Source organism: Trachinotus anak, unplaced genomic scaffold (assembly GCF_046630095.1).
Source record: "Trachinotus anak isolate AG129_WGS33_773 ecotype Australia unplaced genomic scaffold, CSIRO_AGI_Tana_v1 ptg000019l, whole genome shotgun sequence".
NCBI classification, from domain to species: domain Eukaryota; kingdom Metazoa; phylum Chordata; class Actinopteri; order Carangiformes; family Carangidae; genus Trachinotus; species Trachinotus anak.
This window is the reverse complement of record NW_027273870.1, coordinates 18762286-18868974: the sequence shown is the minus strand read 5'-3', so window position 1 is coordinate 18868974 and position 106689 is coordinate 18762286. Positions and strand designations below refer to the sequence as shown.

The window sequence follows — 106689 nt, the reverse complement described above, 5'->3', positions numbered from 1 at the left end:
GTAGTTCTTAAATATGTGCAAAAGTTTACAGCTTGGGTTAGCAAGGTTGTTGTTATTGTCAGGAGATCAAATCCCACCATTTTTCTTTTATTTTTCAAATCTTTCCAGTATTCCCAAACATACCTTAGAGTGCATATTATCCCAGAAATAGGCTTAAATTTAATGGATGTTAGACAGTACAGTAGAGAGTCACATACACATGAAATGTATTAATTTCCTTTCAATATTACTAAGTAGCCAACCTTGTTACCTGTTTCCAGTTCCAGTTTGTGACATAATCTGTCCCTTTTCTCTATGTAAAAAATGAGAGTACATTATCCTCACCTTGAAGTTAACACATGTTCAGGACTCATGTCAGCACTTCTCTGTCAGTCAAAGCAGTCAGTAGATTCAACGCACTGTGACCTGGTCCTCTCTCCTTTGTCAGAAGGCACATTTGAAGGCCTCAAGCTGACGTCAATCTGCTGCAGGTTATTTCTCTTTTTTTGCATGGTTTCCATGGAGCGCATTTGTTGTGAGGGCTTAGTGCTTAATTAGCTAACATCAAAAGGCATGGAGAGTACATAGGTGGCAAATTCTTTTCACTCCTTGACATATGCTGGCATACATTCACAGACCAGGGCATACAGTGGCAATGTTCCTATTGATAATAAGACACCAAACATAAAACGTTGGTACTGAGAGCACTGATACTGGCTCTCTGTCTGTGTCCATGACCACTGGGTTCCCACCTCTAGACTTTTATGAATCCTTTGAATGGGCTAGATGTGCAGTTGTATAGTTGAAGGCTTAGCATGGTGCATTAAGGTTGCATGGCTAAAAATAGTGCCTCTGTCAGTTAGCAGAACAGCAGATAGGCTGTGAAGCCACAGATTGCTAGTTTTGCCACATTAATCAGAAGATACAGTATGTCCCTCAGTTCGTCTGCTCATGAAAACTGAAGATGCTGTAAATTAACAGCAATACAAATAAACACTGTAAGTAAGTGACTCAGTATCTTGAAAAAGGTTTGAAATTAATCTTTTAGCAAGTCCAACATTGTGAAACGTTCAGTTGGCTGTTGTGAGTTTAGATCTAAAAAATTAGTGAATGATGTATCAGTGTGCAATGATGCCTTCAGCCTCAGTCGTGGGAGACACAAGCTCATCATTTGACCCTTTGACTTGTTAACGCAAAGCACGGTATCAAGGGATTTGAACACAGATGAGCCATATCCTCTGCCTTTTGCCATTTCTCTCAGAGGAAATGGATTCCACATCCCCTCAATGCAACTACAGTCGAAAATGCATTTATTTCTTTGAAGAGTGCGGACAATCTGTGTGACTAAAGCACTCACTGCGCAATCCATCCCCCTCACCCAAGACCCTTTTTTCACAGCGAGATGGGATAATAGCCAAACAGCATCAGAGCTAACTAATGTGACTGCATAATAAACAGATGAGTCAGGGACTATTCATTTGCATATCATCCTAACCTTATCAGAGCTTCTATATAGTGAATATTTTGTGATTGCCTTCTACCAATGAATTAGCTGATGAGTGCAGTGAACATAAAGTGAATGCAGAGTCCAGATGGCTGCAGCCCAGTGTTGAAATGGTGTATTTTTATGATGGAAATCATTATACATCTGCAGAGTAATTATAAAGTTGTCTAAGAGTTGCTGTCTGGAAATGCAACCCCCCTCCCTCCTCCTGCCTTCAGCACTGACTGCTGTATTGAATGTAATTACTGGGAACTTATGCTAGAGGGAGCTAATTAATAAGGCATTTATGAGTGGGAAAGAGGCTTTTTGAATACAGCTTAGCTATCATTTTACTTACAATGGAGAGCTACTTAGAATTAAAGCAGTATAAGTGGATAATTATGCTAATGGCTCAATTTGGATTTAAGATATGGTGGCAGGCTGTATTTCTAGATGATCACCGCTATTGCATTACATCAACTCTCACACAGGTTCTTTGTACGTATGTGGGCTTGTATGTTCATATTATCTCACTGGAGTTGTCAGATGTTTTGTCCTGAGGCCATACAGTAATATGTGTGTGTGTGCAATCTCCTCTGACCCAACTTTTTTTTTTTTTTTTTGCCTACCATACAAATAAACAAGACCTCTGGGCAAACTGGCTATGAACTTCTGCTTCTTGTGACGTTTGCATTTTCCTGACTTTGTGTGTTCGTTGAACCTCATGGCTATGAACTGTTTAATGTATCAATTTTCATTTGCTCATTGCATGTTAATCTTGTTCATGGTTCAGCTTTGACATCATTACCCTCTCAGGACAGTGTTTGTATTTACTGACATGAAAACAGCAGGCCTTCCTCTCAGTGTGGACAATGATGCCGACTGGCCAAATTACTGTTTATACCTCTCATCTTCCTATACAATACCCTCCAGAATCCAGCATCTCCAGTTCTCACTACCCTGCCTTTGCCCCCTAGAAGCTTACTGTTGAGCACCAAACTTGCCTCAGCAAACATAGGTCTATGTATGTTATGTAAGGCCCACTATAAATAGGTTCACCCGCGATCTTTTGTCTTTACCTGATTCGCTCTTAGCCCAACAGTTTTTATTTCTGGAGAGAGCTGTGGAAGCTAGTGCAATGTAGAGCTGGCCGTTTCCATAGTTACTTTTGTTAGCTGCAAGCTCTTAACATTCTTCATCTGTTTCCTCACATGTCTGCTGTTAGCTATTTGTTTGAATCTGTTTGCATTGCATGTCCTCACAATAACTGTATGTGCATCGATTAAGCAGTAATGGAAACTATTTTCTAATTATTAAGATACATATCTTTTCATACACGTTGTTGTGTCACTGGATGGAAGACAGCAACAAATAGAAATCAGTGTGGGTGCAGATGAGTCAGAGACTAGAATATATAGACCTATTAACTTCTGTTGGTCAAAAGTACATGCTATTAGTCCCATGTTGCATGATAATGATTTTGTGTAGTGGATGTTATTGAGTTTCATTCTAAGGGGATTGTTGTTGTATCTGGTAAAGCAAATAACCTAGATTTTTGCATTTTAACACTTAATCTACAGTTCATCTAACATTTTTTGAATCAGTTAAAAAATAAATATAATAATTCACTGCTCTCTGATAATTCACTGCTCTCTTAAAAATGTGCAGGCAGTTAGGTAACAGCAGGTACAGTAGCTGGATCAGGCCCAAGAATTGGACTGTCAGAGTGCTGCGAGCATGGATCCAACAGAGAAGAGGGCAAGGTGGGAGCCATGCGAGTGCAGTGTGTGTGGAGGAGTCTGGGGGCATGGTTAAAGAAACACTGGGGCATTCCGCAATCACGATTGGAGAACTGAATGTGATTCTCACCCATCCCTGTTGTAGAACCGAAGAGTACAGGCGGCTGGGGACCAAAGTGGGCGAGTGCAAAAGTATTTTTGGAACGCACGGGAAACCTGCCGCACCAACAGCAGCAGCAGCATCGGGGCCTGGTACCGGGCTTCCCTAACCCACTCCCACTCTCAGAGGAAGAGCAGGAGAGAGATGTTCCTTCAAGAGAAGAACCACGCTTCCGCTGCTTTTATTTTTCTTATTTGTGCTATTTTTCTTTCAATTGCCCAGTGTTTGAATGATGATGTAGTATATATAACCATGCAGAGCCCAACATGACAGAGAGAAAGAGAGAGAGAGCGAGAGAGGGAGAGAAAATAACGAACTTGGCAGCTGAGGCGAGTATCTTGTATTTATAGAAAGTCGTGTTTCCGGCAGAGGTTTCTGTGGTTTTAGCACTCCCAATCCATTTTTGCGGTGTCTTACAGGCCCTATTGTATCCAGGTTTAGATTGAAGATGTTCCCTCATCTAGCGCCTTGGGGGGAGATTTGACTGTGAGACATGTCAGAATGTGATTTGGGGGAGGCAGATGGATTTCTCCAGCTCTTGTGCAACCCTAGCTTTCGTAGGATTGCTCCAGCAAATCTGCTTTGCATCGACAAACTTAAAAAGGCATTAGTCAAAAGTACAACACAGCACTTGAGGCTGAATGTAAATGTGTGTGCTGTATGATATATACATTTCATTGCTATATGGATGCAGGCAAAGCTGTAGCCTACCTATTTTTTTTTAAATCTCAGGTTTATGTTATAGATTCAGTGCAGTGTTTTCTGTAGAACCTCTCCTGATCATGGTAGGTTTGAAGTGCTTTTTTATATCAAACAGCAACGACAGCCTCTGCATCTCAGTGGATTTCCTGGTATGGATCATTCTTCTTCTATTATTTACTCTCAAGCAGTGTGGGTTGCATAGTTGGTTGACAGGATGCCAAGGCATTGAGACTTTGAGGAGCCACTGTAACTCAAGTGAGATATATTTCAGTTTGAAGTAAGATTTAGAAGTACAAAATGATTGTGGATGTGACACCAGAAACAGCCAACACTTCAGCTCTTATAGCCTTGAGAGAAAAGGTGGTGTGTGTTTTAAATGGTTGAAGTCTGACAAAATCAAGACAGTGGAGCTGTTCTCTAAATTTAGAATTCCCATTGGAAATCCATGGTTGAGAAACTGTCCACTGATTTTCAATAATGGGTGAAAGACCCCTACTTATCTGATTTTTAACGAGAACTACAATGTTCTTTCCAGAACAAAGGCAATAATGTTATCAATGAAAATAGCAAAACTGATTTTGCTAGTATTACTACTGAATGATGTCTGCTTATCTCTGGTCAGACTTGTCCCATAGTCTCACAGTCACAGAACCCAAATTAGGTGTAATATGATCTATTGATGTGCCTTTAGTTTTTGTCAATAACTTGACTGTTGCACATTTTTGCAAAATCAACATGCCACTGCTTGTAGGATTCATCTTAAGATGTGTATCAGCTTTGTCTGAAGCTGAATCTTTTATCTTGTTTAAGGTAGTGCTTTTATTTTTAGATGTTGTATGTTTCATAAAGTACAGCAAGAGACAACTGAATCTGATTAGGTTAGATAATCTTAGTGTTGTCAGCATAGTAGCTGCTTTTTGTTATTATAACACTGAAGAATTATATCAATAGTCAAAATAAGAGTATATAGACAGACATTACTGTCCAACCTATTCTTCATCTTGCAGGTGGTGATCTCAGAGGACAGTCACTCCTCACTGCCTCTTCAACTCTATCAGGCACCCAAGTGCAAGCAAAACTCCCACACCCTGTCCAGGAGTGAACCTGAAAATAACATGGCCAGGGGCTTACAGTATAAAAACATATTTACCTTCCCTGGGTAACAAAGCTTAGCAGTTATGAAAGTAATATAGGGTCTGTAGTTGTCAGGACATTGATATGTTTAGGCATGAAGGGACTAAACTACTTTGCAAAATACTGGGTTTATTTTGTGAAAAATGAGCTGTGTTTTTGCTGTACAGGAACATTTTTTAGTCACACTGGTGGCATGGCTGTCTGTTGGTCTGCCACAGACTGAAATATCTCAACGTCCATTAGATGAATTACAGTGAACTTTTGTACAAACATTCATGGTTCCGAAATGATATATTCTAATGACCTTGGTGTTTACTATTTTTACTGAAGTGCCACCATAAGGTTAACTTGGTTTTGAGTGAAATACCTCAATAGCTTTTGGATGGATTGCCATGAAATTTGCCACATATATTCAAGCCCCCATCAGGGTAAATTGTAATCACTTTGGTGTTCCCCTTGACTCTTCATGTAGTGCCACCATCAGGTTAAAATTCTAGTTTGTCCAATACTTTGGTTTATGACCAAATGCCTGCAAAACTAATGAATTTCCCTTTAGCCTGAGCTTTACTTTATATGTAGTGCTAATAAGAAAGTGTTAGTATGCTAATATGCTAAATTAAGATAGCAAATGGTACATAATCTTTATACCTGCTTAACAAAAGCTTGTTGTCATTGACATTGTTGACATTAGCATTTAGCTCAAAGCACAGCCTCACAATGCTGCTTATATGGCTGTAGACTCTAAGTCTTATTCAAATATACATTAACGTGTATTCATAAACGTGCCATTGGGAAGTTATTGGAAAGTTCGGATGGATTGTGATAGCACTTGATTTTATTAAATGACTAAGTAATTAACTAAGATAGATACATAGCAGAAATTTACCTAAAGTAGACACAGATTAATACACGGGCTGAATTAGAAAGACATATATAAATTGAGCCTATTTTAGGTCTAGTCTATATGAAAGCATGTTCCACATGCACTTTGCTGAAACTATCTATTCAGTAGAAGTACTAAGATATCCTTTCATTAAAGCCATGTTTCATCTTCTTACCATAGCCACCACTTTGAACCTCTTTTGAAGTCTATATCCTTGTTAAAACATGGAAGCTACTTTGTATTACTCTAGATTCTTTCTCTACCTACCAGGCCGTTCAATAAGAAACGGGAGCATTTTGTCTCACAGTGCTCAGATGCGAGGGAAAAAACACAAAGGCTTTCATTTAACTTTCACCAGTATGGCGTTACCCCTGCGCTATAATGTCAGTAAGTGCTAACATTACATAAATCCATTACTTAGTCCCTGTGCTGTGGCATTTTATGGAGGAGAGAGGTTAGCCACACTGCAGTTATCATAACAGCGTCCCGTGATCTGAACTCTGTGTGATCAGATTGGTTTTAATAGACTCTGGATTACTTGGAGGCAGTTCCTCAAAGCTAAACATCTCTGGGCCTAGAATTAGAGTGCACATCTGAGGTGAAAACGATTTGTTCCGGAGAATGTCACTGCAGCAATGAAAGAGCTTATATGCTATTATCATACACTACCTTAAAAAGATGACAGGGAAGCGACTGAGAGATCCTTTGATACATTTTCCACCGCTCAGTATTGGAGGAGATAACATCAAATTTCAGTAGTCTAGTGTAAGCAGGCTGTTTATTACGTCTAATAGTCACTTTGCATTTGTGCTGCAGTAGACACAATACGTTTTATTCCATATAGCCCACAAACTTTCTTATCTTCGGTTAATCATGTTCATAACAAAGCACACTTGGATACTATTCAAATGGCCTGAGATCTGAGGTCACAGGAGCCCTTTCATTACTTTTCAAAATAAGAGAAAAATGTGAAAGAAATGGTTTTCTGGTTTGGTCTACTTACCTTATAACTTTTTACCTGTGACGCCTTGTCACAGGTTTAGCTATTATGACAAGTCCAAATGATTACTGATATCCCCTTCTCAGATTCTTTCATTTGAATACCTTTTAGAGACGTTTATTAATACAATCTAATGCAGTTCTGTACAACTGTTCTGCCATTAAGTCTACTTTTATAATACCCATAATGTTCAGTTGTTAGATGTCATAGTAAGTGATGATGTTTTTGTACTGAGATGTGTTTCTAATATTCTTCCCAACTCATGTATGTAAATAGGGAGAGCAAAAATATAATGTAGTTCAGTACAGCACCACCTTTCACTATGTCCTCAGTTGTAAACAGATATTTTAATTTACACCAATTCCAACAATGTCACAAAAAATCTAATGTTATCACTTTCATAAAGGTAGATGTTATAGCAGGACTGTTGTATTGGATTGCATTAGAGTGCATGGGTTTACCTAATTATAAAAATGAATGTTGTGCAGCAAAATTCCGCAGGTTTTTATTTTTCTTGCCCGGATAATCATCTTGTTACCTACTCAATTTATTTCGTGAGCCTTTGTGAGGGTACCAACTCCACCAACAACACCAGCGGTAAAGTAAGTATTAATACTTACTTACTTACTTACTTACTTGCTTAAGTAGCAGCAAAACTATGAAATGATTTATTCATTACAAGTAAAAGTATTCAAAATTTTACTTTACTTTTACACACTGAATTATTAGCAAAAAAATGTACTTAAAAGTATAAAAAGTAAAATAACTCTACTGTCAGTGTGTCTTAATAATACTTTGTTGTAATGTTGTAATTGAACTAGACAGAGCTACATGAATGGCTTTATGATGATTTCTGTGCAGCACATTTTATAAGATGATAAACCATGGTTATTGTGTAAAATCTTAATCTGAAGAGTAATGGTGACCATAGCTGTCTCATAAATGTTGCTGATAATTAAGTAGAAGAACAAAAAGAAGTAAAGCACAAATACCATATATTTGTGCTTAAGTGCTGTGTTTGAGTAAATGTCCTTTGTTATTTCTGTCATCTTGCATATTTATACCAAAGGGGAAAGGACATCTGAGTATAGCCACAAGACTCAAATAATCCCATAACTGAGATGATTGTGTATGGCCTTGTGTAGGGTATATTGCTAATATTATACTGATTAAACTGCAGGGTCCCTGCTCAGGCTGTACCAACAGGATCGTTAGGATTGTGTTGACCACTGCTTCTGTAGAAATAAATGCACCACGGGATTAAGGCAAAAATCACTGCAGTAGTAATGACTAGAAATTCCTATAGTCCTCTAGGGTGTGATTGGATTGGTGTCGTGTTAAAGAATGACATTCCCATGAACACAGAGCCACAGGAACCATTCAGTGCAAAGTAACAAGTAAAGGGTTTGTGCGCTGCCGGTTCATGTGTGATTACACGGCTGAATGCTGCACCGTCGCTATCCATGGTCCTGAACCTCCAGCCGGTGCCAGAGGTCTGCTGCAGACTGCATCGTCCTATGAAAGAGTATCGACTTTTTGTAATAGGAAGTGTGACCACGGAGTGCACCCAGCAACAGATGCGAAACTGAAAAAAAAAAATGCTTTGGGGGTTGAAATGTCATGTGAACAGTTGGGTTCAACCACTGAACACCTCAGGGGTGTTATCGACTCCCTTCAATGCTTTTAAAGGCCAAGGGTTCGTTTAGACTGGGCTTTACAGTTATTCGCCCTGACGGTGTAAGCGACCACAATTTCCAGCGGCCACACGAGATGAAGGGGTTTTGTGAATCTAATCAGTGGACAGCATGGAAGAGGTGTTCAGTGTAACTGCTGAAAGCATCCAGGGCATGCAGTCTTGATAGAGGGGGAAGAGTCGGGAGAGAAATTAGCTGAACTGGACTGCAGGCTGTTCTTGTAGGCTATTTGTCTTAGAGTGATGAGTACACCAGTATTAAGTTGTTTTCAAAGATAATCTTGCGGGACTCAGATTTAGGAGAATTTGCTATTATCTGTTCAGGTTCCCGCAGTTTTGCCTTGTATCGTTTAATTAATCGTCCTTTAGTGTTTTTAGTCTTCACTGCACACTGTTGCACACACAGATGAACAGTCTTGGCTGTCAGATCTACAAAGAACAACTGCAGTCCCACCTCTGAAATCTGCACTGCTCTTACAGCTTTTTAGTTATGTGTCATGTGTTGCTGCAGTTTGTTGATTTTGAACTTGAACTGGACACTGGATTCCAGTATTACCTTAAATGAAAAGAGGCCTTAAAGGAAGAGAAAGCTATTGCAGCCTGATTCTTCTGGGTATCATTTTGATCTTGCATTATTTTTTTTCTATATCTATAGAAAAGGAAATATATATTCCTAGATCATGTATTCTGTGTTTTCTGGCATTTAATCTATGCCCCATTATTATTACTATAAGGGGCATATCTTCCTCAAACATGTTATAGATGACTGTAGCGATTTGTTTTCATATCTTATAGGCTAATACTATATATATATATATATAACATACATTTCCATAGCCTGAACTTTGTTACATAACTGACATGACAAACCTAGAGCAAATGTTTTGTTGTCTTGTCAGTGGATTTTCTAAAATAGTGTCTCTGACCTCTGACAGACTACATCTTGAGTAAATCTGTGCCATTCATGGGTCATCTGCTGTTAATTATATTATATTGTAACTCATGAAATATAATATTATGATTTTAGAAAATCAGATTGTCTTTGAATTGCCACTTTACTCAAAAAAATAATTTCTTATTTCCCAATTCAAAACAGTGAAACAGTGCTTAAGACTCCCTGAGAGTAGCCTATATCCGTCTCGTTACTCGTTACATTACCTTCAATACACCCCCTCAAAATGCGGCTGAATGCCTTCTTATCTCCAAAAACTGGAATATCTCTCTAAATGGAAATGATCGAGTCAGCCATTTTTTTTAAATATTTGCATTATATTATCTATGATACTATGAGAAGACCTGCTAAAAACTAATTGGCGGATGGAGGTGGCTACTACGCCGTTTGGGATAATTCACCTTTAGAGTGATATTTTGAGAGGTGGGGGGCTGGAGGCTGATACCATGAATAACGGTTTCATATTTTCATCATGGCTTCACTTTAACGTTTTTAATTGAAACGATGAATCGTTAATATGCAAAGAAAAACCATTATTGCAACGTTTTACCACCCAACACTGGTCGCCACTTGTTGCAACGTCAGACTCCATCTCTACAGTATGGGAGGAGGGAGGATTGGGAGGAGGAGGGGGAATGGGGGGACTCCGTCACATCCTCTGTCCATATATGGGCATGAAGTTTACACGCAGCGGGGAATCCTCTCACTGGAGCTGATGAATGGGGAGGAGGGCCGAGGGAGCTGCCAAAGTGTATATAAGGAGAGAGAGGGGAAGTCGCTGATGTGAAATCCACAGCAAGCAAATACCTACCGAGGAGCAGAGACGAAAAGGAATACCTTTAATTGCTTTTTACACCTTTTGACACAGACCACTTTGGATCATTTGTTGAAAACCATCAAAAGGGGGGTTGAAAGAAAACAGTCATCCGCATAATTTGTTTTGCATTTTCCCCTTTTACCTTTTTCCCTGGGAGAGACGGACTTCTAAGTGCATCATTATGTTGAACAATATGGATTTGAATGCGAAAGATTCTTTTTACCCTCAGTTTGACAATTGCAACAGTTCTTCCCTGGGAATGGAAAACAGCGTGCGGAAAGATAACCAGGAGGTGTATGTCGATGCAGAGCGGGGGGTACCTGCCCAGTTTGGCCACGGTGAGTTCGCATCTTTGCACAGTCGATAAAATGTGCATGCATGAAGATTTAAATGTGTTAAATATGAGTGCCACGGCATATAGATGGCACTTTTATTGTAGTCGTGTATGTGAAGGCGTCTTATCAAGGTGTCCCTGTGCCAAAATACGCATGCATGTTTATGTAACGCTGATTCTCTTCATCGTGTATTTTGCACTGAATCTCAGGTTTAAAACGCTCGCAATGACAAAGTTTTGTCTCGTTCTAATTCAACAGAAGGAACCCCTGCAACCCTCAAAACCGAAGCTTCCAACTCGGAATTTGCTTTTAACCCCTGCGAGTGCCCAAAAGACACCTACACCCCCTCCTCGCTCGCCTACTCTGGCAGTTTCTATGTTGAGGCATCTCAGGGAGCGCCGTGCAGCACCGAAACACTCCTCAATATGATCACTGAGATCGTGGGTATATCTACTCTGCCACTTTCAGAAGTGCAGCAGAGCGGCAACAGTCGGGGAACTTATCCATCGCCTGCGCCGATGGACAGCAGCAGCAATGGCAATTTTGGAGACCCCGGCCCCAAGAGGCAATCCTACACCTGCTCCGGACCTACTCCTCCTGTATACTCTCCGGACCAGACATGTCCGAGGTATACTGATGATCAGGCCGGCAGCCAGGCCCAAGACCCGTCCACTTCCCAGCTCAGCTTCGGCTCCTCCCGAGCTCCAAACCAGAAGAAGGCTGAGCCAAAGTCAGAGGCCGCTTCTTTCCCTGTTGTGGTCAAGAATGAGTTTGAAAGCAGCTGCTATGAGTGGGGGACATTTAATAAGTCTGACTGTTTGGAGACGAGTTTCCAGACAGAAACCTTCCCGATGTCAAGCGATTTCCCCCCCGATCAGCAAATGGATGTAAAGGAACTTTTAGACACGTTCCCCCCAATTTGTCCCAACCCCGAGATGGAGTTTAAAGTGGAGGGAGGAATCAAGCAGGAACCGTGTTTCTCTGACACCTGCTCTCAGAGCTACTCCAGTCCTCTGTACAATAATTACCTCCCACCACCGCCGATGGGCCTCTCCTCTAACCTGAAACCCTTCCCCGAACCACCACAGCCATCTAATCAGTGTGATTCCTTATACACATCACCAGCTTTACCGAGCACCATAGACTCCATCCTGTACTCTTCCTTGTTGCCAGATTCTTTTGCCCAAAGTTACACTACCCGTGCGACGAAGCCTCCCAGGGCCAGAAAGAGCCCCGCCGCCTCTCATGGCCCAGCCAAAGAGAAACCCTTCACCTGCCCCATGGAGAGCTGCGACCGACGCTTCTCCCGCTCGGACGAGCTCAACCGGCACATCCGCATCCACACGGGCCACAAACCTTTTCAGTGCCGCATCTGTTTGCGCAGTTTCAGTCGTAGCGATCACCTTACCACCCACACCAGGACTCACACCGGGGAGAAGCCGTTCTCCTGCGACGTGTGCGGCAAACGGTTTGCCCGGAGCGACGAGAGGAAACGGCACGGACGCGTACACCTGAAACAGAAGGAGAAAATGGAAATAAAGCCACAGGTGACCGCCGGTGCATGGCCATTCACTCTTCCCGAGGGAATTTGAAGACAAGGCTATGTGTCCACACATATAATATTAGGATCTTTCCGTCTTGGAAGATAAGCCAGCTTGACTGTACAACTTGATGTCTGAGTTGGTCTGACTGGCATAAGAGGTTTTGCGAATATTGCAGTTTTTGAGGAGCAGAGAGGGAGAAAGAGGTCTGCTTCGGCCCTATTGCCTGCTGCTGATGCTGCTGACTTAATGCAAAGATGCATAAGTTGTAAAAGTCGGTAAACAGATCCACAGTAACTTGTTGCCAATACTGTCAGTACAGCCAAACCCCTCTGCTGGGGCATTGCATGACTGCTGATCAGCACCTCTTCACCTGGACAGCTCCAACCTCCATTCGCCTCTGAGCCTGGATGGATTGCACTTACAGATTATTAATATCTCCATTTAAGATTCTTATTTTCTGCTTTTAGCATTCTTAGAGCAATGGTTTGGACTATGTTTCTTAAAATGCATGTTTATGTGTTTTCTTTTCTTTAACCGGAATATCAGCCACTGTCAAGGTACTCCTTCACTCCACAGTGAGGGTTATTGACATGAATGTAGGCTAACATAATTTATGGCTTTGACCATAAAGCTGTCCATCTTTGATCAAATTTAGTGTTTGTTTAACTTCTTATCATTTGGCTGTCAGTGTTTTTTGTCATTGGTCTTTGTGTTGTGTTACAATTGTTTGGATTATTACAATTGTGAAAGATATATCATAAATGGAAATAAATATATTTGTATTACTGTACTTCTTTGTATTTTTATAGCTAACTGTATATTTTACATTTATCACATTTGAGTGTCATTTCTAAGGTGAAATGTATTTTAAATCATTAATAATGTCTTGGTTTTTTGAGGGCTACTGTTTAGTAACACAATATTTTAAATGTTACAATTTGATATCAGAAACATTTTCGCACTTCATCCCACTGTTGGTATGATAAGAGTTATTTCATTGAACTGCTGATCTAGATTTAAAAGGGACCAGAATGTACACTAGTTGTGGTATGGCTTTTCAACAAAAATGATTTTACAATATGTACAGAAGTATGTTTACTCAAGCTAGAAATGACTAGCAAATCATATAAACATTGCTTTTGAGTAATCAGGTAGCACACATTGCTGCGAGTTTCTGTGGACTTTACTTTGATGATGAAAGGTTTTTGACACCTGGTATCTTTTACTGGAGATACTGAATGCTGAAATGTTCACTTTAGCGAAAACAAAAGCTAAAAAAAAAAAAAAACAAATAAAAAAAAAAACGTGTTGAGAGTTTGGGGACATTGTCACCAACAGGGTACTGCAAAAAAGTAATTTAACTCGCCTTAAGTTATATTAACTGTTCAAGTAAAGATTTTGTACATACACAGTTTCTACAATACTTTAAATTAATATTGATGTTGTTATTTTTATGAAAAGTTTATGAACAAAATAAACATTTTCTGGAAGCAGCAAGTTTCTTGTGCATGGTTCAGCATAATCAACCATATTTTCCTCCCTCACTTTGTCCAGTCTGCTTCATACAGCTTTGAGACCCCCCATCGGAGCATTCAGATGAGTGTTTCTCTTCCCAAAATATACATTATAACAGGCCACCTGTGGTACCACGCTGCAGCCCTAACATTAGACAACACACTTCTGCCCTGTGAATCACAAGGCTTTTGACTCCAACACATTAAAGTGAACACCCTGTTACTCAGTGCTGTGATTCTGAATCCCCTCAACTTCAAATATCACTTTCCTCCTGACGTAAATGTGGAGATGAACACCAAGAATGTCATGATAATCTCTACAGGAAACCTGTTAAGCGGGACAATTCTTTTGCCATGTCAGTGAGATGATCTGATGCTCTTAGTTCATTCATTCCTTTGTTCATTCACTCATCCATTTTTGCAATAAAAAGATATTAATTTCCACTCAATTGCTGAATGCAATTATGGTCTATTATCATGTATTTTTTTCTCTCAAAGAATGGTGGTACTGAAGTCTCCTCTTGTCAAAACTGCCCGTGCATTCTTGTAAATGAAGTTAATGGTCTCTGTGTCTTGAAATCTCTCTACTAGAATTAAAAAAAAAGGAGAGAGAGCGAGAGAGAGAGAGAGAGAGAGAGAGAGAGAGAGAGAGAAAAGAAAGTGGTGCAAGCAGTTGCTGCCATTTTTAATGGTGAGGGCAAGCAACAAAATTTGTATGTCACTATATCGAGAACAGCAATAAAATTCACGCACTTTTGAGCAAGTAATGATTTAAGTTAGAAAATGTGACTCATTTATAGTGCAAAGTTTACATGCAAGAGATTTGGGGAAGTTCACTGTTGTTTCTATACGTAAAGTGGGTTTCCAAGATGCTTTGTGCTCTGTGCATCCTTTCATGATGCCAAGATCTTACAGTCTGTCATTGCAAATTATGCAGACATGTATTACCAGGGACTCCGCGGTGGTACGTTGGACATGCATGTGCCCATGACGCAGTCGGCTGGCAGAACACTACTTTGCTTGCCCACGGCAGTGCGTAAGTGCCTGCGTTGTCTGTAGCTGACAAACATACTGTACCAGTGTGAAAATGCAAGCTGCCACATGGAGCACTGTGAATAGTATGTACCCATCCTCTCCTGTCCATCACTCATCATCACTTACAATAGCACAGGGCCCAACCAGCATCAACATGCACTCCCTTATCTATGTTGTTTTAGTGGCAAACATTGTCCAGTGATGGATAGTTGAGGCTTTGAATTGCAGTGATGTGCAGTCACAGTGACCATTATCCAGACACTTGAAGACTGAAGAGTTATTGAACCCTGGCCAGTGATGGAATTTCTGCATTTGTGCATTTGGAAGCTCAAATTCACATTTGCATACTGTAAATGGTCCTTGATATATCTACAGCATGTGAGTACGGTTTCAGCTGTGTCGTCTTTATCAAATACGTTTACCATGTCATAAACCTTCCTAACTCATGCTTTGATACAGACAAAAGACATAAAGCAGTTCCTTTCCACTGACTGACATTTATGTTTGTTTTTCTCCTGTAGATATATGTAATTGCTGAAGCCATTAAGTAATTGTGCAAGGAGGGCACATGACCGCAACTGAGAAACATGCTTTCTCAGAACAAGGACCTCTTTTGTTAATAGTAGCACATCAAGTACATTAAATCCTTGCCAGGGTATTACTAATGCAAACATGTTAACATTAGGACTTTTGAATGGGGGTGGGGGGGTTAATCCAAGGTAATGTTTCTGTGTGACTAACATATTCCATATGTAACCGGAGAGAAAACCACAAACAGATGTGATTTCACTTCTTCATTGTCTCATCCAATTAATCGCTTGATGTAGGATTGCTTCTGGATAAGTCAATGGGGATATTTATCTGCTTTACCAAATGAATACTTTGGCTCAGGATTAAATAAAAAAATCCTTAAAAATGACAGTGAAGGATTAGATGGGCCCAAATTCTGAGGATAAGTGTCATTGCAGAATGATATGTACTTACATGTTTGTTACTTGTAAGCACAAGCTTTTTCTTTCTTCTGATTGGCACACAAAAGTTTGTTTTTTTTCTGCATAATCTATTTTTCTTTTTTAATTTCTTTTGCATCATACATAAGCAAATGGTGACCTCCAATGAGTTTATATATTTATTATATAGGCTAATAACTAGAGCATGCCACCCTCAGTGACAAGCCAATCCACGTTTGTGGTGCCATTACATGCCTGAAGTCTATGTTAAGAGGGACAAGTACAGCCCCAGTCATCTCTGAAGAGCCCAACATCCCTTTTATCCATGCTTGAACTCCAAACAATTCTACCTCTACAACAATAATCCAATAATCACTTTCAGAATGTATGAAAATGAATTTATTTGCTTATATGAAGGATCGGAGGCTGTTTCAGTGGTCCAAGCTTCAGGTATCAGGTCACCTCAAGTACCTATTAATAATCACAGTCCTACTTGAGACGGTCTATATGGCCACACAGCCTCATTCGCTTGTGGATTGATCCATTGTGGGGTAATCACCACGTAATTTTATGCGCACCTTTAAAATGTGCACAGGGGCACGTCATGGTCCTTGGGGTGGGCTCAGTAATCAAAGTGCATAATCGCATGGCGGTAATGGCAATCAGGCTTAGCAGATTAATTCCTCGGATCATACATCAACCCGTCGGTCCTGTATCTGATCATGAAGAAGGGTGTAGGTGGTCTGGAGAGTGCAGGTGATTAAAAAGAAGAGAACCATTGCGGTAAGAAGGAGCTCGTTATGCAAACCTTTTAAAGTGCCTAATTCTTTCCATTGTTCTGGCTCCCAAATTCTTCATTTGTATTACAGATCAGGCGAAGCACAAGACTTAGAAAATAACTTTTTCCTTGGTCCTTCATAAATTACAAGTCAACTCAAGGGTCAAGGACTCCAGTCTGCCACTTTTATCCTGTGCACAACATCTCTATGGTAACTACGTCAAAGGACTTAAGGTGTATGCTGCACCTAAAGTGAATGGAAAGCGGTGGCCATACCCTAGCCGGCTGAATTCATAGCAATTCAATTACTCAGGAAAATTTACAGCTGCCCTTGGAACATTCCAGGTATGAGCCTTTACAATTCTGCTGCAGCAGTGTGCTGCAGCTGTCTCTATAGTGTGGCAGCCTCTAGGAATCTAGACCGTCCATGAAAATAATATACTCAGTCCATACAAATAGCTCTATAGCCATTTCTTTTTAACCTGCAGGTCTGAATTCTTAGAGTGTTGGATACTTGTTGCTTCAGGATTGTGGAGGAACAGGGTGCTCTTTACTAATTTATAACATAACATAAATAATGTAAAGCTGCTACATATAATCAATACTTTTATATTAACAATAAATCAAGTGTAATGTAGAATGGGTCACTCGAAGAGATGAACCCAGAGAATTATTACCTTAGCCTGTCGTTCCCCTCAGCACTTACGAGCATTTTAGTGTCTTTTGGCTCACTGCTTTGGTTTTTCGGCTGGAACTTTACCTATTTGGATCCTATTAGCTTTTCTTCACCTACTTCCATAACAATTTCACTCTCACTGAATATTAACCATTAACCCAGTCATCTGGTGGCAGAGTCCTACAGCTGCCTCTGACAGTGAATGGTCATTTAAATTAGTCATGATATGTCTGCAAGTGTATGCATAAAAAAAGAAAATTTCCCACCTATGCTCTCATCACTCTGTTGTTCAAACAAAGGGCTGTTAACAATGAACTGTCCAGCACATATACTTTGACATGTGTGGAGGAAACGAAATTAGCCTCAGGTACATATATACAGTAGCATAACATAGTTGAAAGCTTCCTGGATTGACATTAATGACTCTGAAGGAAGTTTGTGCTTGTGTAAAAAAAAAATGTCTATCATGCTATTACTTGTTGCATATATCTAGAAAACCTGCTGTCACATTAGCATGCAGCCGTCTCACAAAAGAAATGTGTAAAATCCACCCATCTACATAACATCACCACATACACTCACAAGTGTTAACCCCTCCTCCCATAAAATAAATTACCGTATGACCATGTGTCCAGTAGAGCTGAGTGATTACTTTAGTGCTTTGACATTTGCAACAGCAGTAATGAGGCATGTCTGTGACAGCTGTGTCACTACCAGCAGCCTATGTCTCGGCTGTTCAGTTCATCGCTGGGAAGGAGGCATACTGTGGCCAAACACTGGCACTCTCTCTAGATAATGATGGCTCACCCATAGAGAAGCTGAGAGAATGTGTCGAAGTCTGAGGAAAGTGTGCGCATGTGTGCTTCACTGAGAGAAAGAAGTGAGTGAGGGAGGCCTATTGAGAGTGCGTTAGTATGTTCGTTTGTTTGTGTGTGTGTGTGTGTGTGCGCGCGTGTGTGTGTGTGTGTGTATCTGTCATTGCCAAGATGGAATCAGAGACTGGAAGAGGAGGCTGGGCTGGGACATAAAGACTAGTAGTATAAAAATGAGTGGGCTGAACACGCTCCGCTCATACAGTGCACCCTCAAGCAGGGCGACGATTTGCATGTGCACACCAGCCTCAACGCCAGCTACAGTATGTATTCTGCATCTAAATTAACCATCAAAATCAAGCATCGCCCTTCAGAGCTCCATGAAATGTATGCAAAATGTAGCTACTTCAGCATTAGCAGCTTGCTTTCTCTGCTGCAACAGTTGTTTTAATGTCCGCTGCATTCTGATGGTTGTGAATCGGAGCCATTAGAAAAGAACAGCAGTGAGCAGAGAGGGCCTCATTACATTCTGGATGTAGGAGTACGAGTGACTTCAGTCACACAGGGGGTGTTTATAAAGGTTTAAGATCACTTAATTTATGTGTGAGTATTTGTAGTTATGTTTTAGAATTAATAGTTCTATTCTATTCTATTCCATTCCATTCTGGTCACTTCCATTCTCTCGTGTTGTGTTATATTGTGTTGTGTTGTTATCTGTTCTATTCTGGTCACTTCTATTCTATTGCATTCTGTTCTGCTCCATTCTATTTTGGTCTGCTCAGTTTTATTCTGTTGGGTTGTGTTATGTGTGCTATGGTCAATTCAGTTCAATTCAATTCAATTCAATTCCTATTTTATCTATCTATTCCTAGGTTTTTACTGTCAAAAAGACTGTAGAATGATGACCCTGCAGTTTATATATATGTGTGTATATATATATATATATATATACATATATATAATTGCATTCATAATTTTACTGCTGTGTTAATTTACTTCAGTTACACTGGCCCCTTTCAAAGCATTTAAGCCCCTGAAAAGCTTCAATTCAAATGTTACATATTTCTCTATGACTGTAAATACAGATGACAAAATTAGCAGCAATCCCACTTGAAACAATGAGAAAAATTGTGTGAAATCGTGTGAAATGACCAAAACCTTTGTAAGAAAATCAAGTTTGACCAAATCACTCATAGTAAGAAGCTGATTGATAAAATAGGTTTTCATGACTTTAAATATTGTGAATTTTATCACTGGATCATTATTACTGATCCATTAACATGTAAGTAAATTTTGTATGTAACGTTTACTTTACTTACACAAATGTTGTAAATAGGTGCTGAGGTAGTGCTTATTGTAGGTACCTTGTCTACTGCTTGGCATTTTATTTTTATAGCCTTGCATCATATTTTATTCGCTGATCATGTGTTTTACATGTGAAATCTGCAATATAACTAGTAAATATAACTCACTGAGCACTTTATTAGGGACACCACATTAATAGAGGTTAGGGCCTCTCTGCTTTCAGTGGCATGGATTCCACAAGATGTTGGGAACTCCTTTGAGACTCTGCTCCATGTTGACATGTTTGCATCACATCATTTCTGTAGATTTGTCTGGGTCACATTCATGCTGTGAATCTTCTGTTTTCAGATCTGGTAACTGGGGGGCCCGCTGAAGTACTCATTGTCATGTTGATGAAACCAGTTTGGGATGACTTTTGTTTTGTGACATGGTGCATTATCATGCTGGAAATAACCATTAGAAGATGGTAAATTGTGGCCATGAAAGGATGCACATGATCAGCAGCAAGACTCAGATAGGCTGTGGCATTTAAACAATGATTGATTATTAAATAAAATCTAATTTAAAGGGCCCAAACTGTGCAAAGAAAACATTCTCCAGACCATTAAACCATCACCACCAGCCTTGACTGTTGACACAAGGCAGGTTGAGTCCATGGATTCAAACTGTTGATGCCAAATTCTGACCCTTCCATCTGCGACCTCAGTAGAAATCCAGATTCATCAGACCAGGCCATGTTTTTCCAGTCTTCAACTGTCCATTTTTGGCGAGCCTGTGCCCACTGCAGCTTTAGATTTCTGTGCTTGGCTGACAGGAGTGGAAACTGATGAGGTCTTCAGATGTTGCAGCTCATCTGCCTCAAGGTTTGACGTGTTCTGCATTCTGAGATGCATTTCTGCTCAACACAGTTGTCAAGAGTGGTCATCTGACTTACAGCAGCTTTTCTGTCAGCTCAGACCAGCCCGACCATTCCCTTCTGACCTCTGTCATCAACAAGGTGTTTCTGTCTACAGAAGTGAGGCTCACTGGATGTTTCTTGTTTTTTGCACCATTCTCAGTAAAAAAAAAACTCTAGAGACTGTTGTGTGTGGAAATCACAGGAGAGCTAATCTAGTGGAGTTGAAATTTAATTTAATTTTATTGAGTGTAGCACATTATACAATGGGTATGAAATAAGTCGAGTAAAGCACAAGTACTGCATATTTGTACAGTACTTGAGTAAATGTACTTAGTTACTTTCCACCACTTGTTTCTATGCGGATCAGTAGGATACTCTATGACTCTGCTCAGCACAAATTAAAAGTAATCTACTCATCTGAGCCATGCTACCAGCTGCTTTACCCCCCTCTGGTTAGCGGCATAGCAGAGCTGTAGCATCACACACTCTCCTTCCCTCCTATCCTCATTCCTCACTGTTCCCCCTCAGCAGTACATAATGGCCAGCTCCCCCCCCCCCCCAGTGGCTTTTAGCTGGTGATGGACCGTCACTTTCACCGGGGGTGGGTGCACACAGAGTGACGTCTCCCCCTGTCTGAGTGTATAGGAGCCATGCTGGGGTCACACAGGGGCGTATACAGTACAGTATGTTTCCCAAGCCTAAAAGCCCCGACCATAAATCAGACAGAAGCTGTCTCTGATCTCAAACCTGTAGAGTGTTGGAAACCTTAAGAGACATGTTTTGTCCCCCTCCTGTGATTCTTGGCACTTTAAATGGAGGCTTTCATATGTATGAGTCAGAACAGCAGTGCACATTTAAAAATCGAAACATTTTCTCTCACTGCAGGTCCCCAAATTCCCTTGTCCTGTGTTGTAAGCAATCACCATGTGAATTAACAATGTGATTTAGGTTGTAGTTTTTGCTTTTGCAGCTTTGAAGAGTATGTTATAGCCAAGTAAGGCAGAAAACGGAGACACTGAGTAGTGTTTGAAGGACTTACAGTTGTAATTCATACCTTGGCACAAGAAAAGCATTTAAAAACATGTATAAGGTTATCTATCTATAACCCTCTAATTCAATCACTATGGCTTAAATACATACTGGTTTTCCTTTTTGCCACAGGTGTAAATAATTTCTGTTGCTTGCCATTTAAAACTTTTCTTGAATCAAATTGCATAATCCTCACTTCAGCTTTGAAGAATTAGCAGCACAAATGCTTAGTGAAGAAACAGAGGAGGGAAAAAGATTCTCTGCTGTTGTTGTTAGTCATCTGTGATCCTGTCACTCAATGCTGTGGCGGCATAGGGTCTGCTTCCTGTTAACAAGATATGTTTACAGCATCAGCATTGGGCTCCCACCGTCTGTGTATTTGTGCATTTATACTCCTTGTCACTCCTCAGGATTGATGCATCAATGTCCATTAACTATTAACTGATCAGGAACTGCCATCTCTGGTGGAGACAGATAGTGACAGGGTCCCCGGTCCTCCACAGTAGTCAGTGGCTTAGGCAGGCCTTCCTTTTGTTGTGAAGCCAAAATGGTGTCCAAGTGGCAGGATGCTGTGTCTAACCATTAACTAGATTCGTGGCACTGGGGCTTACCACTGAGGTGACAAATCACAATGTTCCCCAGAACTTAGCCTGGAGAAATATTAACCCCATCTCAGCTGGGGCTCTTCCTCTATCGTCCTGCAGATAAATGAATAGATGCTGATCCTTCCATCACCATCAGCTTCTCCTTCCTCCTACTCATCCACTCTCTGTGTTTGTGTCTCTTCTGGCACCACTGCTAGTGGCGTCTTGTGAAGGAGGAAGAGATTGATATGATGAGAGGTAGATGTGCTGATTCCTGCCTCTGGATGATAAAAAAGATAATTTATGGATTCATCACTTTGCGGGTCGTGAAAACAGAATAACCCTCAAAGAAATTATCATTGTGAACGAACACAGAAGCATGATTGAAGTTGAACAATCACTTAAACAGTCGCAGAGCTGGTACAATCAAGGACTTTAGTTTATGTGGCAGATTCTCCTCATTTGTGATCTTCTGCAGTACCTGTTCTGTAGAAAGTCATTTTAAATGTGAGCGTGTTTCTGTTCATATGGCCCATTCACCGTCCCCTCATATGTTCTAGGTCTCTCTGTGTTTAACACCTCTGAAATATTTTCTCCCTCCCTCCATGAGAAGTTAAAAGGGTGACAGATTTAGCTGTTGCCTCCATCATTAAATCCTGTGCCCCTTCATAAAGTCAGGAGACCTCCATGGTGTCTCGGTCCTGTGCCGTAATGGTCGCTCATGGTCCAAATGAACTGAAGAGCTTTCATGTGTCCTGAACAGTCTACTCCTCTCATTATGGCCCATAGTGGTCTCACATCAAACAGCCTCATTATTTCAACGAGGGAGGAAGCGCAAGTATGTGACGAGTTGGAGCTACAAAGTGACTACCAAGTTCAAATAAAATCTGCCCTTTGTGGTTATGCTGTGCAAGCAAAATGCTACAGAGATTAAACGCACTGCGTGTCTCCAGACTTGTGACATGGGACCTCAAGTCACCAGTTTCACTCATATTTACACAGAATTTGGTGAAAATTATGTAAAATCAAGGCTTTTAATGTTTTAACAGGATTCTTCATCTGCCTCGGTAACAGAGCTGCAGAGATATGCTTTATGAATGCTGCACCATAATTGTGCTAAATCAAAAATATACTGTGATTATCATGAATAACATTAACATTCAAAGTCAGCCCCTCTGAATATCCTGTATCATAAATGTCTTTGCACAATCTGATCATTAAAGCGCAGCAAAAATGTTTTGATATCACACAGACCATCATATTAGCCCTCAGCTGAATTATGCCTATTTATAGTTTGAAAGCATTTTACATCATTTACATAAAAAGCCTCTATTACTAGCCTAATTTAATATTAGCTGACAACAATTTGACAAGGCAAGATCAAAGGTTAAGCTAACACACAATGGCTGTTAACTCTATTAACATGGAAATGAATGCAACAACTCAATAGCCTGTTGTCATACCTACAGTGAACAGCCTAAATAAGTTGCAGTGAAAAATCACAAGGGCTGTACTTGATAAGACATACTCGTGTTACTATGGCAACATCCATGGCTCAAGCTAAGAATGCAGAGATCTGGATAATCATTGTCACTGTGATAGATGTGGTTTTGCTATAAGACCCATTACTATATTGGGACATTAACGTGTTTGCAGTCAACAAGATCAGTTTCCATTCAGAAATGATCAACAATGGCTTTACATACACACCACTGACTGCAACACAAAAGCGTCTGTCCATCATTACATCTCAATTTTCAAGATTAACATACTCTGTATATGTCTTGTTGTACAAATATGTACAGATCAGTTCTACAATGCAATAATTAAAATGACAATATTGTGGCAGTTTGTACAAATGATGAATCATTTTAAATGGATCCTGTTTTCCAGTTTTTCTGACAGAAGACATGTAGCATTTGCTGGATATCCTGCACAAACACTATTAGTCACTAGAATGTAAGACAGAATGTACAGTGCACACAGTACAGTATTCATCCCCTTGGAAGTTTTCATGTTTTATTGCTTAAAAAAGAAGATTTAATGTGTTTTAGAAAAATGCCTTTAAATGCTGAAGTGAAAACAGCTCTGTGCAAAGTTATTACAAATATAAATGAGATAGGTAATTTAAATAATTAGACAATTTTATAGGCATTGTATAAAATGGCTGGTAATGCATTTATCTGTTTTGATAAAAACAGTATTTGCTGGTATGTGTACCAGGATGCTTTCTTTGTCTGGTGGAATCCACCTTGTAAATTAGATTGCTCATGCTTAGTTGCAAATATGTATTTTATCAAATTCAGTTTATTAAATTGAAAACATACATTTGTATCAGCAGAGAAATAAAATTACAGTTTCTCAGTAGCTGGCTTTATAGTCATAATATTTCTGCAGAGCGGCAAACTATAAATAACAGCAGCACTGTTTGCCAAAAATTACTTGAAGGATTCTTAAGATGATTTGCAAATGTTTTACATTCACTCATTGTTTGACCTCTTGCACCAGAGCGTCTCCGCACACACTCACCTAAATCGCTGGACTGCTCGATGATCAACTGTACACTTAGAGTTGAGTTGCATTGTTGTGAAGTGAATGTGATAATGATTTTCAAGCTGCTAACCAGCAGTTTCACATTTTCACATTTTATCCTTTTAATGAGTATAATTGGCACTTGAGGTGATCTATTGATATTGGCTTGGCTCCCACAGGCTTGTATGTTTCTCCATTGTGTTACCTTGAGTGTTAACAGACGGCAAAAGCCCATTTGACTTACTGATGTAACAAGAATTCTTCATGCTTTGAGGAGGCCAGGCTGACAGTCATTTTGCACTGTGTGTGGTGTCTGATCAGTGAGCATATTGATCTGTGAAAGATATTTCCTCAGTATTTACACAGGATTAATATGGCAGACACATCCTGTATAATCATTTTTGAGCATTGTATGTTGCTTTGATTTTAGAAATAAGAAAAACAGGCTGGTGACAAGGGAATAATCACCCATCAAGACGCAATGTCTGCACTAACAATAACAGACACTGAAATATTTGATTTGACCTTGTTCTGGTAACTAAAACTGATATTTCTCTTGATAACTGTTATAATATTCATCAGTTAATCCTTGCATATTACTGGTGCCCCCTGCTGTCCAAAGCTTTAACTGCGTAATGCTGGATCATGCAGTCATGGCATATTGATGTATTTAAGTGTGGCTTATTTAGCCTAACATGACCTATTGAATTAAATTGACATTAAGGTCAGATAGAAAGGGCTCATTTATTTTGAGAATGTAATCATAAAATACCCTGGGAGGGGGTTAAGTATTGTCCCAAAAATAAAATTGTAGGTTTCCTTTATGACGAATCAAACATGTGATTACCACAGCTGCTTCTATAGATGTTTGTCTCTTCACTGATTTGATGTTGACATCACTTGAAAACATACGTGTTAAATGACTTCAACATACTTAATGTTTAGCGTCATGCATAACAATAATAACAATAATAATAAGAGATATTGCCCCAGTCCTCTCCCCTTTTTTCACCTTTATATAACCTCTCAGCCAAAATAAAATAAACTCCGGGCAAAACGTTTTCATTGTACAAAAATGTCAGACATGTGTTGTGGTTGCTAAGCAAACAGTGACTAATAATATCTACATGGAAGAGGTTTGCATTAGTGCAGCAAGCCAAAGCACAGCATGTCTCAGTCTCTACCAATCTAAAGACAATGAAGGTTCACCACACTGTAATTACCCGACAATGAGTTTGTCAGTCACTTCTCATAAATATGAATAAGGAGGGATGGATAAAGGTGTTCGGTCTAAATTTGCCACGGTTTTTGACGTGAGAACGAGAAAACGGCCCAGCATCATATTCATCCTATCAAAATCTCCTGAGGGAGAGCGTTTTTAAGCTTTTGTGTGTCAGTCTTTCCCTGTCATGACTGGATGAGTGCAGTATGTAGAGGGCGTAGAGGGGTAGAGATTGATGTAACAGGTTTGGGTTTTTACTTTTTAAATGATGAAAGGGGTTATATTTTTCAGAACCAGCCTGAAGGTGTCAGCTGTTACTGTGAAATGCAGGAAAATCTCGAGGATATAGTGGACAGCATATCTCTAATAAACAGAGAGATACATCTGAAAATGCTTTATTCACTAGCTAATTTCAATGTTAATGGGCTTTATGAAAATCAACTCTTACACTGCTGCACATGTTTCACTTAGCATCCATGGAGAGCACTCTTGGTGTCACCAAAGTAGGCTTGATCATAACCATTGTTGTACAATTACATTTCAAATTAACAATATAAAAGGTTATTTTGGCATCAGAAACCATAATAATCAATTACTCTTTACTTTAGTCAAGGACACTGTCTGTATCTCATCCAACTACGTCCTTGTTAGTTAATAGTTCAAGTCCTGGATACATTAGTGATTATGGAGCAGCTTAGAGACAGTGTTAGGCCGGACATAAGGTAGAGACAGGTCCTTCTGGCTGCTTAAAACACTGTTGAATGAATTAGTGCGGTGAGAATTTTGGTGTCATAACCAATGTTGGAAAAAACAAAGCAGACAAATGTTTAATAAATCTTGTACGTTAAAGTACCAGTAATTTTATTCAAAATATTATTATCCTGTACAATACTGACCATGTGTATCACCTAAACAGCAACTTGATTCCATTAACATACCTCTTTAACTATGCTGAACTGCAGTAATTATTATCCCACGAGACTTAATACTAGCAATGACTATTATAATTAAAAAAAACAGCTTGATGAGATAAATAAGTAAATACATTTTTAAAAAGGGGAACAATATTTCATTATTTTACAATTATTGTTTATACATTTTAAGGAGTAATTTGCTAATAATTTATTTAAAGTAATTTATCACAATTACAAGGTTTGGACAGGTTTATATAAAACAGCAACAACATCATATGTAGTTTATGTGTTTTACTGTAATTTACGATAATGACTGTATCATAAGCTTTTATATACTGATTGGCCATAGAGAACACACTGTATCTTTGAAGTTTTACAGAGAAAATTATTGAGGAAAATGTAGACATTTGGCATGAATAATTTGACAGTTGCACAAGTGTGATGAATTATGGGCCATTTGACACTTTAATTTTCTGCGTACTTGCTGAGAATGAAGTTGAGTGGACTAAATGAATTCCTCAAAAACATCAGAAGACAAAAAGAGCTCGGCACTTTAATGGCCATTTCAATATTAAGCAGAGTTTATACATTTTGTAGCTGTGTTCATTGTGCAGTTAGGACCTTGGAATATATTCTTAAAGATTTTACATTTGGTATCCTGTATCGTTTTGCCAACCTGATACAGGATGTCACAATAAAAAATGTGATCGTTGTTACATATGACATGTACTTTCATTGTATTTGTGTCACATTACTGAAAACTGTAATTGTGTCATATTTTCCTGTGTAAATGGTCAAAGTGCAAAGACTTTTTTTTACTTGTTTAAATTTATGACATGATTGATGATAGTTTTGAGTGTGCCTAACAAGAACTTTTTAACAAACAGTCGTGTTTTTAAAAGGCAGCATGCATTCCTAAATAAACCTGATTTCCCTCGGTAGAGGGAGTTGTGTGTTGCATAGTAAAATTGTTGATGTGTACCAAATAAGATTTCAATTCACGACGAATATCAAGAACAATAGGGACTGCTGTTCCTTTTCATCAGTGGTAAACGTAGCCACGTGGGAAGCATTAACTAATATATGTCACTTGGTAAGTTATGCTCTGTACAAGAAGTAAATGGTATACCCAAACACAGTATTTTCAAATGGCAGCCTGTAGATAGTGTACTTCTCATCTCTGACCAGTAAGTGGTGCTTGAGCTCCTAAATGGGAAAATTTCAAAATTTCTGGGGATCTTGCAAGGCCCTCTCTGCCTCTCTCTCTCTCTCTCTCTCTCTGGTTGTATTTAAAAGGGGCAAAAGGGGCACTTAGTGTGTCCCACCCTAATGTAAATGAATACAGACATTGATAGGCTACATCCTAAAAACATGTAGCAGTTGAAGTTTATTGACTTTCTTTATTTAAACTCACCCTGTTGATGAACTATTATCAGAAAGTGTTAATGTATATTCAAATAACACACATTCATCTAAATAATGTACAATATATGACCAATTTACATCCTTGTGTGATGATTGTGTTTAATAACAGGATCCCAATCTGACAACAGAGACTCAGATTAGTTGCGATTTGGTATTCCCCAACCTTCAAAATCAGTGTATAAAAATAATCTTGGTTGGTTCACACAGAGAACTTTTAAACCTTTGCAGTGACAACTCAGTTTTACTTGCAGGCACTATATGAACTCCATACTAAGGCTTAGAGGCAGGTTGCTTTACATGCTTAACCCTTAATGTAGCATCATTTCGGCAACATCTAGGTCTGTGGGAGAACCATCCACTCAAGATCAGTCAAGACTGAAGTTGGTGGATGTTATTTATTGTAAAGTAATAATGTGGATGACAAAAGCAAATATTAGTTGCTGTAAACACTCAGCCATTTTTAAGGCACTAGTGCAGAAAATATCCCCAGGCTGTGACACATGGGACCAAAACATCAGCTGCAGCATAAAGCACTTAAAGCTGATTTCTGGTTGTGTAGCCTTGGTTCTATTTTCTTCTCTTTTCTGTTACCACATAGCAATTCAATGTATGATTAGTTGAAAGAGTTATAACCCCCACTATGACTCACATAAACACACTGATCTAGAGTGTTCTCAAACTTTGTGATGTCAAGGACCCACAAAGAAATAAACAATATGCTGCTGGTACCATATCTGAGTACAAGTGTTTTGTAGTTGAAATGGCTGCAAGAGAAATAACTCTGAAAGAGAAAAGGTGAGAACATTGAAGTGAGCACCTATAAAATCTAAGATTTAACCTACATTTAAAAGCCTAACCGGGGACCAGGGCTGGAAATTCTGTATGGTTCCTGTTAAACAAACAATTGTTTGATTCAATTCAATAACCAGTCCTTTTAAATGTATGTTGCTTTACTCCATGGTCATGGTCCAATTATTCAATCAATTTATTAATTAATCAACAAGCAATAGTATATACAGCTGTTCCTGGTCCCTCTTTCTCCTGTCAACCCCACTGATCAAGGCAGATGGCTGCCCTACATGAGCCTGGTTCTGTTGGAGGTTACTTCCTGGTAAAAGCTTGTTTTTCCTCTCCGCTGTCGCCAACTGCTTGCTCATTGTGGGATGTGTTGGGTTTTTTCTATAATAGTAATAAATTGCTTTGAGATAATGTATGTTATGATTTTGCACTATACAAATTGAATTGAACTGAACTGAATTGAATCAAATTGAACCAATTAATCCAGTACAACACCACCACTGACTACAGCAACACCAAGGCTGTATGCAGGATTTTTTGAAATAATGAAGTCAAATGTCAAAAGCCCCCCAGTGCCACCCTACCCCTCTGGAGAAATGTTTGACTTCCCACCCAGAGTTATCTGTCAAATTTTCTTCCCCCATGCATGTTATCTATATTAATTCAACTTTTGGAATATATATATTTTTTATTTTATCTAATTTGTTTCTAAGCCTTCCCTACTACCCAAAAGATACATAGAGAAATATGAAATCTCTGCATTTTAACTACATTTTTGGTACATTTGGTAAAAAGTCACATGCAATACTGTACTACTCTAAAAATGTCAGAATCATCCTTTAAAAACCCATTATGTTTAATTTGTGTATAATTGCTAGATGTAAATACTTTATAATACATATTTACCTTTAGTCATTAGAAACAACCTTATTGAAACAATACTGAGGACACCTCTCTGACAACTACGTGACAAATGATTATTTTCATTGTCACTTGTTTGACCAGCAGTTCAAAATCCAAAGTTTTGACAGTTACCGAAAACCAGGTCAACTTTATTTTTACTTAGAAAAATGCACTTGCTTAAAGTGAAGCACGTGTTTCTGGGGCCCCTGGAGGTCTGGGGGCCCTGTGGCATTTGGCTGATATGAAACAGGACTCTGTATAAAACAGAGGAAAGCAGCAAATCCTCAAAGCAGAGAAGCTGGAACCAGAGAATTCTTGATGTTTGACATTTGTACTTGATGAATCACTTAAACAAGTAATTAGGTGGGATTGCTGCAACCCATTCCCACTACATGTTCTTCTCAGGTTCAAAAATTCCTTATTATTGATTTGTATGTCCCTCTAGATGCTTCAACATACAAACTCCGTTCAAACTTTAAAATGCTCAATTAGGACATTATCAAATGTATTCAGTTTATTGATATATTTAATAATTTCCAAAATATTCAATATTTTTCTGGCACGTTTCTCAATATTGTATTGTGAAGAGCTGCCTAAAATGTCCTGGTTTGCCCTGCAATGGAAAGTCATTTTATTTAATATAATTATGTGTTTTCATAGTGATGCCAGAATCCACCTCAGGCCAGTACCACACCTTATGGTCCTCCACATCCATCAAGAAATGGTAAGTTATGTTCGTGACTACACCACATACATGTATGGGCTCAAATTAGAGTCAAAAGTGTTTTGAGCTTGTAAAGTGATGTTTACAAGTAATTCCAAACATTATTATAAATCAGCCTTTGTAAAGCTGTCAAATAAATCTGCATCAGAAATTCAAGTGTGAACGTGAAAAAATTGTGCTCGTGTAGAAGAGATTTTTATTTGTCAAAAAAGACTATGTGAATCAAAACTATGAAGAAATGATCACTGTTGAGGTTAAACAAAGACAAGGTTCTGTCAACATCTGTGTACTGATACAGAGCAGAAAACTGTGTTCAACTCAAAAGTTCACACAGTGTGCAACACTGCAAGGGTCAAAATTCATACTTGTCAGTGTCACACACTGGGAATGTTGCACGCTGGGTTTCGTGCAGTTTTCTGCTCCGTGTCTGTGCACAGACATCCACAAAAACATTTCCTCTTTCACAGTGTCTGTGTTTAACCCCCTCACCGATCGTTTGTTGTTGTTTGTGTTGATTCACATAACAAATACCAATCTCTTTTTGTCAAAAGCACATTTTTTCATGTGCACAGATGTAAATTTCTTATGCCGGTTAGTTTTTCAGGTTTACAAAGGTTGATTTATAACTGCTTTGGAATTATTTGTAAACAATACTTTACAAGCTCAAAATCGTTTTGACCCTAATTTGAGCCTATATACAGTAGGTGTCGGGGGACAAGTTTGGGGGGATGAGACAGTCTTCTGTGCCGGACCAAGAAGGGGTCAGACTAACTGCGACCCCCAGCAGCTAGCTTGCAGCTTGGCCCATGCTGAGATGGGGTCAAGCTAGCTGCCTCCCCCTTTTTTCTTTTTTTCTGAAACCCCGATTTTTGATAGTTTCTGGGTGAGAACCTGTATTGTACATGGCTGTGTTTTTCAACTCACTTACACAATATAACTCACATCTAAACTTTTTTTTACTGCCTCCACCATGTGGTTTGCATTCCTCATCCTTTCTCCCTTTTCCCCGTCTCTTCATACTTCTTTAACTGTTTTGATAATACTATTTCAAGTGACTCATAATTGACTAATTATTTCAGCACAACTAAAAAAAACAAACAAACAAAAACAAACAGGTCTAAATCTTGGACAGAGCTTCTGGATTTTCTCCAGAAAAAGGAAAATAATGATTTGTAATGCAAACTATGAACTAGGAGGAGGATCAGTAGATGGTGTACTGTGCAAGTAATTTACGAAGTGGATTTAGAGTTAAGTCACTCTTTAAAGTGTCCAACTGTGCCAAAACACCTCTAATACTAAAACCGTAGTTTATACATCTGAACTACCTCTAAGTATAGTGAGGATCCCCAAGAGCAAAGCCAGCATGAGGTCTATGAATTGCAGGGCTCCTCATGCTCCCCTTGGTATCCAGACTGTCCAGAAACAAACTGGTTGGATGATGATTGACAGGACGCTAAATAGTAAAAGCTGTGGCACATGGGTGATGTTTCACAACCCAGCTGGCAGGACCAAACTGACTTAACAGGTTGTAATGCTGAGCTGGATGAATGGGATATGCTGTCTGCCTGCCTTCCTGCCTGTCTGTCTGCCTGTCTGTCCCTCCTGCATGCACACTTTCTCCACACCCACAACCTCAGCAGACACAGGTACAGTAATCTGCCTTTAATCAGAAAATGGGAGGGATGTATTTATTTACGATTCGCGTTTTTGCATCTGTTCAAGCCTTCTCTCTCTCTCTCTCTCTCTCTCTCTCTGCTCTTCCTCTCTCCTCCCTCCTCTCACTGTCTCTCCTCCCTGGCCGTCCTCTGCAGGCCTGCTCCTCTCTGCTGCAGAGAGGGGCTGCGTGACGTCAGTGAAGGCTGGAGCGGTTCCTTGGTTGGAGCGGAAAAAAAAAAAAAAAAAAAATGGGGAGAAGATTGCGAGGTGAGTGAGACGCACATTTCTTTCTTTTTTTAACCCCCTCTCCTGATCACATTCGTGTTGCTGTGCGTGAGTGTGTGTGTGCGTGTGTATGTTTTTTTTTTTTTTCTTTTTCCTTTAATCGCTTCATTGACGCGGCTGCTCCTGTGCAACGATTTAACGCAACGTCGGGAAGTCCGGTCCAGCGACGAGCCAGTGCTGCTGTGAAAACAGGGGAATGTCGCCCTTTCCTCCGAGAGGGCGACAGCTGCTGCTGCCTTCAGCATCGCTGCGAATTAACCTGACTCCAGGCCCGTTTGTGCATATAAGTCATTACGGTGGCGTTCATTGGCGTGACATGACATTTGGTGGTGCCGCTCGTCCACACCCACATGATATGCAGCTTGTGACTGATCCATGTACAGTGCAGATGTGAGGATCAATGTGGGTATTATTATTATTTATTTTTTTTAAGCGCTGAATGTGCCAATGTTTACACACATCGTTTACCGCTTGAGTCAGCTCCTCAGACCGACAGCAGACTTTGATGGGCCTGTTTGGCCTGGATGTGTGGGGACTGTACCTGCTGTTCCTCTACTTGGAAATATTAAGATGTGGTGTATTGCAAGTGAAATAAATCCGTTTATTTCGTGCACGTTAAGCTGCAGCCTGGTGGGGCATGATTCCACACATAATTTTATCATAAACTACATTAATTTATTATCTTCTTCCAGTCAAGTTCACAAACTGAGGTCTTCATGCTGAATAGGTTTTTAATGTTCCTCAGAGCTCACTTGTTAAGTGTCGAAGGAAGCCATGACTCTGTAATGTTGACACTTTAATAATAATAATATTTCCATATGACTCCTCAAACTCTCCTGGTGTGCCTCAGCTCACTGCTGAAGTGACAACCAGCCAGCCAGGGCTGCTGGAGTTTGGGAAAGTGTCACGTGACTGCAATGCATGAAATATCTGTCTCAGAGTCAGTGGGCCCTAGCCTGTATTTCCTGCTGTGTTTGTAGAATCAGATGTGACAAAAATTGGAGCTAAAAAAAAAAGATAACTACAAGACTAAAAAAACTGAAAAGAAATGAGTCTGATTGATTTTCTGCAGGATGAGATTGGTTTTAACTGTCAAGAGATAGCTGAGCTTATGAGTCCTTGACTCTTCCTCTGTTGAAGACACAGAGTTGTGTTTTGTATCTGCACTGCAGCACTATACAACATGCATTCACATGCTACATGCCTTTGTGCAGTGCCCCTGACTGGCTTCTTCACTCACTCGTCCAAGACACATTTTTTAACATCTTACCTGCAATTCTCAGCAGTCACATAAATGTCACTGCAGTCAGATGGTTTCCCATATTTTACTGGTTGTTGTGCAGCGCTTAGCACCGAATATTCCTACCGGTGAGTGTGTATGGTTACATGACTTTGTGCACTGACTATGTGTGTTTTCATTTGGTAAGCACGTGTGTGTGGCTCCTAGAACTTCAGTGGTGAATCCCATATTCATTGCCCATGATTCCAGAGCAGAGAGAAATCCACTGCTGCTAAAAAACATCTTGAAGACTGTGTCCGTTGCCATGTGGTAAACAGTTTCTGTCTCTCTATTTTATGCACCGATTGACTGCTTCAGTTATTGTTACAGTTGTGTCTCTGGATGTGCGGTTCACAGATCAGACGGGGATACAGATACAGGGTAGGACCTGTCAGGATGCTGTCAGTCAGCTAGAAACACTCACACTGAAATTCTCATATCCAACAAATATTTAAGTGCAGGTCCCTATATTAGACACATGGGAAACATATATATACAGTATATAGGTTAAAGCTGGAGAAATTCTGTATTTTTGATATTGTCAACAAATCCCATGAAAAGACCAAAACCATCAATGCATCTCTCAAAACTTTTCCCCAAGCCTCTCTATGTTCTTAAAGTTCATCCCATTTGCTGCTGTTCAAGACAAATTTCAAGACACAGGTTGAAGGATTAATGCCAAAAAAACTACAGTGCTTGTATTTATCACGATGATGGAACACGTCAGCCAGCTCAACAGTTTGGCTGACTTACACATTTTTAATAGTTTCTGGACAACAATTGAGGTCTATGGCATAAAGATTTAAACTAAATCAGGCTTTTGCAAAATGGTCAGTATTTAGTAGATAGTGGGATCATTTAATTAACTGATTAACTACATTATAAATAAACAACTCCATAATATTCGTACTGTCAGTTTCTCTCAGTTTTCTAGAGTCCAAGCTGATGTCTTTAAATGTCTTGTTTTGTTTGACCAACAGTCCAAAATCCACACATATTTACATGAAAATAAATCCCCACACTGGATAAGGTGAACATTTTTGCTCAAAAAGTTACTCAGCCAGTTAATTGATTATAGAAATATTTGATGATTAATTTTCTGTCAATCGACCAATCGTTTCAGCAAATATAGACTATCACCAGCCTTATCCTTCAAAGCAAAAACACTCTGTCCTCTAACAAATCCAGACTAGTTCTCAGTTTTGTTATTTCATCGTTGTCTCGTTTCATGCTGTAAGTAGCTGTTCTCTTGTGATCAGACTGTTTTTTTTCCCTTTAGCTAATCATTAATTTACAGCTCATTCTCAGTATTAAATTCTGCTATAACAATGTGCCCATGCACAGCTGCCTCAGACATCTCCCAGCCACTCTGTTTTTGTTGCGCCTGCCTGCAAAATGGTGTTCATCCAACCATCACTCAGAGATCTAGGATCAGGCCCATGATTCTGGCCTTAGGGCATTCAAACTTTTCTGACAGCTCATGTTTGCCAGGCTGTATTTGGAAAAATACTGATAGTGATGTGTAAATGGCTCTCATGCAATATCTACTTATTTGTCTTTATTGTTTTAAGATTTTTCAGCCCATAAAATAATCACATAAACCTTATGATTGACATGGTACCAATTTTTATCAAATGGTCTCTCATTTGAAATCTCTCACCTTGTTAGTCAGAGTGCCATATGTCTGTCCAATTGAAATATGAAATATGAAATGTTTAATCTTCACAGATTTCGTCACTCTACCAGTAACGTGAATATCATGCCACCACAGGCTCAGGATTAATGAGTATAAGTGGACCTCAGAGGCAGTCGAAATGTGCCCACAAATCATAGAGGCCATTTTCTGCATCATTTCCCACAGACATCCTTTATAGAAGCTTCCTCCCCAATCTTGTTTAGGCTAGCACAGAGGGTTTAATGTACTCACATAAGAAGCTTTCTTGTGTTCTTTGTCGAGGATGTGGAATCCTGAGAAAGTGTAGTATCTTAATCCAGCTCTGTTGGATAAGATGCTGTAACTCTCCTGAATGGCAGCGACAAATGTGTCACTGAAACTGAATCTGCATAGCTAGCAGTAGCTTAGATTAATGCCAATAAATGCTAGGTAAACACTCAGTATGGCTTATTAATGGATCTAATTACCTGTTGAGGAAGCTGCAACATCAATCATATATTTTTTATATTCCTACATTAACAAGTTGGTATCAGTCCAATTTCCCTTCCATACCTGTGGAAATGAACAAACTGGACATAACATACAGACTTGTCCACATACATAGTGGACAAGTCTGTGATCACAGCTGGATTCACAGCAGTTAGTGTGTTTAACAACATCTCCATGGCATGCATTGATGCTGTACATATACTGGAGGCTAACTGTTAACTGAACAGTCGTCTGGATCGATAGTAGACAGTGGTGAGCCGGGGAGTGAGTCTGTCCCTCAGCTCACATTAGTGAAAGTCATTCCATCTCATTCACTATCCCACCCTCGTCCCGTCCTGAGCTCCCGTAATGATGCTCATTCTGTGTCACTGCAGTGAGAGCTGTGCAGCTTTAGCTTTCATGTTGGGTTCGGTCTCTCTGTGGTCACTGAATGTTAATACTGCTTCAGTGGTTGCTGGCTGGGGCTATGTCATTAAATATGAAAGAGCATTTACATGGTGTCCTCCTTTGTCCTTGTGTTAATGAAATGGCTAAATGAGAGATGCAATAGCCATCAACAACTTTTAACATTTGAAATCTACCTTATTTTACCAGTTTCTTTTTTTTTTGTGTTGTTGTTGAGACTACACTGAAAAAGTTGGGGTATATTATACTGCTTGATTAGACAATTATGTAATCACAAGATCAGTTCTACTATTTGACTGACATGACTACTGGCTCTTGAGTTACAGAGAGAGCCTGTTACTTTAAATTTGCAAGAACAGATTTTATTTTGGCCACATGGGAGCACTGGAAATATATTGTGACCACAGCACTGTCATATTGTCTCCTTTTAAGGTGACATGGCGCACTTCTTAACAAACAGTTACATATTTACATATCCTGCAGCTACAGAGCAACATTACCATCATCCACTATTCACCCTGTTTAAGCTTTGTTTTTGGCTCGACCAAATCCAGAGGGAAATATCTGGATCTTTAGCCCCTCAGTGTTCTACTATGTTCAGGCAGCTCATCATTAACTGTCTGTCTGCTGTTTGGTGCTGAGCAGGTAGTGTGCAGTGGGTTTTTAGAACTTTTTCAAAACAACATGATGAGACAGGTGACAGTGACCCAAAACAGTAAAATGTGGGTCGGACAGCTCAACAATTAGCTATTAAGCTCTGCAAAGCCTTTGTAGGTTCATCACTATGAATGACCCCACATTGTGATTTTGATTATAGTTGCTTTCAGAAAGTATTGCATCATGGGATATTTCTAGCCTTAATGTCAAAAAATAGCACCGTATTAACCTTATGTCCTAAAGAGAAATGAAATGAAATGAGGGGATACTGTCTCCAAACAATTAGGCTATAAGCTAAGCTACAATACAGCAAAATCGTCTGCCAAGCTGCCACCAAATACTGTGGGAAAATGTTAGAAGATGAAAAGCCCATGAGATGTGTGTAAGTGACATTATGCAACAAAAAACACGATGAGGGAATGCCAAGCACAGGCGAAATTTTGGTGAAATGGTTTATTAGAATTATTTTCAAACAATATGTCTAAAGGAGCTATTTTTAAGTTCAAACTTAATTACTTTTCTCACCAAGAGCTGTCTTCAGCAGTGGAAAGCAACCCTCTTGTTTCACATCTATTTCTATTCTTTTCTTATACTGAAGTTAGCATGCTAACCAGCTCGGCCCGGTCAGCTTGTCGTGTCGTTTTTGGATACCCAGTCACTGTAGCTCTCAGTCTGACCTGAAGAAGTTGCTCGAAGAAGTAGTATTATAACCTCTTGTCTTGTAAACGCAACAATGGCTGTAGCTCTTACGAATATTGGTACATAAACAGCCATTAATGCTAAAGTTGGCTGTGTAACAATAACAAAACTAACAAATAGCGCCTTTAACTATTATGCTAAAGACTTCAAGCATAAGGACAAACTGATGAGTTTGGCAGACGTATCACAATAAATTGCCTCTACTCCAACTAAGAGCAGGACAGTGCTGCTACTGTTAACAGTGCTATAAAGCAGAGTGTCAGTCTCTAGCAGGGCTAGGATCCTACCAGAGCCAGAAGTCAGCTCAAAGCTTGTAAATGACCACACAACTAAATGCACTGGTTAATGCTGATTCTTAGATTGTGTCATAGTAACTATGTGCTTATTTTAGTTGTTTGCTTTTTTTGTTTGTTTTAATTGGTATTGGTTTTATATCAATATAGATGTTAAATATGCTATATATCATTTTCTTAAAATATCCATAGCAGATGTTGCAAAAGAAAAGGGGGTGTCTGGGTATCACTGTCACAAGATGAAATGTTTTGGTCTGATCTTCTTCAGAAGAGTGGCGCTCTGTATAATGACCAAAGTGTGCTGAGTCTTTTCCAACATAAGTGGTTATGGTTGCCCTTTGCTGTCAGGTGAGCAGCCCCAAGCTATGAGATTGTCCTGTCATGGGACTCCCATGGCTTACTCAGGGCTAACACATTTTGACACACTCATGTAGGAGCCTAGAGGGCATTAGGACCTTTCACTAAACCTTTTGTCGTTCAGTTTATAAAGGAGTTTATAAGCTGTAGTGTAGCCTGTCCTGGGAGCACGTCAAAGCTATGAAATGTTTTCCTCCAAGTCAGCTATTGTCAGAGTTCTTGCAGTCTGCAACACATTTTACATTGAGGCTTTTATACTATATGCCATGCAGAGAAAATTAGGGTTGGGCAATATGATTACTTTGTTGAAGTGTTATCTCTTTATTTACTTGGAGTTTTATTCTAGCGTTGGCTGTGAAAGTAATAACATGGGAGTGGGTGGAGCACATTTTCAACATGAGAAATACCAGCAGTGATCACAGCTCCATTGTTGAAGTGTAGGATGATGCTCGTGTCACACCTCTCATGCAGTCTTGGCACCGCCAGTATTATTTACAGTAGCATACTGTGAACTGCCAGTTCGAGTTCAGTGCTGCAGCATCTCTGGGTGAAGCTTTGCAGAGGACCGGCAGGATGGCTGTGAAACACCTTGACTCACTCTTTTCCTCACACCTCCTAGCAAACCAAATCTTTATCAGAGAGCACAGGCACACAGGAATAAATCTCACCTGACTATGAGATAGAGCCCCAGAGCCGGTCTGGTGAGCTGAGATTGTGTGAAGCTGAGTGCCATTTTGCTTGTTACCGGTGATTTTTATTATTAATGAATGAATTTAGACCAATTTGATCATTTGGTGTTCTGTTTGGTGCTCCATCCAGAGTCAAGCCTTTAACAGGCACATCTTTAGTGTAGCCTGAGGGCCAGCTGATGTTTTATGCACATGGTGCAGAGCTTAAAAATTCTGTTGCATTGACTGCAGCATACAGTATTTTCACACATTTAAGTTTGAATTAAATAATGTATTATTGTAACTCCACTTTCTGTGATTCTATACCTCTGGTAATGTCAGCTGATCCTGATGTTGTTAAAGGAGATATTTGTAAGTTTTACAATTGCTACATAGCCAACATTATGATTAACAGCTGTTTTTTTTCACTCACCAGTCGAGAAGAATTGTTGTGAGTTCAGCATCAAACATAATTTCTTTACTTGTCAAGAGCTGTCTCCAGTTGTGGATAACAACCCTCTCACTTCCTATCACTAATTCTCTTCCACTGAAGTTAGCCTGCCAACCAGCTTGCTCCTGCCCAGTTGGCCTGTCTCATTAATTTCTGATACCGAGTCACTTGCACTGTCCAGTCTGCCCAGAAGAAGTAGTGCTGCTCAGAGGGCATGTATAACCTTTGGTCTCATAACTGCAACAATGACTGAAGCTCTCCCCAAGACTGGCAAGTCAACAGCTGTTAATGCTAATGTTAGCTATGTAGCAATAGCAAATCTAACAAATAGCTCCTTTAAAGCCTTGTTTTTCAAATGAAAGCACAGTTCAGTCAGACACCTGCATGGATGTGACTGGACATTAGTAGGCAGCTGATGTGAAGCATGAATATAGCAGCTGATGCCAATCGGGTAAAGCAAGAGCGACTTCAGTGCTCTGCCTGATCTAACTGTCATCAGTTCCTTGCATCTCTTACATTGATGACAGAAGTAACGTTAAACTAATCTGGAATATTTTCAGCAATTCTCCTACTATTCAATAATCAGTGGTCTGTGGAAACCTGGTAGTTAAGGTGATTTGAGAAACCATTAGATGCACAACACAAACCAAAGAGAAACATAAATCTCAAGGGTTTTAAACCTACTTATTCAAGTTCTGTCTTGTTTATAGTACTAACAGCTGTGCAGAGCACTAGCATCCAAATTAATTTACTTATAAGTCCTTTTAGATAAGTATGTCTCAAAGGATATTACAGGGAATGAAAAATATGCTTAGATCTAATAAGTGAATAACAAAATGCCAAATGATTAAATACAGTATTTAAGAACACACAATATACCCTGCAGATGCCTGCGCTTTCCAATGTTTGACCATTGGCGGTGTAAGAAAAAACTTTAAAGAAAATTGTAGCCTGTAAGTGTGAGAATGTGTGAGAATGTGTGAGAAAGTGTAAGAAAGTAAGAAAGAAAGTTGAAAAGGGAGTGACCTTGGGAATGCTGAGTCAATGAGGGATCACCCACTGAGATGGTTGAGCTTGCAATGAGTGCTGGAATAAAATATTAATATATCCCGTAAACTAGTGGCATGGATCTCCAAAGCTTGTGGTTTGATGAACAGATGTTACTGGTGTTAGCCTCTGTCTTCTACTCTTAAGTACATAAAATTTTGCTGTGCCCAATGCAACAGCACAGCAGGTACAATCAGGGTGTTATTATGCAAAGCTGCAATAATGTGTCCCATTCCTCCAAACACTGCTGTGTATACAAGCTGTTAGCCAGTGACCACATACCTGTGGTGCTTAAATTTACAAGGTGCAGCGTTCTAGGGAGAGGGTGAGAACGAAGTTGTGTGTCTGTAATCATTTCTGATACAAACAAAGCATATGATTATGCTAGAGACTAAATTACATCGTTATCAAGACACGTCTCTGACTCTGACTCTGAAGCTGAAAAATCATATGAAGTTAGAAATATATGGAAGCTATATAAACATAAATATGCAGCTGAAAACTATAATTTAGTGCTTATTCATTCTTGATTGGGGCTGGGCAATGGATGTAATCAAATGGTAAATGGACTAAAACCCTTAATAATTTTCCTCTCATTCCCTCATGCATATACACAGACACACCAAACACACACCAATGGCCGTGGAGCTACCATCCAAGGCACTGGCATAACCATTGGGAGCAGTTGCAGTTCAGTGTCTTGCTCAAGGGCCCTTTGACATGTGGTCAGGTACCCCTGTCTCCTTGAAATTCTGTTTATATACAACTAATTTGCAACAGCAAAGATGTTTTGAAGGAAATGTAATGCCAACTAGATTATATTTTCTATTTACATAATGAGGAAGTGTTGTTAAATTATGTTGCAAATATGTTGAAACCAAACGCATCAGTAAGATGGTGCCATGCACCAAAATATCTGCTCTTGCAGTACAGTATCCACGTGGGGACTACAGCATTAACATTATAGCACCTCTGTTTCTTTACATTTAACCAAAACCACAATCTTGCCTTAACTTTAGTGGTTTTGTTGCCTAAACCTAACCACGGATGCGACTCTGGATGGAGACCTCAGTCTATGGTGTGACAGTCGTGTGCTTTGTACGTTCACTATCCACCCCAGCCATGTCCTGACGACGCTGACAATTAAATGCAGCACTACATTGATTAAGAAAATCCCCGGGGCATCTTTTCTCTGGTTAGTTTAGTTACTGGATGGTGATCCAAAAAGTTTACTTATTCCTTAAGGTGGCTTGCTGCTTAAATATGTGGCCTTTATATGTGTGACTTGTATATACAGTTGAAACTAGAAGTTTACATACACTATATAAAAAGGCACATAACCCCACCATCTAACATTAAATCAGATTCAACTTTTCCTGTTTTTGGTCAATTAGTATTACCAAAATTATTTCTTTTTGCTAAATGCCAGAATAATGAGAGAGATAATTATTTAGACATTTTTTTATTACTTTCTTGAGAGTTAGAAGTTTACATACATTTCATTAGTATTTGGTAGCATTGCCTTTAAACTGTATGACTTGGGTCAAATGTTTTGTATATGCTTCCACAAGCTTCTCACAATAGTTTGCAGGAATTTTGGCCCATTCCTCCTGACAGAACTGGTGTAACTGAGCCAAGTTTGTAGACCGCCTTGCTCGCACATGCCTTTTCAGCTCTGCCCATAAATTTTCAATAGGATTGAGATCAGGGCTTTGTGATGGCCACTCCAAAACATTGACTTTGTTATCCTTAAGCCACTTTGTAACCAGTTTGGCAGTATGCTTAGGGTCATTGTCCATTTGGAAAACCCATTTGCGCCCAAGCTTTAACTTCCTGGCTGATGTCTTGAGATGTTGCATCAGTATTTCCACGTAATGTTCTTTCCTCATGATGCCATCTATTTTGTGAAGTGCACTAGTCCCTCCTGCAGCAAAACAACCCCACAACATGATGCTGCCACCCCCATATTTCACGGTTGGGATGGTGTTTCAGGCTTGCAAGCTTCCCCCTTTTTCCTCCAAATGTAACGATGGTCATTATGGCCAAAAAGTTCAATTTTAGTTTCGTCAGACCACAGGACATGTCTCCAAAAATTAAGGTGTTTGTCCCTGTGTGCATTTGCAAACTGTAATCTGGCTTTTTTATGTTTCTTTTGGAGTAATGGCTTCTTCCTGCGAGAGTGGCCTTTCAGCCCATGTCGGTACAGGACTCGTTTCACTGTTGATAATGACACACTCTTACCAGCTTCAGTCAGCATCTTCACAAGGTCTTTTGCTTTTGCACATTTCGGACCAAAGCACGTTCATCTCTGTGACACAGAACCCGTCTCCTTCCTGAGCAGTATGATGGCTGGACATTCCCATGGTGTTTATACTTGCATATAATTGTTTGAACAGATGAACATGGCACCTTCAGGCATCTGGAAATTGCACCCAAGGATGAACCAGACTTGTGCAAGTCCACAATTCTCTTCCTGATATCTTGGCTGATTTCTTTTGATTTTCCCATGATGTTACACAAAGAAGCAGTGTGTTTCAGGTGTGCCTTAAAATACATCCACAGGTGTGCCTCTAATTAACTCAAATGTTGTCAATAAACCTATCAGAGGCTTCCAAAGACATGACATCATCATCTGGGCTTTCCCAAATTGTTTAAAGGCATAGTAATCTTAGTGTATGTAAACTTCTGACTTCTGACGTCTAAAAAAATCTTTTTCTCATTATTCTGGCATTTAGCAAAAAGAAATAATTTTGGTAATCCTAATTGACCAAAAACAGGAAAAGTTTAATCTGATTTAATGTTAGACGGTGAAAAAAAAAAAGGTTATGTGCCTTTTTATATAGTGTATGTAAACTTCTGGTTTCAACTGTAACAGCTTCCATACTAAAGAAACACATACGATTTTCCCTGGACATTTCCCACTGTTTCTGTGAATTAGTGGATGTATCATGCATTTTCCACTTACACAGTCTATATATTCCTCCACCTTCTTGCAGATGCCTTACTCATCCACACCTTTTCAGTTCCAGTCTTTACCTTTTCTATATCTTCATTCTGTCTGTTTATTTGAGACCATTCAGCTGTGACTCCCTCATGACTTTATGTTCAGTAACCTTTTTCTTTTTGTGATAGAAATTGACTGTAGGAGCTGTAAACAAGCCTCTCCCCTCAAGTTCACGTTACTGCCCTGGTGTAAACAGCAATAGATACGGAGACTTTTTGTCCTGATACCATCTGTCTCACTCATGACCTTGTTGTAAAGAAGCATGAAGCCCTTACTCTGTTTCATGTAGGTCTTCTGTATATGTTTTGATTGGAATGGACCTTAGGGCCTCATTTGACCGTCTGAAAGCATCTATGTGACTGACATACAATGAAAATGAGGTTGTTACTGTTTCCCAGCAAAGAGCTTTTAAAAAGTAGTTTTCCATTAAAAGTCTGCAAATAGGGTTGCTCAAGTAACTGAAAAAAACAACCACTTAGGGCAATATTTTCGATGTCTTGTTGAGATCTTTACTAATGCCTCTGTATTCAGCCCTAACAAGAGACAAGGACAAGTGAAAATAGTAGATTAACAGTTCATAAGAGATATACTGTACTTCTCCTCCTGTATATCTCTTCACTATTAGGCCACACAGTCGGCAGATAAAAGAGAGAGACCACTGGATTCAGATAGGATAGCTAGCTTGCTAGGGCTTGCTGCTTTTGGCTATTTTTTATTTTAACAGGAAAAGAAGAGATAGGTTTAAGATAACTGTCAGTTACATCTTCTTTTTCTAAACCACACATCAAACCAAGTGTATATGAGACTAGGACTGGCTATAGTATGATATTCCACCCTCTCTCATTGATAACAAAAAAAAAAAAAAACAAACAAACAAAAAAAACCCTGCCCATCTCAACTTCAACAATCGCTTTCCACTATAGATCTGGAAATAGTATATCATTTGTCTCATTTTATGGGTGTTTTTTGAAGTTGTATTTTTTTTGTTCACTATTTTTTGACATTTCAGAGACCAAACATATAATCAATTAATTAAAAAAATCACCAGATAAACTGATAATGGTTAGTTGCAATCCTAGTTCAAAGAGTAAATTTGTTACCTGACAAAGGTCCAAAACTGAATTATCATATTTCTAATAAACTCACGGCTGACAGTGTGCAGGAACTGAGCAAGAACTGATGCTTATTGCTGTGAGAGACCACCATTAACTGTATTTGACAGGATCCTCCCATGGTAAAGCCACTCAGAATGTGTTTCCTACAGTAGAAAGTAGGGGGAAAACACCAAAAAAGCTTCCTCTGGTGTGTCTGCCAATGTAAAACCACAGTAACCACAGTTTGCAAATGGTATTTTTGCAATGTGATTTTCACCTGGATTTATTTTCATTTTCAAAATAGATATTGATTGTTGGGGAAATGAAAACCCCAAAAGATTCAGTGTTTTTGCTGTGACTTGGATTAAATCTCCTGTAGCTGTTTGGGGCTTGTAGAAAAAGTTAGGATTTAAAGACATGAGTATGTGGATTTCTTTTGAATGACACACACGCCCACTATTCACTAGTCCACATTAAAGAAAGTCCTCTGCGATGTCTCAGCTGAGCTGCATGGGCAGGATGTGACATGTGGCTACCAAGCAGCCTCACTTCCTTCCATTTCCTGACTGGTTAAATACCTCACTTAGTAATTTTAAGCAGATGGGAATGCCTGCTGTCTGCAGTGTAGTGACTGCGTTTGTAAAATCCTCCTTCTTTAATAAGTGGGCATGACTTGCCAGCACACTCCCTGATCCAGCCTCACCAGACTTCTAATAACAGTCTCAGTGACTTCTGGGAATTTCCAGTGTATGAGCCCTCTGTGAAGAACGGTCTGCATCTGTGATTTGTGATCACACCACCCGTGTCTGTGCCTACTGCTTCGCTCATTAATAGCTCTTGTAGAAAGTTGTGAGACTGAGAAAATCAAAGTCTGTTCTGGTCTTGGACCGGTACACACCACTACTGCCCAGCTGTGAGAGTCCAAATGGTCCATGTTGATATAAAGATTCTGCACACTCTACTACATGGGCTGCAACGGATATGCAGACCATGTGGACTCAGACTGTTTGGTGGAAACGGCTTTGTACAGCAATCCAAGTTCCAGGCGTCAGTATTCTTGGGCTTGGAACCAGTTCTCATTGGGTTGCTGATTGTTTCAAAATGGTGACTTACAGTAATGAGCATGAGGTAATATGTTCAACATTTATCAATACTTGATAGTCAGGATCTTTTCTACATCTGGACGTGGTGTAGGATGAGTTCAGCAGACCGTAACGGATCTATCAACATCCTCTTAATACTAGAAGTGGACAAGGACACACAAAGGATATTGCTGTTTTGCATCTCAATGGGATTTTTGTCTGTGCTCCTTAATGGCATCTAACTGGATATTCTGTACACTCTCGGCCCTTCTTGGCCAGGTGTCCTTAAATAAAGGAAAAATGAAAAGCAGCACATTTAAAATGGTTCTTAGCTAAAGAATACAGTGTAGATAATGTTGTGTGGATAGTGCAGTGGAAATAACAGACTAACCATATTACTGGTATGTCATGATGCTAGTTTGGTTTTGCTGTCGATAGAGGAACTAGGTTAGTCACAGACTTATCTAGCCACTATCAGTAGCTTAACGTCAGCGTGCTGGTGTCTGAGACTGACCTAAAAATATTTTTCATTACAGTGCTTGATCAGAGAGTTGTACTTTAATTAGAGGACCTGATATGGGGGAACCAATGGAGGCTGAATATCTCTATGATCATGAGCAACCAGTTCTGGGTAATTGGATAAACACAGTGATGTAGTGTTGTGGTAGCAGCTTGACTCAGCCCAGCAACTAAGCAGCAGATGGAAATGACAAATGTTAATGTTTATAAAATAATTCTGGCAGACTTCAGTTTTATGAATGCAAGGTTCATTGCTACTCAGAAGTTGTTTGTCTTTGTTTTATGTATGTTGTACATTTAATTGACTCATCTTTTCTTTAACTTCTACCGGGGTGTTGTTACAAATATAAGGCTGCATTTGAGGCTTATAAGGAACATCAGAAGCAAAGGCTGGATTAGGAGCCAACTCAGATAACAGATAGTGGAGTCTCTTTCTTACTGTGGGTTACTAGATCTCTTTGTAAAGGACTGTTGGCCTAAAGAGATCTGTCTAGCCTGACCTTGTAGACTTCAGACTGGGAAATGATGTTGGCGCTAACAAGCACGCTCACTAATGGATCCAATCCCATTTCCCCAGTCTTCCTCTTTCATTACAGGGTACAAGTGGTGAAGAGGAAGAAAAAAAAAGTTTCAATCAACAGTTACAGGAGTCCATAAACAGGATTTACTCACCCTTGTGCAAGAAAATGCTCTGGAGCACCAGACCCCAGTATATTGTTTTGTAGTTACACTGGGAAGAGTCATTGTCATTAATTTTCTGTCAGCAATTTATTTAACTTTATTAAGTTGCATTTGTTCATTTGATTCTCATTCAGTGTTATACTAAATGAACAGTTTAAAACATTTAAACTCACTTGTGTTTTCTCCCTCTGTTTTAGGACCTCAGGCACAGGAGCCATAAAAGATGAAGTGAAGAGACCACTTAAGTGTTCGCCACTATGTGTGGTCACATGACTGAGCTGGGGCTCTTCCATTGCACATGGGATCTTTCTTCCTTTCCATAGCTGTCCTGTTTTCACCATGAGAGGATCTGTCAGGTGCTTGGACTCTGTGCCATCACACTGGCGCTACCGTTGTGCTGCGTGAGCGCCCCCCCCCCTCCAGCAGTTACTGCACGGAATGGCCTCTCTGGACCTGCCATACCGCTGTCCTCGCTGCGGGGAGCACAAGCGCTTTCGAAGCCTGTCGTCCTTACGTGCCCACCTGGAGTACAACCACACGTACGAGACCCTCTACGTCCTCTCCAAGTCCAACAGTGTATGTGACGCCGCTGCTCTGCTGCCCCTAGTGGCCGAGGGAGCTCTCCTCACACCCGCCAACAACAACGATCCTTTTGAGCCACTGCGGCCTTCAGCTTTAAAGGAGCGGCGCTTCCCTTGCCGTGAACTTCCTTGCGCGGACGACCTGAGTTTGACCCCAGCCAACTCCAACTCTGCAGCGCGGTATATTCCCAATGTGGAGTTTCCCCTGGGGGAGATTTTTATGAAGAAAGCCATGACATCCACAGACCCGGGTCCCCATGGAAACCCCAGCACAGCTGTAGCAGTAGCTGCTAATGTAGCAGCAAGTGCGGTGGAGGCAGCCTATGAGGAAGGCCTGGCCAGGCTGAAGGCGCGAGCGTTTGAACGCCTGGAGCTGGATGAGAGGCTGGAGAAGCTGTCTGAAGAGGTAATTATGATCATTTGGTTAATATGAAAACAGCTTCTACCTCCTTAAAAAACTTCCAGTCGGCTTCAAGTCAACAGAGCTATGGAAATCACTTGTCGGATTTTATATCTCATTTTAGATATCCATTAAGGAACTTGATCCTTGAAATGGGTGAGTTAGTCAGAGAGCACCCTGAGACCATAAAAGTGTCTTAGTCCTTGATGCCAGATTGATCTGCTCAGGCAGGTTATTTCACTGAAGGAAAATAGTCATCATCTTTTGTCTTTAACCTAGATACTGGACCACCAGAAGCACTCTTCCTGACATCCTGAGTCTGCTTTGAGAACCAAATCTGATCAGTTACAGTTAAAAATCTGTCTTAACATTTTATACGTAACCAATGAGGAGTAGCTCAGATGGGAATAAGGTGTCGCCTATAAGGAGCCCGGCGGCCTCATAATCAGGAAGTTCTTTGCTGAATAGAATAAGTACATAAGGAATAACATTAATCAAAAAATGAAGACATCAGTAACAGTGTCCAAGTTTTTAAAAGACAGAAAAGCTTTAGTCTTTGCACTTTTTGGAAAGGCATGACTGCACCACAGATTTTTCATGCTTTTTTCACACCTAAACTTCTGTGATAGAATATTTTTAATAGTCACATTTTCAGAAAAGAAACCAAGCTGGTTAACAAGTGGGGGCAATGAAAGTTTGTTACTGATTTAATTTAATTAGATTTTGTTACAACTAAGTGAAAGTGAGTCCCTTGAACCCAGCCATGCTGTAAAAAATGGATGCAAGTTATGGATCTGTAAGAAATGTTAATGTTGAACATACCTAGTCGTGTTTCATATAACATGATCATTATTGCAGGACAAGCTCAAGTGTTTCATGTCTTGTAGGTGGAGCAGAAAATAGCAGCCCGTGTAGGCCGCCTTCAGGCAGAGCTGGAGAGAAAGAGCTCCGAGCTGGAGCGGGCCAAGCAAGAGAGCGAGCGGCTGAGCCAGGAGAAACAAGACCTGGAGGACAAGGCCTCTGAGCTCTCTCGGCAGGTGGACGTCTCTGTGGAGATGCTAGCTAACCTCAAACAGGATCTGGTGAACAAGGAGGCGGAGCTCAACCACAAACAGCAGTAAGTGAATTGTAGCTGTTCCAGTGGCTCAAACTGTGTCACAGCTACATAAAATGTTTTAGCAGGTTTGACTTAGTATGTTCACAGTGTGCGAGTGACAAGAAAGCAACAGCAAAAACAAAAACACAAATATGGGGTGATTTTTCTTTGTGAAGTTAGTCCAAAGTTGCAGTTTGCTTGTCCATCAGATCGAGTGAGGGTAAAGTACATTTATTTTTTGTATCCTACCTGCAAAAATGGTAAGTATACAAATATACATACTGCCCCGGGACCACAGCTCCTAACTGTGGTCATTTCAGAAAACACATTATCATGCATACAAACACTCGCACACACCCCCCCCCCTCTCCTCCACCTCCACCTCTCTGTTGATAGCGTAATTCTCATTCATATCCACCCACCAGATGTGGTCTGCATCTGTCTCCCTCCAGGGCTGGTTAGTTGCTCATGCTGAATGGAGGGTTGGATGGGAGCGGCTAGGTCGGCAACAGAGTTGTCTAGCTCCCCTCACAGCCCCGTTGCCCGACTCTCGCTCGGGCCAGTCCCTCCTTAAAGCTGCCATGCTGCTTCATGAAATAGTTAAAAGTGCGGCCGCTGTAAAGAGGAGCACTTGGAAATAAATCACAGAACGGTGATGCAAGTTATTGGTGGCTCTGAATCTGTTGAACACGGTTTGGATCTCTCCTACAGCATGGCAGAAAGAGTGAGTAAGACCAGGCTTTATCTGAGCTTTTATTGAAACGAATCCCAGGATGATTATTGTGCCTTCCAAACATTGATGCTATTCTTAGCTTGATGGGGTAGAAGCAGCACATCAGTCTATGTTAAAATGAAATATAATAGGTTAAATCAATGCATCCTCTATCATTATACTGTTATACAAAATGGTGTGGTCTTTTTTTGGCATTGAATTTCCATAAATACAATAAATACAATGTCCAACAGTCATTCAGTTCATAATTCATTATTTACAGTGTTTACAAATGTTTACAAAAGGGGATCATGAGGCACAATAGAGAGAAGAAGAAAATGCTCTGAATTCAATAAACTTATTATATTATTGTTATTATTAGAACATAGTTGGTTGAAGCATCTACTTTCATTCTCAGACAGTTCAATAAAGGTGTCAGATACAGGTATATAGGTATATAAAAAAAAAACACAGTTTTTGTCAACTTGTATACATTAAGTCGTAGTACTTTTATGATGTCTTCAAACACAAACACAAGCTCCTTTCCTTGTGATACCTGTTTCCTTTGTTAAAATGATCTACAAATGTTGACAAACGTGATTCAAGGCTCATATTAAAATCATCTGGTATCTGTGCTGTGTCTTTATCTGTCAGGACAGCCGGCCTCATCTTTTTACCTTCCTTTTGCCTTTTATCACTTCCCCTCAGTCTACTTATCAGGCCTGAATGTCAACAGTAGGTCAGTGACAGAAAACCACTTCCCAAGGCCTCTAATCTCATCACAGATATACCACTGCACATATCCCAGCACTACATGTGTTACCTTGTTGGTCATATAGGGCTGCAACTAACATCCTTTGCCTATTTTTAAAACAACTGTAGGTCTGTAAAATGTCTGGTAATAGTGAAAAATTCCCATCATAATTTCCCAGAGTACAAAGTGACACCCTCAGATTGCTTGTTTTGTATAATCAATTGTCCAAAACCCAAATATATTCAACTTTCAAACAGAGAATTGGTGCAGTTCTGCTTGATATGCGACTTAAACATTTAATTGATTATCAGAATTATTGTTGACTGACCAGTTGTTTCAGCAGTAGTGTCAGAAGTGTCATAAATCTCTTTTTATGGGATAGCACTAAAAAAATCTTTATTTGCTTCCTATCCTATAGTCTTAGGACAGAAATAGTGAAATTTGTAATGAAAGTTGACATGGCTGGTCTCATGACAGGATAACATGAAACAGTGTCTCATTGGTTTGCATGAGCAGTGGACAAGTGCACTTTTCTTCCATTCAGTCTCTCTTATTCCTGTAAAGGTTAGTAGCTTTGGTCATGCACCCACACCCTGGCAGCATCAGCCTGGGAAGGTCATATACTTAAAATCCTTCCCTGGGCATGTGACTGCCCCTTAGCTATGCCAGCAGCCCGCTCCCTCCTTCTCTCTCTCTCTCTCTCACACACACACACACACACACACACACACTTTTTCTGTCTCTGCCTTTCTGAGGAGAAGCTGGCAGTCCAACAGTAAGCTCATTCAGGCTCTAAAATACAGAGTCGTCCTGAGATGGAAAAAGGGCATCACAGTGAGTGAATGTTCAGCAGGGTTGATGACTAAGCAGTAGTTAACAGACACAGAGCAGCTTATTGGCTTAAACATGTCTGCCCAACAACCTTAAACACTCAGCTGATTTTTTTTTCTATCTTTGATCTTCACCAGTGGCTCTGGAGAGTCTTTAAAACTCTGTGTCCTTTCAAGGAAATATGCATCATGTTGTACCTCAGCGGAGTCAAATGCTAAAACTGTGAGTCACCTGTGAGTTGCTATGCAACCAGAGGAAACTCCTACAATCTGGCTGCTGCCGCTGGCAGTGCCATGCATAAAATTATGACACCGACCTGATAATTTATTCCATGTTCAGAAACACTGTAAAGAATCCTGAAAAGCCTCATGTAGAGTTGTTTAATTCTGTCCAGTCTGCATTCTAATCTCAGCATGTAGTTTAGTTCAATACACACAGAAACACACTGCATACTCATACAGAATACATAATGATCGATATCACATGACGCCGTAGCAGTCGAAACTGAATGAACAACAGGGTCTCTGAAGCATGGCTGTTAAGTGCTTCAGCAGCAGCTTTAATAAATGAGCGCAGCTGTAATCAGCAGAAACGGGAGTCTGAAGAGAAATGAAGGATGGTGGGATGGTTATCTCCATCATTTCAGCGTGTCACAGATTCACTCAATTTAGAAAACAGCCTCATTTTGTGTCTGTCACCAAAATATGTTATAATCTTTCTAGCGATTAACGATTGCTTGATGACACTCAGCGAGGTTTATTTGGTTATACTAAAATTCCTACAATTGCTAAAAGGCTAATTGTCTTATTATTGTTCCAGTGGATCATTTTGAAGAGCTATTTACAATTAGCTTTGGCCTAGTCTGTAGCATTTAATCTGGCAGCTCAATTTGAGATCAGTTTCATACATAGCCAAGGAAACGATGGCTGTCCTCAGTGAGTGGTCCTGAAGGAGGACATAATACTGCCTGCTCCAGTCGCAGCCAGATCATCAGCTGCTGTTCTTGAAATACTTAATTATTCCTCTTCTCTGGGGAAAGATTTGTATGAGATGTACAGGGGGTCAATACAGTATCATTTAGACCTGTGCAATATCCAATACGCCAGCCTTGAAACAGGAAACAAGTTAATTGTGTGGAACATGTTTCAAGTGAAAATGGCAACGTTGCTTAATCCCAGCTTCTCAGTTTTAAGGACCCACTATTTTGTGACATCAACAAGACCAAACAGTTAATCAGTGAGTTGAGAAAATAATCAGCAAATTAATAGTTAATGAAAATAGTCGTCAGTTGCAGCCAGTGCTGTAGTACTGGAGTCCTGATTTATGGGACTTATGACTTGGCTTGAACTTGAGCACTAATTACTCGGACTATTGACTGCATTTGGATTCAGAAGTAGGAGATGAGGAGTTTTTTTTGTTAGTTTTGTTAGATTTTGCAGTGTACTCACTGATTTTTTGCAGGATTGTGCCACAATTCAGCTTCCAACACATTTATCTGTCATTCAATTTTTTGAGGAGAGCGGGACAGCAGGAGAGCTGTGGAGAGTAGCACAGAGCATCCCACTCATTTGTGCACTAAACCATACAGTAAGGTCGTTTGAATCCTTGCAAATCGTTTATTCATCTGCCACTGTTAGCCGTCCATATCCACTCTGCTCAGCTGTTTACTGAACCAGTCCTTCACTCACAACCCAGCAGTTAACCTGGACTGGATTCACAAGCTGACTGGAATACTCCATTAGTGCAGCAAAACTATTTATTTTTGGCTTGAATATATATTTATTTATATTTATATATGTTTGCTGAACTGAATTGAAGTTAACTTCAGTTGCATTCACAAAATGAACTGAATTTAAGTTTCTTTCTTTTTTGGGTAACAGAATTTACCCGGACTAAAACAAACTGAAAGAAAACCTGTAGTGGAATTTTGAGTAACTGAAACAGTGAATCATATGATAACATGAGTGACTGTATTTAATGTGGATCGGTCATGTGATGCCCAGTACCCAGTCCACGTAATAAGATCAGTGTAAGTGCTAATATTGATCCAGAATTTTGGTCGGTGCACCCCTAACTGTACACATCTTGTAGTTAATGGTGCACAAATGGGAGAGACTCAGTGTTGCAGGATTGCAGTTTGCAGATTGTGCAGGTTGTTCATGATATTGTGTCAACCGTCTGCACGGCAAAGTGAGATTTGTCAGATTTTCATATCATACTCACACGCAGTGCTGCTGCAGTAGGCCTGAACCCTGAGGCTTGATTTATTTCAACAACCAGCTATGATAAAGTAGGAGTGCCTTGTGCAGCGAAAGAAAGCTAGAGGCTCTAAAGGCAGCACAGAACATGGAGGAGTCTTGCTATTTACTGTCACTGGTGCTCCTTCAAAAAAAACAAAAAAAAAACAAGCTCGTTCTTCACCGAGCAGCGATCTTGAATGCAAAGTGAAGCTGTCAGGGAAGAGAGAGAACTTGCCTCATTAACGTCAGTGTGTGAGAGAGAGGAGCAGGCCATGTTAGCAAGGCAAGACTTCTGAAGACTTCCCGCTGAAAAGAAATCAGCGTAGGAACGTGATCTGCAGTGTATCTAATTGGACCTGCAATTAGCAGATGGATACAGTAAAGGGACTGTGTTCTTAATATAAATGTTTGAGTGCAGTGTATCTCAAACAAATGCCCAGCGTCATGTAAGCCAGTGAACAGTTTATATAACCTGATGCCAAACACTGTCATACGATGAAAAAATGCATGCAAAGAATGGATTTTACTGACTTTTTTTAATATTAGAAATATGCTCAGTAAAAGTGTTTGATAGAATTCTGCATATCAACTGACAGTGAGTGTTAGGTAAGTTTATTTGCAAGGATTAAATGTCTGCAGTTCAATATATTATTGTACAATGCAGAGCTTTAATAAATTAAAGGCACCACATTCAGATTTACACCAGCAATATGAAATGGCTGATAACAACAAAGGCCTCTGCGTGTTAATACGTGACCCACATTGTAGTGCACAGATGATCCAGTGGATGTTAGCCCTCAGTTAGAGCAGGGTTTATGGGCAGAAGTCTCTTCATGACTATCATTAGATAGAAGAAGCTGACATGTGTTTTCCTTGAGGCGGGATGTATCCTGAGGAAAAACGTAAACAGGAAGAGTGATGCAAACAGAAGTGACCACTGCATGTTTCACTGTTAGCGGATGGACCGATTGTAGCAATGTAAGTTGCTTGAAAGATCGACTGGGGTTTAGCATCAATACATGTGTGTTGCTGTTCTTCACGTGAAACCTGATAGTGAGACGACACTGCCATGATTTTCTTGTCTTTTGTTTTGAGCTGTCAGGCTGTCATAGAGCTGAATGGGTGCTGTTAGTGTCTACAAGTCGAAATGCATGTACAGTATGTGTTAAAAGAGTCTATGCTCAAGCCAGAAACTTGATTTGCAACGAGTATGAGTATTGATTGAGCATTTGAGTCAATGTTTCAAACACAAATGCCAAAAATGTCCAGGTTTCAGGTTCTCAAATGTGAAGATTTGTTGTTTTTCTCAGTTTTATATTGTTTTAAACTAAATATCTCAGAGTTTTGGACTGTTGATCATGCAAGCTATCCGGTTGAAACACTGTCACCTCTGGGAACTTTTGATGAACATTTTTCAGGATTTTCTGACATCAATATTGAAAATAATCGTTAAATCATCCCGACATGCGATATCATTGCTGTCATCATCATCATTGCAAACAAACATTTGAGGGCAGATTCATTCCCTGTTTTGAAATTCAGATAGCTGAATTTCTGGTGGCATTTTTTCATGTAATGAATTCATTTCCCTCTCTCATGCACGATACAGTGCTCTTCCCCGTCACCTTCCTGTCGTGTTCCTGGTTGACTCAATCGTTTTGTTTAAATTTTGAGAGAACTGGTCGAGCCACAATAAAATATTTACTTTCCCCTGATTGATCTGAGCCAAGACCTGGATTAGTGGGTTCTTGGGAAACCAGTCGTGCATTTTTATTCCAGAGGGGCTTTGAAAACAGTACTTTTCAACCTGCGTCTCTTTCATCATCCCTTTTCTCTCAGCCTTTCATCCTTGTCTGTCTCACATCTCCTCTCATGTCGCCATACTCTCTAGACAGCTCCTCATGCTGCCTTTCTTTGTGTTGTGATGTGTTGTGTTTTGTGTGTGTGTATGTGTGTGTGTGTGTGTGTGTGTGTGTGTGTTTGTGTGTGTGTGTGTGTGTGTGTGTGTGTGTAATTCATACAAATATGTGACATTATGACATGATGGCACAATGTAGCGTACTGAATTTTTCTCATCAAAAAAAAGAAGCACTGTTTGATCCAGGTGTCAAAACAGAGCGACACACGAGCAGCTGTCCTTTGTTAAACCGGAAAAAGCTCCTATTCATACAACATCCTCGTCTTCCTCATGCAGGCCTTTCAGTCAATCATCACTGCTCTTTAATATTAATGAGGCATAATTTTGAATTAATGACCAGGGATGATGACAACTATGAAGGGAGGCTGACCAGTGATTGTGATTAACATTTAAACAGAATCTTTCAGGAGATCATGCTTTATTAATCACGCCTGTTATAGCTGGATGTCTTAGCAGTGCTGGACTATTTGTTATGGTTGTTAAGTGGAAGGGAAATGAAACATGGCTGGTTTAGCTATTCATTATTTCTCTGCGCACATGCAGAACTCTAGCAGAGTGAGACATTTATTAAGGTTTTCAAAGCCCATTTTCGTTCATTTAATGAAAAATGAAAGCCTCTAGTTTAGATTGTTGGTTTCAGGCTCTCAAGGCCTAAATTTAGCAAGACTGGAGTGAAAGAATAAATTGTGCTTTTTTTCTTTTATTTTCAAAAGCTTAAAGGGACAAGAGGGCATCAGATTTTAAACGCACATCAGGCAAATACGCCCCTTGTTCCAGAATTGATGTAGTAGAATTAATTGCAGCACTGTGATCTTATTCTTTGTCATGGTTTTGATTTAATATCCACTATTGTGTGTGAGTGTTCATGCTAGGATTTAGTAAAGCACGCTACTTCACGCATCACAGCTTAGCTTTTGTATGAAATATTTAGTTCAATAAGGACAGATCAGATTTTTATCAAATTCAAAATTTTATTAAGACTCTAAATTCATGGAGGTTAGAGTCCATCCATGTAAAGCATCTTGGTTGATATAAGATAGCTGCTTGGCATAAGGAAAACAGGAGGAGAAATCGCTGGTCAGATATGTTGTGAACGTAGGGACTGACAGAAAAGATGTGAGTGGGAAGAGGCAGCAGAAATTCGCCCATAGAGGAATAAAGGCATCATGTGAGGGAAAAGATCTTCCTCAGTGAGATTCAGCCGAAGCTTCACTTAAACTGTATCTTAAGACCAGTGCTGCATTTTTGAGGCTGATATCAACATTTGACAGTTAAAAATATTCACATTTTTAACAGGCCTAGATGGTCTTGATATTATGAGTTAATTTATTTGTTTGCCTTGACCATAATACAGTGTGGTAACATACAGTACATGTATTAGGATCAGTGGTGCAGGTTTGATCATTTAAGAGATTGTTTTTATGACCTGCAAAATCCTGTGAATCTAAGAAAACAAAGAGATTCTGCAGCTGAAGGTAAAGGGAAGCTTTAGACTTCAGTTATTATGATCTAAAATAAGCATTTCATATCTGCAAGGAATTAATGGATAAACACTGCCCCTGCCGTAGTTAATTCTATCCGCGACATAACCTTACACTAAACAATGAATTGTCAGTTTTACATTTATGCTGCTATACAGATTACAAAAGCAAGACACAATCTGTTAATTAGAAAGCTTTAGATGTGCTGATAGGTGGATTGTGTTACCTCGTGTTACCTGAAAAGAGCTGGGCTAGCTGTTTCCCCTATTTCTAATTTATCTTTATGCTAAACTAAGCTAAGCAGCTGCTCGCTCCAGCTGCATATTTACCTTCAAGATATGAGAGTGGTTGTCAATCTGCTCATCCTCTCAGCAAGAAAGAAGAAATATTTCCAAAAATGTCAGACTGTCTGGTTAAGTTTTATGCTGTTACGAGTTCAATATCCTTATCTGAAGCTAAATATAATTTGTGTGCTGTTCAACAACGTTACAGCGAATCTGGATGTTCAGTGTGTCTGTGTGTGGGTGCGTGTGAGATGGAAACAAAGATAGAAAGGAGTCATGAACTCTGGGACACCTTCTGCAAACCGTGAACACAAGGATCACAAGTATGTGGTTCCCCACCACCCACGAACATGAATTGTTGTGATGAGGACGGCGTGGATTCGGCGTGGAACCTCCACCGAGTCATTTTCTCTGAATCACGCCCCAGACTAACAACCTGCTTGCTCATCACCCAGAAAAGATGGCGGTTTGCCTTTCCAGCTCCCCCAGCATCCGGGTAAACACGCTGGCGTGTTTGTCACCTCGAGGCTTTATTTCTGAGGTGTTGGAGCGAGTCACGCTGCGAGAGCAAAGTGTGTGCGTCTGAGTGTGCGTGCTGAAATTGGGATTGACAACAGGAAGCAGCCACATCCCATTTCTCTCCCCTCCTATCAAACCTCCTGTGCTTTCTGCTTCCACATGACTGCAGATTTCTGTTTGCTGTCTGTTGCTTTAGCCTCTGCAGTGTGTTTTTCTCTCCCTGCCTTTGAGCCTATTCCCTCCTCGTCATGGGTTTGTATCAGCTTCAGTCCTCTGATTCTTCTCTGCTCTTTCTCTTTGCACGTCTCTTGGGATCTGGTGAAGATTTTCCCCCTTTTCTTCCCTGCTGCCCTCCCTCCTCCTTCTCCACCGATTCCCTTTCTTCTCCATTAGGATTTTCATGCTGACTGAGGTTCCTTCAGTTGAGTGGTTAGACAGCCAGACGGTCTGTTTCATCCTTGCATGTCTTCCTCACACATCGAAAGAGAGGGAAAGGCTTTCCTGTGCTGTTTCCAACATGTTCCTCCCATTAGAGGATGTTGCTGTCTCCAGTAACAACAAAACCTGATACACTTAAATAATTGATTAAGACAAATTACAGATACACAAAAATCCAGATGTCAAAACACAAAGTCTGCTTCACATTTCACACACACCTAGCTCAACAGCTACTAATTCAAGAAGTCCTGAAATGTTACTCTACTGGAGGCTGAACTAAAACAATGCTCAGTCATGTTGCTCGCTGTTTATTAACAAACTTTTGCTTCAGGCTGCTCAGTCATACATCACATTAGGTACAGCTCTAATTATGAAATCAAAATAAATGATACTTGGAGTCATTTATTGTGCACCCTAATGAGATGCATTATTTACAGTAGGATGAATCAATGATATAATCTGTGGAGGCAGTTTACTAATTTATGCTATTTTGACATGAGCACTCCCACATCGAGCATCTGTCTTCCTGCATATTGATTAGGTGTTTTTTTTTGTTTGTTTGTTTGTTTGTTTATGAGCGCAGTGGTCTTACAAACCTCAACCTCATCATCACTGCGGCAATTCACCAAAAGAAAAATGCCCCAAAAACTGTTGTGATTAGACTGAGAAGTGTTCTTTTGAATTCATGCAATCCATGCACTCTGACTTTGGGTGTTAAGCTAATTCTCCATGTAAATACGATTATTTATGAATGCTACTCTTGTGTCTATAACAAAGCAGATAATATTCTTATCATTATCTACTTCTAGCATCCTCCAATCTCTTTTTTCCTCTAGGTGAGGCAAGTTTATTTGTTTTGCGCATTTCATACAGAGAGGGAAGTCAAAATGCTTTACATATGGCATTGGCAATAAATGGGAAATATAGTCCAACCCATTGAAACACAAATTGAGAGGATATAAAGTATTTTAAAAGCAATTAAAAAGGAAAATAAGAGAAATAAGTATTAGATAGTAAGAGATTTCATGGCTCTGTGGATTACAATGAGTCCTTAAAGCTGCACTAATTTCTTTTTTCATATTACAGCTACATTATTTTTTCCAAATTTTTGTAGTTGAAATATGCTCTGAAACGCTTCCAAAACTCCCTTCTAAAGTTTTTGAGTGAGACTCGCCTATCTAACCAATTACAGAAGGCCCAGGTCAGGGGTGGGGCCTCACAGCTGTCAATCAATAAGTGAACATGCTTCTCGTCTACAACTTCTCTACTACCTGTAACAAGCTTCTAGCTAAATTTAGCTGCTAGAAGATACTGCTGTGGCTGAGGATGTAGGTGAAGGGCTGGATGAAGTGTAATGGAGCAGGGAGCAGGGTTTGCTTTCGAGTCTCATGCTGGCACTAGTTAGCATATTGCATATTGTAGCTTTAACAGTTATTTCAGTGATGTGAACTCACCAAGAAAAATCACTCGATTCTGCAGGTCAGAGCATTGTAGCATCTTTCAGCTCATTGTTTTGGTTTTACAGCATGCAACTTTACTGCTCTGGTTCATAGTAATAGCTCCCATCAGTGTAGTTTCAGCCGTAGCAGGCAGTTGTTATCAGAAAAAAATCTGAGATGAGCTGACTTTGTGCTACTTACCCAGCACTGAACAGCAAGCAAACAAATTTACCAACTTGCAGGTGAGCATAGTAGAGATAAGGAGCCAGAGATTTCCCTCAGGAGTTGATGGAGACCAAAACAGAGCTAAAAAAGTCAGAGAATATCAGACTTACAAATGAACTCTACTCTTTTCTGTGTCTGCTGGATGTGTGAATAAGCAGCTGTTTGCTAATAAGTCCACCAGAACAACTTTATATGTTGTCTCAATGTTGTGTTCACAGCTTGTTTCACTGCCCCCTAGGAGCCAAAGAATCAGTTAATGCTGCTTTATTCAGTCAAAGACAGTGGAGAGCATAACATTTTTATTAACCCAGATTTAAAGGTAGTCAAAGTTGGAGTAGGAATTTTGTTTTAGCTTTAGTACCATTGATAATGACCATTTTATACCCTCATGTGGTTGAAATCAGACCCTGCCTCCTCCTGTTTCTACCTTCAGTTTGTCTCTGAGAGATCCCTGTCGATGAAATCTTTCTGATGTGTCGGATGGATGTTGACATTTCCTTTTCCTTCCCCAGAAGCAGAGAGCAGAGTTTACAGCTTGATGAGGATGAGATGGATGTAAGAGCTTTATGCCTCAAACACACACATTCTTCATGTTTTCTCTGTAAATTTCCACAATGAGTCATCTCATAACAATGGAGATAGTATGCAGTAATAGGCTTGTTTCAGTCACTTTACACGCCATTTTACATGACTCAGTGAGCCCAATGTAGATAAAAATCATGTTATACCACATTATGAAGAATTACCAAGAGAGAAATTCTAACCGGCATTGATCACAGAAGTGAAGAAGAGAAGTTATAGCCACTTAATTATCATATCATTCACTGATGCACTGATTATTTACTCACAGATGTGGTAGCACCTCTGCTTCCATTTCTCCCCTACAGTCAAACACCTAGACTAATGTCGGACTCATACTTTTGTAATCTTTGCCTGAAGATAAGGAAAGTTAACTGTGCCAGATGCCAAACTATTTTTACTCCAGAATGTCCCCGTTTCAAGAACATTCGCTTTGAGTATTGGTACTGTTTTCAAATGACTCTGGATTGTGTAACAGCTCAAAGTGGTGAATATTTTACAGTAGTGGTTGCATAAAAGCATCCTCCAATCAGCCTCCTTCATACAGTTTGTTAAAAACAAGTGCTTATATGAGAAGATGAGCAGCTTGGATTGTTTCATAACATGTTAAAGATGTTTGAAGGGAGAAAAAGGAGAAACACAAACCACTTTAAACAGGAGGAGAACTGATTTTATGTTCCCATTCCCTGTCTGCAGTGACAGTCTGAACCTTTTAATGGTCCCTTTGTCTTTGTCAAGGTCAGCTGACTGAATTGCCTTGTTAAGTTCTCCTGACTATATTGTATAGACAGTAGAGGCACAGGCTGTTTATAAGGACACAAACAGAGATACATAAAGAAAAAAACAGACTTGAGGACGTCTGCAGCTTCTGGGAATGGTAGAAGTCCTACATGGAGGCTGTTCCACATTAACAGGCAAAAGAAAAGAGAAAGCTCTGTAGAAGAGGGGATGTGAGATTTTGGGTGGGTGGTTTGGATAGGAAAAGATTTTTCTGAAAGTTAAAACTAACGCTGAAACCTTTATTCAGTTTGTCAGTAGGTATGCAGAAATAAAGCAACAACAATTCGGATATTTGATGTGTTGTTTGTATCAAGCAAATATTTGCTGGTTCTCACTTCTCAAATATAAGGATTGGTTGGTTTTCCCTGTTTTATACTATAATACAAAATATATTGGATGTGTTTGGGTTTAGCTGAAGCAATTGAGGATGTTGCTTTGGGCTCCAAGATAATGATGGACATTCTTTGTTTTATTCTGACATTTTATTGGCTAAATCATTCTTGGATTAATCCATACACATTAAAGTACAGTAAATATTTATTGTTAGTTGCAGCAATGAAAAGCATACAATATTTTATGATAACCATGCATAAAAGGTATTGTAAGAGCAATGAAAGGAGTCGCTTGTATTGACGAACCTACAGGGAATTACCACCTGAATCTGCAGCTCCCCTTTACACAGCTTTATAGGGAGTTTCAGCTCATTGTGTAGCTGTCGGGTCCACAACTGTACTGTTTTGTTTGCTCTCACTGTTCTCTTTACGCCACTTTCTGCTGCAGCAGGCAGCTGTTTACAGTGAAACAGCTCTAAAAACCCACTGCACACTGCCTTGAGTGGAAAAAAAAAAAATTCTGTCATTGCAGGTTTAAAAGATGAACTGAACTGCATGTGGACAGAGGTGGCATTTATCTGCATCTCTATGAAAGCATTTTGTCATTGTGGCAACTATCACTATCAAATAACATTTTTTATCGACATTATTTTTGGGGGTGGTTTATGTTGTTTCTTGTGTCTGATTTGAACTTGTACCAAGTCAAGGCCAGTTTCCATCATTGCAGAGTCTGCTCATTGGCACTGGACGTTAGGGACTGCTTATATAATTCATAATCCAAGCTTAACCGTGTTGAGTTAATGTGATCTGACTGATAAAGTGAACGTTTAGGAATTTCTATCATCAGTCCATTTGCATGCATGATTATTCAATCATACCTTGTTTTTTCAGATGACATGAATAGAATCACTGCAGGGAAAGCCAGAAATATGTGCCGAGGAGGCTGGAGACACCTACTAATGCTTTCTGAGTTCCTGGTTTGTTTGCCTCTGTGTCTTGGTAACACACTGTCCCTTAAAATGTTGAGAACTTGGCCTCCCTGTGTCTATAGTATAAATATCCCTCTGCTCTCTTACCCTCCATTTTTCTGCTCTCTCTATCTCTCTTTCTCTCTCTCCCTTTGTGTTTAGATTGTGTATTTATCTCTGCCACCAACCCTCGGTGTGTATAAAGGCCAGGACAGCAGCTGGTGTGTATATGAGAGAGGCTTTGACAAAATATGGGGGAGGCAGAGTGTCCTGCAGTTCAGTGCAGTTTAGCAGATTTGTAGTTTGCCCCCTGATGACACAGATTTACAAATCACCTGTAAAGACAGTATACCGTCCAGATTGAAGAAGGCGTCAATAATGCTGCTATTCCTTCCTGTGCCCGCAGGGAGGTGGCTCAGATCGACCAGTTCCTCCAGGAGACGGCGGCACGGGAAGCCAACGCCAAGGTGCGTCTGCAGCAGTTTATTGAAGAGCTGCTGGACCGAGCCGACCGCGCAGAAAAACAACTACAGATCATCAGCAGCTGTGGCACCACACCGAACGGCAGCCTGGGACGCTGCAGCCTCCAGGCCTCAAAGGGCAATGGACGCCAGGTGAAGATCTTTGATGTTGTATATTCATTTTCAGGTCTGACAAAATTTTATTGATAATATGAAAGACAGTTACAAACTACCAGACAACAAAACTTCTTGTCAGCCTAGCATAAGGTCGTTAGCTAGCATACATATATGTTTAAAATGCTGAACCAATCGTCACCACATTTAACTGCACAACAATACACAAAGGAATATAAAAATGTTCTTTTCAGATCATGAGCTGTTTCAGGTCTAATTGTGTGATATATTTTAACTGTCATAATAAATTGGACAACTGACTTGTGGATCATCTTAATTTTATTTCATAGCACTGTGATTCTCTTATAGTTTTTTATCTTCCTTACTACACAAGACTCCACTTCATGATTCCTCAGAGTGCTGCTCCCTGCTTTCTGACAGAGAGAGCTTTTACTTGACAGAGCAGCTTTTTGCTTTTGAATAGTGTATAAGCATTGATTATACTAAGTAATGTCCCTGTAATGCACCACAGGTCAAACCCATAATGGACTTTAAGATGCCTGAGACAACAAGTCTACTCTTCTTTAAAAAAGCAAAAGGGCAGTAACTACCCATTTCTTCATACATCAGCAGGTGAAGTTCAATAAACTGGTGTCAGATCCAAATCTCACCGCAAACACAAGAATGTTTTTTTTTTTTTTTTTGTGTGAGTATGTGTTTAATTTCGCCTCTGAGCAGAGGGTTTGTTGGCAGAAGAGAAGCTCATGAGAGTGTGTGTGTTAAATGTGTTGTGAACGTGTGCATCTTTTTAGTCATTTAGCTCATTTGTTGAACAGTAATCAGCCACTAATTATCTGTATTAGTTGCATTAGCATGACTACAATTAAACCTTGCAGAGGTGTTTTTTATAACCTTGAATGCAACAATAACTTGATGTGAGGTTGTGTGGAAACAACAGGCCGGCTTTAAGAATTGTATGTGAAGCCAAGGTTTTTAAAGCATTTAAAAATGTTTTTATATTCATACACTGTTACAACCTTGGCACTTAACATTTTAAGCTTTCTTATCACAACAGAAAATAGTACTTTTTCACATTCAGTTGATCAAATTTAAAGTGAAAGATTTCTGATGCTCAGTCACAAAGTTTAGATGAACTAGTTGAATACACTAAATGGCCAAAAGTATGTGGACACTAAACTCTTTCGTGATTGTTGAACATGTCTTTATAAAACTGTGGGTATTAGTTGGCTGCTGTAACAGCCTCCACTCTTCTGGTAGGGCTTTTCAAAAAATTTCAAATACACCCTCTAATGATGAAATTTACACCACTCAGACCCTAGTGGACCCTCATGTACTTGCAGATGCTAGTCTAATACTAGTCTTACTTGTACTAACAGCGAAGTATAGGAGTAACCTTTAAGAGCAACTTTCAAGTGATCACATGATTTGGGTAAAAAGTAAACAAAAAGAAAACCCAAACTGGAATACAAAGCAAACAAATACAAACCAAATTAATGTCAGCTTTGTACTTAATACTTTTTGCTTGTCAAATGAAAATAAAATGAAAAATTGTGTCCAGTCAAATGTCCAAACCCAAAAAAACATAAATTATTCACATAGCTTCAGCCAACATATTAGTCATTATGGCCAGCATTTTAAGTCACAAGAAGTGACTTCTATATGGACCTGCTTTTGTGAATGTGGTATTGTCTTGTTGAGTGAGGAAAAGGCCTTTCCCAAACTGTTGCCACAAAAAACACTGTTGTCTCAAAATTGGACCTAAAGGGCATAAACCAAACCCTGAAAAGCAGCTCCAGTCCAAGAATACACAAAGGTATGTAGGCAGAGGCGTCTACATATATCTGACCATAGTGTATGTATCTACAGTGTTTTGTGTTGCTCACCCACCATAGGATTATAAGATTAGGACTTATGTTTGCCAGGTGAACAGGAGACTTGATTCCTGTCTGTTTAGCATTCAGCATCAAAACAGTGGAAATAGTGAGGCTCTGTAACAGACTACATCCTGACCAGAGAGTGTACTCACATAAAAAGCTGCCTCTCGCTCCGGAAACCGGAGATCAGCTCTTTGTCTCCAGGCACAACACAGCTTCCACTGCGGCACTTTTCTCCTCTGCTTTGCCTTATTACACGATGATTACCAGAAAAAAAAAGAGCAGACATTCTCTGTACTTAAAAATGTCACTTAATCAAGTTATTATCCAGCACCTCTTGAAAAAAAGAGGTGACCTGTTTCACATTGCACAAATGTGTGTGCTGCCATGGAAACCAGTTCTTGCTCTTGCCGAAGGTTTCAACATGATTCTGATGAAGATTTTGTAATGTGGTGTTTCATTTTCGCTTGTCATTTGAGCGATGCTTGGTTAAAAATCTTCTCCTCATATCAGTATCTCTGAGTGCAAAGATATCCTCCTTCATAGTTACACAGTACAGTGAGTAATGCCTATTGTGATGCCTCTTTTTTTATAATGCTGTAAGGAGCCTGTTGCAAAGATGCCTGAAATAGTTTGCCATCTTACATGCAAACAAGAATTAGACTCTTGCAAACATTTAAAAATAATAATCATCTTTATTAAGCTATGTTAAAATGCCATGTGACCTGTGACTGACCTGAAATGCTGCCTAAATTTAGACATGATCTCTTTGGATTTAAACATCAGTCAATTTCGTGTCTCTGTGGTTGTGCACTGTTGTAGGACTGTGAATAATCAACATGACAAGTACAAGTGCAGAGTCACACACTGGTTGACACTTTGTTAGACGGTCAAGGGAAGCTCAGAGATGTCACTCAGCCAGCCACACACCTTCACAGCCTGAGTCTCCATCTCTCTGTCACGACATCAGCAAGGTCGCCCTTACGCCCTCAGGGAAGGGTTTCAGAGCCACAGTGGTATTTTAGGACAGACAGTGAGAGAGGGGATGGACGACTTGTTTCCTGCTCACTGCCTGGTTCAATCCAAGATGAATCTAATGCATTTCTTCAAAGAAAGAAAAGTAATGTGTTTTATGAACATTTGGCTCTGTAACAAGGAGAGAACAAGAAGGAGAAATAGAAAAGAATTAGACCAAACTTAATTCACCAGACTGGAGTTTTTTTTTTTTGTTTTGTTTTTTTTTTTATTCCATCCATTTCTGGGAGATAAGTCCCAGCCAGCGTCTGCCTTCACTGCACACTGGGCAGGAATGAGAGCCACGGATGGTGTGTTTGCCTGTTTCCTCCATGATCCATTTCCACTGGCCCTGAGCCAGAAACAAGCTGTGTGAGTAAAGCAGAGAAAAAGAGAGAGAGAGAGATAGAGAGAGAGAGAGAGGGAGAGGGAGAGAGGGGGAGTGACAGTGCCTGTGTTTGTGCACATTTTCCCTCTGTGGCACGTTGCCAGTCTGGTACACAGAGTTCCACCTGGCACTGCTTCACACACATAGATACACGCACACGTCCTAACGCTACACACACAGAATACTTCAATGCACAGGCGGCTTTGAGTGGTGTGTGAAAGAGTGACTGGGAGGGTTTTGCTCTCAGGCGAACAGAATGAGTGAGAGTCAGATTGCACACCCACTACCAGATACACTTAAAAATTCACACCTGCTTTCAGAGCCACGGCCAGATTTTGTTCGGTTGTAGGAAAGATGCTGAGAGTTTTTGTGTTGCTAGATTCTGGGTTTAAGGATGGTAAGATGTCGGTCAGCCAGTCTGTCCGTCCAACAGTTTCATCAAGGACAAGATATCTTCACTACTACAGGCCAGACGGCCATGATGTTTGCCATTGATATTCATGACCCCCAGTGATTTTGGTGACCCTCCTGCCCTCCAGTAGCATCACTATTTATCATGTATACAAAATAAATATAATAAAATAATATATATAGATAAATATAAAGTTTGGCATTGCATTTCTTCAACATATTTTTTGGACATTTTCCAATCGAGACAGGCCGTGGCCCTTTCATATACAGTCACCATCAACTCTGGACACAGGATACTGATGTGTACAGTAATGGCAGGATTTCCATCAGATTTGTTTACGGTTATTCATGGTCCCAAATGATGATTTGAAATGATATTCATTCAATACCAGGTCAAAATATCCCTGTTGAAAAATACTGTAGCTCATGATAAGGTATCTTAACAGTTAACTTAACAGTTGCTGCATTTCCACAAAATTTCCTGTGAGAATTGCTGGTCCCAAAAGAAAGTATCCTGAGGTTTTTGGTGACGCCAAAATACCCGTTTTCATTTTGAACATTTCATTTAAATCGGTCTTATGCCAAATGCCAAAATAGTCCTAACAAGCTTCCTAACTGTCGTCTATGACTGCTCATCAATTATTCACATGCTTTAACCAGCTGTACTGTATATGCTTAAACCTATAAGGTGAAGTGAGATGAAACCGCACCACCAAACCATAGAGAAATGTCTTTAATTAGAAGAAAGTTTCAAATTTGTCTTTATATTCTTCTTTTGACCAACATCTGAGCTGTCACTGCCTGTTAATACCTGTAAATTAAGCTACTGTCTGTCCCATTCCAGTGGGAATTTATTAAGCAGACTTGCTAACTTAGTGTGACAATTGTTTTATATTGATATGAACAGTATTTTGTGCTTAAATTTGAGATTATTATATTTTCGAGTATTTTAGAACATGAATGTTCACATTTCTCTCATGAAAAACTAACTGTCAAGACTCCCACACACTGTCGATTGCAATTGGGAGACAAATGGATGACACAGCCAGAGCATCAAGGTCGTCCCCCATTTGTCAGGGGTTTAGCGAGGAAAACTATAATCTCACATAACAACCCTATCTATGTGTAAATGATGTTAGAGCCAGGGGCTCATCTAAGGAAGCTTGAAGCACTGAGGTATTTTAATAACACTTTCCTTTGTTTCCCTTCAATCTGCATCACTGTGCCTCTCTCCAGAGAAACTCCAGCCTCTCTGGGAGCACAAGAGGCATGTACCAGGTGTCAGACCGACGCTCCTCCCCCAGCACAGGGTAAGTCAGCACCCTACTCCCGCTCCACATTAACAGACGATTTCACACCTTCTCAGACATTGAATACCTTGAGTCTAAAATCCAAATCCAAAGTACCACTCTACCATAAGGAGCTTTATTATACACTTACTGGTGTAGTCATGAAGAGAAGATTTTCCAAGATCTTAATTGCTTTCTGCAATACTGATATATACCTTGATGGTCAGCTGTTGAGGGAGCTGCGAAATGTCTTTCTGTCTTTCTTTCTGTTTATTTAAAAAAAAAGAAAGCAGGTGTTCTGGTCCAGATGGAGACTTTGTAACTCTTTTCGGCTGTCAGATGAATTGGGTGCACCTCATCTTTCTTACCGCTGTAGTAAAACACAATCTGTCAGTTATGTGGAAATATAACAGAACTCCTGGAGCTGCAAAGCTTTTAACAACCATCTACAGTGCTGGCTGCCTCTGGCCTTTGGAGTACAACTTCTCAGTCCCATGTATAAATGTTTGTCAGCGCTGCAGTAGCAGTTACAGTGCCTCAGAAAAACAATGAGAACGGTGGAAGCGCCATGGTTACAGCCTGTCGGACTTGTGGCACTATATTATTTTGCCTTACACTCAGCAGTTGAAAAGACATTATATTGTAGCTATCTCAATATACTATAGTGTACTGTACTATAGTAATTACGGTACATTAGGTTGACTAATAAGATTTACACAACAATGCTAAAGTGCTAAAACAATTGATAGCTTAATAGATGAATGGATTAGTTGATCAACAGTAAAGTACTCCTCAGCGATTTTCACAATCTATGAATCGTTTAAGTTGTTTTTTAACATTCTCTGGCAATTTCTTCAAATGTGAGGATCTGCTGCTTTTCACCATTTGAAATCACTGTGAATCAATTAATTGATAATGAAAATGACTGTTAGTTGCAGCCCTACTGTCGTCACACAGAAACAGACGGACTTCAAGTAGTTTCCTTAATATTAAGAATAGTGCGACTCCTCATCTTACATGTTTTTTTCACACACTGACATCCACATTAAGATATTCATATGCGCTATAGTGTTGGATACTGTGATAATGTGATGGAGTAGAGCCAGTCTCACTCAGCAGCAGCACTCAGATGCAGGTTGGACGTCTCTCTGCATGAGGTGTGACTTTGCTGGAGATTTCAGACGTATGACCGCGCCACGATGCTCTGACTAACACAGGCAACCCCCACTTGGGATGTGAACATCATTACTAATGTGATGTCACACAGAACCCGTCAGGCCTTCTCCGTTGAATCATTGATGGCACCACACACACACACACACAGTGGCCCAACAGCCTTCTGTCAAATTATTAATAGTTCCTCAGCAAAGGTCCAGATATTTTTGCCACTAGGTGTAGTAAAGTCTCAAGTGTGTTACAATTTTAGTGATTTCGACCTCACCAGATATTTATACACAATAGTAATTGTATCAGTTTGATATGCATGGATTTCATCAAAATAGATCCTTCAATTTTCTACATCACTTTTGTTTGGGCTCCAGTTGTCTTTTTCAAACAGCACAGAAAACCAGTGTAAATGTAAACCCTAGCTGCACGGGAACGGTACAGAGAGACATGATAACTCCTGATTTGCACTGACAAAACATTATCATCAGGTTACTGCTTCACAACTGGCTCATTAGCAGCCTGTGATGAATGCCAGTTTTGTCTCTGTCCTATTTTAGATTGTTAAAACCATAACTCATAAATTGATGTAATCTGAATTCCAATTTATGTTTCATCCTCTGTGCGGCCTTTTCACTTACAAGTACTGATAAGAGCTGCCTGCAGGATCACCTGTGATTCACTTTCACTTCTCTCGCTAAAGTGATTTCTGCAGATGCTTTCACTCTCCTCAGTATGCTGAGAGACAGAGGATGGAATACACGGAAGGAAGGAAGAGAAGAAGAAAGACAGAAAAATGTCCTACTTTTGAGAGGCTGACTAACTCTCAAACTGCTCATTACTTGTGTTGGCTAGGAGGTTATTTTAAGTACCGTTGCAGTACGTATGTACAAAAGCTGCCCTCATTCTACCATGAATCCTCTGAAATGCAGCTGTTCATTATCAGTCATACAGTGCTGTACCTATATGTGGTTCATTTTGGTTTTAGAGATGGTTCAGTTCATTCAGTGAATTAAATACCAACCCAGCTGTTTGCCTCGGTGGAAAGGATGTTAAACCGTGTAGAAAGGATCGAAGTCTTTACTGAAATTAATATGAATGGGTCACCTAAGGACTTAGAGCAGGTGCAACATTTTCATGTATCTGCCAGAGGTTTTTATGTGTGGCGTGGGTATGTGTGAGTGTGCCATTAGATTATCACATTTAAACTCAGTATCTGCTGTAGCTAATAAGTTTTATCTTCGCCAAGTGTCATGTAGAAGCACCTGCATACTCTCTGAAACATGACATGATCATTAAAAATCAGAGTCAGATAAAATACAAATATCTGTGTTGATTGTTCTGTCATTGTATTAGATTGTATAAGCATTAAAAGGGTAAGAATGGTTACAACAATGATTACAAAATATATTATTGATGGCACAGGATGACCTTCATGAGGTTGTCCTTTGGCTGGATTGTGACCTTCTGTTTGTTAAAAGCAAACTCCATTATAGTGCATCATGAACAGATTAAAGGAATAGTTCAATATTTTGGGAAATAAACATATTTGCTTTCTTGGAGAGAGTGACAGGAGCAGATCTAAGCCATTCTTGTGTCTGCACAGCAAGTATGAAGCTACAACAAACAGCTTGTTGGCTTAGCTTAGCATAAAGACACAGGAAGACACAGCTAGCCTGGTTCTGTCCAAAGATAACAATTACTTCATTCAGTTTTTTTATGCACTAAATATCTGCAACAAACTCCCAGAAAGTTCTTTAAACCAAACGCTGTTCTGTTTGCCACTGCCTTTCATTGAACTGAATTCGTGACTATTTACTCATATGTTGCAATGCACTGTAACTTTTTTCACTCCTGTTTAATCTGTTTTTTTCTATTCTGTCTTATTTTTTTATCTTCTGTTTTATTTTACTCTTTTTAAATCATCTTTATGTGTCCTTTTAGTTTGTCTTGCTTTTTATTTCTTGTCTTAATGCCTTACATAAAGCACTTTAAACTGCCTTGCTGGCAGGTGCTATATAAATAAACCTGCCTCGCCTTGCCTCTAAAGCTCAGTAATTAACATGTTATATCTTGTGCGTTTAATCTGTGAAAAAGACACAAGAGAAGAAAAAAGGTAAAGAATAACAGGCTGTGTTTTCACCAAGGTTTAAGTGAAGGGCTAATTCTTGGCAAGGTGCAGTGCTAAGTTACGCGAACTGTCTGTAGCTTGTATTGAATGTAAAGACATGAGGGTGGTATTGAGCTTCTCGTCTAACTCTGCCAGAAAGTGAATGAGCTTATTTCCCAAAATGTGACACTATTGATGGTCACGTTGATGATCATCTCCATTATTGATGTGGAATGAACAATCCATATATTAGATGTGTTATCCTGTCAGATAAAAAAATCATTCAATCATTATTTATATTACACTTCCCTCTCTTTTGGTACAGAGCATCAGGGCGGATCAAGTCCGTCTCACAGGGATCTGGAGGTTATGACAGTGACAGCGTGGAGATGCATCCCATGGAGGACTGTCCCGAGGCTCAGTACTATCACATGCAGTGCCGACTGGGGGAGGGGGGTTACGAGCGCTCCCCTGGATGTGGCGGTGGCGGCTCCAGAAACTGGGGACTCCGTAAACAGGCTATCCAAAACTGGCAGCGACGACCTTACAGGAACAGCACTGAAGGCGAGGAGGGAGATGTGTCGGACGTGGGCTCCCGGACCACCGAGTCTGAAGTTGAGATGTGGGAACAAGAGAGGAGAGCTGTGGCTGAAGTCCAGCAGTCTGCTTCGCCCTACCCTCACCACGGCAGGGCAGGATACCGCCCCAACACAGGTAAGAGCTCTCTGTAAAAGTGATTCAGAGCAGTAGAGCTGGTTATTCTTAGAAATCCACGTACTGCACCTCTCTCTGGTCTAACATCCAGGCTGTAGCTCAGACACACGGGAGCCAGGATTCACTGAATAAAGGCCTTAAAACGACTCCCATAAGAGCAGCGACTGTTGTGGATCTAGGTCAGGTTGAATTTGAGGCGCTGTAACGTTACAGAAGCTGTGTCACTGACCAGAGATCATTCTACAAACAGTGTGGATCAGACATGAGCATATATGGTAAAGTTGGAGGGAAGAGGCCTCCATAACTGCAGCTGTGTGTAGACACAACAATATAAACACCTCATGAAAACAACCACAAAAACACTTGCAAAATACTAGTGTTGATCACCTTTTATTTCTCTAAGGAATTTTTCCTTTACCAAAAAAATGGGTCACAGGATAGAGGGTGTTGGCTTTGGCTGGATAACCTGACTTGACTAGTTATAATTCCATTTGTTAGCTGTAGAAGAGACCATTAACCAGTCATCGATCTGCTATCAGTATATTTAAAGCATCGGTATAAACCTCGTATTTATTTATTTATTTATTCAGCTTGGCAGTAAAATCTCATCACGAAGGATCAATTACTTGAATCTTGGCCTTCCTTGGTCTACCTAGTTACTCAATTTGGTGGTGTAGTTATAAATTATTTTCATTTTAAGGCCACATAAAAGCCGGGGAAACACCAGATACATGAGTGGACCTTTGGGGGATAATTAATTTTTAAACCAAGAATGATGTTTTTTGGGATTGTATGCACAGAACGAGAAACAACAGGGTTAATGAAATGTAATCAAAGTGCTAAAGCACATTTCTTCATATAGTTTGAATTTGGTATTTTTGAGACTAAACAAAAGAAATGTTATTTCTCTCATGCTTAACTATAGCTTTTATGCAGACGTGCCTTTTTGTGTTTGTGCCATGTGTTACTGATTTTGTGTCCCATGCTTTAATAAAAAACAAACTCAGTTTAGATCCTTGGTTGCAGTGAGCACAGTTGTGTATAACCAGCTAAAGTCCTTTTTTTTATGAGGTGTTGTGTTTTGTTTACCACCAGTGTGTTATGTCGGTTGTAGCTGATGAGTAAACCAGGTCCTACATTGCAGTGAGTCCTATACGCTCTGCGTGTCTGTCTTTGGACATTGAACATATTTGTATGTGGGAGAACACTATTTGTCAGTTTCTCCTCTCATACTAAGCTTTGCAATCTACAAACTGAGCCAAGTCAGACAGCCACTCATGCCCGCACATTTCTTCAGATCCACCACAGATTGTACATCTCTCTGTTAACTTCATGCCCATGCCAAGATCCTTAAACTCACTGCTGCTGCTCTCCGTTTTTTCTCCACCTGCTGTTCTTCTAAATACCAGGAGGACCAAGGCATTCTGGGAGGGTGCAAAACTGGGCCAGAGCCCTATGACAAATTCGTATGAACTACTATTACTGCCCCATTAGCTCAGAGATTTTTCTCACGTAAAACTCGACATGTTACTGGCATTCCTCGCCTCTGACGTAGTTCTCCTTATTGGGAGAGTCTCTGCCAGGTTTTATCAGATGGTATGTATCTACAAGCACACAGTTTTCTCCCAGCATGTAACACACAGTTTGGCTTTTTTAGTTCATTTTGCGGTCTTGAGCGTAGGTGGTGTGTGTGAGAGAGAAAAAGAGGAAGAGTGAGAGTGTAAGCATTGGTTCATAGCCCTGATGGTTTCGAGCAGACGCCTTCCAAGGCCAAAGATGAAATGAGTCATCTAGGAGCAATCTTGCTGGGAGGAATAATTCAGGCTTGGACTGGACACATGGCATCAGCCAATAGATAGCAACAGACAGAACGAAAAGATGAAGAGAGGGAAAAAAAATTATGTAATCTCATTTAGTGTCTTGTTGAAGGTTGGCGCCACCATGTGACTGGATATATTTCAACATTGTATAGAAATTAGCTCTCAAAAAGGGGCAGTAACAGAAACAAAATAAAGTCCAGGCATAAAGTTAAATTTAATTCAGAATGTACATTTATAATTTATATAACAATAATCATAATAATAATAACAAATATTTATGAAGTGCTTTACAGTAAAGTAAAGTGAAATAGCAAGAAGAAAATCAAAAAAAGGACTGGGTGAATTCCAATACCAAATATACACATGTACATATCCATAAATATCTATGTATAATGTGTGCATCGGTGTGTGTGTCTACTGTATATGTGTTTGTGTATGCACAAACTACATCCTCCAAAATTATCATGAAGTTGAATCTCAGTTATGTCATTGTCATTATTTAGAAAAAAAAAAAAATCTAGGGTCAATGCACAGCTGAGTATACAACTAGAACTCCTCCTACCTTTACAATAGTGTAAGTCTTCCAACAGTGAAATAAATACTTGAAAACATAATACACAGATTCACTCCAACAATCAAAAGCATGAATTTCTTTTCAGTGTTTAAAAGATCTGTACTTTTCCTTCTGTAGGACGGTCGGAAGGGGTCTACAGCAAGCCATGTCGTCATGAAAAGAGCCCGTCCAAATCCAACGAGGTGATTAGTCCAGAAATCCTGAAGATGCGTGCAGCCCTCTTCTGTATCTTCACCTACCTGGATACTAAAACCCTGCTGAGAGCTGCTGAGGTTTGCCGGGACTGGAAGTTTGTGGCTCGTCACCCAGCTGTGTGGACCAGAGTGCTCCTGGAGAACGCTCGCATTTCTTCCAAGGTGCACGCCGATCATTCAGATACTTCATGCAATCAATAGTCAGTAGCATCATCAAAGCAGCAGCAAATGGTGCAGTTAACTGTATTGTCTTTGCTCTGTGAGGTGAAGGCTTTCACTTACCACCATGCTTTTCTCTTAGTTCCTGAGCACATTGTCTCAGTGGTGCACTCAGACGCACTCCCTCATCCTGCAAAACCTCAAACCGCGACAGCGAGGCAAGAAGGAAACCAAGGAGGACTATCTTAAAAGCACACGGTGAGACACACATGCAGTACAAACAGAGGCACAGATACAGCTGCACGTGGTTTTCAAAAGATTACCGAGTCACCTGGGGGAAGCTTAATGCACTGTGTATTGTTTTGGCTTGAGAGGAAGCCAACAACAGGAAGTAAGCGATTGCATACTGACATTTTTGATCTGTTCGATTGTGATGAGTATGCAAAATACCCGTTTTCATTTCGTGATAAAGGGTAAAAGGTTGTGCAAGTGTTGTGTGAGCAAGACAGGGTGTGTTGTAGCCTGAAGCTGCTCTTAAACTGTTCAGACGATGCATAGACGTGATGCTATTTGCGTTTACTGCCACAGACATTTCAGGAGAATTTTGTCCTGTGCTACAAGTGTTTGAAGTGCTGTTCTGAAAGACAGGAGAATTACTTCCTCTGCTCTGTCTTTGTCTTTTTCCTGTTGACCTTCACTTACATCTCCATCTAAGTGGCTGTCTGGAGGAGGGTCTGGAGGCGTTGTTGAAGGCCACAGGAAGCAATCTGCTGATATTGAAGATCTCGCACTGCCCCAACCTGCTGACTGATCGCTCCCTCTGGCTGGCCAGCTGCTACTGCCGAGCTCTGCAGGCCGTAACCTACAGGTACGCCAGCACACCTAAATTAACCTAATTAACCTAAATTAATAATTTATCAACTAATTAATATACCAAGCACCAATATTTTCTGCACTGGATTTTATGTATGATTTTATGATATACAGTATCCCATGTGTGTATTAATAATGACAAATTGTAAATCTCTCCTGTCCAGGAGCGCCACAGACCCAGTTGGCCAAGAGGTGATCTGGGCCCTCGGAGCAGGTTGTAGAGACATCATCTCCCTACAGGTGGCGCCACTACACCCATGGTAATTAACAAGAGAGACATACAGTACAGTATCTCTGCAATTCTGATCATAACTAAATGCTCTATGTGTTGTGATCACTCGTAGTTAAATCAGTGGACATAGCTTTTATTTCTTGTCTCTTTCAGCCAACAACCTGCTCGTTTCAGTAACCGATGTCTGCAGACTATTGGAAGATGTTGGCCTCACCTCCGGGCTCTCGGAGTGGGAGGGGCCGGATGTGGCATTCAGGGTTTGGCCTCACTGGGTAAATGTTACTTGTGAAATAATCATTCAACGTGTAGTTATTTCTGCACTTGCAATTTTGGCAACAAACATATTATTCATTACTGATTTATAATTGAATATAACTCAAGTCTTGTCACATTACCCTGTCTCTCACCAATACACAGTTTGGCATGTGCACAAACAGTGAAGGGACAGATGTAACCCTAATGTATAAATGAATAAACAAATGGTATCACTATGTCAAAATACAAGCTGAAACAGTTTTATCTGTACCAGCCACTGAAATCTTTTCCATCTTACACAGAAAACGTCTTTCAGGGGCACATGCAACAAAGCCTCAAATATTTACTCACATATAATCTCCATTGTATTTATGTTGTAATTTTTAAACACAAATGAGTGTTACTTCAGCTTTAATAAAAAAAAATCTGTTTTTATAGCAGTATTAATTTCGGGGACGATGGGTCCTTCAATATGAATAAGCCTTTATGTGCTGTACATTATTCCTCTTTGCCTTCCCTGTCTCTTCATCCCATTTACTTCCTTTTAACACCACCACCAGCGAGGAACTGCATGCGTCTGCAGGTGCTGGAGTTGGACCACGTGAGTGAAATCAACCAGGAGGTGGCAGCAGAGGTTTGCAGAGAGGGCCTGAAAGGTCTGGAGATGCTGGTGCTCACTTCCACGCCAGTCACCCCGAAAGCCCTGCTCCACTTCAACAGTGAGTGTAAACACTACTGAACTGGCGACAGTGAACTCTCATTCATGTTACGGCTTCCTTGGTGAAGATTGTTATTAAAATCGGGCACTGACTAAAAATGTCCTTGCGCTATTTTGCTGTCAAACTGCTCCTGGTTGTAATGACTTGACAAGCAAAACTAAAGCCCATCTACTTCTAAGAAATATGAGTACACATTTCATGTGAGGACGTCTTGTTGATGCTGAAAAATGATTAATGCTGCTTCAATCCTCCTTCCACTCATGTAGGTGTTTGCCGCAACCTGAAGTCTATCGTGGTTCAGATTGGTATAGAAGACTACTTTGAGGACCCCAACAGTCCTGAAGCCAGAAAACTGTTCGATGAGATGGTTAACAAGCTGCAGGTAACAGCGCCTTTGTGTCTCAGATTTGTGTTGTATCTAACAAATTTATGATTAATCAAATTATATAAACCCAAGTGCTTTGGAGTAAACGTTGGGCTTTTGACGCCCTGGAGGTCTGGACTGTTAATCCAAGCCTTTGCTAACACTCTGTTCAACAGAGGTCTGCACTCTGTTGAACAGTTTCTAGTCAATTTTATTTATTTATCTTTTTTTTTAGTTTTGCACCACTATATTTCCATGGTTATGGTTCACAGTTAAACTAATAGTTGTTCAGAGGATGAGATGCATCTATTTTTGTTGCAACTACACACCATTTAAACCATGACTCAATCCTTGAAGTCCCAGTGATGGCTGGTTGTGGATGTGCTGCTGCTAACTCACTCAGTGAGCAGAGGCTCGGGTCATTCTTATAGCTGACCACACACAAACAGAGATTTTAAAAAAGGCTGTGAAATCCCAGGTTTTATTTATGCTTTGTTTTTATGAGTCAGTTTACAGTGTGTTCTCCTTGGATATTACACTCAAGATGGTGGGGTTGCTCACAGCAGTTAGGTAACTTCACTGAGAGCTGCAAACAGCTATAATTTATTTTTATCTCTCCCTCTTCTGTTTTGCTGTGAAAAGGAAGCCAGCGCTCGCCTCTCATGTTTAATCATCTCTTTTTTTTAAAGCAACTTCTAAAGAGGTGAATCTCATGAAGTGAGGCAGTCATCCTTAACCTGCTGCACCTCACTGCTTTAGTTTTTTTTTTTTTTTTTTACAGCTTCCTGTCATACTTCAGATATTGTACACACTTACTGCTAATGGAAGAAAACATAAAAGCATGAAGACATAGGGGGGTGGAAATAGTATATTTGGCCTTTAGGTAAAAATGACACAGGTTGCTTTTCATGAAATGAGAGTCAGGCATTCCGTCTTTCCTTCCTTTTCTCTCAGGCGCTGAAGAAGAGACCTGGCTTCTCCAAAATCCTCCATGTGAAAGCAGACAGTCTCTGCTAACATCTTTTGTGCAGATTCTTCAAGTCTTGGAGGGGTGCCATCTTGGCTCCAGTCAATCAAAAAGACCCAGCTGTTTTGAGCCCACTCCATGGGGTTGAATGCATCTGCAGCAACGACAGAAACAACAGAAGTTCGCCACGATGAACCAGGGCCGAGGCTCAATGTGCAAACACCACAAGTACAAACATGAAACAGAAAAACTCATTTACTATTCCAGAGGGGGAAAGCCGGTAAGGAGGCTTATTTGGACTAACAGTGGCACTATATATGAGATTAAGGGCCTGTAAACTTTACAGACTCAAACAACCCAACAAAATCTTAGACCCCTCTTTCTCAGTCAGTGTTTTGCTCTTACCATGAAAATGGATCACATCGTGGCACAGAGCCAGACCCCTTTCTTGAAACGCCTGGGGCCTGGTGACAGCGCTGTATTTAACTGTCTGCATCTACACAATGCTTGATGTAAAAACGTGAGACTACCTTCAGCCCGGGCAGGAGCACATTATACAGCATACATACTTCCCACAGAGAAGAACATTAAACGGTGGCAGGTTTAAGAAAATGCAGAAAAATTAATTCCCTCAAGAGATCTTGACTTCTCTTCAAGGGTAAGAGTCTTAAAACAGGAGCTTTATGTTTGTGTGTGCACGGATGAGTGAATGCATAAATAGACTAGCCAAGAAGAGAATAAATGGTTTTCATCCAGCCTGCCCTGCACTACTGTATGTTGAAACTGGACAATGGACAATGTTCAGCACTTACTGCTTCCACCTGTAACAGAAAAACATGCTGCACCAGCTCCAGGCACGGCGGAGGACAGCCTCCCTGTGACACACAGACCTTGACAGTCTTCTAGCCACTGCATGGCAACAGTGCATTTAGCCTCTTCTACCATCCTCTGCTTCCTCGTGTGAACAGGATCACGTCACAAACCTGGACTAAGTGATTTTTTTTTTTTTTTTGTCATCATTGTAGAATAGATCTGTTGTCTGAGAGAACAGGATGCAGAATCTGATGCTGCTCTTCAATAAGCCTGTCTCCATAATAATGCATTTCTCTCAAAAGCTGGTGCCATTTGAAACGGCGTCTGTCCTCAACACAGTGAGCGTTTTCTCCAATGTGCCATTAATGAGGGAAGAGGGACCACCCAGGGCAGATGTTGTAAGCAAGATGAGTGCAAGCCTCTCTTACTTAACATAAGGGTTTTGTGTTTGGTGTGGAACTTGGTCTCCAGGTGTCATCTGTTGTGATAATGTTTATATATCATCAAAATTTCATACTTTATCATACTAAACAGTGCCATTCCTAGTCATGGGGCTTGTCTTGGCTGAGCCCTTGTACAATCCTTATGTAGATTCATCAGCTGACATCCTCTGACTCCCTCTGCTGGTGTTTTCAGGCAGTTACTCAGCCGACAGCCAGCCGGTGTGATGTTACACTTGTACCCTTTGCAGCATGGAACAAGTGTCGACTTTGCTATTTTGGAGATCTCAGAGATCAAGTCTCCAGTGTCACCTTCAAATTGGCACAATTCTTGGTTTCGGTTCAGCTTAGTGTACGACACAGAAATTCTCAAGAAGTATGAGTAGCAATACTTACAGTGGTGACACTGAGTGTACACTCCTAAAAAAATCATTGAAAGGGGAGCTCCGCCAATTTTACACACTAAAACCATTTTACAAGTTGTGAGGGGTAACACTCAGCCTGCCAAAAAGGTGTATAATGTCTTCTGTGGCTCTGGAGGAGCTTTGTCAAGTCTGAGAAAATGATCCTTAATCGGGGTTATCTAAGCTTGGAGGTTATAAATTTAAAACCTACGCTACAAAGGCAGGGAGGGTCAATTTAATTAAAAAAAAAAAAATTAAAAAAAGATTTTGAAGGAGGGATAGAATAGCGTGTATTTGGAGCTTGAGCCACACTATGGACCAAAAGTCAGGATTTCTCTTCTTCTGCTGCGTTGATTTTTAAATCTGTGTCTCGAGCAAGTCCCTTAACTTTATGAAGGTGAAATACTAAATCGCTGGAGAGCTCCTTTCAGATGCCTACAATCACTTTGATTTTACAAAATCGTGCACACAGTTCTGAAACAGGTCTGAAAATGAATCACACATCAGGGACAAGGTCACGTCTCTTACCTTGCGACACATTAACGCTGGTTGCGTAACAAGTTGGGTCATTTGACCTTGCACACCTTATTTGTCTGTACAGCAGATCTAAACATTCATGAGTGGATGCTGAGCAGGTGAGGAGAGCTGTCAGCCGCTGTTTTTGGTCTCTGCTTCATAGTCAATAACATTTATGAGGACTTGTGTAGCTGTGTAGTGTACTAATGATGTTCCAGGTTAACATGTGAGAACAGTTGTGGATGTCCATTTCTTCATGTTCTTCCAGTACTGCATATTATACTATACTACACTGGCTCTGACTATCTGCATCGGTTTCATCGAGGGGGAAAAGGTTTGTGGGGAAAGGTGTAAAAACTCTGCAGACACAATAGAGAAAACACAAAAAGCACTTGTTGATTTTGAGTTTTAGACAATCCTGCCTTCACTATCAGCTACTCTGTACATAATGTTTGTTTAAAAAATAACAAAAAAAAAACACGAACAAAAACAAGAAAAAAAAAAGGACCATCATTTGATGTTATATAATATTAAGGTCATAAATATGAGTGGAAAACGTTGAAGTTTACAGGTCTTCATTCTGTAAGCATTTTCTCTCCAAAGTTGAATGAAAGATAAACATAGAGAATTATATTATGTATAACAGTAGTGTTGAAATTGCAGTTGTGTATTAGATACTTTATATTAAATGTGCATCAGAGTCATATAGAAATGGAAATTATTTAAGAAGAGGATAAAGATGATAATTCAGCTATTTATTTCTATAAAAAAAAGAGCGATGTGTATAATGTTGGCATGTTTGTGTTCAAGCATCAATCATTAAGTTGCCTTCTTAACTGTTCTGCTACTGTGGCAAGAAAATTATTAGATGTTTAAAGAGCTTTGATTGCCTGCAGGTTAATAACGTTTCTCTTTATTTGATCCAGTCTGTTGTTGCACTAGTGAGAAAAAAAAAATATTTCAGATGTTTATTATAAGAGTGTTGTTTTTAATGTTCAGCTATTTCTCAGTATTTGACAAAATATGATGCACTTTTTTTCCTGAACACTTTTATCGGCCCACTGGTCATCGGTTTAGTCAGAAAGGAAACTGCAGTCTGTCAGCGGGACGCCTGGTGGCGTCTTCTGGTGAAGTGTGAAAAACGAACTGTTCACTCATGTTCGCTTTCGTGGGGGGAAGGTTTTGGAAACACAGCGATAACATATGAACTTCTTTAAGTGAACAGACATACAGTAAGCCTCTTTTCTCTTACACCATCTCTCATGTCTCATTGGTTGCGAAGTAACAAAGATGGAAACTGATTCAACTACATGCAAGTGCTTTTAAGGTTCATAGCCAATATGACCTTATTCTCACCTTTGTATCTGTTACTGTCTTTGTTTTGTGTTTGTATCATTTTGCTGTAGATTTCATGCTCATACCAACAGTACATTTACTCTCTTGTGAAAACGGACCTGCTGAAGATGTTACAGAGCCTGCGTGCTCTGAAACTGCAGATTAGAGGTGCCAAGTACGCCTGAATAATTTTTTTAAAATTTTTTTTTTGCATTTATATCTCCATTCTCTGCCTCTCCCAATGTCAACATGACTCATTTGTAACTTATTTTATTGATTCTGAGTCTGAAGCATCACCTATGAACCAAGGTGCTTCCCATTCACATGTATATTTCATTATTTAATTTTTTTTTAAATCAAGTTTTAGTCCTCCTTTGTTGCAGTGATGCCAGCTCATCATACTGTGCAATTGAAAGACAGTGTCTGAGTGTTCGTGTACCTCTCTGTACATATTTGATGTATGAATGATTGTACTCATGCCCATTCATCTGAATAGTATTTTACACATTACCTCAACACTTATCTGGGCAATTAAGTGTGCAGTTTGTCTTTGTAATTTTTCATTTTTGACTACCATCAACAAGTATGCCAATCGATCCATGAACTTCATCCTTGTTGCTATGACGACTAAATGGATTTTGTTGCTGGAAAAAAAAACTTTCCCAAAAGATGATCAGCCTTCTATGATGACTGCATTAGATGGAAATGTTTTACTACTCATTTTCATTCATTTGTTGTCATCAATAAAATTGCTTTAAATTGTATTTGCTCATATTTTCATTCGCACTTTTCTTTTTAAAAATCTGTTTTAACAAGAACCTAGCTTATAATTACAAGGTCAGTTTCCTTTTTTGAGCTAAGATGGGACAACAGCAACAGCAAAGACAACACAAAACAGACAAACAGACAAAACAATTGATAACATCATACAATTAGCTACAAATATACAGATGTATAGTCTAGAAAGAGACACCAATAACACAACAAGCAGACGAATAATCATACAAAAACATTTAGCAATTCAATTCAATTACCTATCTGGGGTTGATTTGATTTCAGTTGGTAATATGTTGCAAAGTTGACAAAGTTGCCCTTTGTGGAGGAGGCCAGTGAAAACTAATCACACTAAGGTCTGTGGATTATTATTAAAGCTGAAATTGAATTCACCTCCACAGTGTCTGGGTGGCAGCAGAGACCTTAGTGGAAAATGTCTCAAAACAAGAAAGACCAAAACTATGTTTCGGTGTGTCTTTGATCGAGTCTGTAACCTACAGTTTGAACCGTAGACTTTGTATGGGTGTATTTTACAATAGGCTGAAAACCACTGAATGCAAGTTGCTTAGCTCAAAACAGAGGTCGGAAATGTAGCAACTAACTAAAGACCAATGTTTTTTTTTTCTCAGGAGTTGGTGGAGACTTGATGTGGCCCTCTCATGGCCAACAGTAGATGAATGCAGCTTTAACGACTCATTATTCATTGCTGAAGAAAATATACAAATAACGCTGATTTGTTTTTACAAATTGAATGTACTAAGTAAAACTAGCAAGGATCTATGTCCTAAATGATTGAAATCATTACGTCCTGGTGGCCATCACTATTACTTATCTCTCAGCATCCTGGTTGTTTATATTTATTTTTGAGAACAGTGTTCAGTGTGCCATAAGATTTTGGTCTCAGCTGAGAGGAAAGTACAACAGTGGCAGATTGTGAAACATGAAGCGAGTGAGGTGACACACCTGGTTTCTGTGGGTGTTGATGGTTTGTTCTGGTTTTTTAAATTATTTTATTTTATTTATTTATTTATTTATTTTTTGATATGCTCTTTAAATTATATTTAAAGAGCTGGTAAAAGCCAAGCAGCAACATGGCTTTTCAGACACGGCCATGTTTACTTTGGATGGTGGAGTTTTCATTGGAACTATTTCATGCTAAACAGACAGTCCCAATGTGGGAATGCATGTAAATTTAGTAGATCATGAACATAAAATAAGACCTAACATGTATAGAAAGAAGTTTACATTTACAATTTACAATTTAGGTTTTACAGTTTACATATGTCTTGTGAAACCAGCAACTGTACCTTGTGGTGATCGTTGTAGCTGAATGGTTAAGTCCTCTGCCTCTGCAGCCTCACATGTTCTCCTGCTGGACCGGGACTCCTGCCAGAACTTTGTCCCCGTGTTTCCCTCTTTGCTCTCCAACTGTCTGAATGTAGGAGGTGGGTGAGTACACTGCGCACAGAAAACAAGGTTTCAGCTGTAAAGCCTCATACACAGACTCAACAATGCACCACAATCCCCCCCTAGCCCACTTCATTTCCTGACTTTCTCAGTGACACAACTGAATGCGTTAAAGTCAGGGTTTAATTTGAAAAGTGATAAAAACAAGAAGCCTCTTTTAGCTTACTGTTTTGGTTTTATATGCAACCCCATTTTCAGCAGCAGTTTCAGGCTGATGTTTTTAGCAAAGGACGCTCTGGTAATTGCATCTGTAGTGATAATGGCACCCAACTCCGAATGCCTAAATTAGTATCTGGTTAAGAAAGACAAACATCTAGCAGCTCAAGGCCCAGCTATTTTTATCAAAGGTTAGAGGAGATTAACACAGATGTAAAAGAAGAGGAAATGTTGGACTTACACACATCAGGTGGCCAAATAACAAATAAATATTGCTATGTGTGTTCTGGATTTTTAAATGTCTGGTAAATATGTTACCCATAACCACTTGGTAAGGGGGGGAACATATCAGTACTACATGTTTTTCTCAAGTCAAGTGTCCAGAAATGTATATTTAAATGCAGACAGTGAGAAATATAATAAATTGGTGACTTCGTGCCCCAGCTTTCACGACTTTAGTCAGAGTTCAGGGGGAAACTGTCACATCGTGCTTCCCATTTCCCCCCGGCCCATGTCTCCAGCTCCTGCTCACTTCTCCCGGGCCATGTTCTCCCCTTCATCTCCCCAGATCTACCTTTATCCAGTCCATCCACCAGATGTCCCCAGACTACAATCCTGCTCACCTGTTCCACATTTGCAATCACCTGAGTTTCCTTCTACGCTCACCCCCCAATCCCAGATCCCTCATCACCAAAGCCTGTATTTAAACCTGCCTTTTTCACCAGTCCCTTGTCAGATCATGTGTTTTTGTTACCTGGTGTTTTCCTTTGTGCCAGAGTTTGGTTACCTGTTAACCATTCCTGCTTGTTTGCCTGCCTGCCTGCTTGTCGCCACATCCGCCTGCTTCTTCATGTGTCTTGTTTTTATTGAAAATTCATGTCTTTTGGTTCTGTGTCTGGGTCCTCCTGCCTGTGCTGATACCAGAAACCCTGACATTAATGAGGCCCAGCTGTGTTCATGTCTTTTATCAGAGCTCAGGGGGAATCTCTGTTTAGCCATGTTGTGGCCAGTTTCTGCTAATCCGCCGTGAAATGTAACATGGGCTCAGATTGGATGTAGCTGTTGGCGGGCTCTTGTTTCCATGCCTTTGACCCTTTGAGGCGTCAAAAAAGATGAGTGCTTACCACGGTTATGCTACAGCAAGCCTCTGGAGAGCACATCAATCCTTTAGAAAATTATTTTTAAGAACTATTGATATTCTTTTAACATTTGTCTGTAATGTCACCCAGGTCATGTGTATCTAGAAGTGCAAATCCAAGTCAACAACTTGCTTGTCCAGTAAGCCCAGTTGTCCGAGACCAGTGATGGTTGTAACATTTAGTCTCAGCACCTATAACTCACAGAATCTTTGTGATAGAGCTCTCAAATTTTGACACAAAGTACCCTTATTTGTCTGCTACAAACAGCAATGTTTCCAACTTCTCAAACTAGAGCACAGAATTCATGAAATGATGTTAAATACAAAGACTGACTAAGACTAAAGAATTAGAAATTCAGACCACACAACAAATTGCACATTAGTAAGTCTATGGTACATGTGCCAGCACTTCACTGCCTTCACAACACAAAAAAAAACATTGACTTTTAAAGCACTTTAATGTCCCGGGACTCAAGATGAAAAACAAGAAGTTCAGCAGCAGTAGGAATAGAGGTTGCAATGCCATTTCTTTGACAGGCTTCACCAAACTGATCTGCAGTTATGTAACAGGAATAATAACCAGGATTTTTGGCAGTACACAAAGGATTAGATGAAGTGGCACTGAAAAGTATAGGCATATGTTCAGAAAACCATGCATCCTCAATTTAAATATTATCAACAGAAAATCTATAAGATATGATAAGCTCAAGGGTATACCCTAGAACATGGGTAGCTGCTAAAGAAGGCCAAAGGAGTCTAGGACATGAATCATTCACCATGGTTTTATTTGGACAACGTACAGGAATATTAAAATCACCCAAGATCAACAGTCTGTCATGAAAATGGAACAACATGAGACAGTCAGAGAATTAAGTCTTTATCTGGCTTGCGAGGCCTATAGCCCAAACACAGACTAGAGGCTAAGTCACAGATTCTATTTTTATAGTCTGTGATTCAAATGTCGAACGGCTCGCAGAAGAAATTCTTTTCAAAACCACAGCCACTCCGCTCCCTCTGCTAACACACCTAGGGGTGCTGATGAAGGAACGCAGTTTCACCAAAGTTAGCTGGCTCGCCATCATCAGTCCATATCTGTCAAAAACAGAAAATCCAAATCACTGAGCATAAAAAAGATTGTTTCAAATGAATGTCTTATTAGACATAATGCTAACCAGAGGCAGTGCTGCCTTAAGGTGAACACCTGGTTGATGTAAAAAACATGTGAAAAACCCTGATGCGATTGTTGTGAATGTCAAACCAAAGGATTTTAATTTAATGGGTTGCGGTTTATAGATACTGGAGCAGAAAAACAGGACCTGCAGGTCAGGTCAGCCAATCCCAGCTGTCCTTAGGCGAGAGCAGGGTGCACCCTGACAGACGCATGCAGACACGGGGCGAACATGCACACTGAAAGGCCTCAAGCCCGGGGTTCGAACCAGCCCTGTGTGGCAACAGCGCTAACCACTGCACCCAGCTGATCTAGATAAATATAAATATGATATGATAAACCGATTTATATGATGTTACCAAGACTGATGTACTAATAAGAATGATAAGGTAAATATTTGTCATGACTCTCATTTATTTCATTCAAAGTCCATGCCGTTGACAAATTCTGCAGTGTTTCCAGTTTCAGTGCGTAATCTGCAGCTGAATCTCAGGACAGAGATTCCTAAATCCATACTACTTACTAATTCAGACATTTTATGTTTGGACTTTTTAAATTAGTTTTGATTGTCTTTGTTTGGACTTTTTGGTTCATTTCCTTTTTTATTTTCTTCCTTCTTTGTGTGTCTGTTGTTGTTTTTTTGTCCCATCTTTCTCCTGTTTCCCTCCAGTGTGATTGTGTTTCACCTGTGTTCTCTTACCCTGGCCTCTCTTGTGTCTATTTAGTCTCTGTTGTCTGTGTCAGTTTGTCTGGTAGTTCCTCCAGTTTTCTGTTCAGTACCTTGTTTTCAGCATTTCGATTTTATTTGTTGCTGATCATATTTTTCCTGAGTTTGATCTCCTGTGTTTGGTTTTGGACGGCCTTCAAGTGAATTTTTTGTTCGGACTTTGCTTATTAACGCTCCTGCATTTCACCTTTCTGCCTGGTTTGCTGCTTGCTTTTGGGTCCACCTATCATACGCATGACACCTCCACCAAGTTACCATCTGATGGTCCTTGATCTTTATACCAGGCAACAAGTTAACATCTAGAGACTGTATCAGTTCTGTGTCCTTGGCACTGATTCGGTTTGGAGCCTCTTGGCCATTAGACTGCACTTCAGCATAAAGTGCATATTCTTAACCCTTGAATTAATGCTACTTTAATGTTTTTGATTTCTCTTTGTTATAATGAACAAGCAGGAGACATTAAAAGAAGTGTGAATGATCCTTCTATGACTATGGTTAAAGAAAACTGCTCTAAATGCTGTAGCAAAGGTTTTTGGGATATTTTTGGACCCATTACATGGTGGAAAATAAGTAAAGTATATTTACATGTACTTTACATGAACATTTCCAACTTCTATTCATCTACTTTTCAAGGAGAAATATTGTACTAATGACGTTACTCCACTACATTCATCTTTTTGCTTGAGTTGCTTTGTAGATTCATATTTTGCATTAACGCAAGCATTATACTTCATCTCACCAAGTAACCTCTGTCTTTAAAGTTTACTTTTTTAAAAACAAATGTAAAAAAATCTGCATTATCTTACAAAATGGTCGTTTATCTTCCTGATGTCCACACATCATGAAAAAATGGTCTTGGATCCAGAAGGAATCTATTAATGAGCTGTTTTAATTTTTCTTTTCACTAAATTGGTGGATGGACATGGAAAGTTTGAATCAGTTGTTCTAACTTTTTTTTTTTTAACTAAATTTCATTTTGCAGTTTCTTCAGGACCACTCCACCCCTCACAGACCTCAGCGCTGACAGTCAGCCAGTGAAAAACAAGGCTGTGCTGCAGGAGTGGTGCTGTTTGCTGTGGGAGAGGAGAGTTTTGGACATGTGTCAGATTATCTCAAATTACCGTAAATACCAATGAGATCGTTGATGTCAGTGTCTTGCATATGTAGAAAGAATTGCATGTTGGAGGCCAGGATTCAGGAAAGATTCACTTGTGCACTTGTGATTCACGGTGCACTATATACTAAAAATCATTTGGGGCTACATGAGGCTAAATGTACTAATATTTGAATTTGTCTTGTGGACTGTAAGGTGAAGCATTGTGGGACAGAGAGACTAAAACATACTCATCTTGTGTGCAAATTGTAGGAAAATCTGCGACATGAAGAAATGTTTTCCTTCATTATTTTGCACAATTAGTGCATACACAAATATCCTCTAAGTGATTACGAATCTGTAAATTGAAATCAGAATTTTTCATTTCCTCTTTAACCCACTTAATATGAGGGAGGTATTGCGAAAATAAAAATAAAAAAAACATGTATACTTGTGAAATAAGTTGCTAATAAGTAAGAAGTGTAGCGTTTTACACTGATATCCCTGTTTTTCTGTTGCTAATTAAAACTTTCCCAGTTCTTTTCAGAGTCTGATCGTGTTTGTCGCTGATGAAGAGGATTAACACTGTTGTCCAACAGAAGTGAGGACTGGGTTGAGGTCTGTTCGAACACCATCTGTCACTTTGGCACGGCATTGCTGCTTTGGAGGCTTTTCTTTTCTTTCCATGTGCACTCACTTTCTGTCTTTCTCTCACAGATTTAAAAGGATACCAAAATGGTGATAGCATGGAAACATCTCTCTTTCTGTGGTTGTAGCTACTTCTCTGGAAAATGTTCATGAGGACAGAAGTGGGTAAAGAGGAGACATCTGATGGCTACTGTGATACTTTCACAGAATGAACAAAACTGAGCTGGTCTTATTTGATGATGATAGAGCTTTTATTTTGTTAAAACTTTTCAATTTTTATTAAGTATTTCCAGTATTTTTTGAAATAACATAACATTACGTACAGAAGGCACTTACAAAAAAAAACAAGTTAAATTACAGATGCTGTTATAATAAACATTAAATTACTGATTTTTAAAAAAAACATAATGACAGAATGATAAAGACAAGAAATGACAGCACCATTGGCAACTTTTGAACAGTACATCTCAAATAAAATTTAGCATGATTTGAATCTACAGTACAATAAGAACAATACTCATTTGTTATCAATGTAATAATGCCCAAGCTATGCTTTTGATCATTAAGATAAAAAGATTAAAACTCAACAGTTTTATATTATTTGTATTTATTTCACTAGTCAGAGGTGGTTTTATTTTACATATTAGGCTTTGTGGTTTGAGCTTTGTGCAAGTCTTGGTACATCTCTATCAGGCGAGTGGCTTCTCTCTGTCCTGACAGCAAAGCACCATGGGTAGTGGAATAGTATTTTCTGTGGGTGGCCTCTCCAGCGAACAGGACCTGCAGAGGCTGAGGATGGAGGAGGGGGAGGGAGAGGAGAGGAGAGAAAAGCTTTTAGAGGAGAAAATCATTTTCAAAACAAGTTCCGTCTGTGTCAGCTTGACATATTTTGGGCCTCACGTGCAGCACTATTTTTTTTTTTTAATTTCCATCACTGATTCCCTTGTTAGTGCTGAACATGTGGGCGGCCACAGTCACTTTCCTGAGGGCTGAAGATTTCATTTTGACAGGGTTGAACGACAACAGCGGATGGGTCACACTGTTCCTTCAGCAGTGTCAAGTGAGCATACACAACCTCCACCCACAACAACCCCCCCCCCGCCCCCAAGAGGATGCATCAGGTTTCATGGTCTAGACTGCTGGCCAGGGGTCAGCATTCATAACCCAGCTGTATTTGCTCTCTGTCATGCTGGGGTATGACATGGTTGTGATGACACCGCCGCATTAGCCAGATGCTCTCAGAGTGTAAGCAAGTATTGTAAACAACCAAATGTACAGTCAGTGAAAATACTCTTGAAGAAGTAGTTACATCCCAACTCTTCTACAGCAGTTCAATTTACATTATATAATCATTATTATATAATTATTGTGAGAAATATACAACATTTATATTATTTCCTTAAAAGCAACTAATATATAATTTCACGGTAATTATACAAAAAATTGAGACAAAAATAACTTAAAAAGTTGCATGGTTCTTTCCAGAAAACTTTGTCTGAAATCAGTAGGAAATTCAAGACCCATAAAATATACTGTTATACAATATTTTTAGTATTCGTGTTTGCTGGGACAGACTCTGATACTGAAAACAATCTTAATGTGAAATACCACTCTAACAGCTCACGGTGTTTTCATATATTAATTGTGCAATGTGCTATGCAGTGTGGTGGACAAACTAACATAATTCAGTGCAAAAGCACTACTTACGTTGGTTTAAGAATTACTATGACTGTGTCACTTTTCTGCCACAGTTTAACCTGGTAAACGTGTTTTTATTATTATGTCCAAGCCATGTGCTGTGAAGTGGTTGTCTCACCGGAGCCTTGGTGCTGTTGGCGAAAGGCAGTGGCATGGCCAGCTTCTCGCAGTCCCCGCCACTGGAGCCCACTCTGGTGAAGGAGTAGGAGCCTCGGATGTAAGGGTTGCTGCCCCACGAGGAGCGCAGGACACGCCGGGGCTTTGGAATGTCAGGGTTCCCTGTGGATGGACAAACATAGAGGGAATCAGTTCAGATAGAGGAGGGAGAAACCTGATGACAATCACTGACAGTCTGGTGTGTTTAAAAAAAAAAAAACACAATCCAGTGCACGACAGAATCAAACCAGTTCAAACTAAGAATGTGGCGGCTGTGAGTTAAGGCCTCTTACTGGAACGTCCCATCTGCCAACACTAATGAACTTGTGACCCTCTGTGAGCAGAGAGGCACCGGCGAGTCTATATGTAATTAAGCGACAGCTGAGGGGATCAAACCGCGATGACCTAAATGAGAAATGAGAAATGTGTGTGTGTGTGTGTGGTTACTGTAGTAATTTAGAGTCAGCATCCATAGGAAGTCCACTGACCTCACCATGAAGTGACAGGCACTGCTTCTATACTCGCACTGTGACCCATTTCTGAGGCAATCACTTTACCAAGTTATAATCTGACACTTTTCTCTCTGGACATCCATAAGCTACTGACAAATGACGATGAGTCAGCCTGTAGTCATGTGTGTATGTTTTATGTTGCAATCACCTTGAAGCAGCTACATTTGTTTCTCCAGGAAAATTCCTGTGTTGCACAAGAAGTGGTGTGTTTTCACTAACCGGCAGCAGCAACATTGACTTAGCCTCAGAGAAAATATAGCCCTCAAGCCCTTTGTGTGCATTTGTGTCACAAGGAAAAGGAGGGATTGATCAACTGTTAAAGATAAAGGCCTCTTCGCCTTATCTAACACATGATCACTGGTTTTGCCAATGTTGCGTTTGTGGTGGTGACATCAGACCCATTAGCTGCTGCTCAGTGGCCACAAAAACAGACACCTGAGTCATTCAGCTGTAAAATCTGTCAAGCTTTTTTTCATGAAAAAAAGTCTCTTACGTCACAGCTGAAGCTTATTTCATTTCCTTTATATGGAACACAATGACCCAAACCGAGTCATAGTTTGTGTGAATCACTGAGCTGACAGGCTCACTCTCATTCTACCAAGGTTATTGTGTTAGCTTTAAATGAGCAATTCTTCCTGAAAGCTTAACTAGAACAGATTTAGAAGATGGAAGTTGATCGTGGTTTTCTGTCTTAAGAGCCTACACAGTATAAGTCAGAATTAATGAATAAATTAAATTAGCTGTAGATATCAACCTAGGAAACCCACAAAAGCTGCTATGTTGTAAACAGGATATGTGATGGGGAACCAGAGTATAAGGCTCTGTTTATATGTGTGTGCATTTCCTGACCTGTAAAGCGCCTCAGCAGCTCAGTGCAGGTCTCAGCCACTGTTTCGTCATCACAGCGCTCCATGTAAAGCGCTTCCTGCCCACAGATCCAGCCGCTCAGCATGTAGCCGTAGCGCTCGGGCGGGTAGAGGACGTCAAAGCTGCAGATCTTCTTGTACCACAGCTCCTCGGGGTAGACCGGCTGCTCCAGCTGAGCCTCATCCTCCCACACAAACTGGATGCTGTTGCACTCGGGGCTCCAGAAGGGCTCTTCAAACTCTAAGAATATCTTATCGGTGGTGCTGATGCCCAGCTTCTCTATGGCGAGCACCTTGTCCTCAGGCAGGGAGGGGGAGAACATGGCTTCGTGGTTCTGCTTCAGCACGCCCAGAGAAGCTGTCACGATCACGTGGTCGGCCGTGATCCACTCCTCGTCTTCGCACTCCACGCAGATGGGGTGACCCAGGATCAGAGGGTCCTGGTGAGGTTCGCAGCTGTGGTTGTTTTCATTGTGGTTGTTGTCCTGGTTGGTGTTGCTGCTCTTGGCGATCACCTCCTGATGCTGCGCTGAGTAGTTCCAGTGGATGCAGCGGACCGCTTTGCTAAGGCTGATGGTGCGGGAGGGGATGTCCTGGGCCAGGAGCTCCACGATCTTCATGAAACCGTCAGGAATGACATAATGTGCACCAGGGATCTCTGTCCACTCACCAAACTCACTCAGAGACACCTCATCCATACTGGGAGAGCTGCTTTCACAACTCTCCACCTGAAACAAGAGAACAACACAGAAAATCAGATTAGTTACATTTCTTGTGAGTGAATGCAGCTCAATTACCTGCTGCTTAATAAACTGCAACACGAATCATCCATTTGTTGTCACACCAATCAACACTTCACATCCCTTAAATCAACACAACTTGCCTCTACAGCTACAGCTCTGAACAAATTATCATGATTAAACTGGTTTAAGCGCATTGGAAACTCATATGTTTTATTTAGAGGACACATGCTGGTAATGTGTAATGAAAAAGAAAAAAATGCTGCTGCTTCTGCCTCATTAGCTGGTGAGCCAGCATGGTAGCGGATACCTGGTGGCTAATGTGCCGCTGTCTCCTCTCCGCTGCATTTAAAAAAAGAAAACATGCTCAGTGTGTTTCTATGTGTGCGGTTGGAGGCGTATGCAGCAGTGCTCAAATAACATCAATATATTAAATAGCAACAGGTACAAATTTCCAGTGAGACAAAGCATCAGTCTAGGTGTTTTTAGATCCTAAACTAATCATGAGGACTGTCAGTTTTAGCTTTCAGATGTTCTTTATGACATCTTTCAGTCAAATAGAGAGACACTGAAAAACCAAAAAACAGCACAGCCTCTAATACGTAAAGTAAAACTGTGATTCCCTCACAAAATTACTGATTTGTCTTTCCTTCACATATGAGGTGAAAAGAAAATGACCACAACTCTTCACTGTGTGGTAAGAAATAAACACATAAAAACAGCTGGGCCTGAAAAGCCCACGTCTGAATATTTGTCAGTGGATATCTACATGAATTACAGTTTAAGAGGAAGTTAATAAAAGCTAATAATTACCATCTACTAAAACAAAACAATCTTTTGTAATTAATAGCTAACTGCTGTCTAATTAACCCCCACTATTACTGCCAACAGGGGAACAGATTAGATTAGATCTAACTACGTTTTCACATCATTTCCCACATTTCTGAGTCGATGATTCATGAACGCAAACCTTCACCATTAAACCATTAAACCATTGCTTATGGAATAGATGCACAAATGTACTTAATCTGAATGTGAAAATGAAATGAGGAACTAAAAAGAGAAACCCAGGAGATGATACACTGCCACAGTGTCACAAACTCACAGACAGACATAGATATTGAGAATACACACACACCTTGAGGTACTGTTGAAGCATGGACAGTTTGAGCTTCTTGGTGCTCTCGGGATCATCAGGATCCAACATGATCCTCTTGCGCACCAGGTCTCGTGTAAAGATGCCGACGCTGTTCTGGCTCTCGGCACAAACTGGCTTCCCGTTCTGGAAGAACTCCTGAGTCAGCTCGTACACCTAAAGCAGGGTGGGGGGGTGGGGGGGGGGCATGATCGGGAAGAAGGAGATTGAGGAATGATGTAAAGAAAATAGAAGAAAGTGAAAGAGGAAACAAAGAAACCGGTTAAGTTCAGTTCAGAGCAGACTGAGTCAGCACTTGATCGTGTCAAAGGGTGAACTCTACTTTTAGCGTGATGGACAAGCACCTCGGCAACATTAAAAATAAATGCTGCGGGCCACTGCAAGAGCTGCACCCGGCAAATAGAAAGAAGGGGGTAGGAAAAGGTACTGGGAGGAGATGTTGTCACATATTTCCAAGATGCTATTTCCAAGGCTGCGTTGTGTTTACATAAACTCGTCCTTTTTTGATGTCAAAATATACCATTTCCTAGAAAGTACCAGGTCAATACACCAGTGATGTGTCGAGTCAAAACTTTAACAGACTGTAATGTGCAGTACTAAGTGCTGAATGTATTCAGTTTAAGTGGTTTGTTTGTTAAAGTGGAGAATTAGCTGAAGACAGGGTCTGTTTATAGATAATGAAAAATTACTTTCAGATACTTCAATATTAACATATGGAGATCACTTGCAGTATTATGTGACATGATTTTCTCTGTATCTGTAACATCAGCATCAAAAATTGAATCTCAGAGATGACAAACATGCTTTAATACATCAACGAATTTAAAAAGAAAAAAATCACATTTCATTTGAGCCACATGGAAAATAATTATCTTGCTTGAGACTTGGCTGTTTCTTGCTGATATACTTGTGATATAATTATCTGATTGTCAGAAAATCATTGTAGATTACTCACTGAAGTCAATGTTTAAAGTAGAAAATGCCACGGTATCACTGACTTCATGGTGTCAGATGTCAATATTCTCTCTGATGGGAAACTACATCAAATCATTTGAAAACAAAATAACTGATATGCCAAGGCTTTCACTAAGGTGGGGATAATGTACAACATTAATGGTCAGGTTATAGAAAAATGTGCCCTCCACTCCATCAACAAGATGAATAAAGAGTACAGCCCAGAGTGTAATGAGTCATCTTTATATGATGCTGATCATGAAGATCATTAAGGTAACAGGGAGACAAGAGAGAAACATGTTCTTCATCACTCTACAGTTTGTCCGTTAGGACTGGATGAAATCCTTGGAGTCTTCCCAAGTCAAGTCAACTTCATTTATATAGCCCCAAAGTACCATATTTGTCTAAGAGAGCTTGTAAAGTCTGCATAAGATAGAAAAAAAGCATGAAACAGGAAACTGGAGGAGGGCAGAGAAGATGACTGGCATGGCTAAACAGGTCAACTAAATGTAACCGTGGCAAGAATATCCCGAGTCTTTTGGTTGCTGAAACTGCCTTTATGCCTCTGAAGGCGTTGGGATTTGGGGTTTGAAATACCATTGAGAGGATTTATTACAAGGGCACTGCACAGGTGGGACATTTTTGAAGTTGAGGTTACAAGGTACACACACAGAAAACACAGATGGGTTTACAAATACAAAAACAAAATGTCTTCTGTGTGTTCTTTATCTTCCCCGCGTAACCGTTTTTCCAGACGTGACCCACTTAAATGCTAACAGGGGCTGCTGCAGAGCAGAGAGCGGAGGACTGGGCTAAGAAAAATGGCCGTTCCTTGTTAAAAGCACCATGCTTTGGTGCTCATTTCACCAGAGCACCTGAAGGCTGTGGATATGTTTAATAGTGCTGTCACGGATATAAACAGAGGTTTGATGTAGAGGCCGAGGAGAAAGCAACAACTTAACATATTTTGTTTCCCTTTAAGAAGCTTTAAGGTTGGAAAAATCATCTTATTCCACACTGTCTGACAGTATCATACACTGTATATTCTGTATCAGCTTTTTTTTTTAACTCTTCGTTGAAGCCATATGATGGTGATTTTTATGGCTGCACCAGTTTCTCAAACGAAAGTATTCTGGATATCTTGTGCATCAGAAATAAAGTTTTGTAGTTTGAACAATGTTTGGCTGCTCAGCATGAGTTTGTAATGACTGACCCACTGGTAGCCTTGTTACTGCTGACTTTATATCATCTGATACAGTATGCAAAATCATTATCGTGCATATTCTGATGTTAGGCAGGCTGAACATTAAGCATCTGTGTGTCCATGCATACACCCATTTGTACGTGCAAGTGTGAATTCATGCGTGCACCTGTGCGTATGTGTTCCCTCACCTCGTTGTACAGGTCACTGAACTCCTCCACCAGGTCCTTGGGGATCCTCTTCCCAATGTTGGTCTGGTAGTGAGCCACACCATTCTTGGTGTATAGGCTGATGCGTCCCACGCTCCTTTCCCCATCTGTGGTGTGCTCCAGCAGCCTGTTGTCCTCTGCCAGATGGTACACTGGGTTCCCGTTGGCACCATGGATCCAGGTGGCTCCGAGCTCCAAGGTAGCTTTGCCTGCACAAAATGAAACACAACAGAAGAACAGAGATTGGTGAGAGTTTGAAAAACATTGATTGCTTTGAACTCAAAATCACTTAACGTGGCTTTAAATGAAACAGTAGCCTATACAAACACATTTGTTCTTTAGATCAGTGGTTCTCAAAGTCGGGTCCAGGGACCCAGGGGTCCTTGAGGGGGTTCCTGGGGGTCCCCAGCAAAAAGGGAATCATTTCTTTTTTACATTAAATTCCATCCCTAAGTAACACAATGACAGAATCTATGACTACTGTGGCCATGGGTTTCAAACACTTTCTCAATGAAAACATCTAAAAACAAGAATCTTATCAGATGGGGGACCCTGGGACTCATTTTTGTCAGTATAAGGGTCCTTAATGTGGAAAAGTTTGAGAGCCACTGCTTTAGACAATTAGGCAGTTCAAGAAGAGGGTCAACTCAATTAACATACTGTAGTTACTGAAGCCCACTGGAATACCATTAATTATATAATTTTCCTGAGGACGATGGCATCACACAATGCTCATTTTCTTTACGTTCATTTATGTAATAATAACAAGCCAGTGCACAGAAAGAAACAACTAAATGCCTCTTTGATTACAAAACATCTGAGCACATAAACAAGCATTTACATAACAGGCGGATTATCCATGTGCCTGACACACAGGTTTACTTTTAACATTGCTATATGACTGAGTGCGTTTACATGTGACCTCTTTTGTATGCCTACAGTATCAGCAGCGCCGTGAGCAGATGCTGCTCTCTACTTGTTTGGAGTTTGTTACGGTGGAAATCAAAAGCAGAAATTTCTGTGGTGCAAGAACTGCACTTGATCAAACTTTGTTGGCAAAACCAGTTTGAGGAAAAAACACTTATTGTTTGTCTTGGAACCTGACACATCTGATTAATGTAGTAATTCAGGTTATTTAGGGCAGTGGTTCTCAAACTTTTTCACTTCAAGTACGCTTACTACACTGACGCATATTAGGCCACAGACCCCCATCTGATAAGATTTCATCCCTTTGGGCACCATTGATTTAGGGAAATGAAGCTAATTGTGTGAAAGACTGGTTGCTTGATTGGACGTTTTTCCAAGTAAATAAGAAGTGCTTGCTAATCAGAGTTAATGTGGCTAAAGGAAAATGCAGACGGACAGTACTGTGATATACCAGAGACCTGGTACAGATTAGATTAGTACTATTTCTGCAGCACGGCTCTTAAATCTATGACTCCAACTTTTATCAGAGGATTCTTTGTTCATACAGTATGTCTGCAGTCAAATAGTGCTTTGTATTGTTTTAGCAAATCAAAAAATGTTGAAAAGTGTATCTGGTGCCCACAGCAAAATGCAAAAGCCGTTGTTTATTGTGTGATCGAAACAGCTGTTGAACGGTTTGCTTATTGGTGTCACAGGGATAAGTTACAACCCTCAAGCTATAGGCGAGTTCAATTTTGGGAAATTCTTGCAAATAGTCAACTGAGAAGATCAATACCACGCTCAGATCTGTCTGTTAAAAAAAAAAAAAAAAAAAAGTTTTAATGTAAACTAAAAAAAACTTTTTACAATTTTTGAAATGCTTAATTATGGGTTAAAGGAAGAAGCAAATCTATAATAACCCATTAAACTGATCATTTTGTCTGCTGAGAACATGGTGTAGCACTTCATGCAAGTAAGTTTTGCAAAATGAAAAATACATGTATGGAGAGTTGAAATGTACCAAATAAATACTGCATGTTATTAAGTCTTCATTCTAGTACCTACTGTAGTTTAAATCATTCTGTTCAAACAGGAAGTGTCTACGACGTATTCATAAATAATAATTTTACCACAAAGTTCAAGGTAACATAAGGGAAACCGGGACATGTCCTCTCACCGTGCTGAACGCTGTGAACTCGCCCGCCGATGTGGTCTGATGCCTCTAGAACAGTGACATCCGTGAAGCCGTTTTCCAGTAGGATCTTAGTTGCAGCAAGGCCGGCCAAGCCAGCACCAATCACTACTATTCGAGGCTGCCGATGAGTGCGTAGCCCGCTACTAAGAGGATCATCAGTGCTGTCTGACGAAATTTCACAACTTTGCATGCCGTCCAAGCTCCTCTTCGATGGAGTCTGAGGACAAATTAAAGACATGGAGCCAAGTTAAAAATGGCAGAAATCAACAATGAGTCAGAAGGAGACTGACATGACATGAAACTTACCTTGAAAAACAAAACCTTAGAGGAAGTAACTCAGGACTACAAACACTGCTGGATTTGCAGATCATATTTGTTTACATACCTGTTGCAGTTACCTCCCATATTATTCCCCAGTGGACATTTTCAGCTACTGATCATTGCTTCTCTCTGCCAATGCAGTTTGGCATATGTTGACAAGAGTTTATAAATTAACCTCGACATAAATTATTCTTTTAATGGCACTGAAAAATTGCACTAATAGAAATCGACAACCTTGTGTTCAGAAATTATGGAGCTTTGGACAATTATGGAACATGTATTTTTCATGTGCATATAAAATAACATCTTGTACGAACAAGATCCATATCTAGTGCTCACAGGATAAAGAAAATATCATATTTCAGGACTTTGGTGGCTCATTGAGAAACAGCTCTTCCCACCTTTCAGCCACCTGACTCCCCCTTTCCCACCTACTCACCTGTTCCTGATTCTCTCATTAGCTCCTGGTATGGGCTACATACTGGCTCATTTCCTCCTATTCTCTACCAGGTTGTCTATTGTTCTTTCCAGGCTGGCTAATCTGGTTTTGCCTGTTTAAGCCTGCCTGTCTTGGACCACCTGCTTGTTCTTTGATTTTGCCTTGTGCCTGCTCCCTTTTGACTGGTTTTGAGTCCTGGCTGCATACTGCTAAACACTGCCCAAAGCCTTGCCTCACCTATTACTTGTCCCTGCTTGCTTTTATCTGCTGAGCCTTAATGACGGTGAACTGCTTTGTCCTTTTACCAGAGTTTCTGACTTATGTTATTGTGTTCTCTCTATCCTGAACCATGACACGCCAAGACACTGTTTCTGCAAAGAGGAGTTGCTCTTGATTAATTTTTCAATGCCAATAAAATTCCACTGAACTCTGAACACCCAGGAGCAGATGATGCATATCTCAAAAAGCTGGACAAACTGGTGTGTGACTGTTACGACTAGATATTGTTAGATGTAACTGAAGAAGAACTCTGGTGAAGTGACCATCTAATACTTTAAAGCTGGATCAGAGTACCTGCAGATTGGGGGCACACATAATTCTGCCTGCTTGGAGCTCTGCAGCCTCACATGGACTGTAAAGACCTCTTTTATTGCTGATAATGCCGCTTATTGGCAAACCTCTTAATATGACCCACATTTACAGCCTTGTTTATAGCCACGATTAACTTAATTTTTCCGTGACACGTTTATAGTGTTCCATCTACCAAATGTTTATTGAGCATAAGGCCAAATTAGAGGTCCTGACACAACCATGTTATCAGAGAACAGACCAAGATTTTTATTGCAGTCTCAGGCACAGTTACATTTAGAGTGAGAAAGACACAAGTGACCTTGTCACTCCAGTACACAAGGCTGCTTGCTCTGAATGTATGGACAGCTGTGTCCAAGAAGTGCACAGTGGGCGTCTATTCAGAAGAAGTTCCTGTTAAACCAAAGGAGAAATGTACATTGTGCAACACATTGTGGCAGTTTCCCGTGGGAGACGTACACTGTTAGAGCTGTGACTTGACGGCAAGTCTTCTGAGGTAAGACTTTAATATCCTGCTGTTATACACATATGTACATATACATAAATACACATAGCCTACTCCCTGCTTTGTTACCACAGCAACCCTAGACACATGGAGCCGTACATTTGGTACAGTGTAGAAAATAGACACTGATATTCCTTCAAGTTGAGGTCACGCAGCGGAAAGAACTCAGTGGACCTAAATATCAAACTCATGCGTGTTACTCCCGAGCACCCATGTTTATTAAGTCATCTTCAATTACATGAGGTTATTCATTTTACTCTGATTGGCGAGAACTCAACAAGTACACACAGTATGTACACTACAAATACAGATTACTCCGACCAAGGGTAGTGATCATATTCACTTCTTGTTAACCTTGAACTTCAACTTCGATGTCTGAGAAACTGTGTTGTAACGCTGACAACTCAGATGAGTCACCATCAAGAGCTGACAGTTAGAGAGAAAACCACCAGCCAGCACTGCAAGAAAGAAAATGTGGCTGATGTAAACTGAAGTGAGAAGACTGTGATGTCAAACATATAGAGAGGACATATTGTGGACAGGCTTCCCTGTACATCTCTGTAACTTCCTGTTTCAGGACGTGATCAGCTGCTGACCTCCAACCCAGATGTGGGTTAAGGCTGCTAATCTGGACGAGTCGACACACGACATGTGACCAGACCTCACAACCCTTTTCGTGAATGTGGGTCGAACACTGCATGGATTTGATGAACAGGCATTTCCACTAGAAGAAGAATATGACAATATCTAACAGCAAACTATATTTATCTGTCTGTTATCTGAAATTTATATTAGATTTTACTGCTCATTCATTGCACTTTACTCAACTTAATAATACTTTATTGCCTTTGTGCTTGTCTTATATCTTTAGGACTGTCACATACCAGGCCGCAAGGCCATGACACAAGAGGGAGATGCACGCAAATAAGCCAATTAACAAATGTTTTATTAAAAAAAAAAAAATAATAATAATAATAATAATAACTCTAGGAGGAAAACTTAAATGAACAATGGTATGTGTAATCTGTAACATCAGCATGTAATAGGGTGCATGAGTGTATGAGTGCAATGTTGTATAGTACAGCAATAAACCAAATGCCATCCAAAACCAAATGGATGCATCAGGGAGGAGAGAGAGGACCAGAACTGAGCTCCAACATGATTTTAAAAGCATTGGCACACAGGGCTCAGGTATGCCAGGTTTGCTGATGAACCCTTTTGCCACATCCACCCCAAGTACCTGCAAAGGAAGCATCCACAGATGGAAGCACCAGCTACACAGGTCTAACACCAAGAGGCACCTCACCCTTCAACAAGTCACAATCCAGGTTCATCTTACACACCGGGACAGGCAACATTATCTTACCTCATCTGAACAACCCACAGGCAACTTTGCACCATCATCTTTGCGCACAGCTTTCTGCACAGTCTCACCTGGACGGCCTTTATGAACGAGTACATGCTCAGCCAACCCCACAGTCTCAGTGGCGATTCTAACCTTACCATGCAGGTGGCAACACGACTGGGCAGAGAGTTCTTAAACTGCTCCAAGAAAACCAAACTGCACAAATTTTCAAAATTGTCTACATCAGAAGCCATACACTAAAACTCCCTCACAAACTCCATTTGCAACTGATAAGACCTTTTTTTTTTCTAGCCTGTGCAATCCGCTCAAACAGGGAGAAAAGTTTGCAGGACATCCCCATTAAACGTACCTTCTCTGACTAATCCCAACCTAGCAGACTGCAATGCCATCCTTGCCTGCTCTGTCTCTGGCTCAATTACCACTTGCTTATCCACCTCCAGCATATGCCTCTCCATCTGAGTCTTTTGCCTCTCCAGCTCCCTCTCCAGTTTCAACTTCTGTTTCTCTTTTCCATGGGACAATGGTAATAAAAGCAATTCCTTTTGCTGCTCAAAGGTTCAAAGGTTCCTGAGGGAACAAGGTGACTGTGCTGCCAGTGTCTCACCAGGTCCCTCCTGCTGAGCAACCAGCGCCCCATTCTCAATCTACTGCAGACTGACCATAGCCTTTACATTTTCCTTCCTTTTGTTGTCTATCACCAAGATCAGTCAAATCAAGTTCTAGAAACTCCTCATTTGGAGCACCTCAAAAAATCCCTGCCATTATAACACACACACTTTTAAAAGGTGCAGCAGGAAGAGAAAAAACACAACAGAACCAACAGCCAGCGTTTCCCAGGTCAACTAGTGTACAAAAGAGACAATGATTATCTCAGGGCCCAGGTATGCTGATGAGCCCAAGTACTGACAACCCTTTTGTCACACCCACCTCAAGTACCTGCAAAGAAGGCAGCCCCACACAGGTACACAGGAGGGAGTGGGTAGTCACAATGACCACTGAAAAGGGCAACGTCATTCTCCTGTATACTGAATATTGTAAATGGAGTTAATGACAATCACTTCTACCTTGTTCCCTGTGTCTTGTACTTTATATGATTCTTGCATCAATGTGATGCAGTCAGGTATCCAGATCACTGAATCTGACTAAATCTGACTGGTAATTTTCATCTCCACTATGGTATAAAATTATATGTTAACAGTAGAGTAATGTATCCATACTGCACAATCCTAAAAGACATGTGTTTGACTCACTCTAATCAGACTCCAGTCTGCAGCTGTAGTTTCCCCTGAATTACATATTTGTATGTACCAAATTAAGTTTCAGTTCCAGTTCTCTCTTTCTGTGAAACTACTGCTGTGCGAAAAAAAAAAAATCTCAGCTGCACATTGTAACATCACCAGGAATAGGCTCATTCACGAGAAAAATTTAAGTAATTGTTGGTTGTGAACTCAGACTAACATATTTGTTTCTTGCGCTGCTACATTCACAGTTTGTTTTCATTGAGTGTTTTCAGTATTTTCAGTACTGTCACTGCTGCTCTGTCATATTCTGGCTTTGTTAGATATGAGGGTCAGAGAAAGACACTGCTTTGTGGCAAACAACAAACATAGACGACATATCTGCACATGATTTGAAGTATATTGTGTGTTTCTGTGTATGTACATACTGTATATACAATAAAACATACATTCTAATATTATCATATTTGTATTGGCAGCAGGTTGTACAACTATTAGTAATAGATAATCAGTGGCAAATTAGCTTCCTGGACATCCTGCACGTTCAGACATCTTCATCTGATTTCTATATCTAACATCTGTGAGCTTGAGTTTCTTGCTCATAATTTGACTCTTTTCATTCAACGCAAACATGTCCCATCTCTGTGATGCAGCACTTGTATTTTCGGCATATAGCTGGATAAAAGCCTCAGCTTCCTCCTTGACTGACCATGAACAACACACTTGAACAAGCCTGCAAGCAGAGCTGGGTGAAGCTGACAAGGCCAAATATCGTAATATTGTTGGACAAATATTTTCATTTTGAACATGTGATGATGTTTGAGTATTGTCAGGAGATATTTACAGGATAACCAAAAGAGGGCCAAACTCCAGCAACACGCGTACTGTCAGACCAGCGTGTTCCGGCTTCGTCAGGGTCATCATAAAACACATTGTACTGTGTTTGTAATGTGGTCTTTCTTTGCACTGCAAGTGTTGTTTGGGGTTTTGACCTAGTTTTGCCATAAATCCGAACTCTACTCCAGCAACAGAATGACCAAGCAGGCTCAGGCCCTTACTGTTCAGGTCAGAAGATTTTGTCACCTTACTGTAATGCAGGAAACAAACTGGAACATCTTTGCACCCTTTCTCAGGGGAAACTTAAAAAGTGTTCACTAAAAGTACCAAAGTTCCCCTGATTCTACAGTTGCTTAAGCAAACATCGACTTTAAATGAATGACAGATCTGATTCGTAGACGGCTTGATGATCACTTCACACGCTGGCCTCTCTGACAGATTGCGCATCCCTTCGCGGTTGCCTGTAATTCTGCGGCTGGTTTATACACTCGCCACACGCCACCACTCCACGTTCTCCACCACCGCTGCAGATTAATGTGTGGGCTGGGCTTTGGTGGATAGGCAGGGCGGGGTGGAGTGAGGAGAAGGTGGGAGGGATGGGGTGGGTGGGGGTGGGGGCTATCACTGACCTAGAAATGGCAACCTACAATACAGTGCTAGTGGCCTTTTCAAGAGCAGGGCCTGCCCTGAAAAGGAATAGCTTTAATGACCGTTTGCTTGAGCCTCTCATCTTAACTGCTTTGCTCTTTCCTTTAATTGTGGACACACCTCTTTCTCGCTGTGTCCACACTCTCATCTGCATTTTCGTTATCACTCCCATGTAGACTATGTATTTGCACGATAACAAACATTTCTACACCTTTCCATTTAAAGAAAATACAGTTTAGTCTGGAGGTTTTGTGCCAAAGGCCACACATTCCACACTTTTCTCCCTGCTCTGATTCTGCCTAGCTGGAATGATGGGGTGAAGGCAACATAGACACACACACACACACACACACACACACACACTCCACCGCTCTGCTACTGTGCACCACACTAGATGTTCACCTGGTACAGATAAAGAGGAGAGCTGTGCCCTGAAAAACTACTGTATCACCAAATAAGTTACAGAGCCGCGGGCTCAATACATTCAGTGAAGTGCAGAATGATGACAGAAAAGAGATAATACACCAAATAAACACAGAAAACATATGAAGTAAAAGTTCATTTTAGTATAGTTCTGTGATAAAGAAACACATCCTAACCATGACAGTGAATCATATTGAAGATCAAGCCTTTGAATATAAAAATGCAGGCACCATTAACTAACACCTCGCGCAAACTAATGGTTTTATTAGCAGATGGACAGTCTGACCACTTACTTGAACCAAAAACCATTTATTAATGTCTTGTTAACATTTATACCTGCATATCTGATGGATTTAAAAACATGTTTAATGATTAATGATTAATAAAGCTTATGGGTTCAGACTAGATTATAGATGGCTTTTTAGAAAGTCAGAAACTAATGGAAAAAAAGAAACTGCTATAGGAGTTTTTCTTGACCTAACCTGACCTCTCTCACACTTTTATTGTTTTTATTCATCTATAAAGCATTATGTACCACTACTTAAGCTATTAGGTACAGTTTATATCCTCAGTAAAGGGTGGCTTAGAATGTGGTCCCAAAATATCAATAATAAAAATGAGGATTAACAACTTTTAATATTGACCTTTGCGGTTCAGAAACACCAGACTGAAGGCAGATGGGCAGAAAAGTAAAACAATGACAACCAGGCTGTTTAATGTACTCTGTGTCAGTCTATATGCTGGAAACTAAAAGCCTTTGCTGCCACGTATAAGCTGCGATGCCGAAGCGGCAGCAGTTTGAAACAAAGCAAACTTCACTGAGTTACTCTGACTGATTGTCTGTCAAACACATCATGTGGCGAGGGTACAACAAAACCTGAACACATTTTAAAGCGGACAAATACAGCGAAAAACACTCATAGAAATATGAGGAAAAAAGAAATCTACTTTGCTCCAGCCAGATCAATCTGTCCCGTTAGATAGACCCACATACACAGACCCGCAATACATCAGTGTATTTTATCTGATCCGCCGGCGATTTGGTTACACTGGCTGTTTTTGCGCAGCGTTTTTTTTTTTTTGTTTTGTTTTTTTTTTTTGGTCTTTATCAACATAAAACAACTGGGCTGACATTCACCGTCATGTGGCCGCTGATAACTACAGTCAATAAGCTGCTCTCACAGTATTTTCAGCGATTTACTGACAGAGCCTGCTCCAAACATTTAAATCTCAGCACCCGCCATCGCCGTCCCACTCTTGTAAACAATGAGCGTGTGAAATGTGGGGTTCAGTAGCGCAGCTGGTTACCTGACTCTCTTGCTCTTCAGCTTTTAAACCTCTGGGTGCCCCGCTCTCCTTTGTGCCGTTTTTCCCTCAGACCGGCTCCGCTTTGTATTTATGCCTGGAAACCAGAAGCAGCCAGTTTTTCTGTGGCCGCTGCCTCCTCATTAATTATATATGAGCAGTGATGACGACAAAGACCAGCCCTCCACTGAGTGAGTAAGCCTCCTGCGTAATACACACACACACACACACACACACACCCTGTGCATACATACACGAATTTATATAATCAAATAACAACAGGCCATTAATAATGATGATAATATCAGACATATCTAGATATATGTAGGTAGATATAGACATAACACACTGACAAATGGAATGTGGTTTTGGAAAGGCTGCCATTAAATGATCAAACAACAGTCTAAATTCTGCTTCTAAACAATGTTCATACTATTTACATTTAAAAGAGAGAGAGAGAGAGATTTTAAGAAAAACAGATTTAAAAACAAATTTAAAACAGAGTCCCAGGCAACCTGACTGTTATGTGGTACAGGAGTTTTCAGGTTGGGTGGGACAGCACTCTGAAGCATAAAAACTGCTGCTAGCGATA

At 40.2% G+C, this 106689-nt stretch overlaps 3 protein-coding genes and 1 long non-coding RNA gene across 12 annotated transcripts; 2 read left to right on the top strand and 2 right to left on the bottom strand.

Moving 5' to 3' along the window:
• Positions 1–10402: 10402 nt before the first annotated feature.
• LOC139635956 (early growth response protein 2b) lies at positions 10403–13914 on the top strand. The gene is made up of 2 exons (XM_071503566.1): positions 10403–10880; positions 11136–13914. Exons 1-2 carry the CDS (start codon positions 10724–10726, stop codon positions 12467–12469), a joined length of 1491 nt encoding a protein of 496 aa, XP_071359667.1. The 5' UTR covers positions 10403–10723; the 3' UTR covers positions 12470–13914.
• Positions 13915–32331: 18417 nt separating this feature from the next.
• On the top strand, positions 32332–78280 carry fbxo41 (F-box protein 41). Its single transcript, XM_071503565.1, has 14 exons — positions 32332–32443; positions 47059–47848; positions 48730–48959; positions 62845–63052; positions 67958–68031; positions 71610–71998; positions 74510–74748; positions 74888–75003; positions 75461–75613; positions 75783–75878; positions 76004–76122; positions 76666–76824; positions 77091–77206; positions 78143–78280. Exons 2-14 carry the CDS (start codon positions 47300–47302, stop codon positions 78203–78205), a joined length of 2511 nt encoding a protein of 836 aa, XP_071359666.1. The 5' UTR covers positions 32332–32443; positions 47059–47299; the 3' UTR covers positions 78206–78280.
• LOC139635957 (uncharacterized) lies at positions 77943–86653 on the bottom strand. 7 transcript variants are annotated; one of them, XR_011694317.1, is made up of 4 exons: positions 84302–84586; positions 84071–84196; positions 83745–83895; positions 77943–78309 (listed from the first exon to the last, which is right to left on the bottom strand). It is a non-coding gene; the product is annotated as an uncharacterized lncRNA (long non-coding RNA). The 7 variants fall into 7 exon arrangements; XR_011694319.1 differs by lacking the exons at positions 84071–84196; positions 84302–84586 and adding an exon at positions 84815–86653; XR_011694318.1 differs by lacking the exons at positions 84071–84196; positions 84302–84586 and adding an exon at positions 84848–86622.
• Positions 86654–89066: 2413 nt separating this feature from the next.
• smox (spermine oxidase) lies at positions 89067–106352 on the bottom strand. 3 transcript variants are annotated; one of them, XM_071504619.1, is made up of 8 exons: positions 98983–99157; positions 98813–98877; positions 98410–98644; positions 96309–96535; positions 93945–94118; positions 92050–92794; positions 90651–90811; positions 89067–89623 (listed from the first exon to the last, which is right to left on the bottom strand). In XM_071504619.1, the coding sequence occupies exons 3-8, from the start codon at positions 98615–98617 to the stop codon at positions 89471–89473; spliced, it is 1668 nt and encodes a 555-aa protein (XP_071360720.1). In that variant the 5' UTR covers positions 98618–98644; positions 98813–98877; positions 98983–99157; the 3' UTR covers positions 89067–89470. The 3 variants fall into 3 exon arrangements, with proteins under 3 accessions (XP_071360720.1, XP_071360719.1, XP_071360721.1); XM_071504618.1 differs by lacking the exons at positions 98813–98877; positions 98983–99157 and adding an exon at positions 106101–106352; XM_071504620.1 differs by lacking the exons at positions 98813–98877; positions 98983–99157 and adding an exon at positions 99188–99990.
• Between the last annotated feature and the right edge of the window lie 337 nt (positions 106353–106689).

Excerpts from the sequence above, each read along its gene's own strand:
- LOC139635956 (XM_071503566.1), top strand. The coding sequence starts at position 10,724 with ATGTTGAACAATATGGATTTGAATGCGAAAGATTCTTTTTACCCTCAG. Across the intron at positions 10,881-11,135 it reads ACCTGCCCAGTTTGGCCACG|AAGGAACCCCTGCAACCCTC; the intron begins GTGAGTTCGCAT and ends CTAATTCAACAG.
- fbxo41 (XM_071503565.1), top strand. The coding sequence starts at position 47,300 with ATGGCCTCTCTGGACCTGCCATACCGCTGTCCTCGCTGCGGGGAGCAC. Across the intron at positions 48,960-62,844 it reads GAGCTCAACCACAAACAGCA|GGAGGTGGCTCAGATCGACC; the intron begins GTAAGTGAATTG and ends CTGTGCCCGCAG. Across the intron at positions 76,123-76,665 it reads TCAGGGTTTGGCCTCACTGG|CGAGGAACTGCATGCGTCTG; the intron begins GTAAATGTTACT and ends CACCACCACCAG.
- smox (XM_071504618.1), bottom strand. The coding sequence starts at position 98,617 with ATGCAAAGTTGTGAAATTTCGTCAGACAGCACTGATGATCCTCTTAGT. Across the intron at positions 94,119-96,308 it reads TCAGTGACCTGTACAACGAG|GTGTACGAGCTGACTCAGGA; the intron begins GTGAGGGAACAC and ends ACCCTGCTTTAG. Across the intron at positions 90,812-92,049 it reads GCTGCTGAGGCGCTTTACAG|GGAACCCTGACATTCCAAAG; the intron begins GTCAGGAAATGC and ends GTCCATCCACAG.